The 137,174-nt window shown below is 37.5% G+C and overlaps 1 pseudogene; it reads left to right on the top strand.

Moving 5' to 3' along the window:
- The first annotated feature begins 33,883 nt into the window (after positions 1-33,883).
- On the top strand, positions 33,884-107,628 carry LOC127678097 (vomeronasal type-2 receptor 26-like; annotated as a pseudogene).
- Positions 107,629-137,174: the final 29,546 nt, after the last annotated feature.

Here is a 137,174-nt window from a genome sequence, read left to right as displayed (position 1 = left end):
TGAAGTACTTTATTGAAAAGATATGGAGACGGGGCAGCCTTGTCTAGTCCCTGATTTTAGTGGGATTGTTTCAACCTTCTCTTCATTTAGTTTGATGTTGGCTACTGCTTTGCTGTATATTGCTTCTACTATGTTTAGATATGGGCCTTGAACTCCTATCCTTTCCAAGACTTTTAGCATGAAAGGATGCTGAATTTTGTCGAAAGCCTTTTCAGCATCTAATGAAATGACCATGTGCTTTTTTTTTTCTTTGACTTTTTTTATGTAGCAGATTGCGTTGATGGGTTTCCATATATTGAACCATCCCTGCATCCCTGGGATGAAGCCTACTTTATCATGGTGAATGAGCATTTTAATGTGTTCTTGGATTCAGTTGGCAAGAATTTTATTGAGTATTTTTGCATCAATATTCATGAGGGAAATTGGAGTTCTCTTTTGTTGATGTCTGTTTCAGTGATTTTGGTATCAGGTTGCTTGTGGCTTCAATGAGTTGGTTAGTGTTCTTTTTGCTTCTATTTTCCTAGACTTTTTTGAAAATATTTATGAGGTAGAGATTTAGGATCTGGCATTAGGAAAATCATGCCAGCTTAAAGTAAAGACATGCTGGCCTCTAACTTATGTATCTGTATTATTTGTATTGCTTTCTCTTGTCTTATTCATGAAGCTCTGTATTCACTGTGAATAGAGAAGACAGACACCCCGTTTTTTTATTCTTGGTTTTATAAGAAATGCTTGAAGTTCTGTCCATTCACTATGATGTATAGATGATTAGCTTTGGGTTCATTAATCTTAGCTTTTCTTTGTTGAGAATTTTTCCTTCTTTTTTGAGTGTCTTCAGATGTTTTGGTTTGAAGAATGTTGTATTTTTATCAGAACCTTTTTCATCTAATTATTTGATTGTGGGATTTCTATGCTTGAGTTCATTTACTCCAGTTCCTGGGGATCAGACACCCTCTTCTCAACTCTGTGGGAACTGGACAAGGAATAGGCAAAATATATGCGCGCATACACACACACACACAAACACACACACAGACTGAATTAAGATCAACAAAAAAAATATCAAGGCATAGTGATCCATATGTTTTACCCCAGCACTTGGGAAGAAGATATACATGGATCTCTATGAATATGTATCCAGCCTAGTCTATATAGTGAGTTCTAGGACAGCCAAAGCTGCATAGGAGTCAATGTGTAATATTTGGAAATCACCTACATTTTCCTCATAGATTTTTCTCAGTTTATTCCCTGCTACACAGCAAACAATGCCAGTTTGGAGACTGCTTGCTTTAAAGCTCATCAGTGTAGTTTTAAAAGGAGAAAAAACATTTTTCAGACAATGTATTGCGATAGTGAGTATCTTCGGCTAGCCTGGAACTCACTATGTAGACCAAGCTGGCCTTAAACTCACAGATACCTTCCTGCCTCTGCCTGCCAAGTGTTAGGATTGAAGGCATTTATTATGAAGAAAGAAAATGCCTAGCAACTTTAAATACTGCTTTAAATATCTAATACAAAGAATAAAATGAAATTATCATAAAAATACCTAAAAGCCTAGTAATTGTGAAAGAAGATACAGAATTATGTCTGTTATTAAATTATATAAATATTCATCTGGAAAATGCAATATAAAGTGTAATAAGAAAATCAACAATGGGATGTAAATTGTAAAAAAAGTCAAATATCTCTATTTCCACATGTTATGATAGCATAAGATGGGGATCTTCAGATATTCTCTGAGAGAACAGATATAGCTGATAAACAGTTCCATCAAAGTGGGTGGAAAAAAAGTTAAGTGTAAGAAATAGCTGGCCTTTTTTTTTATACAAATGATAAATTGGTTGAGAAAAAAATCTGGAATACAACGCAATTTGTAACAGTCAAAAATAACATAAAATATCTTCTGTAACTCTAACCAAGCAAGTGAAAAATATGTATGACAAGAACTTCCAATACCTTTAGAAAGAAATCAGAGAATATATCAGAAGATAGAAAGATCTCTTGCGCATCAGTATAGGTTGGATAACATAGTGGAAATGACCATCTTACCAAAGCCATCTAATGGTTCTGTACAACTCCTATTAAAATTCCAATACAATTTTTTTATAGAACTTTCAGGAGGAATTCTCAATTTCTTATGCAAAAGCAATACAAGGCAAGAGAGAAAGAAAAAACAAACAAAAACTCACTAAATCTGAAGCAATCCTGGGGAACTAAAAAATTTCATGAGAAATTACAAACTGTCATCTCAAGTTGTACTAAAGAACCACAGTGGTATTGGTATGGAAAAATATACCTTGATCAATAGAATTGAATGAAAGTTCAAGAAATAAACGAACAGGTCGCTTGCCACCATCTTGGACACAGGAGCTCAGCCAGGGAAGCGCCTGACCTGCAGGGAGTCCTGAGGTTAGAAGGAGCCCTCCTGGTCTGGAGTTGCCACCTACCATCTTGGCACAGACAGCTCAATTAGGTATGCAGAGGGCACCAGAGTGAAGGATTGCCCAGGACACATCCTGCTTGGGTTGCTTCCCCACCAGGGAGCAGGGCAGCTCTATAGCTGCCTGGGCACATATACTGCAGGGAGCATCTGACCTGCATGAAGTCCTGTGGTTAGATGGAGGCCCGTGGTCCAAGGACACTAGTCACCATCTTGGGTCCAGGAGCTCAGCCAGGGAAGCACCTGACCTGCAGGGACTCCTGTGGTTAGACAGAACCCTGCATTCTGAGGTCTCCAGCTAACATCTTGGTGCAGGGAGCACAACCAGACCCACAGGAGGTTCAAATACCAGTCAGTGACAACAGGACTAACACCAGAGATAACCAGGCGGCAAAAGGCGAATGCAGAAATTTTACTAACAGAAATCAAGGCAATATGGTAGCATCTGAACCCAATTCTTCAACAACAGCAAGTCCTAGATACCGCAACACACCAGAAAAACAAGATTTGGATTTAAAATCACTCATCATGATAATGTTAGAGGAACACAAGGAGAACATAAATAAATCTCTTAAAGAAATACAGGGGAACATGAATAAGTTAGAAGCCCTTCCAAAGGAAAAACAAAAATCACTTAAGGAAATTCAGAAGAATATGGGTCAACAGCCAGAAGCCAATATAGAGGAAATGCAAAAGTCACTTAAAGAAATTCAGGAAAATTTGAGTCAACAGGCAGAAGTCATGAAAGGGGAAACACTAAAATATATTAAAGAATTACAGGAAAACTCAAACAAATGAAGGAACTGAGCAAAACCCTGCAGGATCTAAAAACAGAAGTAGAAACAACTAAGAAATCACAAAGGGAGACAACTTTGGAGACAGAAAAACTTGGGAAGGAATCAGGGGCCATAGATGCAAATATTAACAACAGAATGCAAGAGATGGAAAAATCTCACATGTGGAAGATACCATAGAAACCATTGAGTCAACTGTGAAAGAAAATACAAAAAGCAAAAAGTTTGTAACCCAAAACATTCCAGAAAATCCAGGACACAATGAGAAGGCCAAACCTAAGGATTATAGGTATAGATGAGAGTAAAGATCTACAAATAATATGGCCAGCAACTATCCTCAACAAAATTATGGAAGAAAACTTCCTCAACTTAAAGAGAGAGTTGCCTATGAACATATAAGAAGCCTACAGAACTCCAAACAGCATGGACCAGAGCAGGAATGCCTCCTGTCACATAATAACCAAACCCCAAATGTACTAAACAAATACAGAATATGAAGAGAAGTAAGGGAAAAAGGCCAAGTAACATATAAAGTAAGATTGATTGGAATTATACCAGACTTCTCACCGGAGACCATGAAAGCTAGAAGATCCTGGGTAGATCTCATGCAGACTCTAAGAGAAGACAAATGCCAGTCAGGATTACTATACCCAGCAAAACTCTCAATCACCATAGATAGAGAAAACAAGATATTCCATGATAAAACCAAATTTACACAATATCTTTCCAAAAACCCAGCCCTCCAAAGGATAAAAGGTGGAAAACACCAATACAAGGAGGAAAACTACACTCTGGAAAAAGTAAGATAGTAAACTTCTTTCATCAAGCTAAAAGAAGATGACCACTCAAATATAAAAAGAACATAGAAAAACAGGAAGTAATAATCACTATTTTTTAATATCTCTTAACATCAATGAATTCAATTCCCCAATAAAAAGACGTAGACTAACAGACTTAACACATAAACAGGACCCTACATTTTGCTGCTTACATGAAAGACACCTCAGAGCCAAAGACAAACACTACCTCAGAGTAAAAGGCTGGAAAACAATTTTACAAGCCAATGGTCTCAGGAAACAAGCCAGAGTAGCCATTCTAATATTAGATAAAATTGACTTTCAACCTAAAGTCATCAAAAGAGGCAGGGAAGGACATTTCCTCCTGTCAAAGGAAAAATCCACCAAGAAAAACTCTTCATTCTGAACATCTATGCTCCAAATGCAAGGGTACCCTCATTTGTCAAAGGAACTTTACTAAAGCTCAAAGCACACATTGCTTCTACCACAATAATTATGGGTGACTTCAATGCTCCACTCTCCCCTAAGGACAGATCAAGAAAAGAGAAACTAAACAGGGACACAGTGAAACAAATCGAAACATTGGACCAATTGGCTTTAACATACATACACACACACACACACACACACACACACACACACACACACAAACACACAAACACACACACACACACACACACACACACACACACACACATATATATATATATATATATATATATATATATATATATATATATATATATATATAATTTCAACCTAAAACCAAAGAATATACCTTTTTCTCAGAACCTCACGGTACCTTCTCCAAAATCGACCATATAATTGGTCATAAGACATACCTAAACAAATATAAAAGGATCAAAATAATCCCATGTCTCCTATCAGATCACTATGGAATAAGAGTAGTCTTCAATAGCAATAAAAACATCAGAATGCCCACATAACCATGGAGGCTGACCAATACTCTACTCAATGATAACTTGACCAAAGAAGAAGTAATGAAAGAAATCAAAGACTTTTTAGAATTTAATGAAAATGAAGGTACAACATACCCAAATTTATGGGGCACAATGAAAGCAGTGCTAAGAGGAAAAGTTATAGCTCTGAATGCCTGCTAAAAGAAACTGGAGAGAGCATACATTAGCAATACATTAGCAGTTGAACAGCACACCTGAATGCCCTGGAACAAAAAGAAGCTAGTTCACCCAGGAGGAGTAGAAGACAGGAAATTATCAAACTCAGGGCTGAAATCAATCAAGTGGAAGCAAAAAGAACCATCCAAAGAATCAACAAAACCAGGAGCTGGTTCATTGAGAAAATTAACAAGATAGATAAACCCTTAGCCAGACTAACCAAAGGGCACAAAGACAGCATCCGAATTAACAAAATTAGAAATGAAAAAGGAGATAATAACAACAGAAAGTGAGGAAATTAAAAAAATCCTCAGATCCTACCTCAAAAGTATATACTCAACACAACTGGTAAATCTGGAGGAAATACTTAATTTCCTAGAGAGATACCAAATACCAAAATTAAATCAGGATCAAATAGATCAACTAAAACAGTTCCATAACCCCTAAAGAAATAAAAGGAGTCATAGAAAGTCTTCCAACAAAAAAAAGCACAGGATCTGATGGTTTTAATGCAGAATTCTATTAGACCTTCAAAGAAGATATAACACCAATACTCTTCAAATTATTCCACAAAATAGAAACAGAAAGAACACTACCCAACTTGTTCTATGAAGCCACAATTAAGTTCATCTCAAAACCACACAAAGATCCAACAAAGAAGGAAAACTACAGGCCAATATCCCTTATGAATATCAATGCAAAAATACTCAATAAAATTCTTGCCAATCAAATCCAAGAACACATCAAAACGATTTTTCACTATGATCAAGTAGGCTTCATCCCAGGGTTGCAGGGATAGTTCAATATACGGAAATCCATCAATGTGATCGACTACATAAACAAACTCAAAGAAAAAAAATACATGGTCATTTCATAAGATGCTGAAAAGGCATTTGACAAAATTCAGCATGCTTTCATGCTAAAAGTCTTGGAAAGGACAGGAATTCAAGGCCCATATTTAAACATAGTAAAAGCAATATACAGCATACCGGTAGAAAACATCAAACTAAATGGAGAGAAACTTGAAGCAATCCCACTATAATCAGGGACTAGACAAGGCTGAACCCTCTCTCCATATCTTTTTAACAGAGTATTTAAATTCTAGCTAGAGCAATTAGACAACGTAAGGAGGTTAAAGGGATACAAATTGGAAAGGAAGAAGTCAAACCATGACTATTTGCAGATGATATGATAGTATACTTACACAACCCAAAAAACTGCACCAGAGAACTCCTACAGCTGATTAGTTCAGCAAAGCGGATGGTTATAAAATCAACTCAAGCAAATCAGTAGCCTTCATATACTCAAAGGATAAGCAGGCTAAGAAAGAAATTATGGAAATGACACCCTTCACAATAGCCACAAACAATATAAAGTATTTTGGGGTGACTCTAACAAAGCAATTGAAAGATCTGAATGAAATGAACTTCATGTCTGTGAAGAAGGAAATTGAAGACCAAGAAAATGGACAAATCTTCCACTCTCGTTGCAGGAGATTGGCAGGATTAATATAGTAAAAATGACCATCTTTTTTTGGCCAATCTACAGATCTACAGACTCAATGCAATCCCCATCAAAATCTCAACTAATTTCTTCATCGAGTTAAAAAGAGCAATTCCCAAATTCATGTGGAATAACAAAAAAACAAGCATAGCAAAAACTATTCTCAACAGTAAAAGAACTACTCAGGGAATCTGGATACAGGACCTCAAGCAGTACTATAGAGCAATATTGTTAAAAAGTGCATTGTATTGGTACAGTGACAGGCAGGTAGATCATTGGCATAGGATTGAAGACCCAGAAATGAACCCACACATCTATGGTCACTTGATCTTTGACAAAGGACCTGAAACTTTCCAGTGGAAAAAAGATAGCCTTTTCAACAGATTGTGCTGGCTCAATTGGACATCATCTTGCAGAAGAATGCAAATTGATCCATTCTTATCTCCTTGTACTAAGCTCAACTCCAAGTCGATCAAGGACCTCCACATATAATAAGATACACTGAAACTAATAGAAAAGAAACTGGGGAAGACTCTCAGGGACATGGGCACAGGGGAAAAGTTCCTGAATAGAACACCAAAAGTTATGCTCTAGACTGATTTCCAGAGTGGTTGTACCAATTTGCAACCCCACCAGCAGTGGAGGAGTGTTCCTCTTTCTCCACACCCTCTCCAGCACCTGCTGTCTCCTGAATTTTTAATCTTAGCCATTCTGACTGGAATAAGGTGAAATCTCAGGGTTGTTTTGATTTGCATTTCCCTAATGACTAATGAAGTTGAGCATTTTTTAAGATGCTTCTCCGCCATCCGAAGTCCTTCAGGTGAGAATTCTTTGTTTAACTCTGTACCCCATTTTTATTAGGGTTGTTTGGTTTTCTGGAGTCTCACTTCTTGAGTTCTTTATATATATTGGATATTAGCCCTCTATCTGATGTAGGATTGGTGAAGAACTTTTCCCAATTTCTTGGTTGCCGATTTATCCTCTTGATGGTGTCCTTTGCCTTACAGAAACTTTGTAATTTTATGAGGTCCCATTTGTCAATTCTTGATCTTAGAGCATACGCTATTGGTGTTCTGTTCAGAAACATTCTCCCTGTACCGATGTCCTGAAGGGTCTTCCCCAGTTACTTTTCTATTAGCTTCAGAGTGTCTGGCTTTGTGTGGAGGTCCTTGATCCATTTGGATTTGAGCTTAGTACAAGGAGACAAGGATGGATCAATTCGCATTCATCTGCATGCTGACCTCCAGTTGAACCAGCACCATTTGTTGAAAAGGCTATTTTTTTTCCATTGGATGTTTTCAGCCTCATGCAGTTTTTAACACTATTGCTCTGTAGTATTGCTTGAGGTCAGGGATACTGATTCCCCCAGAATTTCTTTTGAGGCTGAGAATAGTTTTAGCTATCCTGGGTTTTTTGTTATTCCAGATGAATTTGAGGATTGCTCTTTCTAACTCCGTGAAGAATTGAGTTGGTATTTTGATGGGTATTGCATTGAATCTGTATATTGCTTTTGGCAAAATGGCCATTTTAACTATATTGATTCTACTGATCCATGAGCATGGGAGGTTTTCCCATTTTTTGAGGACTTCTTCCATTTCCTTCTTTACTACTGGGCATATACCCAGAGGATTCCCCACCATATAATAAGGATACATGCTCTACTATGTTCATAGCAGCCCTATTTGTAAATGCCAGATGCTGGAAAGAACCCAGGTATCCCCCAACAGAAGAGTGCATGCAAAAAATGTGGTATATATGCACAATGGAGTACTATTCATCCATTAGAAACAATGAATTCATAAAATTCTTAGGCAAATGGATGGAGCTAGGGACCCTCATACTAAGTGAGGTAACCCTGACTCAAAAGGTGAATCATGGTATGCATGCACTAATAAGTGGATATTAACCTAGAAAACTGGAATACCCAAAACATAATCCACACATCAAATGAGGTACAAGAAGAAAGGAGGAGTGGCCCCTTGTTCTGGAAAGACTCAGTGAAGCAGTGTTTGGCCAAACCAGAACGGGGAATTTGGAAGGGGTGGGAGGACAGGGGGAGTGAAGGGGGCTTACTGGACTTTCGGGGAGTGGGGGTAGAAAAGGGGAAATCATTTGAAATGTAAATAAAAAATATATCGAATAAAAAAATAGAATTGACAAATGGGACCTCATAAAAATACAAAGTTTCTGTAAGGCGAATAACACTGTCAAGTAGACAAAACGGCAACCAACCAATTGGGAAAGGATCTTCACCAACCCTACATCTAACAGAGGGCTAATATCCAATATGTACTATGAATTGAAGAAGTTAGACGCCAGAGAAACAAATAACCCCATTAAAAAATGGGGTACAGAGCTAAACAAAGAATTTTCACATGAAGAACTTCAAATGGATGAGAAGTAACTTAAAATATATTCAACATCATTAGTCATTAGGGAAATGCAAATCAAAACAACCCAGAGATTTCACCTTACACCAGTTAGAATGGCTAAGATTAAAAATTCAGGAGACAGTAGGTGTTGGCCAGGATGTGGAGAAAGAGGAACACCCCTCCACTGCTGTTGGCAATGAAATTTGGTACAACCACTCTGGAAATCAGTCTGGCTGTTCCTTAGAAAACTTGGCATAACACCTCCTGAGGACCCTGCAATACCACTCCTGGGCATATAACCAGTGGATTCCCTGGTATGCAATAAGTACACATGCTCCACTATGTTCATAGCAGCCCTGATTATATTAGCCAGAAGCTGGAATGAACCCAGATGTCCCTCAATGGAGGTATGGATTCAGAAAATGTGGTATATTTACAGAATGGATTACTAATCAGCAATAAAAAACAATGAATTCATGAAATTATTAGGCAAATGGTTGGATCTGGAAAAAATCATCTTAAGTGAGGTAACCCAATCAGAAAAGAACACACATGGAATACAGTCATGGATAAGTGGATATTAGCTCAGAAGCTCTGAATATCCAAGACACAATTCACGTATCAAATGATGCACAAGAAGAAGGAAGGAGAAGTCCCATATCATAAAAAGGCTTATTCCAGCATTGTAAGGGAGTACCAGGACAGAGAAGTAGGAGGGGGCTGATGGGAGAATGGGGGAAAGGAAGAGGGCTTAGGGAATTTATTGGGAGGGGGGAACCAGGAAAAGGAAAATCATTTGGAACATAGAATATAGAAAATAAAAAATTATAATAAAAAGAAATAAAAATAAAAAAAAAAAGAAATAAACCCTCACAAATATGGACACATGAGTTTTGATTAAAAAATGTCAAAACCATACAATGGAAAAAAAAGCATCTTGAGCAAATGCTCTAACTTAATATTTCCATGTTGAGGATGAAAATAGATCCAGGTTTATCATGCTTCAGAAAACTCAAGTTCAAGTGAATGAAGGATCTTCACATAAAACTGGGTAAATGAAATTTGATAGAAGTGACATACGATTAAAGCAATGGTACAGTAGAAAATTTTCCGAGTAGAGCACTAATGGCTCTCACTCTAAGATCACCAAATGACTATTATAAAGAAGGTTGCTATGAATATAGTGGAACATGTGTCTTTATTACCCATTGCAGTGTATTCTGGGTATATGCCCCGAAGTGGTATAGCTGGATCTTTGGGTAGTACCTTGTTTAATTTTGGGGGGAATTACCTAACTGATTTCCAGAGCAGTCTTTCCAGCTTGCAATCCCTGATATTCTAACTCACACCAGTCAGAATGACTAAGATCAAAAACTGGTGTGAGTTAGAATATCAGAGTTGTTTTGATTTGCATTTCCCAGATGATGATTAACATTTCATTAGGTACTTTTTAGCCATTCCTAATTTCTCAGTTGAGAATTCTTTGTTATGCTTCTTACCCCATTTTTAATAGGGTAAGTTTGTTCTCTGGAGTCTAACTTCTTGGATTCTTTATATATACGGAATATTAGGCCTGGATCTGAGTTAACATTGGTATAGATCTTTTCGAGTTATGTTGGTTGCTGTTTTGCCCTATTGACAGTGTCATTTGCCTTACAGAAGCTTTGTGATTTTTTTGAGGTCCCATTTGTTAGTTCTTGATTTTAGAGCACAAGCTATTGGTATTCTGTTCAAGAAATTTAACCCTGTTCCCATGTGTTCAAAGCTCTTCGCCAATTTCTATATTCATAGCAGCTTTATTTATAATAATCAGAAGCTGGAAAGAATCCAGATGTCCCTCAACAGAGAAATAGATACAGAAACTATAGTACATTTACACAATGGAAAACTACTCAGCTATTAAAAACAATGAATTCACAATGAAATACTACTCACTTATTAAAAACATTGAATCCATGAAATTCTTAGGCAAATGGATGGAAATAGAAATATCATCCTGAGTGAGGTAACCCAATCAAAAAATAACACCCATGTTATACACTCACTTATAAGTGGACATTAGCCCAGGAGTGCAGAATTCCCAAGATACAAATCACAGACCAAATGAGTCTCAAGAAGAAGGAAGAACAAATTATGGATACTTTGGTCCTTCTTAGAGGGGGAACCCATGTCTCATCTCAACCCATGGGATGAGACATGCACAGTGTGTATTCAGTTATAAGTAGATATTAGCTATAAAATGCAGGTACCATGCTATACTTGTTGGCATCAGAAGCTGATTACAATTAGCCTCAGAATCAGTTGTTATTGACTGGGTTGTGTCTGTTACCATGGCAACTGCCACACATTTCCTGTGCACTATTCACCCCCATCATGGGTGCATGGTAGTCTGCACCTGTACCTGGCATCTATGTCACAGCCCAAATAAAACACAGAGACTTGCTCTCTTTTTACTCTTCTTTGCTTCTCCCTTTTGGTAAAGAATGGGAATTGTGCTGGCCTGGTGTTCCAACTAAAAATATTTCATAGACTTGAAGAAGCTAAAATGATAAGAAGGTACAAGAAAATATGCATGAGTCTCATCAGAAATGTGAATAATATAGTCATGAGAGACAGATCATCAAGGAGTATGGGAAGGAGCAGGATGTGGTGGACAATGAGGACGTTTAGGAACAGGTATGGGGAGTGACAGGAGAGAAGGTTAGATGGCCACAAAACTGTGTGAAAATATGTGACTGATATGGATGAGGTATTGGTGGGAATTTCCTGGTGGAGACATAGAACTGGTATAAGAAAGGTGCCCAAGAATCAATGGTAGTGAAGTTGGCTTTGATTAACAACACTGAGGATATGGAAACTGAAGAGGCTTCCTATTGTAGCCAGGCAGGATTTCCAATGAAACAATAAAGACACCAACCATCCACAAAATTTTCAACGTTTAATTTAGCCTGTCTACATTAAATTCAGGCATGGGGAATGAAGCAAAGACTGAGGGAATGACCAAACATTAATCATTCCATCTTACACCCAACCCTTGGGCAAAGCTAATCCCTGACATTGTTAATGATACACTTTTCTGCATGCAGGGAAGAGTCTAGCAAGGCTATCCTCTAAGAGACATTGCTTCCTAAATAGTGGGTCATTAGTGTCTAAGAAAAGTGTCTGTTTCTCTCTCTTCATTCCACCTTCTTTCCTCCTACTCTCCCTCCTTCCCAACATCATTTATTCCCTCCCTCCCTCTTCTACTGCTACCCTTCCCCTCTTCTGTGTACAGTGCTGGTGTAACTGGCAGCATTCATGTAAAAAGAATGGAAATTGATCCAGTTTTATACCCTTGTAGAAAGCTCAAAAATCACTATTCCTTAATGTCTCTTAACATCAATGGAATCAGTCCCCCAATAAAAAGTCATAGACTCACACAAAAATCATAGACTATCATAGACTGGATACATAAACAGATTCCACCATTTTTCTGCCTACAGGAAAAGCCCTTCTGTGTTAAAGACAAACGTTACTGATAGGAGGCATCCTCACTTAGATCTCAATGCCAAGAACTCTCCATACCAGTAGCCATCCTCACCTAGATCTCAATGCCAGGAGATCTTGACATGAGGAGTCATTCTCACTTATATCTTCTTGCCAGGAACCATTCTTTTTTTGTTTTTTTTTGTTTGTTTGTTTTTGTTTTTACTTTTACTAAATTTGTTTTTTTTTTAATTTTTTTTAATATTTTTTATTTTCTATATTCTTTGTTTACATTCCAAATGATTTCCCTTTTCCCGGATCCCCCCTCCCCATATGTCCCATAAACCTTCTTTTCTCCATACCTTCTCCAATCACCTCCCTCCTTTTTCTGTTTCCTTATATTCCCTTCCAGTGCTAGATCAATCCTTTCCAGGATCAGGAACCTCTCCATACTTCTTCATGGGAGTCATTTGTTATGCAATTTGTGCCTTGGGTATTCAGGGCTTCTGGGCTAATTAATATCCACTTATCAGAAATTGCATTCCATGTGTATTCTTTTGGGATTGGATTACCTCGCTTAGGATTATATTTTCCAGATCAAACCATTTTCCTAAAAATTTTGTGAATTCATTGTTTCTAATTGATATGAGGAGTCATTCTCACTTATACCTTCTTGCCATGAACCATTCTTATGTAGATCTCAAAACCCCCTCCTTTTGAAGTTCATCTGTGGATAGATTACCATAGCAACTCCTTTCCACTTCACCTCCTCATGACTCCCTTTTATCATGCCAAAATTCCAGCAGCAATAACTAGCTTTACCCAGAAATTATGAGAAACTGTTCCTTATACATGATGCCAACTCCTTGAGCTTGTTCCCCCTTTAACTTTCCCAAACCTTGTAAACTTCTCTTTATATTGACTTGTGTAAAATAAAAATTTGACAGCTTGATCAGAATCAGACTTGCTGTTCGTTGTCTCATGTCTCTTGCCCCATCGCCTTCTTCTTAGGTAATTCTAGGAACCCTGTTGACTGTCCTGCTGGTCAGTACACTCTGGTGCCCAACAGTGATGTAAAAAGTGAGGGGAAAATCTCCATGGCAACAATGTCTCTCTGAAGGTGAGACCCCCATGGGACAAGAATATATTCAGCCTGTTTTAAGGCTCAAGACACAAGGGACTGGGTTAGGAAAAGGAGATCTTATATACTTCTTTGAGAAGTACTTAGGTCTTAAATATTATGTTGGATAAATTGTCCTGGTTCCCAGAGGAAGGAACCATAGATAAGAAAACATGGGCTAGAGTAATTGTTTTAGAGATTACTATGTAACTTTTGGTCGGGGGGGGGGGGAGAAGTTCCAATTATTGTCTTTAAGTACTAGTCTCTGATTAATGACATTACTCAGAATTTTTCCCACTTCGAGGATCTAGATCTCTGAAAAAGCACTTATCTGGACACTGTCTCTGTGCTCTCTTATCCATCCTGCCTCTGATAGTTATGGTCTCTGTCTATGTCTGCTTATTTCCCTAATTTCTCAAAAAGACCAAAGTCTATCCTTCTTTACTAACTCTGAAATCTAGTCATAATCAGGTGCTGACACTATCTCCTGGGGAGGAAACCAATTTGGAGGAGAAAGCTGCCAGCAGGAGAGCCACTGGAAAAATGTCTTCTCTTTGCCAAATGATTGCTGCAGGGAGCAAGTAGCCCTCTTAAATGAGCTATGAGACTTAGAGGGACAAATGGACACTCTAACTTCAGGATTTATTGGAAAGACAAATACCTAGAAAAAGCCAGAGCCAAAACAAGCTCCTTGACTTTAAAATTTTAGAAAAAGTAAATTCCACAGTCACAGCCTATGGGCAGACTGCTCCCTTCACTTTGGCACTTAAAATCTTCCACCAAGGGCTGGCTCACACCTGAGGAATTTATCCAGATTTTTTCTATACCATGTCTGTGTGTGTCCACCTAGGCAACCCCTTCCTCATATCCTCTAAACATTTCTCTTCTTATGAACCCAACAGTAGTTAAAAAAGCAGGTCACTTGTGTGAAAATATAAGGAACTACCCATGGATGCCGCTGTGCCTCCCCTCCCTTTTCTGGCAGAATTCCCAGAAGAAAAAGAAGATAAGGAGTTCACCTTAAACAAGAGAAAAAACAGATTTTAGAAAAGCAATTTTTCCATGTGCAGGACTTGGTATCAAAAAACAAAAAAAATTGTTAGAAGCTATTTCAAAACTTTCCCGGGGAGGAGAGGAAAATGGGAGACTTCCTGTTTCCTCTCTGAATCCTACTGAAGATATCCTTAGTTCTGGTTAAGATATTTGGATCTCTTTGAGACATAACATTCCCTCTCTGTCTGTTGTCTGCCTTTGGTGCAACAAAACCTGTCCATATGTGTGTCAATTTATGTTTGCCTATGGTTTTCATTGGCTGAATGATTGTTGTTTTTATGTTTCATGTTGAAAAGAAAAAAATGGTAAAAAATTGTTATCTGCTGGCTGTTCTTCCAGTCACAGTTTACACAGAGGGGACTGATTTAAGGTGCCTCACATTCTTAACTAGGAGTCAAACACAGCTGGAGAAAAAAAAACTGCTTCTTAAAGGGCCAGCAGTTCTGAGGTAGATGGTCTAACAAATATTTCTCCTAAATTTTTTTCTACAACGGTGAAGATTGGGTTCAAAATACTTTCTTCCATTGAGGGAAAATGTATTTGTTTTAAATTTATGAGATTCATGTAATCGCTTCATCTTTATTTCTAATTGGTCTTAAAGGTATAAAAATGTTTTACATGTCTTGACTATAGAGTATAGGCTCTCAAGTTATTGGACATGATTTAAAAAATATAATGATGGTAACAAAAGGTAAGTTTCAAACTGATCAGCACGTGACTTGACACAACTGAAGAAAAAGACATCTAAGATATTTCTAAATTGACGTAATGTTTTATGTTGTTCTTATCCTAAAAATTAGACTTATAAAAATAAGATTTAAAATAATGTCTCTTCAGTAAGTTACACTGTCATGCATTCAAACATACAAGATGCTGGACAAACTTTGCAATGTGAAAGTAATAGGTTTGCCATTAATTTTAGAAGAAAAGATTGTTTAAAACTGTGTTTTGCTTTCAAAAATTTTAGTTATGCTTTAATATTACAGGTTCCTTTAGTTATTTGACCTTCATACAATGGGGTCTGGTTACAGGCTACTCCTTGGAGGACCAGTGGGTGTAGGTCCGGCTTTAGATATAATAGACTCAGATGAGAAGTCTTACATCTGAGTTAATGCAAAGCTCAGAGTTGCCTCAGCAGAGGCTTGAGAGATACAGCTTTCTACTTGCAGGTCTCACCTAGAGAGTTTCTGGCCACGAGAACATTTTTAACAGATTCATACAGATGTTGTTCAAAATACAGCTCAAACTTAAATCTGTGACAGGTTAATAAGGCTATGTAGAAATTGTGAAGGCATTAAAATTTGGCCTTCCTACTATATACAAAACTATTATAGATTTAAAGGGTTGTTTTTTGCTTTGTGGATCCTGATAATTATAAAAACATTTACTTCTAACTTTAAAAGAGCATAAGCTAACTTTAAAATCCAATAAAATAATTTCATTAGAAAGTTCTTCCTCAAGAAATGGCTTTCTCTTAACAATGGACTTTTAAAATTTTTAAGAAAATGATTTACAAAAGTGTTAAGGTGAATTTTTTGGCTAAGACACTGCTTTAAGCTTGCCATAAGAGGGTTTAAGCCTCTGATGTTCTCAAGATAGATGCAAAATATGTATTGAGAAACATAACATGGAGAAAGCTACCATAAGTAGTTGTCAACAGTTTATGATATACTTCCATTACTTGACAAAGAGAACATTAATGTAAAACCTCTACAAATAAAGTTTTAGCATCTCCAATATTGATTTGGTGTAATAATAAAGTGTTACAAAATAAAATCATAAATATATTTTTAAAAGGAATATTTTAAGAGCGTGATGAAACATTTGTTCCTTGTTTTAAGTGGCAGTTAAATTAGTTATTGTTAATACTTAATTTACTACATGACAAGGCATTTTTGACAGGATTAATAATTGTTCTCTAAAAGATAAATTGTTAAAAATCTGCCTCCATACAGGTTTTTATATTTTTTATTGATTTATACATGCATCCTATAAAAATGCATCTACTGTGGGAGTAAAGCTCATATAATTAGATCACATGCTTATTCTTTTGAGTGTCCCCTTGCTTCAGCACAGATAATTGAATTGGGTGCTGTAGATGCTCTTTTTTAAAATGTTAAAAATCAATCTTTTCATTTATATATATATATATATATATATATATATATATATATATATCTTATAAATTACAAATGCTTAAGTTTTTTTCCTAAATTTTAATTCTTAAATTTTAAAATTGTTTATATGAAAAAATTTAATAAGGTTAATTAAAAATATGCATATGACTATTACCAGGTTTTCAAGCTTTCTAGTTATAACTGTTTTAACATAAGAAACAAAAATTAAAATAAAATTATTCATTACATATGTTGTTTTTCATTACTGAATGTTCCAAATCATATTAAGACAAATATTATAGCTGATTATTATAGTCATTATTATAGTCAGTCATTTGAGATATTTTATTAACAATTTGATATTAGTCATATTACTCAGATCCCTCATAATTCTCAAAGACAAGATATTGTGGAACAGGCCCATAAAAGTTTGCAATAATATTTTCATAAATAAAACGGGGGAAAATTGCATCTCTATATCACAAAAAAATTTAAAAATTTTAATGCCAGGGAACTCTCTGAGTGTGGAGAAGAGGGCATGTTTGTGTTTTTTTTTTCTACAGGATGCTGAAGGAACATGCTAGCTGCCAGAGTATGCTAATGCTGAGACAAAGAATGATGCTGATTATCATTATTGAAAATGGCCACAATCCTCAATACCTTTGGATGCCTCCTACTAAGGCTGACACTACAGACATCTATAGACTTAACATCCCTCTTTGCATGGCAATTTGATTTAGCTAAAAATTGGACAACTTATAAACAGATTAATGGGGAGATATTGGCTACTGCTGATTGCCCCCCTTCAGGGTGTCAAAAGGTGATATATTTAAATTTTATAGATTTCAAGTGTAGATCAGATAGAATGTGGCCTGCCATTTGTTTTCTTTAAGACATCCACAGGATTTACTTTGGGTTTTGGGACCCTTGGAAGAGCCTCTGGACTTCTCCTTGTGGGATCACATCTAATTAAAACACAATGTTATATCCCCAGCTAGTCTTCTAACACATGATGAGTACTACAAAGCTTCCAATGTCTCAACAAAGGGAGAGTGCACACCTTTACAAATTAAGTTTACCATCTATGCATAATCTCCCAATCTACATTGGCAAATATGCTATGAGAGGGATCTTTGCCTCTATGTACTTTTTATTGGCTTTGATACAGGTATTATTTTCTCTATTAAGTTCATTAAAGCGCCTTTATATCATGCCCAGCCAGTCCCAATGGGACCTAATCCTGTGTAGGTACCTTGTCCTGTTCCTCCTAAAGGAATTGACCAGGGTACCACCTGTGCGCCTTCTCTTAAAGGCACTTTGCTACCTTTTGAATTTCCCCTCCAGTCACCAGTTAAGCCATCAGCCACTACACATCCTGTACAGACATCTCCCAGTAAAAGTCTTGTACATTTTTTAGTTAATCAGACTTTTCTCACCTTAAACGAAACTTCCCAAGAACTTGTTGAAGATTGCTGGCTGTGCTACCATTCCCAAGCACCCTTTTCTGAACGAATTACAATTCTTGATGACTCCCCCCCCCCCATGCTCGTGATCCACAGTGCAGCTGTTGGCAAAAGGGCACTTGGCCAGGGCTTTCATTAACCCAAATATCTGGCCTGGGACTTTGTGTGATGTCTAGTGTAACAAATGTCCCCTCAGTTTATGCCCACTTGTGTAATGAAACCTATTTTCCCCCTCCTGGAAATTATTTTATTCTCCCCCCCAGAGGGAACCTGGTGGGCATGCCTTGATGGCCTTATACCTTAGCTCTCTGCCTCAGTTTTTTAAAATCGAAAGAATGGGTAGAGCCTTGAGTTTTGCCTCCTTATAAAGATGACACCTCATTTAGTTTTTTATCGCTCAGAATAATGTTTTCACTTGTGGGATCAATCCACATAAACTGCGGATCCACTTCTTTGAGCCGCCCTCGAGAGAAACTATCTCTGTTGTTACTGTCTCTGTCCTACTTGATGTTAGAGCTGTTAGAGCAGGGACAGGTATTTCTTCCTTTGTTCTTTCCAACTCTAGGTACACAGAGCTAAGTGCCACCATCAATCAAGATGTCCAACACCTTCAGCAGGGGCTAATTGATTTCTCAGACTCCATTGACTTCCTAGCTGAGGTTGTCGTCTAAATTAGGCAAGGACTTGATCTCCTGTTCCTCCAACAAGGGAGACTTTGTGCAGCTTTAAAAGAAGAGGGCTGATTTTATGCTAGCAAGACAGGAGTTGTAAAAGATAGCATGAAAAGAGTCAGACAAGGACTAGAAAAACTTAAAAGAGAAAGAGAACAGAAAGAAAGTTGGTATAAAAATTACTTTTCTACCTCTCCATGGCTCACTGCACTTTTACCCAGTATCCTAGGAGCCTTTGTAGATCGATTATTTTTATGTTCTTTTTGACCATAGGCTTTTAAATGCCCCAGTGCCCTAACTAAGAAGCAGGCAGATGACTTGGCAGCCAAGCCTATTCAGGTACATCACCATTGTTTGGCTATGGAGGGTTGTGAGAGATGGCTACCTAAACCTCAAGGGCAAAACAGCCCAAGAAGTACAGTCTAGTGCCTTAACAGAGAGAGCACTCTTGTCACAGCCATTCCAGCCAGGACTCCAGAAGGAGTCCCACAAGCTGAAGGCATCAATAACAATTAACTTGCTGGGCAGTTAACCAATGACGGGCAGCTTCCCAAGGCCAGTCCCACCTAAGACAGGAGTTTCTGAAGGCTGGAAGAGATGTTCAAACAGGAATGTGACTATGGATGACTGGGTCGATTCCTAAGACAGGCGCTGTCCCATTATCTTGGTACATCATCTGCTTTCATCAATGACTGTCTGACTTATGCTCTCTACTATAGAGAGAAGGGAGAGATGCCAGGAGCTATCCTCACTTACATCTCAATGCCAAGAACTCTCCACACCAGGAGCCAAACCCCACCTAGATCTCAATGCCAGGAGATCTCGATACCAGGAATTATTCTCACTTATATCTCTATGCCAGGAACCATTCTTACATAGATCTCAAAACCCCCTCCTTTTGAAGTTCATCTATGGATTGATTACTAGAGCAACCCCTCCACTTCACCTCCTCATGATTCACTTATATCATGCCAAAATTCCTGCAGCAATAACAAGATTTACCCAGAAATTATGAGAAAGTGTTTCTTACATATGATGCCTACCTCTTGATCTTGTTATCCCTTTACCCATCCCAAACCTTATTAGCTTCCCTTTATATTGACTTGTGTAAAATAAAAATTTGACAACTTGATCAGAATCAGACTTGCTGTACGTTGTCTCCTGTCTCTTGTCTCCTTGCCTTCTTCTTAGGTAGTTCCAGGAACCCTGTTGACTGTCCTGTAGGTCAGGACACACTACCTCAGAGTAAAGGGCTGGAAAACAATTTTCCAAGCAAATGGTCACAAGCAACAAGTTTGAGTAGCTATTCTAATATTGGATAAAATCGACTTTCAATCTAATGTCATCAAAAAAGACAAGGAAGGACACTTCATATTAATCAAAGGAGAAAACTACAAAGAATAACTCTCAATTCTGAACAACTATACTCCAAATGCAAGGGCCCCCACATTCATTAAAGAAACTTTACTAAAGCTCAAAGCATATTGCACTTCACACAATAATTGTGAGGTCTTTCAACACTCAACTTTCGTCAATATTCACATCAGGGGAATACAAACTGAACAGAGACACAGTGAAACTAATAGAAGTTATTGACCAAATGGAGTTAACAGATATTTACAGAACATTTCAATATAAGTCAAAATTATATGCTTTCTCTCAGCATCTCATGGTAACTTCTCCAAAACGGATCATATAATTGGGCACATTACAGACCTCAACAGATATGAGAAGATTGAGATAATTCCATGGCTTCTATCAGATAACTAGGGATTAAGGCTGGACTTCAATAGCAACAAAAATAACAGAAATCCCATATACATGGAAGCTGAACAATGATCTACTCAATGATAAATTGGTCAAAGAAGAAATAAGGAAAGAAATCAAATACTTTTTAGAATTTAATGAAAATAAATGAACAACATACCCAAATTTAAGTGACACAATGATAGAGGTGCAAAGAGGAAAACTCATAGCCCTGATTTCCTCCAAAAAACAAACTGGAGAGAGCATACACTCTTTCATAACTCCTAAAGAAATAGAAGCAGTCACTGAAAAAAATCCAAAGAAAAAACATCACAGGACCATATGGTTATAGTGCAGAAGTCTATCAGACCTTCACCATTCTGGAAATTGGTTTGTCAGATTCTCAGAAAATTGGCGATAATGCTATCAGAGGACCCAGCAACACCAATCCTGGGCTTATATTGAGAGTTTTCTCCATGTAATAAGGACACATGCTCACCTATGTTCATAGCAGCCTTATTTATAATAGCCAGAAGCTGCAAAAAACCCGGTTGTTACTCGACATATGAATGAATACAGAAATTGTGATACATATACGTAATGGAATACTGCTGAGCTATTAAAACATTGAATTCATGAAATTCTTAAGCAAATGTATGGAACTAGAAAATATCATCCTGAGTGAGGTAACCCAGTCACAAAAGAAGACACCTGATATGCACTCTCGGATAAGTGGATATTTTTCCAGAAGCCTGGAATTCCCATGATATAATTCACTGACCAAATGAAGCTCAAGAAGAAGGAAGAAGAAAGAATGGATACTCTGATCCTCCTAGAAGTGGGGATTGAATACCCTCAAGAGGAGATACAGAGACAAAGTGTGGAGGAGAGCCTGAGCAAAAGACCATCCAGAGACTGCCCCTCCCAGGGATCCATCCCATATACAGTTACAATGCCCAGATACAATTGTGTATTCCAGGAAGTGCGTGCTGACAGGAGGCTGAAATAGCTTTCATGTGGGAGGCTCTGCCAGTGCATGACAAATACAGAGGGGGACACTCTCAGTCAATAATTGAACTGAGCAGAGGATCCTCAACTGAAGAGCTAGAGAAAGGACCCAAGGGGCTGAAAGGAGTTTGCAGGCCCATAGGAGGAGCAACTATTTGTAACACTCTGTACCCCCAGAGCTCCAAGGGACTAAACTACTGACCAAGTTTTCTGTGAGGGAAACTGCATGTTCACCACTAGATATAAATCCCATGAATCTGTGAGGACATATTGCTGTCCTGTGAAGCTGAGAGTATCATCATAAAACACTTGAAACCTGTCACAGGATTTCCCTATTTGCTGTAACAGGCTACATTATTTTCCTACTAATGTATTTAAAAATGCCTTGATTTGATTGAAGGTTTGATGTTTTTCTCCTTGATGTACTAATTTTCATTTAATTACTTCCATGTAGTAAATAATCGATTATCTGAGGACAAATAGAATTCAAGTATAAAAAGGGGGATAGATTTAAGAGAAAGGCATACACAAATGCATTTAGTTTAATAAGATACAAAGTTATTCAGATATAAAGAAATGGAAATCTATGTTTTACCTTGTCCAAAAAAGAGTTAGATTGGGGGATTAAAACAAGATTTGGATTTAAAATCACTGGTCATGATGCTGGTACAGGAACACATGAAGGACATACTTAAAGAAATTCAGGAGAAAATGGATCAAAAGTTAGAAGCCCTTGCAAGGGAAACACAAAAATCATTGAAAGAAATCCAGGAGAATACAAAAGCCAATAATGAGGAAACACAAAAAACACTTAAAGAAATACAGGAGAACTTTGGTCAACAGGCTGAGGTCATGAAAGAGGAAACACAAAAATCTCTTAAAGAATTACAGGAAAACACAAACAAGACAGAGATGCAAATATCAACAACAGAATACAAGAGATAGAAGAAAGAATCTCAGATGCTGAAGATTCCATGGAAACCATGGACTCAACAGTTAAAGAAAATGCTAAATTCAAAAAGCTTGTAACCCAAAATATCCAGGAAATCCAGGACACAATGAGAAGACCAAACCTAAGGATTATGGGCATAGTTGAGAGTAAAGATTTACAACTTAAAGGGCCAGCAAATATCTTCAATAAAATTATGGAAGAAAACTTCCCTAACCTAAAGAGAGAGATGCCCATGAATATACAAGAAGCCTACAGGACTCCAAACAGACTGGACCAGAACAGAAATACTTCCCGTCACATAATAATCAAAACGCCAAATGTTCTAAACAAAGAAAGAATATTAAACGTAGTAAGAGAAAAAGGCCAAGTAACATATAAAGGAAGACCTATCAGAATCACAGCAGACTTTTCACCTGAGACTATGAAGGCTAGAAGGTCCTGGGCAGATCTCATGCAGACTCTAAGAGAACACAAATGCCAGCAAAAACTACTATATCCAGCAAAACTCTCAATCACCATAGATGGAGAAACTAAGATATTTCATGACAAAACCAAGTTTACCCAATATATATCCACAAACCCAGCCCTACAAAGGATAATAGGAGGACAACACCAATACAAGGAGGGAAACTTCACCCTGGAAAAAGCAAGATAGTAACCTTTCATCAAAGCCTAAAGAAGTGAAGCAATCAAATTTAAAAAATAACGTCTAAAATGATAAGAAGTAACAATCACTATTCCTGAATATCTCTTAACATCAATGGACTTAATGCCCCAATAAAAAGACACAGACTAACTGACTGGATACATAAACAGGACCCTACATTTTGCTGCTTACAGGAAACACACCTCAGGGTCAAAGACAAACACTACCTTAGAGTAAAAGGCTGGAAGACAATTTTACAAGCAAATGGTCTCAGGAAACAAGCTGGAGTAGCCATTTTAATATCAGATAAAATTGACTTTCAACCCAAAATCATCAAAAGAGACTCTGAGGGACACTTCTTGCTGGTCAAAGGAAAAATACAACAAGAAGAACTTTCAATCCTTAACATCTATACTCCAAATGCAAGGGCACCCTCTTTTGTAAAAGAAACTTTATTAAAACTCAAAGCACACATTGCACCTAAGACAATAATTGTGGGTGACTTCAACACTGCACTTTCCTCAATGGACCGATCAGGAAAACAGAAACTAAACAGGGACACAATGAAACTAATTGAAGCTTTGGACCAATTAGATTTAACAGATATATAGAGAACATTCTATCCTAAAACAAAAGAATATACCTTTTTTCAGCACCTCATGGTACCTTCTCCAAAATCGACCATATAATTGGTCACAAGACAGACCTCAACAAATATAAGAAGATCGAACTAATCCCATGCCTCCTATCTGATCACTATGGAGTAAAAGTGGTCTTCAATAGCAACAGCAACAACAGAAAACCCACATACACGTGGAAACTGAACAATACTCTACTCAATGATACCTTGGTCAAGGAAGAAATAAAGAAAGAAATTAAAGACTTTTCATAACACAATGAAAATGAAAACACAACAAACCCAAATCTATGGGACACAATGAAAGCAGTGCTAAGAGGAAAACTCCTAGCCCTGAGTGCCTCCAAAAAGAAAATGGAGAGAGCATACATTACCAGCTTAATGACACACCTGAAAGCCCTGGAACAAAAAGAAGCTATTTCACCCAGGAGGAGTAGAAGGCAGGAAATCATCAAACTCAGGGCCTAAATCAATCAAGTAGAAACAAAGAGAACCATACAAAAAAATCAACAAAACCAGGAGCTGATTCTTTGAGAAAATCAACAAAATAGATAAACCCTTAGCCAGACTAAACAAAGGGCACAGAGAAAGTATCCAAATTAACAAACTTAGAAATGAAAAGGGAGATATAACAACGGAAACTGAGGAAATCCAAAAAATCATCAGATCCTACTACAAAAGACTGTACTCAACACAACTGGAGAATCTGGAGGAAATGGACAATTTCCTTGACAGATACCAAATACCAAAATTAACTCAGGACCAACTAGACCATCTAAACAGTCCCATAATGCCCAAAGAAATAGAAGGAGTCATAGAAAGTCTTCCAAAAAAAAAAAAGCACTGGACCAGATGGTTTCAGTGCAGAATTCTATCAGACCTTCAAAGAAGAGTTAACACCAATACTCTTCAAACTATTCCACAAAATAGAAACAGAAGGAACACTACCCAATTCCTTCTACGAAGCCACAGTTACGCTGATACCAAAGCCACACAAATATAGTTAAAATGGCCATTTTGCCAAAAGCAATAAACAGATTCAATGCAATACCCATCAAAATCCCAACTCAATTCTTCACAGAGTTAGAAAGAGCAATTATAAAATTCATCTGGAGCAACAAAAAACCCAGGATAGCTAAAACTATTCTCAGCAACAAAAGAAAATCTGGGGGAATCAGTATCCCTGACCTCAAGCAATACTACAGAGCAATAGTGTTAAAAACTGCATGGTATAGGTACAGTGACAGGCAGTAGGATCAATGGAACAGGATTGAAGATCCAGAAATGAACCCACACACCTATGGCCACTTGATCCTCGACAAAGAGGCTGAAAACATCCAATGGAAAAAAAGATAGCCTTTTCAACAAACGGTGCTGGTTCAACTGGAGGTCAGCATGCAGAAGAATGCGAATTGATCCATCCTTGTCTCCTTGTACTAAGCTCAAATCCAAATGGATCAAGGACCTCCACATAAAGCCAGACACTCTGAAGCTAATAGAAAAGAAACTGGGGAAGACCCTTGAGGACATCGGTACAGGGAGAAAGTTTCTGACCAGAACACCAATAGCGTATGCTCTAAGAGCAAGAATTGACAAATGGGACCTCATAAAATTACAAAGTTTCTGTAAGGCAAAGGACACCATCAAGAGGACAAATCGGCAACCAACCAATTGGGAAAAGATCTTCACCAATCCTACATCAGATAGAGGGCTAATATCCAATATATATAAAGAACTCAATAAGTTAGACTCCAGAAAACCAAACAATCCTATTAAAAAATGGGGTACAGAGTTAAACAAGGAATTCTCACCTGAAGAAATTCGGATGGCGGAGAAGCATCTTAAAAAATGCTCAACTTCATTAATCTTTAGGGAAATGCAAATCAAAAAAACCCTGTGATTTCATCTTACACCAGTCAGAATGGCTAAGATTAAAAATTCAGGAGACAGCAGGTGTTGGAGAGGGTGTGGAGAAAGATGAACACTCCTCCACTGCTGGTGGGGTTGCAAATTGCTACAACCACTCTGGAAATCCGTCTGGCGGTTCCTCCGAAAACTGGGCACCTCACTTTCAGAAGATCCTGCTATACCACTCCTGGGCATATACCCAGAGGATTCCCCACCATGTAATAAGGATACATGCTGTTCTATGTTCATAGCAGCCCTATTTATAATTGCCAGATGCTGGAAAGAACCCAGGTATCCCTCAACAGAAGAGTGGATGCAAAAAAATGTGGTATATCTACACAATGGGGTACTATTCGGCCATTAGAAACAATGAATTCATGAAATTCTTAGGCAAATGGATGGAGCTAGAGAACATCATACTAAGTGAGGTAACCCAGACTCAAAAGGTGAATCATGGTATGCACTCACTAATAAGTGGTTATTAACCTAGAAAACTGGAATACCCAAAACATAATCCACACATCAAATGATGTACAAGAAGAAAGGAGGAGTGGCCCCTGGTTCTGGAAAGACTCAGTGAAACAGTATTCGGCAAAACCAGAACGGGGAAGTGGGAAGGGGTGGGTGGGAGGACAGGGGAAGAAAGGGGGCTTACAGGACTTTCGGGGAGTGGGGGGCTAGAAAAGGGGAAATCATTTGAAATGTAAATAAATTATGTCGAATTAAAAAAACTAGAAAAAGAAAAAGAAATGGGACCTCATAAAATTACATTTGGAATGTAAACAAAGAATATAGAAAATAAATATATATATACAAAAAAAAAGAAACTGGACAGAACATACACTAGCAGCAGGAAATCATCAAATTCAGGACTGAAATCAATCAAGTGGAAACAAAGAGAACCATACAAAGAATCACAAAATCCAGGAGCTGATTCTTTGAGAAAATCAACAAGAGAGATAAACCCTTAGCCAGACTGACCAAAGGGCACAGAGAAAGTATCCAAATTAACAAAATTAGAAATGAAAAGGGGGATATAACAACAGAAACTGAGGGAATTAAAAAAATCATCAGATCCCACTACAAAAGCCTATACTCAACACAACTGGGGAATCTGAAGAAAATGGACAATTTCTTAGACAGATACCAAATACCAAAATTAAATCAGGACCAAATAGATCATCTAAACTGTCCCATAACCCCTAATGAAATAGAAGGGGTCATAGAAAGTCTTCCAAACAAAAAAGGTACAGGACCAGATGGTTTCAGAGCAGAATTCTATCAGATCTTTAAAGACCTAACACCAATACTCGTCAAACTATTTCACATAATAGAAACAAAAGGAACACTACCAAATTCATCCTACAAAACCACAATTACACTGATGCCAAAACCACACAAAGATCCAACAAAGAAAGAGAACTTCAGACCGATTTCCCTTATGAACATCGATGCAAAAATACTCAACAAAATTCTTGCTAAGCGAATCGAAGAACACATAAAAAACGATCATCCACCATGATCAAGTAGGCTTTATCCCAGGGATTCAGGGTTGGTTCAATATACAGAAATCCATCAATGCAATCCACTGCATAAACAAACTCAAAGAAAAAAAAAACACATGGTCATTTCATTGGGTGCTGAAAAAGCATTTGATAAAATTCAGCATCCTTTCATGCTTAAAGTCTTGGAAAGAACAGGAATTCAATGCCCATACTTAAACATAGTAAAAACAAATACAGCAAACTGGTAGCCAGCATCAAACTAAATGGAGAGAAACCTGAAGTAATCCCACTAAATTCTGTTTTCTAAACCATCCTGTTAGTCTCCTTTTTTTTTTTTTTTTAGTTGGACATTTGAGACCATTTAACTTTTAGTGATAGTAGTCCATAGTAGTTTATGTTCTTCTCATTTTTTTATTTCGTATTGTTTTCTTGGACCTTTTATTAGTAACTCTGCTGATAGTGTTCATTTATCTTTGGAGGCCTATTGTGTATGCTAATCATTCTCTTCAGATTTAAGCTTTACTTCAGGAATCCTGTAGAGAGATATCTAGGTAACATAAATTCTTGGGTATTTTTATCATGGAATATTTGTACATTTCCTTCAAATATAAGGCATAGCTTTACTATGCAAAATACTCAAGTTGGCAGTTGTGATCTTTCAGAATTTGGAATTCATCTTCCAGACTCTTCTCTTTTAAGTGTTTCTACTTAATATATACTCTGTTGTTTTTCAGATGAACATGTCTTTATAAGTGACTTTACGTGTAATTGCTACAGCTTTTTAATGCTCTTTATTTTATATTTCAAGTATTTTAGTTATAGTATGTCATGTGAAGTTTCGTTTCTGGTCCTGTCTGTTTTCTGTAAGCCTCTTCTACGTAACTGAACATCTCATTCTGTAGATCCTGGGAATTTTCAACTATTACATTATTGATAATTATTGCTACCCTTTTGTTTTGGTATTGTTCTCCTTCTTTGCATCTAAAATATGCGGATTGGGTGTTTTAACTGTGTTAGAAAGCTCTCCTCTTTCTATAATAGTATAGAAATGGGAGTGCAGTGGTGTGGTGTGTGGGAGGGGGGACTGAGATCTGGGAAAAGTGTCTAGTCCATGTCCAGAGGGAGAAAAGGGGGTTCTCATTCCTAGTAGAAGGCTTTGTTTTTACCTTTGCAGAGGCAGGCATTGTGGTTATTTGTGGCTAGAAGTGCAGAGAGGCCTTCTAATGGAGATTAGGCTGCTGATCTGTAGGCAAAGGTCTTCATGTCTCCCACAGCAGATCTTGGTGAAAATAGACAATTCCTGATTCTAATCATTTTATTCTCATGTGGAAAATGCATTTATAAAACCATACCTGACTTCTCAGGGTGAGCCTGAGATTAAATACTTGTTGCAGGGAGGAATATCTGGTAGTGGAAACTTACTGGCTAAGCCCTCTGTGCCTCTAGGTACCTCATTAGCATGGAGAACACTATCTTGAGCCTACCTGACCATAGGTCACGTTTTTCTATGTGAGAACCATGTCACATGTTACAAGCCAAGAGTCTGGCAGAGGCTGGGAGTCACCAAAGTCTCAGATGTGTGCCCACTGAGTCTCCCAATCCTGATCTGCTCTACCTTAAAAAACTTCTGGCATGATTTATTGTCCCACATGCCCCCATAATTTTAATCATTCTTGTAAATATTAGTTTATATTCTTTCAAATCATTCTCATTGAGAGCAGTTTCTCTAGAATATTTTTGTTGGTGATTCTTTAAACCAACTTTTTAGTTTTTAGCCAGACATTTACAATGCTCAGGAAGTTCAGAGAGTTTATTTAAAACTGAGATTTCCTTTTCCTCCCTGGGAATTGTATTTAAGGATCCAAACTCTACCCCTAAGTTCTCTCTGAAGTCAGCTACTTTCTTGTGTCAGTTCTACCCTCACCCCTGGTTCATAGTTTTTAACATTAATTATGGGTGTACTCATGCCTGTGTATCTCCACTGTTTCAGCTCTCATCTTCACCATTGTCCACAGCTTCTGCTCTGATTTGTGAATCACCATGAAACTGTGACCTATACCTGGGTCAACTTCTCTTTTCTCCTTGGGTCCACAATTTACGCTGTATGTTATAGAACTCCCCAGCCCTATATGTACTTCTCCGAGACAGCCTCACTTTCCTCCCTGGTTCTGCATTCAATTGAATTGTAGACCTTACCATACCTCTGAAGTATTCACACTTGAACTACTCATTATCCTCTGGGTCCATTGCTTTCTCTACCAATTACAAACTCATCATACCGAGATGCCTTACTCTGGCTTAGTTTACTTCTCCTACCTAGGTTTGTAACTACTGCCATGTGTTACTGAATCCCCCAACTCTGACACCTCCTTTCTTTACCTTAGGTCAGCACCCTTTCCTTACTTGAGGCCATGGCTTCTGCCTCACACTGTGGAGGTGCCCTCACATGACTCATCTATCCTGCATCAGCACTGAATTCTCTTTGAGTTGTGGAACATTCTCACCTGAGTCTTTGCCCTAGATGGTCTCTGGTCAATTCCCAGTCACTATAACTTCTTCAAAATTATGTTCATTGTATCTTATAGATTCTGGTACATTCCATGTTCTTTCCATCTAGATATCTTTATTGTATTCCTTTTCATGTTCTGTACTCATTTAATTATTTATTTCAGCTTCCTATTGTTGCCCTTATTAATTTCTTTGGGCACACTTATAATCTTTTCTTAGCATTCCTGGTATACAATTTTGTCTAAGTCATTATTGGTGCTTTTGCATTGGAATTTTTGCATCTGGATAGGGCCTTTTTTGCCATCTTTCATCATCTAGTGGCAGTTTGCAATGCTTTTCAATGAGAGTTATAGAGCTGAAGAAAAAAGGAAAGCCCTAGCCTTGGGAAGAAAAATCAAACTGTATTTATTTGCAGATGGCTTTATCTCATATAAAAGACCGTAAGTTTCCACAAAAACTAACAAGCAAACAAAGAAACAAAAAATAAAGCCTTTAAGATCTGATAACCCATTAAGGTCTTAAGTCAGCATCCATATCTGTACCTTGTCAGCTATAAGAATATTTGAGAGAGAAGTAAGGAAAACAAATTTACTCATAATTGTTTCAAAATAAACATGCCAAAATTTTTGTTATAAAGGTACTAGAAGCAATAAAAAGCTGTAGATTTTGTGTTTAATCAATTTATTAAATATTCTACATCAATTTCTCATCTCTTGTCTCCTTCAAGTTTATTCCAACCACTAACTGACTCCACTCCTTCATTTTTATTAGAAAATGGCAGGCACTCCATGGTTATTAACAAGTCATGTCATATGATGTACAGTAAGAATAGATACCTCCTTTTTTACTAAGGCTACACAAGACAATTCAGTAGGGGAAAGGGTCCTATTTGTAGAGTCTGAGACATCTCCTGCTTCCAATGTGAGGAGTCCATGGATAATTAAGCTACAGAAATGGAACATATGTAGGTTGCTTAGTTAATTGTTCAGTCTCTGTGAACCTATGTTAGTTTATTCTGTGAATTTTTTATTATGGTATTTTTGTTCCCTCTAACTTGCCACCTTTCCTTACCATCTTCTGCAGGATTCACCAAGCTCCTTTTAGGCACTGGATGTAGATCTCTGCATGTGTTTCCATTAGTTGCAAGGTAAAACCTCTCCCATAACAACTGAGATGTACATCTATCTATCTGTCTACCTACCTATCTATCTATCTATCTATCTATCTATCTATCTATCTATCTATCTATCTAATCTATCTATCTATCTATCTATCTATCTATCTATCTATCTATCTATCTCTATCTATCTATCTTCTATCTATCTATCTATTTATCTATCTATCTATCTATATCTATCTATCTTCTATCTATCTATCTATCTATCTATCTATCTATCCATATACATATATAGTGAGTTATCATTAGGAATCATTTTATTGTCTTTGGGTTTCTTTTATTTATTGGATTTGTTGTTGGGTTTTTTTTTTTGTCATTTATATTTGTTTTTATTTTTCGTCTCTGGTTTCTGTAGTTTCTAGATTCCATCTCTCTAAGATGTGTCGGGAATGGGCTCCCTCTCTTGGCATAGGTCTTAACCTGGACCACTCATTGGTTGACCCCTCCCATAGTTTCTCTGCTACCCTTATCCCAACCCATCTTTTAGGCAGGATAAATTGTTGTTCAAAATGCATGTGACTGTGTTGGTGTTCCAATCCCTCCTTTGGAAGGCTTGTCTGGTTACAGGAGATGTCCAGTTTAGGCTTCATATCTCCCTTGCTAGGAGACTTAGCCAGGGTCACCCTCATTGATTCCTGGGATTTTCCACTGCTCTTGATTTCTTGCTTGTTTCAGAGATACCCCTCCCATCATTTTTACTTTCTGTTTTACTCTCTCTCTCTCTCTGCCCTCCTAACATATGGTCTTCTTATACACCTTAAACAGCAAATTATTAAATCCATTTAATATATCCAGTAAAATACTAATAGGTGAAGGAAATTAGTAAGACTTTTCAAAACCTGAAAATGGATATAAAACAATAAAAAACTCATGCAGTGAAAGAATCCTTGAAATGGAAAATATTATAAGAAAACAGGAATTACAGATGCAATTCTCACCAATAGAATTCAACAAACCAAAGAGAGAATCTGAAGTATAGAAGATATGATAGAAAAATGGTACATTGGTCAAAGAAAATGGTGAACATAAAATGTTTCTCACACAAAACTTCCAGGAAATCTGGGACAGAATGAAAAGACAAAACCTAAGAATAATAGGAAGAGAACATGGAGAGATTCACAGATAAAATGTTCAGAAAATATTTACAATAAAATCATGGAAGAAAATTCAGCTTACCTAAAGAAAGAGTTGTCTAAAAAGGTAAAAGAAGCTTACAGAACACCAAATAGTTTGAGCCAGATATTAAAATCTCCTTATCACTTAATAATGAAAATATTAAATATACAGAAGAAACAATATTAAAAGCTACAAAGAAAAATGATCATGTAACTTATAAATTCCAAGCTATTTGAAATATACTTTTCATCTTTACAGAGACTCTAAAGCACAGAATGGCCTGGACCAATGTCATTGAGACTCTTAGAGACCACAGCTGGTAGTCAAGGTTCCTATACCCAGCATAACTTTCAATCCCCATAGATGGAGAAAAGAAAATATTTCATGAGATATCTCAAACTAAACATCCTTCCACAAATCCATCCTTACACAGTGTACAAGAACAAAAACTCTATTCCAAGGACATTAACTACATGCACAGAAATACAGGAAATAAAACATTGCATAGTAGCAAAGCCAAAAAAAACCATGAAAGTACACACACACACACACACACACAGAAACACATACACCCCATACACAAACCTACACACAATCACCATATATATCAAAACAAGTATTAACAATTGGTAACCAAATGCAGACACTATTGTGGATGCCATTAAGTTCATGCTGACAGGATCCTGATATAGCTGTTTCCTGATAGTCTCTGCCAGAGCCTGGCATGTACAGAGGTGGATACACACAGCCATCCACTGAACAGATCATGGGGTCCCTAATGGAGTAGTTAGAGAAAGGAATGAAGGAGCTGAAGGGTTTTGCAACCCCTTAGGAAGAACAACAATAAAAATCAAGCAGACTCCCCAGAGCTCTCAGGGACAAAACCATCCAGCAAAGAATACATGTGGAGGGACGCATTGCTACAGCTGCATATGTAGCAGATGATGCCATTGTCTGGCATCAATGTGGGAAAAGGCCCTTGTTCCCATGAATGCTTGATTGCCCAGTGTAGGAAAATGACAAGTCAGTGAGGTGGGAGTAGGTAGGTGGGTGGGGTAGCACACTCATAGAAGTATGGGGTGAGGGAATAGGATAGGACAGATGTGGAGAGGAATCCGGGACAGGGGATAACATTTGAAATGTAAATACATAAAATATCCAATAAAAAATAGGAGTTGATATTTGACCCAATATAGTAACCAGAAATAATATTTTCTGATGTAACACTGTTTCTTTTCCTTTCAGAAATACTCTAAAATGATATTGATGTTAAATAATTCAGAGTCTAGTTCTTGCCTAACAAACACTGAGCCCTTTGATGCCTCCTTCAGATGACTCTTCATGACTTAATGTTTTTTCCACTTGTTAGTCTCAGCTCAGTGAGTGTATACACCCCACAGGTGTTTTAGTGGACTTCACACTTTTTCTTAATTGTGTGTTTTCCTACTGAGAATCAGGATTTCCAGGTGGCAAGTGAGAGATTTATGAGCACTTGGAGACTCACAGTGACTCTGTGAATGGTACATAATCTAGGACTTAAACGTTATAAAACAGATTGGACTCCAGGGAACTGAGGGAGTGTTTGGATACTGGTGGGCCTAAACCAGGACAAAACAATGCTTCATAACCTTGATCCACACGAATCAACCAGACATCTTTTACCAGTTTGTTGATGTGCTCCCAGGGATGAATAGTCCAAGATTCTCAACTGAACAGATATCTGGGTTTTATCAATTATTTAACAATGTTATGAAATTATTCATTGCTTTCTCTCTCCTGATTGTTTTTATTGAGTTCCAGGAACAAATTTCTTGTTTCTCCTTAAGTATTCTTGCTTCTCCTGGCTACTATCAAGATGGGCATTTTGTTATTGGAGGACTCTTTTCCCTCAGAGTGACTGCTAGAGACAAAAGAATTAAATTTGGCTTTAATGATACAATGGCTATACCAGAAGCTGTTATTGTGTAAGTGTTTGACTTCTCTCTTAAAAAAAAAATAGAGTTTCAGGATTTCACACATATAAAGAAGATATATTGATCTGACTGTATTCTGCTGTTTCCCTTGCTATGTCTCTTGCCTTCAACTTTATGGCTTCTCTCTGTCTGTCTGTCTTTCCTTCTCTCAGTTTCTCTCCAATTTTAACGTATTGAGTTCATTTAGGCATGCCAGTACTGCAGGAGTATAGGGCATTATCTAGAGTCTAGGCAAGCTACTAGACAAACCTCCTAATGAAACTGACTGTCCCTTCCTCAGTAGCCACCAAATGCAAATAGCTACTCAGCCATGACTCTGTGTGTCTCTCCCCTACACATGCTGAATTCTCTTAAATATGTAAGAAGATTTTGAAAGCACTTTGCTGTCAAAACCAATCTGTCTTTTTAGTTATATAGTGTAGTGCATTGAGAAGATTTTAGTTTTCCTGTTTAAATTCACACTTGACACTATTTTTTTCAGTTGCTATTGGTGATTAAGTACTGTGTCTTTTACTGAGGTTTATCTTATTCTTCGAAGACTGCATGAAAACTAAGTTTTAATATTTGCTATTTCCCACATGCTTTACTCTTCCATTATATTTCTCAAACACAAATTGTACAATAAATATTGAAAAATGTACATTTGATAGTATGTGGTGGTGCAAAATGTAATCCCAAAACTTGAGAAGCAGAGGCAGGTGGATCTTTGTGAGCCTGAGTTTAACCTAGACTACATAAGAAGTTTAAATTAAACCTTGGTTAATAAGCAAGATGCTGTCTCAAAAAAATTCAAAAGCAAAATAATCGATTTAATAACAAGTTGTACTACTCTAATATTGAATAGACTGCCTGTGTCTTGGAATAACCTGTACAATTTTTATATGAATTAAGTTCTTATAACTAAAAATGCAGAATTTGATTGGAAGAATGGGAGGAGCTACATATAGAAAAGAGAGGGAGGTAAAGAATGTAGTTATATTTTATTTATTATATTAAATATATAAATTCATATATATAATTGTATTTTATAATTAATATAAAACACAAATATTTAAAATAATTAATATATATTATTAATTAATATAAAAATAACACAAAAAATGTTCTTTCCAATTTTTCCTCCCAGGAATCTCACCAAAAATTATCAGCACATGTTGGCAATGGTTTTTGCTATAGAAAAAATCAACAAGGACCCAAATATTCTATTCAATATGTCCCTGGGATTCTATCTCTTCAATGATGACTTTTTTGAAACAAAGGCCATGGAAAGTTCTATGGCTTTGCTCTCAGGAGAGAGCCCCCCAATTCCTAACTACAGCTGCAGGCTTGAGAAGACTGATAAGCTGGTTGCAGTGATAGGAGGCATTTCAACAGGAATATCAACTCAGATCTCCCGAGTTCTAAGTCTCTACAATGTCCCACAGGTACACAAAGCATCTTGCTTCCTAGGTTAAAGATAGTAAGATAGTAATAAATGCTAATTAATCCAGTTATTGATTATTGATGAGGTATGGGACTGCTTAATAATTCACTATTTTGTTATCAATTTTACCTCTTAAGTGTAATATTTTCTTAACATAAAATGTGAGTAAAATAAATTTAATTTGGAAATCTTTAACATTGAAAAAAATATAAGTAAAAGTAATTACAACCTGAATTCTTTCCACTCCAAGAAAATTTCTTTTGCTATTTACCATTTTTAATACTGTCTTTCTTTTGTATCCAGGTTTAGAGCATCACAAATCATGAGGGCTATAATAATTCTATGCACATATGTACACAATAACTACTATGAACATATTTCTGATTATTTTACTGTGGTATCATCTCAGATTGCTATATAACATTCATTTATACTCACTGGGTCAGACTTACTATGGATGGACATTTAGGCTGTTTGTAATTTTCTCCTGTTGATAAGAAAGTATTTACTTTTGCCTTTGTTTAAAAATCATTCTATTGATCAGTAATTATTTCTTATAAACAATGCTAGAGAGGTAGCATTTATAAGACAATTGCATCTTAATTAGTCATAAACTTAGAAAGGTTTACTTAGAAAGTTTGCAAATAACAGGGATCCAGTATTTAATCTTTCCTTCTATCCTCAGTGAAGTAACTTAAATGTTAGTAAAATGAATGAGGCTGCCATGCTGTTTCATATTTATTATCAATTTTTACCTATTTGTTTTTTTGAGCATATTTTTTATTCAATATATTTTTTATTTAAATTTCAAATGATTTCTGCTTTTCTGACCCCCCACTCCCGGAAACCCGTACACCCCCTTCCCTCCCCCTGTTCTCCCACCTACCCCTTCCCACTTCCCTGTTCTGTATGGCATTACATTGCTACACTGAGTCTTTCCAGAACAAGTGGTTTATTTTAACGCACATTCTCACTATGCAAATTTGAGCAGTGTTGAACTTCCTCTGCAGCCCAAGATAGCATTAGGGAGATCCTCATGCCTTTGCTTGCCCAGGGCTAGGATTTTAATCATACTCTATCATGCTTGACTAAATTTTTATTTTTATAAGATTTTATGAGATATTTTTTAAAATATTTGTCATTTTACTTATTTACATTTCAAATATTGCCTCCTTTCTCAGTCTAACCTCCCCAAATCCTGCATCCCACCCCCCTTCCCCTTTGACTCTAAGAGGGTAATTCTGAAAATACCAACCCATTCTGGCCTCACTCCTCTAGCTTCCTCCTTTACTAGGACAATAAGCCTCCACAGGACCAAGTGCCTCTCCTTCCTTTGGTGCCAGATAAGTCATTCCTCTGATACATATACAGTAGGAGCCATGGAACCACCCATGTATATAGCTGTGTCCAGGGGATCTCTGACTTGTCCAGTTAGTTGATACTGTTCTTCCTAAGGTGTTGCCATCCCTTTCAGTTCCTTCAGTCCTTCCCCTAACTCTTCCACTGGGGTCCCCAGGTTCAATCCAATGGTTGGCAGTGAGATTCTGCCTCTGTCTTCTCTAGGTGCTGGCAGAACCTCTCAGAGGACATCTGTACTAGCTTGAGGATAGTTCAGTGATGCCATCCTTCTACTTGAGACCCTGTCTCTTTGGCTAATTCCAATTCAAAGGAATTCTGTACTTTTTTGGCTAGTATCTACTTATCACTGAGTATATACTTTTTGAGTATGTCCTCTTGGGTCTGGGTTACCTCAACCAGGGTGATATTTTGTAGTTCTATCCATCTTCCTGTGAAATTCATGTTATCCTACTTTTTAATAGTTGAAATTCAAATTTTTCTCTTTCACCTATGGCTAGCTGGCTGTCTGTGGCTACTGAATCATACACACATAGCCTAACACAAGTTCAATACACTCACAATGTCCTGAAACATTTTTATCATTTCTTTTAGTAATCCCCTCACACTTCTTAAGCACGAACTGTGGAGCTGACAGTGCTGTACTGTAGACCATATTCTATTCATGTTTCTTTGGTTTTATCATGTTGACATTTCTGTTAGCTTTTTTTTTTCTGTGTAGAATAAGTACACCATTTCTAGTGTATGTAAATGAATCTCTAATATATGCAAATCATTCCAACTTTACTTGTGACAGATAATCCCTTCTTTCAATTTCTTTTGTTTTTAATTTTATTCGATATATTTTTCATTTACATTTCAAATGATTTCCCATTTTCTGGTCTCATACTCCCCAAAAGTCACATAAGCCCCCTTCCCACCCTCTGCTCTCCCACCCATCCATTCCCACTTCCCTGTTCTGGTTTTGTCTTATACTGCTACACTGAGTCTTTCCAGAACTAGGGGCCACTCCTGTGTTCTTCTTGTACCTCATTTGATGTGTGGATTATGTTTTGGTTACTCCAGTTTTCCAGGCTAATATCCACTTATTAGTGAGTGCATACCATGATTGATCTTTTGAGACTGGGTTACCTCACTTAGTATGATGTTCTCCAGCTCCATCCATTTGCCTAAGAATTTCATGAATTCATTGTTTCTAATGGCTGAATAGTACTCCATTGTGTATATATACCACTATTTTTGCTCCCATTTCTCTGTTGAGGGATACCTGGGTTCTTTCCTGCTTCTGGCTATTATAAATAGGGCTGCTATGAACATAGTGGAGCATATATCCTTATTACATGCTGGGGAATCCTCTGGGTATATGCCCAGGAGTGGGATAGCAGGATCTTTCGGAATTGACATGCCCAGTTTTCTGAGGAACCCCCAGACTGATTTCCAGAGTGGTTGTACTAATTTGCAACCCCACCAGCACTGAAGGAGTGTTCCTCTTTCTCCACATCCTCACCAACACCTGCAGTCTCCTGAATTTTTAATCTTAGCCATTCTCACTGGTGTAAGGTAAAATCTCAGGGTTGTCTTGATTTGCATTTCCCTGATGACTAGTGAAGTTGAGCATTTTTTAAGATGTTTCTCCACCATCCGAAGTTCTTCAGGTGAGAATTCTTTAACTCTGTACCCCATTTTTAATAGGGTTATTTGGTTTTCTGGGGTCTAACTTCTTGAGTTCTTTGTATATATTGAATATTAGCCCTCTATCTGATGTAGGGTTGGTGAAGATCTTTTCCCAATTTGTTGGTTGCCAATTTGTCCTTTTGATGGTGTCCTTTGCTTTACAGAAACTTTGTAATTTTATGAGGTCCCGTTTGTCAATTCTTGATCTTAGAGCATAAGCTATTGGTGTTCTGTTCAGGAAATTTCCCCCTGTACTGATGTCCTCAAGGGTCTTCCCCAGTTTCTTTTCTATTAGCTTCAGAGTGTCTGGCTTTATGTGGAGGTCCTTGATCCATTTGGAGTTGAGCTTAGTACAAGGAGACAAGGATGGATCAATTCACATTCTTCTGCCTGTTGACCTCCAGTTGAAACAGCACCATTTGTTGAAAAGGCTATCTTTTTTTATTGGATGTTTTCAACCCCTTTGTCGAGGATCAAGTGGCCATAGGTGTGTGGCTTCATTTATGGACCTTCTATCCTATTCCATTTATCCACCTGACTGTCACTGTGTCAATACCATGCAGTTTTAAACACTATTGCTTGGTAATATTGCTTGAGGTCAAGGATACTGATTGCCCCAGAATTTTTTTTGAGAATAGTTTTTGTTGTTGAGAATAGTTTTAGCTATCCTGGGTTTTTTGTTATTCCAGATGAATTTGAGAATTGCTCTTTCTCACTCTATGAAGAATTGAGTTGGGATTTTGATGGTTATTGCGTTGAATCTGTATATTGCTTTTGGCAAAATGGCCATTTTAACTACATTAATCCTGCCGATTCATGGGCATGGGAGGTTTTTCCATTTTTTGAGGTTTTCCTCTATTTCCTTCTTCAGAGTCTTGAAGTTCTTGTCATACAGATCTTTCACATGTTTGATAAGAGTCACCCCAAGGTACTTTATACTGTTTGTGGCTATTGTAAACGGTGTCATTTCCCTAATTTCTTTCTCAGTCTGCTTATCCTTTGAGTATAGGAAGGGTACTGATTTCCTTGAGTTGATTTTATAACCTGCCACTTTGCTGAAGTTGTTTATCAGCTGTAGGAGTTCTCTAGTGGAGTTTTTTGGGTCACTTAGTTAGACTATCATATCATCTGCAAATAATGATAGTTTGACTTCTTCCTTTCCAAATTGTATCCCTTTGACCTTCTTATGTTTTCTAATTGCCCGATCTCAAGTACAATATTGAAAAGATAATGAGAAAAGGGGGCAGCCCTATCTAGTCCCTGATTTTAGTGGGATTGCTTCAAGTTTCTCTCCATTTAGTTTGATGCTGGCTACCCGTTTGCTGTATATTGCTTTTACTATGTTTAGGTATGCGCCTCGAATTCCTGTTCTTTCCAAGACTTTAAGCATGAAAGGATGCTGAATTTTGTCAAATTCTTTTTTAGAATCCAATGAAATTACCATGTGGTTTTTTTATTCGAGTTTGTTTATGTAGTGGATTGCATTGATGATTTCCATATAGTGAACCAACCCTGCATCCCTGGAATAATGCCTACTTGATAATGGTGGATTATCGTTTTTATGTGTTCTTGTTTTCGGTTGGCAATAATTTTATTGAATGTTTTTGCATCGATATTCATAAGGGAAATTAGTCTGAGGTTCTCTTTCTTTGTTGGATCTTTGTGTACTTTTGGTATCAGCGTAATTGTGGCTTCATAGAAGGAATTGGGTAGTGTTCCTTCGGTTTCTATTTTGTGGAATAGTTTCAAGAGTATTGGTGTTAGGTTTTCTTTCCTTCTTTCAATTTATTGTCGTCTCCAGCCTAAGTGCTGTATGTCTGTTCTCAAATAGTCCTGTGTGTTTGTTCCTCTGTATGCCGAGTCTTACATCTTTCTTCCTTGATTAATTTTCACATTTTCAGAGCACATTTTTGAGTTGAAAATTTACATAGGTTGTTCTCTTGTGGGTTTTCATTTGACTTACTTGGATAGTAATTTTCAGTAGGTTTATTTAGTTATCTATATTTACTTTCAGTTTTTTTTCTCCACATTTTAAAATTTCTCCACCTAATGCCTGTTCTATTTAGATTCAGAATTGATTCTCTTTTTGCATGCCCCTGCTTATGTGCTCAATGTTTATGATTTTTTGTTATTATTGGTAACTCTATGCAGCATATGTAACTCATGCCATTTTCCTTATTCTCTTTGATTTCTAATACTGAGGAATCATGACCTGATGGAGGTGCCATAGTTGTTTTTTCTGTCTCTCTCTGAGTCTCCCTCTCCCCCTTTCTGTCTCTATCTCAGTGTCTGTCCCACTCTCTCTTTTACAGTGTGTGTCCCTGTGTGTTTGTGTGTGTATTCATGAGTGCTTCCTTGTGTTTGACCATGTGTGTGTGTGAGTGTGTGTGTGTGTGTATGTGTGTGTGTCTGTGTGTGTGTGTGTGCATGCTCTTGTGCGTGTACATGAGTGTATGTGTGTTTGTGTGATATGTGTCTCACATATCATGTATATCAGGAGTGTGCAGGTAGGCATATCAGGACAACTGATATTCTTTCTTCATCACTTTCTTCACTGTTGTTTGAAATCAGAGTACTGAATCAGAAGCTTGAGATTTTGAGCTGATTGGCCAGAAAAATCTAGGGCTTTATCTGTCTCCACCCTGCTATGTTAGGGTACAAGCACACACAGCCATGTCTGACTTGTTATGGGGATTCTGAGGATTCTACTGTAGGCCCTTCTGCTTGTAAAGCAAGCATTTCATATCCAGTGAGCTGAGCCACGGATTTGTCAGAACATCCTCATGCATGTAAAGGATTATACATTGTTCTTCAGTCTCCTCAGCCCGGGCTTTGACCTACTGTACTCTACAGTTATAATTTGATGTTGAGTTTAGCTTCTAGACACCAAAACAGTAAACTAAATCTTCCCTCCATAAACTACCTGAGCCAAACCTCTTCTTACCTAACTATTCAGTTTATTGCCATTGTGACCTTCCATTTTGACCCCTTCCTCTGAGGCAAACTCATCCAGGCCTGTTCAATTTCCTGCAGACTCTGTGAGATGCTTTCATTCCACATCCTCTTTTACATTGCTCCATAGATTCCGTTTTGTTTGTTTTGTTTTTGTTTTGGATTTGTGACATCAAGTAAATAGGCCTTTAGTGTTAATTGTTCTCCATTTCTATTATCAGGAAGAATAAAGTTTTGAAGTGAGAGATTTGCAAATGGTTGTGTTTGACTGGTATTACCTGAGTGGAGATCAGGAGATAGATACTCTGTGGACTTTTTTCATATGTTCTATAAAAGGACAAAGGAAAAGGTACATTTTGTGTATGCAGTGAAGAGCAAATGACATAGGTAACAAATTGGTATTACTTAGTAAAGTGATTTAACTGTTCAATTTCTCCTAGAGTACATAAGCAGAAGAGGTAAACCAAATCATTTGTAAATAAATCTAATTGTCATGACTTATATAGTAACTTTCTTTCTGTTCAGATCAGCTATGCTCCTTTTGATGCGAGTCTTGGGACCAGAATCCAGCTCCAGTCTCCTTACCAGTTTCCTGTGCACACTGCAGCTCTGTATCAGGGAATTATTCAACTGCTGCTCTACTTCACTTGGGTCTGGGTTGGTCTGGTGGTTCCAGCTGATATGAGGGGAGAACTGTTCATTAATGAAATCACAGAGGAGATGATCAGCCATGGAATTTGTGTTGCATTTGCAGAAAAGGTTCCAGTATTTCCTCTTTTTGGTGACATAGGGTGGTACCAATTAATGACACGTCTCAAATTGACATGGGTTGTTGTTGCTTTGGTGACACTCATGATTTTCTGACACTTGTCTCTCTCATCATTTCCTCCACTAGTTTTGGTAATGTCTGGATCACAACTTCTGATTGGTATACTTCCACATTACCCTTTAAACGAAATCTAATTCATGCATACTTTGGTGGAGCATTATCATTTTCAATTCACAAGGATGAAATAATGGGATTCAAGGATTTTCAAAGAAGTGTTCACCCTAGAAAATACCCTCATGATATCTTTATCCAGTGTGTGTGGTCAAATTTATTTGAATGTTCACATTTCTATGAGCATGGAGTCAAGAAACTAAGTCAATGTGAGCAAAATGGCAGCCTGAGCACACGATCTCTAGATGTTTGGGATATGAATACCTCACCCTTGAGTTACAAAGTCCATGCAGCTGTGTATGCCATTGCCCAGGCACTTCATGAGGGGCTGTCACTCAGAGCAAATGGAGACTCATTGGATCAAGGTGGACTCCAGGCTCCTCTCCCATGGAAGGTAACAATAGATATGTTTATGCTTTCCTAGGGTATTGGGCCTTGGCCTTTAATTATTATATTTTGTTTCATAATCTGACATAGTGTTAGAAATCATTTCGTATGCTAGCACGCTTCTTTATGTTACTATCTCCTTCTCAAAGTATTCATGTTTATTCTGTAGCATAAAGTAGCCTAAAGAAATAGTTAGAAAAAAACATGTCGTCGTGTTTAAAGTTGAGCTAACATTTCTATCAGGAAACAATATGTGCATGCTGTTGAGAAAATGATATTCCTAATTTAAACAAATTAAAACAATAATATTTAGGTTATTTAATTTTCACATCTTTTATTACTCCTTTTAATGTTCTGTGAAGTAATGATAATACACAACGAGGAGATTTGTACAAGTATAAATGTGGTATATTTTAAGGCTTTTAGGTACATTTGATATCAAAAGTTTGTATTGTTTTCATAAAAAGACCCTAGAAGAAGACATAGCTTTTATGAGACTACACAGTATCATCCATGACTGTTCTCCAGCCTACTGCTTTGACTTGGTGCTGTTGTTGTGTTCTATTGTACTTGGTTCTACTTTTGTTCTCCTCACTACACAGCCTCATATACCTTGCAATCCAGGCTGTGTCTTTTATAGGTTGCCTCTCATGTCCTGAGCCTCAAATTAAATCAGTCATTCATTGGTTGATCAGTCCCACACATTCTGAGCCACCATTGTCACAGTATATCTTGTAGTCAGTACAGATTGTGAGTCCAAGATTTGATGAATGGGTTGGTGTCAGACATGTATCACTGAAAGCCATGCCCGGTTACAGAAGATGGCCAGTTCAGGTTCGATATTCTCCTTTACTAAGTTCTCGCTAAGGTGACCTTCATAGATTTCAGGAAGTTCCATTTCACTAGGTTTGACATCTACTCAAAATGCCCTAGTATTCCATCTCTCTCTGTATCTCTCTGACCATACCCTCTCCCTGCGTACTGCCCTTCACATTTTTTCCCTTCTTGTTCCTATCTCCACATTCCCTCTAACCTACGCAACAAGTCTTTTGCATTTCCAGGGACATTCATTTGACCAGTCTACCCCCAACCCCAAGAACTCACTTGTTACTTATACTCTCCAGAGTAGTATTCCATTAAGTAAATGTACCACAATGTCTTTATCCATTCTTCCATTGAGAAACATCTACTTTGCTTCTAGTTTCCTGATATTTTAAACAAAGACACTATGAACTAATTGAGCAAGTGTCCTTTTGTAAGATGTAATGTTCTTTGGTTATATGCTCAAGAGTGGTATACATGGGTCATGTGGTAGATAGGTTTTCTGAGGACCCTTCATAATTATTTCTGTAGTTGCTTTACAAATTTTTACTCCCTTCATCAATGTAATTGTGTTCTTCTTACTCCATTTCCTTGCCATTATGAGCTGTAACTTTTAACATTGATTTTAGCCATAATGACATGTGTACATGAGAAGCTCAAATTAGTTTTGATTTGCATTTCCCTAATGGGTAAGGATGTTGAATATTATTTTTGTATCATTCTCACCCCTTTGAGATTTCTCTATTGAGAATTCTCTGTTTAACTCCATACCTAATTGTAAAAATTAGATTTGTGGTTTGTTGATGCCTTGTTTCTTCAGTTCTTTTTATATTTTGTGTATTATATCTCTGTCAGATTTAGAGTTGGTAAAAAGTCCATTTCCATTTTGTTGATAGCAATTTTGTCCTATTGATGTCTTTTGCCTCTCAGAAGCTTTTTGCTGTCATGAGGTCCTAACTCTGCTCTGTTTAGAAAGTTTCTCCTGTGCTAGGATGTATAGAATTAAATACATTTTGGCAGCACATTCCACACTATGTTCCCTAAAGATCTGGGTTCTCAAATGAAAAACACACACTCAGTCTTTATAATTTAATATGCTTTAAACAGCTCAATGGTTGGGCCACTTGCTAACCTCCATTTGGCTAATCCACCTCCTTCTGATAATCCAGAGGTATCATGTTCACTACTTTTTCTTCTATCAAAGGTTGGGTTCCAGCAGCTATGTGCATGTAAGTTTTCTCATTTAAAGAGATTTTTTCAGGAACAAAATTACCATTAATATCATAAGAATTTATAAATATTTTCAATGCTAATCCCTATTTATCTTCCATAAAGTTCAGTGTTCCATCAAGTGTGTTTTTATGTTGCGATCATCATTTCACCTTGATTTTTGAACAGGTCTAATATGGATCTAGGAGTATTGTCCAACATGAAGATAGCCAGTTAAATCAGCACCGTTTTCGAATATTCTTTTTTTCTATTGTGGGTTTATGGATCCTTTTTAAAAAAAATAAGGTGTCCATATATGTGTGGATTTATTTCTGGGTTTACAATTCGATTTCATTGTTCACCATATCTGTTTTTATGAGAATACTTTGTGGTTTTCATTACTATAGCACTGTGGTAGACTTTAAAATTAGGTATGGTGTTACCTCTGGAAGTTCTTTACTGTTTATTATGTTATTCTCCTGATCGATGAGGGCGGGAGTTTTTTTTTTTTTTTTTTTTCTTACAAGGGAAAACATTTAATTAGGACTGGCTTACAGTTTCAGAGGTTCAGTCCATTGCCATCATGATTGAAAACATGGCATTGTCCAGACAGACATGGTGCCGGAGGAGCCAAGAGTTCTACATCTTGATGCAAAGGTGGCGACAGGAGACTGTCTTTTGCAGGCAAACAGGAGGAAGCTCTCATTCCACACTGGGAGACAGCTGAGCATAGAGACCTCAAAGCCTACCCTCATGGTGACACACCTACTCCAACAGGGCTGCACCCTCTAATAGTACCACTCCCATTAGCCAGGCATATTTACCCTACTTGTTTTATTCAATATATTTTTTATTTACATTTCAAATGATTTCCCCTTTTCAGGCCGCCTCCCATTCCCCAAAAGTACACAAAAGCCCCCTTCCGTCCCCCTGTTCTTCCATCCACCCCTTCCCACTTCCCTGTTCTGGTTTTGCCCTATGCTGCTACACTGAGTCTTTCTAGAACCAGGGGCCACTCCTCTGTTCTTCTTGTGCCTCATTTGATGTGTGGATTATGTTTTGGATATTCCAATATTCTAGGCTAATATCCACTTATTAGTGAGTGCATAAAATGATTGATCTTTTGAAACTCGGTAACCTTACTTAGTATGATGTTCTATAACAGCATCCATTTGTCTAAGAATTTCATGAATACATTGCTTCTCATGGCTGAATAGTATTCCATTTTGTATATTTACCACATTTTTTTGCATCCATTCTTCTGTTGAGGGATGGATATCTGGGTTCTTTCTAGCTTCTGGCTATTATAAACAGGGCTGCTATGAACATAGTAGAGTACTTATTATATGCTGATGAATCCTCTGGGTATATGCCCAGGAGTGGTATAGCAGGATCCCCTGTAAGTGAAGTGCCCAATTTTCTGAGGAACCGCCAGACTATTTTCCAGAGTGGTTGTACCAGTTTGCAACCCCACCAGCAGTGAAGGAGTGTTCCTCTTTCTCCACATCCTTGCCAACACCTACTGTCTCCTGAATTTTTAATCTTAGCCATTCTGACTGGTGTAAGGTGAAATCTCAGGGTTGTTTTGATTTGCATTTCCCTAATGACTAATGAAGTTGAGCAATTTTTAAGATGCTTTTCAGCCATCCGAAGTTCTTCAGGCGAAAATTCTTTGTTTAGCTCTGTACCCCATTTTTAATAGTTTTATTTAGTTTTCTGGGGTCTAACTTCAAGAGTTCTTTGTATATATTGGATATTAGCCCTGTATCTAATATAGGGCTGGTGAAGATCTTTTCCCAATTTGTTGATTGCTGATTTGTCCCTTTGATGGTATTCTTTGGCATCTGAAATTCTTTCTTTCATAACTTGTATTCCGTTGTTTATATTTACATCTATGGCCCCTGATTTCTTCCCAAGGTTTTCTATCTCCAAAGTTGTCTCACTTTGTGATTTCTTAATTGTTTCTACTTCTGTTTTTAGATCCTGGATGGTTTTGCTCAGTTCCTTCATTTGTTTGTTTGTGTTTTCCTTTAATTCTTTAAGAGACTTTTGTGTTTCCTCTTTCATGATTTCTGCCATTTGACTCACTCTCTCCTGTATTTAAGTCTTTTTTGTGTTTCTTCTCTATTGCCTTTTGTCTCTTGAGCCTTATTCTCCTGAATTTCTTTAAGTGATTTTTGTGTTTTCATTATACTGGTTTCTAGCTTATTCATGTTCCCCTGTTTTTCTTCAAGAGATTCATTAATGTCCTTTTTGTGTTCTTCTAGCAGCATCATGACCAGTGATTTTAAATCCAAATCTTGTTTTTCTGGAGTGTTGGTGTATCCATGACTTGCTGATGTTGGACAGTTTGGTTCAGACGCTGCTATATTGCCTAGATTTCTGTTAGTAGAGTTCCTACATTTGCCCTTTGCCATCTTGTTATCTCTGAAGTTAGTTGGTCTTGTCTCTGGCTGATGTTTGAACCTCCTGTGAGGCTGTAGGGCTATTTCAGCAACACTGGATTGCTGGGTATCTCCTGTCACAAATTGCTTATGTGCTGCCCTCCTCTTGGTTGCGCTTGGAGCCCTAGTGTGGCTTGCCCCAGATTGTGAACCATGTGGTGCCTGTTTGCTCCTTCAGGGAGTGCTAATGGTGTATGCTTCGGGACCTTTTCTGCAGGAATCAGCAGAGTGCTTATCATTGCTGGGAAGCTGCTCCCCAATCAGGGTGGTGCACACAAGGATAGCCTAGCTGCTCAGGCCCTGAGTCTAGGCAAAAGCCTGGCAGGCTTAGGCATGAGCAATGTTTGCCTTGGGCTATGACTGTGAACTGGTTCTGTCTGGTAGCCGTGCTCACTCCCTGAAAGTGCTGGGAGAGTCTGCCCAGCAAACACCCTCCTGGCCGGGTTGGCACACAGATGGCCCACCAGACAACCGAGGGCCTGGGTGCAATCCAAAGCCTGAGGGGCTTAAACACCAGACATAGGGGCATATTCCGCTATGTTAGCCTCGGGCTATGACTGTTAGCTGGCTTTGCCTGCTAGAACTCTCTGGTGTCCTGTAATCAAAATGGCAGCATATGTGCGGGGACAGACTGCCAGGCAAAGAGCCTCCTGACTGGGTTAGTTCACTGATGGCCCCCAGAATAGCCCAGAGCCTGGGTGAAGGCCAACACCTGTGGGGCTTAGACTCCAGCAATGTTGGCCTCAGGCTAAGTCTACTTACCTCGGGGCTTTCGGTGTTCTCTGGTGATGGTCAGTGATGTGGGCACAGGGCCTGCCAGGACCCTGTCTCCTTGGTTCCACTGCTGATGGCCCTTCAGCTGGATAAGATGCTGCTGCTGCTGCCACCACCTCCTCTCTCCCTGGGAGTCCTTTTTTTCTTCTGATATGTTCCTCGTTTTTCTAGTCTTTTGCTTTCTTGATTTGGCTACCCCAAAGTACTTTATATTTTATGGTTATTGGGAAGAGTGTTGTTTCCCTGATTTATATCTCAGTCTGTCATTTGTATATAGGAAGGCTACTAATTATTTCTTTGAGTTAGGCTTGAATTCAGGCACACTGCTGAAAGTGATCTCAGCCATACAAGTTCCCTATAGAATTTTGGGGTTTGTTTATGTATACTATCACATTATTTGTAATAATGATGTCTGGAATTTTTATTTTCTTGTCTGCATCCTTTGATCTTCTTTGGCTAACTTACTATGTAAGGTCCAATTTATTAATAACATTTCTTAGATTCAGTATTTATTGAGCTTTTATCAGGTTGACTCATGCATTATCGATAGTGGGTGGGGTATTATAGTCTCCCACTACCAATATGTGAAATATATGTGTGATTTGAGATTTCCTGGTGTTTCTTTAACAGCCTTGGGTTTAGATGTTTGTGGTATAGTTGTTGAGAATTGGGATGTCATATTGGTAGATTTATCCTTTGATGAATATGAATGTTCTTTCCCATCTTTTTTGAGTAATTTTCTTTTGAAGTCTATTTTATCAGATGTTAGAATATTTATTGTACATTGACTTTTAGGTCCATTTGCTTAGAAATCATTTCCCCAAACCTTTAGTCTGATGTAACTACTATGCTGATTTTGAGATGTGTTTCATATTTGCTTTGAAAGCTTGGATCTTGTTTTCAGATCCGTTCTGTTAGCCTGTATCTTTTTATTGAGGAATTAAGTCCATTGATATTGAGAGATATCAATGATGCTTCTTGTTTTTATCGGGTGCCAGAAGTGGTTGTATATGTGAGTATGAGTGTATGTATCTTAGTTTTTCTTCATAGTTCCCTCTTTTGGTTTTTCTGCTGTGAGGTTATGAATTTCTTATGTTTTCATTGGTATATTTTACCTTCTAGGGTTGGAGTTTTCATTTTAGCACCATCTATAGCAATGAATTTGTGGACAGATATCGTTTAAATTTGTGTTTATTACAGAATATCTTGTTTGCTCCAGCAATGGTGACAGAAAGTTTGGCTGGGTATAGCGATCTGGGCATCTGTGGTATCTTAGAGTCTACAATGTAATTACCTATGCGTTTCTAGTTTTAGTGTCTCCATTGAGACGATTGTGCAATTTGAATGTGTCTACCTGTATATGTTTCCTCTTTCATGACCTCATCCTGTTGACCAAAGTTCTCCTGTATTTCTTTAAGTGATTTTTGCATTTCCTCCTTATTGGCTTCTGTATTCTCCTGAATTTCTTTCAATGATTTTTGTGTTTCCCTTGTAAGGACTTCTAACTTTTGATCTATTTTCTCCTGAATTTCATTAAGAGTTTTCTTTATGTCCTCCATGTGATCCTGTAACAGCATCATGACCAGTGATTTTAATTCCAAATCTTGTTTTTCTGGTGTGTTGTGGTATCCAGAACAAGCTGTTAATGGAGAGTTGGCTTCAGATGCTGCCATATTGCCTTGATTTCAGTTAGGAACATTCCTACATTTGCCTTTTTCCATCTAGTTCTCACTGGTGTTAGTTGGACTTGTTATCAATGCCGGACTCACTTGTGCAAGCTTCTTCTTCCAAGCTGGCCTCTGGGTGCACAGCTGACCCTGTGCTTTGCCTAGAGATGAGGTGCTGTGGCCCAGGCTCTTCCAGATCCCTACGTAGAGACAGGAAGGATCCAGCCAGAGACCTCAGGACTGGATCCTCTGCTCTGCAGGGCCAGACACACCAGAGCATGCTGCTTCCTCCCAGCCAGCCTCTGGGTGAACAGCTGGCCTCTGGCATGGCCTGGTGACAAGGTGCTGTGGCCCAGGCTGTTCCCAATCCCAAGGCAGAGACAGGAAGGCTGCTGCCTGAGGCCTCAGGACTGGATCCTCAACTCTGCAGGGCCGGACACACCAGAACATGCTGCTTCTTCCCAGCCAGGCTCCAGGTGCACAGCTGGCCTCTTGCAAGGCCTGGATACAGGATGCTGTGTGTTGTTTCTGTTTTAAATTCATGCATTTAGTGTACTCATTTTAAAATCATTATTAATTTTTTTAATAATGTCTATCATGTGAGAATTTTCTATATGGGGCAGTTGACCCCTTTTTGTTCATTTTTTTATCTGACTTCATTAGATTCAATTGAATATGTTCCATTTGAATTTTCTCTAAGCATATCAGTTATACATAAAATATTCTGTTGTTTTTCAAACATGTTCAAGGCACATTAGCAAGTACTGCTTATCAGCAATGTTTACACATTTGTGAACTCTTCTTCTTTCTCTTTTCTATCGGTTGTAGCAGTGTTGTCAAATGTTTCATTTATCTAAAGATATACCCAGGTGGTATTTCATTCACTTTGTGGTTTTGAGCAGATTATAGAATAGCACAAAGATAAAGAAGATACAATGCTCAATTTAACTGTGCTATTCTGCTTCTTTGCTGTTCTTGACTATATGTCAGTTTCGTTTTCTAGATAACAAAATTTTCCTTTTCTGTGAAAGTTTCCCTTAACTTTTCTACAAGGCAGGAATATGAATAAAATTTAACTCTCGAGTATTTTTAAATGTGATTATATTCATTTTCCCTTCACTTTAAGAGGAGAGAATTTTGCTGATTAAACCTTAAAAGTAAAACATTCTCCTCTCTAAGGAAGGGATATTTTTCACTTAATTCTTCAGAGAATTGGATTTTTTGCTTGTTTTTAGTTTAAATTATAAGGTCAGATATATATTTTTTGTATATCTACCCAATAAAGTCTATTAAAATAATGTATTCTTTGACAGGTACAACAAGCATACAAATAGAAAATGCTTTTCTTCACATCCATTTCTCTAAGTCTCTTAGCTCTCTGCATTCTCACAGATCCTCCAGTCTCCCACTATCTCTCTATTCTATATTCATGTCTTTTGATTTGTGTTTTCTTTCATGACCCACTAGATTTATGACCTACAGGGCCTTCCATATGGGCATGAATATGCAGTTATCCAATGAGGCAGAAGGGAATAAAAAATGTTGGTATTTCTAACGACAATGACCTCCCCTCCTTTAGAATCTTTTAAATAATTACATTGCTCATGTGATGGGCATGACCCTATAAACGTCCTCCCTCATCTGAAGTTAAACATTTTTATTGGCTAGATCTTGTTCTGTTTCTATACCGGCAGACTTAACTACCATAAGCTCCTGAGAGCCATGACCATGTCATACCTAAAAGACAGTAGTTCATGGACCTCCTAACCAGCATCTGATTTGTTCATTATCTCAATCTCCTTTTTCCCAATGGTTTCTATGATTTGGGAATCTTCTCATAGCTGTCTTATTTCACTATGAACAATCAATATTCGTGGCATAGAGAAATTATCTGATATAACCTGACAATAGCAGGATTCTATTCTTCTAAATATTTAGTAGGAAATTCAATAAAGTGTATTCTTAGCCAAACAGAAGTAGTAGGCACACCCATATGATTTCTGATCTTGCAAGATATTGATCTTAAATACATTTGTAGTAACAGGTATGAGTCTTTCTTGTAAGGACATCCTCAAATACCATGAGCAAGAAGTTGTTTATTCCTATAACAATTGTGCCAGTATTTCCCCAGTATGCATATCATGTCTGGAAAGTGGGTATTATAGAATGCAAGGTCTACAGCTGGGAAAAAACTTTGCTGACTTTACTTCCTCAGAAGCTTGTAGTTTAGCTTCTACCAGAGTGAAATGTGCCAGACAGACAAGCAGAATAGACAACAGGGAGAAAGTTTTCACATTAGTTCTGGCCTCATTGCTGTGTCCTGCAGCAAAGTGTGTGGTGTCTTGAGTAGTAGTGTCTTACCATGTGGTTTGTATGCGTAACCAAAGGCAAGGATCATAACCTGCATTGTCTTGGGGTCTTTTGGGGGCTTCTTATCTGCCACAAGGATATTTTATATGTAATAAACTGTAACATCTCTGTTTAAATTCTTTTTAAATTGCCTTTTACTTTGCAACTAGCTTAAAGTTGTAGCTATATATGACTTCTTCATAATCTTCAGGTTTGGTTAACTTACCCTAATCTATTCTCTCTGACTCTGATCCATCTTTGCAGGTCTCCATCAAATGTTCCTATACATTTCTGTACCGCAGATCTTCTTCTTTTGCCTCCTTCCTTATTTGCAAATTTCATATTTTAAAATCTGAAAATTTTATTTTATTTGAACTTTCTTGAGTTATGTATGGTGGAGAAAAATTTTGGCTTTTTTGAAAACCTCTTATGCAAATTTAAACAACCTCATTCAAATTGTTTTTATTTTTCATAATTTTTCAAATTGTTAACCTCAAAATTTAGAATCTGTCTGCCAGAGTCATCACTGAGTGACAGAGAAAATTTCAGAAATAAAACCTGAATAGTGGTGATAGTGTTGCTGAAAAGCATATAACTATGTTAATATCTTGGTATCATCATACATGTTCTAGCCTTATGATAAATAATTGATAAATGAAATAAAAATCAAAGCCATAGGAACATACAATTTGTGAAAGAGAGTACAATTATACTAACCAGGTTTATTTGCATGTCAGTGAGTTATACTGCAATTTCTGACAGTTTTCTTTTTGTTTCTTTTTTTCTCTTTTTCTTTTTTTCTTTTCTTTTCTTTTTTTTTTTTTGGGTTTTTTTAGAGACAGGGTTTCTCTGTGTAGCCCTGGGTGTCCTGGGACTCACTCTGTAGACCAGGCTGGCCTCAAACTCAGAAATCCCCCTGCCTCTGCCTCCCAGAGTGCTGGGATTACAGGTGTGCGCCACCACCGCCCGGCCTTACAGTTATTTTCTCTTTTAGCTCCATCCATTCTTAGAAAAGGGCAAACTTGGAAGAAACATCAATGAGGAGAACATTGTGACCCAGGAAATTTCAACAACCAAGATTGACATCTTTAATTACCAGTCTCTGCAGAGTGGTACCGAAGCTCAAGTGAAAGTTGGAGAGTTTGTCTTTGGGTCTCACAGTGTTCAGAATCTTTTCCTAAATGACACACTCATAAATTTGGGTATATACAACAATCAGGTGAGTATCTTTAAAGTCAGCACTTGTGGGGGAAAAAAGGAGGAGAGTGTGCCTGTGATGGCGGCAGGAGTTCCTTCATAGGAGAGCTCTGGCATGCAGATACTGAGGGGATGGGAACACCAGCAGGATCAAACATACTGAAGGCCCACAGACAGGAGCTGCAGGACTAATGGGTGGGGCCATTAGCACAGCCCTGAATACCTGTAATAGGTGAAGCTGTTTAGCTGTGATGGAAGCTCAGCAGGCTGAGAGGAGTCTGGCTTGGATCCTTTCCCATGTCAGCTGGAAATGCTGAGGCTTGCTCTGTGCTTTTATACAGCAGGTTTAATAAAAGAGACAGTTCATAGTTTTATGATTTATTATTAAAAGACTAAAAGGAGAAAAGGAGAAAGAGAAGATAGAGAGATGAGGAACAAACATGACCACTTGAAAGAGAGAATGAGAGAGAGAGAGAGATGTGTATGTGTGTGTGAGAGAGAGATGTGTGAGAGAGAGAGAATGAGAGAAAGAGAGAGAGGAGAAGGATAAAAGAGAACTGGGGGGGGGGAGTATCCATTTATATTAAGCTGGGTTACCTAGTATTGCCAGGTAACCAAGGGGCAGGGAAAGCCTGCCTGTAGCCAGGTGAGTGCAGAGGTGGAGTCCAGCCAGAACACTAGGGAGTGGGGCATGCCACATGTGACTGATGGCCACAGGATTATGGAGTTGAGTCTCCTGAGTGGCCTTGCCCAACCCAGCTACATACACCATGGCCCCATAAGCACTGTATGTTGTTCTCAGAGTGGAATTCCTCAGAGAACAGGGTTAAGAGAATGTTGAGTGCCATCAGGCTGAGAGTGCCCTTATTTTGTCCTTTCTAATGGTGAATACCAGAACTTTCTGCCTACGAATCACTGTAAGAATTACTGATTCATTTTGGATTAATTCTTCAGATGGTTTCATTCTTGTAATGATCAGATGCACCCATGGTTTACCTAGAAAGAAAAAAGAAAAAAAAAGAAAAAGAAACAACATCTTGTATAGCTATTTGGATTAGTCATAGTGGTCAAGGCTTTAGTGGAAGTAACTGCCTTCAGTAAATAAATAAAATAAACACATGTGCATGAAACCAGTCTCCCCAATTATTTGGACTTATAAATATAACTTTGATTTTATGAAGTTAATTGCCATCTCTGAGGCTTACTGCCTCCACCTGCTTTCCTAATTCTACTTCAGGATGCTTCTAGACTCCTATAGCCTATTCTAGTTCTAGAACATTTACAGTCTTTGAGACTTAAAGCTGAAGAAGCTCCCCATTGCTTCCTCCTTCTGAGTTCTGGCTAGCTGGTTCAACTCAGGTATTCTGGCTCAATGTCTTCTTCAAGCTGATTGTTTCAATCTGACTTCTCTTAGTTTCTGACTGAATTTGCTCTGCTTTGCTTCATAGTAAGTTTGGCAATATGTATTAATCTTTTGGCTCCTTCTCAAGTTCTCCTGGTTCTGTCATTCACCTGTGTCTAACTTGTACTCTCTACAACCTGTCTCTGTACAAGTTGTGCAAGTAAAACTCATTGCCCCCCAACCCTCATGCACTATTCTTTTATGTTTCTAACAGAAGCCATCTAGGAAATGCTATGACAAGTTAATAAAATTTCTGGAGATATTCCACAGTTTTGAGTGGTTGTAGTGGGTGCACTCTGAGAGTATCTGGGTGCACACAGATACTTTGACTTAGATATTCCTCCTCATTCCTCACAGTATGATGTAGCTTAATTTCCTGTGTATTTATTCATTTTATTGGGTACATTTCCTTCAGAATCAATATGAAATATACTTTGATGTAATAAAGCTGTTTTGATGTATTGATGATTTTCTAATTGCTGATCGTGATTTTACAGAGCTCCTAAATTCATACAAGCATTCTCAAGGACCCTATAAAATAAAAGTTGCAAATAGAGCTCTTTATACCTTCATGTTTCCTGGATTAATTGTGCTAGGGAAAAAACAGATTGGAAAAAATTAATTATCATTGAGAAAACATTTATTCAATTATTTATCTAAGAAATATCCCATAGGTGTACACTGTGGAAAACCACGACCATAAGAAACTGTTGCTTTTAACTTATAACGGACTGATACAAAGAAAAACTGCTTTGAATTTATATCCTTTCTGCTGTGATTCCTTTTTTTTTAACATTTTGTGTATGAGACAATTTTTTTTAACATAGATTTTTGTAACAGAAAACCTATAAAATCACTGAAAGCAATAATAAATACTTGGAGTAGCCTCTTTCTGCTTCTGCCAATGTGTGCTTGTTTTTCTGTGCGCTTACTTTGACTTTCTTAATTTCTTCTCTTTTCTTCCTTTCCTTTTCACTTTTCTTTTCTTCCTTCCTTCATCAATTCTTTCCTACCTACCTTCCTTCCTTTTCCTTCCTTTCTTCCTTCATTCCTTTTCCCCTACATCCCTCTTTCCCTCTGTCTGTTCTTTCTTTGTTTCTTTGTTTCTTTGTTTCTTTCTTTGTTTCTTTCTTTGTTTCTTTCTTTGTTTCTTTGTATCTTTGTTTCTTTGTTTCTTTCTTTCTTTCTTTCTTCCTTCCTTCCTTCCTTCCTTCCTTCCTTCCTTCCTTCCTTCCTTTCTTTCTTTCTCTCTCTCTCTCTCTCTCTCTCTCTCTCTCTCTCTCTCTCTCTTTCTTTCTTTCTTTCTTTCTTTCTTTCTTTCTTTCTTTCTTTCTTTCTTTCTTTCTTTCTTTCCTTTTTCCTGCTGCAGGACGAGTAAACTGCAAGAAGACATCAGCTTTTGGCCCAGGAAAAGCAAAACCAAGTTAATTGTCCAAAGCCATCAGATCCTACCACCAGAATAGAGATAATTAAATAGTCAGAAGACAACTTTTATTTGGTTACAGTTTTGTTTTTATTTGTTTTGCTTTTTGTGCTGTTGTATTTTATTTTCAAGGTTTGATGCTTAGTTGAGTTTTGGGGACTTCAGTCTGTTTTTTTTTTTTTTTTTTTGAGAAAGAACTCAAATTTGGGCAGGTTGAGAGAAGGAGAGTACTTGGACAGAGATGGGAGAAGGGAAGGACATGATCAAAATATATGAAATAAATAAAATGAAATAAATGAAAGCAAGAAAATCTATCAAACAATGAAATAAAATAAAGCAGCAGTTCAAAAAGAGAATTAGGGATAGGGAGAAACTGGCAATTTGGCTTCATACTCTCTAAAAGTCTGATACTTCTTTCTTATAGTACACAGATGTCCTGCTGAAATTTACCATCTCGATGCTAATACTGAATGTCATGAGCTGACTGCCTTTGCTCCTCTCATGTCTCCTATACAGATTCCTTTTTCTCTTTGCAAACAAAGTTGTCCTCTTGGATTTAGGAAAACAGTAGATCATTTGCTTGCATTCTGTTGTTATTATTGTGCCCCATGTCCAGCTGGAGAGATTACAAATGAAACAGGTATTTATAAAATGGTTCTAAATGTGGAAATTTCTAGATATGGTTCTCAATGTGGAAATAATGCACCACTAGAGAATGGTGAAAACACAACACCTGAAGACAGAGTTATATTTATGTAGCTGACTCTTAATACTTTAAAACAAGTTAATGCTGTGTTGAGGTAGCAAAGTTCTTAATGCCAACTCTCAGTATGCGGATATCTGAGTTCAAGGCAATTCTGATCCACAGAGTGAGTTTCATGACAGCCAATGCTGAAGAGAGAAAACATGCCTTGAAAAAGAAAACAAGTCTTGATCTTAGAGCATATTCTATTGGTGTTCTCTTCAGGAACTTTCCCGCTATACCGATGTCCTCAAGGGTCTTCCCCAGTTTCTTTTCTATTAGCTTCAGAGTGTCTGGCTTTATGTGGCGGTCCTTGATCAATTTGGAGTTGATCTTAGTACAAGGAGAAAAGGATGTATCAATTCATATCCTTCTGCATGCTGACCTCCAGTTGAACCGGCACCATTTGTTGAAAAGGCTATCTTTTTTCCTCTGGATGTTTTCAGCTCCTTTGTTGAGGATCAAGTGTCCATATGTGTGTGGGTTCATTTCTGGATCTTCAATCCTATTCCATTTATCCTCCTGCCTGTCACTGTACCAATACCATGTGGTTTTTAACACTATTGCTCTTTAGTATTGCTTGTGGTCAGGGGTACTATTCCCCCAGAATTTCTTTCATTGTTGAGAATAGTTTTAGCTATCCTGGGTTTTTTGTTATTCCAGCTGAATTTGAGAATTGCTCTCTCTAACTAACTCTATGAAAAACTGAGTTGGGATGTTGATGGTTATTGCATTGAATCTGCATATTTCTTTTGGCAAAATTGCCATTTTAGCTATATTAATCCTTCTAATCCATGAGCGTAGGAGATTTTTCCATTTTCTGTGGTCTTCTTTAGAGTTTTGAAGATCTTGTGATACAGATCTTTCACTTGTTTGGTCAGAGTCACACCAAGGTACTTTATACTGTTTGTGGCTATTGTGAAGGGTGTCATTTCCCTAATTTCTTTCTCAGCCTGCTTATCCTTTGAGTATAGGAAGGCTACTCATTTGCTTGAGTTGATTTTATAACCTGCCACTTTGCTGAAGTTGTTTATCAGCTATAGGAATTCTCTAGTGGAGTTTTTTGAGTCACTTAGGTAGACTATCATATCATCTACAAATAGTGATAGTTTAACTTTTTCCTTTCCAATTTTTAACCCCTTGACATCCCTATGTTGTCTAAGAGCCTGAGCTAGTACCTTAAGTACAATATTGAAAAGATAAGGAGAGAGGGGGCAGCCTTGTCTAGTCCCTGATATTAGTGGAATTGGTTCAAGTTTCTCTTCATTTAGTGTGATGTTGGCTACCAGTTTGCTGTATATTGCTTTTTACTATGTTTAGGTATGGGCCTTGAATTCCTGTTCATTCCAAGACTTTAAGCATGAAAGGATGCTGAATTTTGTCAAATGCTTTTTCAGCATCCAATGAAATGACCATGTGATTTTTTTCTTTGAGTTTGTTTATGTAGTGGATTACATTGATGTATTTCTGTATATTGAACCATCTGTACATCCCTGGGATAAAACCTACTTGATCATGGTGGATGATCGCTTTTAATGTGTTCTTAGATTCGGTTGGCAAGAATTTTATCGAGTATTTTTGCATCGATGTTCATAAGGGAAATTGGTCTGAAGTTCTCTTTCTTTGTTGGATCTTTGTGTGGTTTCGGTATCAGCATAATTGTGGTTGCATAGAAGGAGTTGGGTAGTGTTTCTTCCATTTTTATTTTGTGGAATAGTTTGAAGAGTATTGGTGTTAGGTCTTCTTTGAAGGTCTGATAGAATTCTTCACTGAAACCATCTGGCCCTGTGGTTTTTTTGGTTAGAAGACTTTCTATGACCCCTTCTATTTCTTTAGGGGTTATGGGACTATTTGGTCCTGATTTTATTTTGGTATTTGGTATCTGTCTAGGAAATTTTCTATTTCTTCCAGATTCTCCAGTTGTGTTGAGTATAGGTTGGTCAATCTTGCTAAGATTGTGCCCTTTGGTTTATCTATTTTGTTGATTTTCTCAAAGAACCAGCTCCTGGATTCATTGATTCTTTGTATGGTTCTCATTGTTTCCACTTGATTGATTTCAGCCCTGAGTGGGATCTCATGAAATTACAGTTTCTGTAAGGTAAAGGACACCATCAAAAGGACAAATCGGGAACCAATAAATTGGGAAAAGATCTTCACCTACCCTACATCTGATAGAGGGCTAATATCCAATATATACTAAGAACTCAAGTGTACAGAGCCATATTGGGGCAGTCTTGCACTTGGTCAGAGTTTGACTTTGGTCAAGGTTAACTTCTCCCAGAAAGCCAGGATCCTGCTCCACCTAGGGTGGAGCGCTCGTAGTAAAGGTTAAGTTCATTGTTCCTCCAGGTCTAGGAATTCCTGAATTAAGCAGGTGACCCACCCAGCTGCCGGAGCAGTCAAGACGAGGACCTCCAAGAGAAGCTAGACAACTTCCACCGGAACTCAGCCTGGAGTCTGGGGGGAAGGGTTTGCCCAAACTGTTAAAAGGTCTGGCGCCATTAAAGTTTCCGGCTTTGATCAGTGAACATTGACTTAGCCGCGCTTTCTTTTCGCCCCTCTTCCCTATAACCCCAAGATTCTCTCAACAGGTAACCCGGTTTACATGTGGCTGCGGGCGGCTACATAATTGGCGCCTGAACGTGGGGTGACCTGGTACGAGAGAATTTCCTGAGGTAGCTCTATCCAGCTTAGCTTCGCAGAAAAGGTGGTAAGAAGTAGTATCCACACGGTAAGCAACATAGAGGTCAAAACTAGCGCTAGTGAATTCGTGTCTATTGTTGTGAGTGTAGGAAGGATTCGGTTTTTCAAGCAAACTGTGCGGGCCCGGCACAGTGACTGCTTGGGTTGAAAAGATAGGGAAATATGGGGAAGGAATTTGGTAGGCATTTGCCCAAAGCTCGTAAGAGCTGATTTCGGCGAAAAGAAAGGGGTTTTTAAAAATAGGCATATGTCCACAGCTTCTAAGAGCTGTTTAAAGAGGAAAATGGATGCAATTGCTTAACAAGCACGCTTAACTTTCTGTGTATCTTTCCGTGTTTGTCCCGGTGCACCGACTGTTTGTCTATGTGTATGTTTATGTCCTCTCTGTGTCTTTGTGTGAATGACTGTTTCATGTTAAAAAGGAAAATTGGTAAAGATTTCATCTGCTGGTAACCTCTTGAGCCAGCCACAGTTTGTGTGGGGATTGATTCAAAGCCATGCCGCGACAGTGCAGCTCACTCAAGAGGCAAGCATGGCTGGGGAAAAAGCCGCTCTTAAAAGCCCAGAAACCTCAAGATTTGGGAAGACCTTGGTTTGGCTTGTGAAATTCATGTAGTCGCTTTATACTTGTTTCTAATTGGTTTTAATGATATAAGGCTTTACATTTCTTGACTAAAGAGTTATAAATTAATTGGTTATTATGTAAAAGGTATAGTGTTATTAAGAAAAGGTTAGTTTAAAACTGGTGATTCAGTGTTAGAGCCATCTTAACTACACGTGGCCTAACGCCACTCATGCTTTGTTCTTATTTATAATTGGATTTAAAGGTATATTTTGCATGTCTTGACTATAGAGTATTGGCTTAAGTCACTGGACATGATTTAAAAGGTATAATGTTATTAACAAAAGTTAGGTTAAAGCTGGTAGTTTAGGGTAGTCGCCATTTTTAAACAACACGTGGCATGACGGTTAAGGCTGGTAGTTTAGGGTAGTCGCCATTTTGAACAACACGTGGCATGACGCAATCCAGGAAATACAGGCCTTTGGGACGCTCCTAAATTGGCATGGTGTTTCATGTGAATCTTGGCCTGGAGACTGGACTTAATGAAGATTAAGATTTAAAATATTGTCTCTTTAATAAGTTACACTGTCATACACTTGAACATAAGAACTGGCAGACAAACCGTGTGCTGTAAATATGTGTTTGCCATTGATTTTAAAGAAAATAGATTGTTTAAAATTGGGATTTGCTTCCAAAATTACAATTGTGCTCTAATATCGCAAGAAAACATTGAGTTACAATAAAAATCAGTGTGTCATTGGCTGCAGTTTTCAGTTTGCAGGCTCATAATTGTTAACAGTTTGTAATTAAGATAATTTTGAGAGTGATACAGCTATGGATTTTAGAGGCCCATTGCCACTTTTCCACAAGTTTAACCCTCCAAGATTAAAAAGGAGATCTCTGTGGAAATGTATTTGATATCAAGTAGGTTCCTTTGACCATGGAATTACAGGTTTCTTTTGTTTAATCCTCAAAACACAGGTTTGGGTCTGGTCTTAGATAAAAGGCTCAGATCTAGTCCTTGCCAAGGACTAAAGGTGGATCCTAGGGCAGATAAAAAAAAAATGTGTTTTGTCTCTGTTTCAATACTAGAAGTTAGGATCTTAAAATTTTCAGTGTATAATGTTCATAGAATGTTTGTTACAGGCCCTTGCTCCTATGGACTTTTAGAATTTTTAGGTAAATGGCTTTCAAAGGTTGTTAGGATATATTAATTGGCTTTATCTTATATTTACCTCATTTTAAGCTTGCCACAGGAGGTCTTAAACCTCTGTTTTCAAGGTAGGAAACGTTTGTTCCTTGCTTCAAGCAACAATCAAATTTATTATTAATGGTTGGTCTATTACATGGCAAGCATTTTTAGGCAAAATTAATAATTGTTATCCAAAAGATAATTTGTACTATCAGATCACATGTTTATTCCTTTAAGTTTCTCCCTGCTTCAACACAGATACCTGAATTGGGTGCTATAGCAGCTATTTTTAAGATGTTAAAAGTCAAGCTTTTAATAATAGTAGATATATATATAGCTCATGGTTTATAATTGCTTAAAATTGGTCCATTTTTCATACTGCTAATTCTTAATTTCTACAGTTTATGCAAATGTGATTCAAATTTCTAAGAACAAAGGATATGTTCTCTAAATGACTGTCCTTTAGGTATTTGAAATAATTTTATATTTTTTGCACATCAAATTGTAAAGATTTGTTCTTGATGTCCTCAATTTCTACCTCTACCACATAATGGTGTTAATCCTAGAGGACTTAGTTATTACAGATAAATGATATTCATATTTCTAAATTAGAAGATTAAAAAATATGTGCATGTGACTAATGATTCATTTTTAGGCTGTCTAGTTGCAACTGCTCTAACAGAAAAAGCAACTAAAAATGCTATGTTTATTTTATATAATTACATAGTTATTGCCTATGTTATGGTTTATACTTTGTGTTCCACCTTAAATTAATAAAACAATATCTTCTTGGAAGAAAGAAGAGAGGGGAAATCGTGTCCCTGTACATATCATTTATATTATGCTTACATGTTTTTAAGAAAATTTTAAAATTTGGATGCCAAGAAACTCCTTGCTAAATGTATATGACATCTTGTAATTAGACATATTGATGTCTAGGTGAAATGAAGGAATTCACTTATTAACATATGCCATGATCCTGATTTAATATTGGGGGAGAAGGCATGTCCTCTGTTTTTTCCACAGAATGCTACAGAAGATATGCTGACTGTGCTTGCTGAATGCCCAAACCATGGTAACATAAGATCTATATTGGGTATATGTTCTTGACTTACCTCAATTGTCAAATGTCCCAGGTTAGATAAATTGCCTAGCTTCAAGCTTTTAGACTTTGTGGGACAGAACATAGAGACTGTTAAGCTAGCTTAAGAAAAATTAATCTAAAGAAGAGTTAAAATGACTCTTCTCCTTATTGTGTTCAGCTGACTCAACCATAGACTGGTCTAAATATAATTCCAATATTGAAGATTCCAATTTTAAAGATGGCTAACAATCTTCAGCCTGCTGTGTTAATTTAACATATAGTCTCCACTTTTCCTGAGAAGTAACAGCTTATTTCTTGATACACAGGCTCCCTCTCCCACCTCAGAGGCCAAGCTTTGGGTCCTTAAAGTTGTTAATTTACAACTGAATTGGATACTTCAGGGACAAGTTAATCCTATTCCACCTTTAACTCTTGACCTTGTCTGTTAAGCAGACTGGCTGTCTCCACCCAGGCTCACCTGGATGGAGAGATTGCATGTCTGTTAAAGACACTTGCAGACCCCCCCCCTGGCTTCAAAACGTACACAAGTGGATCTCCAAAGAGGGAGCCACATAGAACTCAGATCTATGTGTGTTTGTTTATGAACAAACATGGGTACCAGCGAGACGTGCGAGGCAAAGCACTGCATGGGGAGGTGAATTTCTGCTTCTGAGTCCCCAGGAAGTACACCTAATTGCATAGGGGTTAACGTCGAGAGGCTGTCCTTAAAATAATAAGGGAGCCTATTACCCCTCCTCTGAAAAAGACATCATACAATATTTAAGAGGAATTACGGTCAATGCTTCCCCTCCTGGTTAAGGCCCGCCTTCTTATGAAGGATACTTATCCACTTGTTTTCTACCTCCTCGTGTTCAAATTAATAAAAAAAGGGAGGACATGTACAGAGCCATATTGGGGCAGTCTTGCACTTGGTCAGAGTTTGACTTTGGTCAAGGTTAACTTCTCCCAGAAAGCCAGGATCCTGCTCCACCTAGGGTGGAGCGCTCGTAGTAAAGGTTAAGTTCATTGTTCCTCCAGGTCTAGGAATTCCTGAATTAAGCAGGTGACCCACCCAGCTGCCGGAGCAGTCAAGACGAGGACCTCCAAGAGAAGCTAGACAACTTCCACCGGAACTCAGCCTGGAGTCTGGGGGGAAGGGTTTGCCCAAACTGTTAAAAGGTCTGGCACCATTAAAGTTTCCGGCTTTGATCAGTGAACATTGACTTAGCCGCGCTTTCTTTTCGCCCCTCTTCCCTATAACCCCAAGATTCTCTCAACAGGTAACCCGGTTTACATGTGGCTGCGGGCGGCTACACTCAAGAAGTTAGACCCCCAAAAGCCAAGTAACCCTATTAAAAATGGGGTACAGAGCTAAACAAAGAATTTTCCCCCGAAGGACTTCAGATAGCTGAGAAGCATCTTAAAAAATGATCAACTTCATTAGTCATTAGGGAAATGCAAATCAAAACAACCCTGAGATTTCACCTTATACCAGTCAGAATGGCTAAGATCAAAAATTCAGGAGATAGCAGGTGTTGGCAAGGATGTGGAGAAAGAGGAACATCCTCTGGTGGTGTTCCATTTTGCTTGTGCATTGCTGGTGGCATTGCAAATTGGTACAACCCCTCTGGAAATCAGTCTGGTGGTTCCTCAGAAAACAGGGCAAATCACTTCCAGAGGATTCTGCTATACCACTCCTGGGCATATACCCAGAGGATTCCCCAGCAGGTAATGAGGATAAGTGCTACACTATGTTCATAGTAGCCTTATTTATAATAGACAGAACCTGGAAAGAACCTAGGTATCCCTCAACGGAAGAGTGAATGCAGAAAAATGTGGTATATATACACAATGGAGTACTATTCAGCCATTAGAAGCAATGAATTCATGACATTCTTAGACAAATGGATGGAGCTTGAAAACATCATACTAAGTGAGGTAACTCAGTCTCAAAAGATTAATCATGGTATGCACTCACTAATTAGTGGATATTAGCCTAGAAATTTGGAATACCCAAAACATGATCCACACATTAAATGATGTACAAGAAGAATGCGGGAGTGGCCTGGTTCTGGAAATACTCAGTGTAGCAGTATAGGGCAAAACCAGAACAGGGAAGTGGGATGGGGTGGATGGGAGAACAGGGGGAGGGAAGAGGGCTTATGGGACATTCAGGGAGTAAGGGCCAGAAAAGGGAAAATCATTTGAAATGTAAATAAAAATATATCGAATAAAAGAAGAAAACAAAAAGAAAAATAAAACAAAAAACAAACAAAAACATTGACCTCAACCCAGTCATTTTTGTTACTGATATTTATCTGTTTGTTTTATTTGCTATGTTGTGTGTATTGATCTCAAACTCCTGGGTTCCAGCAATCCTCCAGGCTGAGCCTCCTGGGTGACTATGACCACAGGAATGTTCTCCTGTATCTGGTCCAGCTTTGTCTTCTGCACATCTGCTTTGAGTTTAAGTTTCATTTCTTTGGTTCCCTGCTTTTCACTACTAGTTCTATTACAGCTATAGCAGTATTAATGGGTATGGTTGGTGCGCTGTGTATACTATAAACAGTTAATGCTCGCCATATACCCTAAAGTATGAGATGCATTATAGAGCATGACCTTATGTCATACTTCCAATAAATATTAATATAAGCAATGTTTTTATTTACATTGAAATAAGACTTCTGAGAAACCATATAAAGTGCTAAGGTCATAAAACCTAGAGTCAGTTGAGACAAAATACAGACTTGTCAAATGAGAGCAACTGCTAAAAAGAATGCATCAGAGTGACATTGATGGCAGATACAGTAGTCCTTTTCTGGAACCCTGGGACACTGGGACACTGGGACACTTGGACACTGGGACCCAGAGTTTACATCCTATGGTGAATTGTAGAAACTCCATAACTATTTGTTTATGATTAAATAAGGTATTTCCTGTATGAACTAAAAGGTTCCCTTTGTAATACTTTGAGTCTTGAGGGAGCTGTCATTATGCATTCCTTGGATTGTAAGCCACCATCCGGTCACAGTATACCCAAGCACTGACAGATCACAGAGGATGAATGATTTGTGGGGCTGTGAGTGATGGGCAGAGCTGTGAGTGATGGGCAGGGCTGTGAGTGATGTGTGGGGCTGTGAGTGATGTGCAGGGAGGACTATGAGTGATTTGCAAGTTTACATTTACTGAAAATAAGGATTTTAATTGGGTGATATCGTTCTAGTTTACTAAAATTTCTGAGAATAATATGTCTACCATCATCATATTTTTAACACATTTTTGTGCTGGGAATAGAACCTAAAGCCTTATATGCAGCCCTAGACTCAACTGTATCTACAGATCATGCCATTGTCACCATAAAATTTTTTCTCCTGATAAACTCTAATCAGATTTTAATCCAGGATATTAAGGAACTTGTCCAAAACAAGAGTTTTTCTCCCTAAGCAAAACTATTCACCTAAAATGTATTGGCTTCTGATTATTTCTTGCACAATATTACATCCTTGGATAATAAACAAAATGAAAGAATTAAAAGAAAATATTACTGTTTCTAAACATAGATGTCACTAAATGCTAGAGAGTTTTAGTTTCTAGGTGTTCCTGTTCAAGACCTGATTTGACAGTCTAGTTCTCTCTTGGAGGTAGCTGAGGTGGTAAAGAGTTGAGTGGTGGTGGATGGAGAGCAAATCTTGGTCTTGTGAGATATTTATAGATGCTTTTCAATAATGAATCATTTACCTGACTTAAGTCTCAGTGACTTTGCAGTAGTACCTGGCCTGCCCCTCAGTTCTTCTAGGGGCCAGAAACTATAGCCTCTGGCATTTAGTATCTCATAATAAAACAGTTGGGGATTATGTAAAGTAGCCTTCCTTCTTATCTCTGCATGAACTTGGAGGCTAAGACTTACAGCCTGCTAAGGAAAGTCTCTGGAAGAAAAAGGGGCACTTTGAAAAGCGATTTTAATATTTATTTCCAAGCTCTCCAAATAATTCTCTACTCCAAAAACTCTCTCATTTCTTCCCCATTTCTAAGTTCCTTTTTAATCTCTAAGTTCACTTATAATTTCTAAGTTTTTCTACTGTGCTGTTCTTCTCCTTCCCATCCTGTTCTCACCTCCTGCTTTGATGTAGTATTGGCCTTCCTAGCATTTTGCACTATTTCTTGGCAAATAAATACATGATTTTTTCAACTGAGTCCTGTTTTACAAAAGTTCATTAAAGTACAAACATAAATTAAAACTGTCAATTTGAATAAGAAGTTTACAAGAGAGATTGCTTACATATGTATCCTTTAAAATGCAACATATTTTTAATGTCTTTATCACTATAGGTACATTGAAATGTAAAATGCATAATTTCTATTAGATATATTCTTTATTTTCATTTTCAATGTTGGCCCTTTCCTGTTTCCCCCCTCACCTGAAAATCTCATAAGCCATGCTCTCTTCCCCAATCAACCCTTCCCTGCTTTCCTGTCCTGGTATTCCTCTACACTACTGCATTAAAACTTTCCAGGACCAAGAGCCTCTCCTCCCTTTGGTATCTAACAAGACCATCCTCTGCTGCCTACATCTGGAGTTGTGGGTAACTCCATTTGTATTCTTTGGTTGATGGCTATCTCCCTGGTTCCTCTGGGAGTACTGCATGACTCATGTTGTTATTCCTCCTGTGGCACTACAAACACCTTCAGGTCTTGGGTCCATTCTGTACCTCCCCCATTGGGGATCCTGTGCTCAATTCAATGGCTGGCTGAGAGTGTCCCTTTCTGTATTTGTCAGGCACTAGGTGAGCCTCCCAGGTGATAGGTATATCTTGCTCAGGTTAGCCAGCAATTGTGAGCAGCCACAATAATGTCTGGGTTGTGGATATAGGATGGATACCTGGGTGGGGTAGTCACTGGATAGTCTTTCCCTCAGCCAGCACTTGTGGGCAGCCAAAATAATGTCTGGTTGTGTATATAGGATGGATACCTGGGTAGGGTAGTCTCTGGATGGTCTTTCCCTCAGACTCTGCTCTAGTTTTTGTTTCTGTATCTCCTTCTGTGGGTATGTTTTCTTCTTTCTATAAAGGACCGAAAAATCCATATTTTGTTCTTCCTCCTTCTTGGGGATGATTTGATATGTGAAATGTGTCTTGGGTATTCCAAATTTCTAGGCTAATATCCATTTATCAGTGAATGCATACCATGAGTGTTTTTTGTCATGGGGTTACATCACTAAGGATGATATTTTCCAATTTCATACACTGGTTTAAGAATTTCATGAATTCATTGTTTTTAATGGCTGAATAGTACTCCATTGTGTATATATACCACATTTTCTATATCCATTCCTCTGTTGGGGGGCAGCTTTGTTCTTTCCAGCTTGTGGCTATTATAAATAGGACTTCTATGAACATAGTGGAGCATGTGTTCTTATTACATGCTGTAGAATCCTCTGGGTATATGCCCAGGAGTGGTATAGCAGGGTCCTCCAGTAGTATTATGCCTAGTATTTTGAGTAACCACCAAACTAATTTCCAGAGTGGTAATACCACCTTGCAATCCCACCAGCAGTGGAGGAGTGTTCCTTTTTCTCCACAACCTCTCCAGCACCTGCTGTCCCCTGAGTTTTTGATCTTAGCCATCCTGACCAGTGTGAGGTGAAATCTCAGTGCTGTTTTGATTTGCATTTCCCTGATGAATAAGGATGTTGAACATTTATTTAGGTGCTTCTCGGCCATACAATATTCCTCAGTTGAAAATACTTTGTTTAGCTCTTTACCCCATTTTTTACCAGTGTTATTTGGTTCTCTGGATTAACATCTTGAGTTCTTTGTATATATTGGATATTATCCCTCTGTGGGATGTAAGGTTGGTAAAGATCTTTGTTAATTTGGATACTGTCTCTGTGTCCTCTGATTAGTCTGGCTTACCATTTATCGATCTTTGTTGATTTTTTTCAGAGTCAGCTCCTAGATTTGTTGATTCATTATATGGTTCTTTTTGCTTAAACATGGTTGATTTTAGTCCTGAGTTTGATGATTTCCTGCCTTCTACTCCTCTTCAGTGTATTAGCTTCTTTCTTTTCCAAATTTTTCAGGTGTGCCATTAAGAAGCTAGTGTATACTCTCTACAGTTTCTTTTTGGAGGCTCTCAGGGTTATAGGTTTTCCTCCTAGCACTGCTTTCATTGTGTCCCATAAGTTTGGGAATGTTGTGCCTTCATTTTCATTAAATTCTGAAAAGTCTTTAATATCTAACCTTATTTTTTCATTGACCAAGGGATAATTGAGTAGAGCATTGTTCATCTTTCATGTTTGTATGGGCTTTCTGCTATATTTGTTGCTATTGAAGACCAGTCTTAATCTGTAGTTATCTGATAGGAGGCATGGAACTACTTCAGTCTTCTCATATCGGTTGAGGTCTGTTTTGTGACCAATTATATGATCGATTTTGAAGAAGATACCATGAGGTGGTGAGAACAAGATATATTCTTAGGATTTAGTTTGACATGTTCTATAGATATCTCTTAAATCCATTTGGTCTAAAACTTCAATTTGTTTTACTGTGTCTCTGATTAGTGTTCCCTGATTGGTCCATAGACGAGAGTGGAATGTTAAAATCACCCACAATCATTGTGTGAGGTGCAATGTGTGCTTTGGACTTTAGTAAAATTTCTTTTATGACTTAGTGTGCCCTTTTGAATATATATGTTCAGAACTGAGAGTTCTTCTTGGTAGATTTTTCCTTTGATGAGCATAACGTGTCCTTCAGTGTCTTTTATGATGACTTTAGGTAGAAAGTTGAATGGCTACTCAAGCTTATTTCCTTGGACCATTTTCTTGGAAAATTATTTTCCAGCCTTCTACTCTGAGGTAGTGTTTTTCTTTGACAACATGGTAGGTTTCCTGTATGCCACAAAATTTGGGGTCCTGTTTAATTACCCAGTCTTTTAGTCTATGTCTTTTTATTGGGGAATTGAATCCATTGATTTTAAAAGATATTAAGGAATAGTGATTGTGGCTTTCTGTTATTTTTGATGTTAATTTTATGTTTGTGTATTTATCTTCTTTAGGGTTTGTTGAAAGAAGATTACTATCTTGCTTTTTGTAGGGTTTAGTTGGCCTCCTTGTATGGGCATTTTTAATCTATTATCCTTTTTAGGGCCGGATTTGTGGAAAGATGTTGTGTAAATTTGGTTTTATCAAGGAATATCTTGGTTTCTCCATCTTTAGTGATTGAGAGTTTTGCTGGGTATAGTAGTCTGGGCTGGCATTTGTGTTCTTCTAGAGTCTGTGTGAGATCTGCTCAGAATCTTCTGGTTTTCATGGTCTCTGGCGAGAAATCTGTTGTCTTTACGATAGGTCTTCCTTTATATGCTACTTGGCCTTTTCTCTTACTGCTTTTAATATTCTTTCTTTGTTTAGTAAATTTGGGGTTTTGATTTTATGTGATGGGAGTTTTTCTGTCCTTGTGCAGTCTGTTTCAAGTTCTGTAAGCTCCTTGTCTGCCCATGGGTTTCTCTTTCTTTAGATTAGGAAAGAGTTCTTTAATTTTGTTGAAGATTTTTTACTGGCCCTTTAAGTTGTAAATCTTCACTCTCTTCTATACCTATAATCCTTAGGTTTGGTCTTCTCATTGTGTCCTGGATTTCCTGGATGGTTTGGGTTACAAGCTTTTTACATTTTGCATTTTCTTTGACTGTTGAGTCAATGTTTTCTATGGGATCTTCAGCACTTCAGATTCTTTGCTCTTTCTCTTGTGTTCTATTGTTGAAGTTTGCATCTATGGCACCTGATTTTTTTTCCAAGGTTTTGTATCTCTAAAGTTGTCTCCCTTTATCATTTCTTAGTTGTTTCTACTTCCTTTTTAGATCCTGGATGATTTTTCTTAGTTCCTTGATTTGTGTGTTTGCATTTTCCTCTTATTCTTTAAGGGATTTTTGTGTTTCCTCAATCAGGATTTCTGCCTATTAACCCATGTTCTCTTGTATGTCTTTAAGTGATTTTTGTATTTCCTCTTTATGGGCTTCTAGCTATTGACACATGTTTTATTGTATTTCTTTAAGCGGTTTTGTGTTTCCTTTTAAAGGGCTTCTACCTGTTGACTCATGTTCTCTTGTTTTTTTCTGTTTTTCTTTTCTATATTCTTTGTTTACATTTCAAATGATTTCCTCTTTCTCTGTTCCCCCCTCCCCATATGTCCCATAAGGCATCTTCTCTCCAACCATTCTCCAATCACCTCTCTCCTTTTTCTCTGTCCTGGTACTCCCCTACAATGCTAGATGAAGCCTTTCCAGAATCAGGGCCCTCTCCTTATTTCTTCAGGGGATTCATTTGATATGCTAATTGTGTCTTGAGTATTCAGAGCTTCTGGGCTAATTAATATCCTCTTATCAGAGATTGCATTCCATGTGTATACTTTTGTGATTGGGTTACCTCACTTAGGATGATATTTTCCAGTTTCAACCATTTGTATAAAAATTTCATGAATTCATTGTTTTTAATTGTTGAGTAGTATTTCATTGTGTAAGTATATCACATTTTCTGTATCCATTCCTCCACTGAGGGACACCTGGGTTCTTTCCAACTTCTGGCTATTATAAATAGGACTTCTATGAACAGAGTGGAGCATGTGTTCCTATTATATGCTGTAGAATCCTCTGGGTATATGCCCAGGAGTGGTATAGCAGAGTAGTCCAGTAGTATTATGCCCAGTTTATTGAGTATCCAACAAACTAATTTCCAGAATGGTAATAACACCTTGCAATCCCACCAGCAGTGGAGGAGGAAGAGTGTTCCTTTTTCTCCACAACCTCTCCAACACCCGGTGTCCCCTGAGTTTTTGATCTTAGCCATCCTGACCAGTGTGAGGTGAAATCTCAGTGCTGTTTTGATTTGCATTTCACTAATGAATAAGGATATTGAACATTTATTTAGGTGCTTCTCAGCCATACAATATTCCTCAGTTGAAAATTCTTTGTTTAGCTCTTTACACCATTTTTTTAATAGGGTTATTTGACTCATGTTCTCCTGTACTTCTTTAATGGAGTTACTTATGTCCTTCTTGAAATCCTCTATCAGCATCATCTGTTTGTTTGTTTCAAATATGTGTTCCTGCTCATGCTATGGTTGATGGCTCTATATTGATATGCATACAGGTAGCATGAAGTAAACACAGTGGGGGAAAAAAACGAAATAGAAATAAAGTTGGGATAAAGAATTATTGGAGGGACAGAGAGAAGGAGTTGCAGGGGAAGGAATTGTGGTAGATTTGATTAAAATACATGATATGCATATATGATATTCTCAAGTAATAAACAATATTTACTAAACAAATGGAACAAAGGAAAAATAGTAAACTCTCAAAGCCAACTTTTACTTTATTTCATAAACAAATATAATTTTCATATTGTCTGATTTCCCCTCAACATCAGTTCAACATTTCTCATTCTCTCATATTGTTCAAGTCCACTCATGTTCTGAATATATTATGTGTATAGTATATCTGTATTTTTCTCTCAGAAAAAAATAACTTATTCATTAATTGTTTTTCAATATCATGTTTCAGTGAATATATCCACAGACATTTTCTAGAGAATTCAACTATTGCTCTGTGCAAGATATAGGTCTTATAGGTGTATTTGGAAATTTAAGGGTTGAGTGTAATAAAACAATCTCCCTCATTTTCAGGTATGGTTAAATGCTTCAAATGTCCTGAAGATCAGTATCCAAATAAGCAGAGGAATCAATGTCTCCCTAAAATTATAACATTTTTATCCCATGAAGATACTCTGGGAGTGGTTTTGGTCTCTGTGGCCATTAGTTTATCTGCCTTTTCAGCCATGATTTTAGGATTATTCATTTGCTATCGGGACACACCCATTGTCAGAGCAAATAACAGAAATCTCAGTTATGTCCTCCTTGTTTCTTTAATGCTCTGTTTCTTTTGTTCATTGATATTCATTGGGCAACCCAGAACACTCACTTGTGTCTTGAGACAAATGATTTTCGGGGTTGTATTTTCTGTTGCTGTTTCTGCTATCTTGGCAAAGACCTTCATTGTGGTAATGGCCTTCAAAACCATCAAACCAGGAAGCACCTTACAAATGTGGATTGTGACCCGACTCTCAAATGCTATAGTCTGCTCTGGTTCCATCATTCAAGTATGCATCTGTGCAGTCTGGATGGGAACATATCCTCCCTTCCCTGATATTGACATGCAGTCAGAGTCTGGGCAAATCATCCTCTTGTGTAATGAGGGTTCCACACTTGGTTTCTATTGTGTTCTGGGGTATTTGGGCTTTCTGGCCAGTCTCAGCTTGCTTATTGCTTTTCTGGCTAGAAAGCTGCCTGACACCTTCAATGAGGCAAAAACAATCACATTCAGCATGATTGTTTTCTGTAGTGTGTGGATAGCTTTTATACCTACTTACCTGAGTACCACAGGCAAAACCATGGTAGCTGTGGAAATCTTTTCAATTCTGGCCTCCTGTGCTGGTTTACTAGGATGTATGTTTCTTCCCAAATGCTATATGCACCTACTGAGGTCAGGTAGCGATTTCAGAATGAAGGTCTTTAAATAAATTCTTTATACAAAGGAATTTATTGTGATTTGTGTAAAATGAATCATGTCAGAATATTCAAAGAGTGGTGTGAAGCCAATGCATTTCATCAAAGAATGGCATCTGAAATTTACTCACCTGTCCCTGCAATTCTTTGAGCTAACTAGACACCATGAAGCCAGCCCTCAAAGTCTAGATAGTTGCCTACTAGCGTTGACTTTAGGTATGCTTACTAGATGTTTCTTTAAATCACAGGTTTTTTTTTTTAATTTTTTAAAAAATGTAACAGGACTGGGAATGTAAATTTTAAGAATGAGAGCACATCATTTGTGTGGAATAAAAGTAAAAAATTTTTTTAAAATGTTATTCTTCTCTGTTAGTCATATGCAGCCTTACTCTTTATATTCAATACATGTTAATTTCAATGTAATCATGAGATCTATAACAGAAATTTCATGGTTGCTGTTTCTCAGTTTTGAAGGGCCTGACAAAGAGCACATTTTACCATGTAAGTTTCACCATCTTGGGATATTTTTGATGTCTTCTCTATGCTCAGGTAAAACAACATGGATGCAGGATTAGGACGAGTCCCAGGGGAAACACAGAGAGTTTTATCCTGAGGATATCCAAAAGATCAGTGGGTCGAGACTCCTGAGATAGTAAACAGTCACCATGGGAAGTGCTTTTCTCTTCCAGAGTTAGGAGTTTTACATTGTCTTGACAGAGTGAAAGCTGATATCATTTACAAACATTGGAATCTACTCTCAAGGAGAGACTTTATCATGGTAAATGTGGGCATGGACAAGAGGTATAAGGCCAGGTATTCAACAGGACTTGGAGAATCGTAGAATTTTATATCCTAGACCATGTAATTTTCAGGAATTTTTCTTTATCTAGCAAAGGATTTGTTTTAAACATGATTACGAGACCAAGACCTGTTCAAACTAAAGTTGGACCTTGCAACACTGCAGGGGATTATTGCTCAACCATCCTCAAAAACCAGCACAGAAAAGACTACTTGGCCAAAGTGGTATTCATTATGTTTTGGGACAAAGCTTATTTATGTCTTCCTTAGTTTTTAAATCAAGAGTGTGTTTGCACTCTGTAATGTTGGATACATTACCATCTTCAGATCAAGAAGAATTTAGGGTATTTCAAGTCTACCTTTTCTCTCAGTTATTGCTTATCTTTCACTTAGGCAAATTTATGTCATACTAGACTGAGTTGCTTTTATTTGGTCATAAAAGCAGCACAGAAGATCCCATGGGAATCTTGTTTGATAGTGGTGTAGTAAAGTTTGTTCCAAGATATTACTTGATAGACATAGATACTTGGATTCAAATTGTCTGAAGCTGTTCACTCTTGTGGTTTTACTAATTTAAAGAGGAAGACACTCCACTCTAAAAAGCTGCCAGACATATGGACACCATAAGTGTAAAGAAATCCCTGTTTCCTAGAACCACTTCCTCTCTTGAAGCCATGTACCATAGTGTTGTAAGCCAAGCACAGCCCAGGGACATTTCCTAGTGGATGGCAGGAATCTCACATCCTGGTTGAAGTTATCTGAAAGAATATGTAATTGTTCATCAAATATATGTTGCTAACTAAATCTTTAGACATTCAACAATGTTGTAAATTGTTATATTGTGTCAATCAATGTATGGTAATTGGAGACTACTCATCATCCAGTAAATTCTTAAAACCAATATAAATTTACTGCTTGATTTTGACTTTTAAGTACATGGAGGGATAATGTATTAAAATCTCATAAAATTTTTTAGAGAATTTTCATTATATAAACAATCATTTCGCACCACTTTCCATAAGAAATATTATAATGATTACAGCCCTCTTTTTCCTTTCTTCAAGCATGTTCCCTTACTTGCAGTTCTCTAGAGGGATGCCTTAGTGTAAGTTTTGGGTTGATTCCTTTGTTGTGCCTTAACCAGCTATTTTCATGTCTATGTTATACATTGTACAATTGTCAGTTTTCAGTTCACGAAAATGTGGCATACTTCATGTATTCTCTGATTTACAGCTTTTCTTAAGACAGCTTTAGGAGTTTACACATGTCATCGTCTATAATGTAGCTATATTCAGTCTTTTCCACTGAGGAGTATTAAATCTCTGTACATAAAATTACTTCAATAAGCAACAGATACTCTTCATGCTAGAAATTGGTACTTTTATCATTTTCCCATCACAAGTAATGTTTATTCTATTTCTCGAATAGTATATTGGTTTATACCCATACATATTATCTAGAATTTTACTTTATAATCATTGTTATAGTAGGAAATATTACCTTTCAAATTATTTTCTAAATTTTATTTGAATAATTCAGTCCTCAATAAAGTCTTTAAAAGATGCAATCCTTACTTAGTCATTGTTATAGTTAACTTCCTTCACATTGCGATTTTAAAATGGTGTTACATTTTGTCTTAATTTATACTGAAACGCTGAACAATCAGATTGCAATTTATAACTTTTTGGGAAATTCTCCAGGTGCACAATGATATAAAAATAGTTTTCTTTATTCATCCCATCTATGATTTTCGGGGCTTCCTCAGTATCTCAAATAGTGTTCTCTTTTCATGGCTGTTCTCTGACTTCATCCTTCAAAGTTTTCTGTTCCGTTCTATCTCCTACCTCACAGGATATAACAATTAATAGTATTATTCAATGCTTAATGTTTCTTAAATTATACTTTATATTTTGTTAGAGGGAAAGAGCGTGATTATCTCTATGAATAACATTAGCCTCCTAGTTTCTTAATACATTTGTATAATGAGTCCAAATAAAAGTGTTTGTAAAATATGACATGGTGTTTTTAAACGTCATCTTCTATTTTAGTGGGAAGCCATATGAATTACAGTTAGAGCTCATGTACTGGGCACATATGCTCTGTCTTTCCATTGATTTTTAACACTGAATTAGAGACAGGGTCCACTGGATCCATTCTGTTTTTCCTACATCAACATATAAGTACTTTCTCCATGTTGAACCTATTTTAATTTCTCCTCCCATAAGTACTTTAGTTTTGTTTTGGCAGGATAAGACTTTACTTTCAAAATTTAGGTTTTATGATTACCAAACTATTAATTTATATTTTAATAATTATAAATAAATAAATATTATAAATAATTTCTGTATTTTAATATTACTTTAATTTTAATGTTGTTTATTCTAATGATAAGCAGGATGCCACTGGAATTTGTATGGAGTTACACTGACCCTGTAGATTGCTTTTGCTACAATAATTTTTACAACAGTATTTCCTTGAATACATGAGTATAAGAGGTCTTTGCATATTCTGGTGCCTTCTTTAATTTCATTTTTTTCAATGCATTAAGGTATTTATTATTGAACTCTTCCACTTTCTTGGCTAGGTACATTCCAAGAAATGTGCTTTTAGGAGTTTATTTTTAAGGAAAGTTTTCCTGATTTACACTTTAGTATATTTGTTATTGGTTATAGGTGATATCAATTTTTATAATATTAGGTTTGTTTCTTGACACTTTTCTAGACTTATTTTTCTATATTCTTTGTTTACGTACCCAATGATTTCCCTTTTCCTGGTTCCCCCCATACCCATAATTCCCATAAGCCCTCTTACCTCTGACCATTCCCCAATCACCCCCCTCACATTTCTGTCCTGGTACTCCCATAAAATGCTACATCAAGCCTTTCCAGAACCAGGGCCTTCACCTTCCTTCTTTTTGGGAGTCATTTGATATATTAATAGTGTCTTGAGTATTTAGATCTTCTGGGCTAACTAATATCCATTTATCAGTGACTGCATTCTATGTGTATTCTTTTGTGATTATGTTATCTCACTTAGGACTATATTTTCCAATTCAAACCATTTGCCTAAAAATTTCATGAATTCATTATTTTAATTGTTGAGTAGTATTCCATTGTGTAAATATTCCACATTTTCTATATCCATTCCTTCATTGAGGGACATCTTTTTTCTTTCCATCTTCTGGCTATTATAAATAAGGCTCTTAGGAACACAGTGTAGCATGTGTCCTTATTGCATGCTGGGGAATTCTATGGTATATGCCCAGGAGTGGTATAACAGGGTACTCCAGAGATGTCATGCCCAGTTGTCTGAGGAAGCACCAGACTGATTTGCAGAGTGGTTGTACCAGCTTGCAATCCCACCAGTACTGGAGGAGTTTTCCTCTTTTATCACATCCTCTCCAATACCTGCAGTCTCCTTATTTTGTAATCTTAGCCATTCTGACTGATGTGAGGTGAAATCTCAGAGTTGTTTTGATTTGCATTTTCCTAATGACTAATGATGTCGAACATTTCTTAAGGTGGTCCTCAGCCATTCAAAATTGTTCAGGTGATAATTTTCTGTTTAGCTTTGTACCCATTTTATAATAGGTTTAATTGGTTTCTTGAGTCTAACTTCTTGAGTTCTTTGTATATGTTGGATATTAGCCCTCTGTCAGATATAGAGTTTGTGAAGATCTTTTTCCAATTTGTTGGTTGCCATTTTGTCTGTTTCACAGTGTCCTTTGCCTTACAGAACCTTTGTAATTTTATGAGGTCCCATTTGTCAATTCTTGATCTTAGAGCATAATTTATTTGTGTTCTGTTCAGGAACTTTTCCCCTTTGCCCATGTACTCAAGGGTCTTCCACAGTTCCTTTTCTATTAGTTTCAGTGCGTCTGATTTTATGGGGAGGTCCTTTATCCACTTGGATTTGAACAAAGTACAAGGAGCTAAGGATTGATCTTTTCGCATTTTTCTGCATGCTGGCCTCCAGTTGAACCAGGACCATTTCTTGAAAAGTCTATCTTTTTTCCACTGGATGGTTGTAGCTCCTTTGTTGAAGATCAAGCGACGATAGGTTTGTGGGTTCATTTCTGGATCTTCAATTCTATTCCATTGATCTACATGCCAGTCACTGTAACAATACCATGCAGATTTAACACCATTGCTCTGTAGTACTGCTTGAGGTCCTGTATACTGATTTCCCCCAGAAATTCTGTTACTGTTGAGAATAGTTTTAGCTATCCTGGGTTTTTTGTTATTCCAGATGAATCAGAGAATTGTACTTTCTAATTCTATAAAGAAATGAGCTGGGATTTTGATGGGGATTGCATTGAATTTGTATATTGCTTTTGAAAAGTTGACCAATTTTACTGTATAAATCCTGCAAATCCACGAGCACAGATTTTTCCATTTTCTGAGTTCTCCGATTTCCTTCTTCAGAGACCTCAAGTTCTCTTCATACAGATCTTTCATTTATTTTGTAAGTATTGAACTGAGACACTTTTTATTGTTCTTGGCTATTGTGAAAGGTGTCATTTCTCTAATTTATTTATCAGCCTGCTTATTTTTTGATTATAGAAAGGCTACTAATTTGCTTGAGTTGATTTTATAACCAGCCACTTTTTTGAAGTTGTTCATCAGATGTAGGAGTTCTCTGGTAGATTTCTCTGGCGGACAGCCTATGGAACCTTGTGAAGTTGGACTGGATGTACTTTTTCATTATGATATAGATATAGCTACAAGCCTGTGGGAGCCAAGGAGTGGCCTGTGGTAGTTTAAATAAGAATGGCTGGCTGGCCTGAGGTGTAATCCCCTTTAATGTCAGCACTTGTGAGGCAGAGGCAAGTGAAAATCTGAGTTCAAGGCTAGACTGGTCTAAGGAGTGAATTCCAGTAGAGCCAAGACTACACAGAGAAACACTGTCTCAAAAGACAAACAAACAACTAAAAAACAATGAAATCCCCAGCCATAGCCTAATATATTAAATGCTTAATCATTTTGGGTCACTTAAGTATACTATCATATCATCTGTGAATAGTGATAGTTTCACTTCTTCCTTTCCAATTTGTATCCCTTTGACCTCCTTATGTTGTCTAATTGCTCTAGCTAGAACTTGAAGTACTTTATTGAAAAGATATGGAGACGGGGCAGCCTTGTCTAGTCCCTGATTTTAGTGGGATTGTTTCAACCTTCTCTTCATTTAGTTTGATGTTGGCTACTGCTTTGCTGTATATTGCTTCTACTATGTTTAGATATGGGCCTTGAACTCCTATCCTTTCCAAGACTTTTAGCATGAAAGGATGCTGAACTTTGTCGAAAGCCTTTTCAGCATCTAATGAAATGACCATGTGTTTTTTTTTTTTCTTTGAATTTTTTCACGTAGCAGATTGCGTTGATGGGTTTCCATATATTGAACCATCCCTGCATCCCTGGGATGAAGCCTACTTTATCATGGTGAATGATCATTTTAATGTGTTCCTGGATTCAGTTGGCAAGAATTTTATTGAGTATTTTTGCATCAATATTCATGAGGGAAATTGGAGTTCTCTTTTGTTGATGTCTGTTTCAGTGATTTTGGTATCAGCTTGCTTGTGGCTTCAAAGAGTTGGTTAGTGTTCTTTCTGCTTCTATTTTCCTAGGCTTTTTTGAAAATACTTATGAGGTAGAGATTTAGGATCTGGCATTAAGAAAATCATGCCAGCTTAAAGTAAAGACATGCTGGCCTTTAACTTATGTATCTGTATTATTTGTATTGCTTTCTCTTGTCTTATTCATGAAGCTCTGTATTCAGTGGGAATAGAGAAGACAGACACCCTTTTTTTTTATTCATGGTTTTATAAGAAATGCTTGAAGTTCTGTCCATTCACTATGATGTATAGATGATTAGTTTTGGGTTCATTAATCTTAGCTTTTCTTTGTTGAGAATTTTTCCTTCTTTTTTGAGTGTCTTCAGATGTTTTGGTTTGAAGAATGTTGTATTTTTATCAGAACCTTTTTCATCGAATTATTTGATTGTGGGATTTCTATGCTTGAGTTCATTTACTCCAGTTCCTGGGGATCAGACACCCTCTTCTCAACTCTGTGGGAACTGGACAAGGAATAGGCAAAATATATGCGCGCATACACACCCACACACACAGACTGAATTAAGATCAACAAAAAAATATCAAGGCATAGTGATACATATGTTTTACCCCAGCACTTGGGAAGAAGATATACATGGATCTCTATGAATATGTATCCAGCCTAGTCTATATATTGAGTTCTAGGACAGCCAAAGCTGCATAGGAGTCAATGTGTAATATTTGGAAATCACCTACATTTTCCTCATAGATTTTTCTCAGTTTATTCCCTGCTACACAGCAAACAATGCCAATGTGGAGACTGCTTGCTTTAAAGCTCATCAGTGTAGTTGCAAAAGGAGAAATAACATTTTTCAGACAATGTATTGCGATAGTGAGTATCTTCGGCTAGCCTGGAACTCACTATGTAGACCAAGCTGGCCTTAAACTCACAGATACCTTCCTGCCTCTGCCTGCCAAGTGTTTGGATTGAAGGCATTTATTATGAAGAAAGAAAATGCCTAGAAATTTTAAATACTGCTTTAAATATCGAATACAAAGAATAAAATGAAAATATGATAAAAATATCTAAAAGCCTAGTAATTGTGAAAGAAGATACAGAATTATGTTTGTTATTAAATTATATAAATATTCATCTGGAAAATGCAATATAAAGTGTAATAAGAAAATCAACAATGGGATGTAAATTGTAAAAAAAGTCAAATATCTCTATTTCCACATGTTATGATAGCATAAGATGGGGATCTTCAGATATTCTCTGAGAGAACAGATATAGCTGATAAACAGTTCCATCAAAGTGGGTGGAAAAAAAGTTAAATGTAAGAAATAGCTGGCCTTTTTTTTTTATACAAATGATAAATTGGTTGAGAAAAAATCTGGAATACAACGCAATTTGTAACAGTCAAAAATAACATAAAATATCTTCTGTAACTCTAACCAAGCAAGTGAAAAATATGTATGACAAGAACTTCCAATACCTTTAGAAAGAAATCAGAGAATATATCAGAAGATAGAAAGATCTCTTGCGCATCAGTATAGGTTGGATAACATAGTGGAAATGACCATCTTACCAAAGCCATCTAATGGTTCTGTACAACTCCTATTAAAATTCCAATACAATTTTTTTTATAAAACTTTAAGGAGGAATTCTCAATTTCTTATGCAAAAGCAATACAAGGCAAGAGAGAAAGAAAAAACAAACAAAAACTCACTAAATCTGAAGCAATCCTGGGGAAGAAAAAAAATTTCATGAGAAATTACAAACTGTCATCTCAAGTTGTACTAAAGAACCACAGTGGTATTGGTATGGAAAAATATACTTGATCAATAGAATTGAATGAAATAAACAGATAGGTCGCTTGCCACCATCTTGGACACAGGAGCTCAGCCAGGGAAGCGCCTGACCTGCAGGGAGTCCTGAGGTTAGAAGGAGCCCTCCTGGTCTGGAGTTGCCACCTACCATCTTGGCACAGACAGCTCAATCAGGTATGCAGAGGGCACCAGAGTGAACGATTGCCCAGGACACATCCTGCTTCGGTTGCTTCCCCACCAGGGAGCAGGGCAGGTCTACAACTGCCTGGGCACATATCCTGCAGGGAGCATCTGTCCTGCATGAAGTCCTGTGGTTAGATGGAGGCCCGTGGCCCAAGGACACTAGTCACCATCTTGGGTCCAGGAGCTCAGCCAGGGAAGCACCCGACTTGCAGGGACTCCTGTGGTTAGACAGAACCCTGCATTCTGAGGTCTCCAGCTAACATCTTGGTGCAGGGAGCACAACCAGACCCACAGGAGGTTCAAATACCAGCCAGTGACAACAGGACTAACACCAGAGATAACCAGGTGGCAAAAGGCGAATGCAGAAATTTTACTAACAGAAATCAAGGCAATATGGTAGCATCTGAACCCAATTCTTCACCAACAGCAAGTCCTAGATACCGCAACACACTAGAAAAACAAGATTTGGATTTAAAATCACTCATCATGATAATGTTAGAGGAACACAAGGAGAACATAAATAAATCTCTTAAAGAAATACAGGGGAACATGAATAAGTTAGAAGCCCTTCCAAAGGAAAAACAAAAATCACTTAAGGAAATTCAGAAGAATATGGGTCAACAGCCAGAAGCCAATATAGAGGAAATGCAAAAGTCACTTAAAGAAATTCAGGAAAATTTGAGTCAACAGGCAGAAGTCATGAAAGGGGAAACACTAAAATATATTAAAGAATTACAGGAAAACTTAAACAAATGAAGGAACTGAGCAAAACCCTGCAGGATCTAAAAACAGAAGTAGAAACAACTAAGAAATCACAAAGGGAGACAACTTTGGAGACAGAAAACCTTGGGAAGGAATCAGGGGCCATAGATGCAAATATTAACAACAGAATGCAAGAGATGGAAAAATCTCAGATTTGGAAGATACCATAGAAACCATTGAGTCAACTGTGAAAGAAAATACAAAAAGCAAAAAGCTTGTAACCCAAAACATTCCAGAAAATCCAGGACACAATGAGAAGGCCAAACCTAAGGATTATAGGTATAGATGAGAGTAAAGATTTACAAATAATATGGCCAGCAACTATCCTCAACAAAATTATGGAAGAAAACTTCCTCAACTTAAAGAGAGAGTTGCCTATGAACATATAAGAAGCCTACAGAACTCCAAACAGCATGGACCAGAGCAGGAATGCCTCCTGTCACATAATAACCAAACCCCAAATGTACCAAACAAATAAAGAATATGAAGAGAAGTAAGGGAAAAAGGCCAAGTAACATATAAAGTAAGATTGATTGGAATTATACCAGACCTCTCACCGGAGACCATGAAAGCTAGAAGATCCTGGGTAGATCTCATGCAGACTCTAAGAGAAGACAAATGCCAGTCAAGATTACTATACCCAGCAAAACACTCAATCACCATAGATAGAGAAAACAAGATATTCCATGATAAAACCAAATTTACACAATATCTTTCCAAAAACCCAGCCCTCCAAAGGATAAAAGGTGGAAAACACCAATACAAGGAGGAAAACTACACTCTGGAAAAAGTAAGATAGTAAACTTCTTTCATCAAGCCAAAAGAAGATGACCACTCAAATATAAAAAGAACATAGAAAAACAGGAAGTAATAATCACTATTTTTTAATATCTCTTAACATCAATGAACTCAATTTCCCAATAAAAAGACGTAGACTAACAGTCTTAACACATAAACAGGACCCTACATTTTGCTGCTTACATGAAAGACACCTCAGGGCCAAAGACAAACACTACCTCAGAGTAAAAGGCTGGAAAACAATTTTACAAGCCAATGGTCTCAGGAAACAAGCCAGAGTAGCCATTCTAATATTAGATAAAATTGACTTTCAACCTAAAGTCATCAAAAGAGGCAGGGAAGGACATTTCCTCCTGTCAAAGGAAAAATCCGCCAAGAAAAACTCTCCATTCTGAACATCTATGCTCCAAATGCAAGGGTACCCTCATTTGTCAAAGGAACTTTACTAAAGGTCAAAGCACACATTGTTTCTACCACAATAATTATGGGTGACTTCAATGCTCCACTCTCCCCAAAGGACAGATCAAGAAAAGAGAAACTAAACAGGGACACAGTGAAACTAATCGAAACATTGGACCAATTGGCTTTAACACACACACACACACACACACACACACACACATATATATAATTTCAATCTAAAACAAAAGAATATACCTTTTTCTCAGAACCTCACGGTACCTTCTCCAAAATTGACCATATAATTGTTCATAAGACATACCTAAACAAATATAAAAGGATCAAAATAATCCCATGTCTCCTATCAGATCACTATGGAATAAGAGTAGTCTTCAATAGCAACAAAAACATCAGAAAGCCCACATACCCATGGAGGCTGACCAACACTCTACTCAATGATAACTTGACCAAAGAAGAAATAATGAAAGAAATCAAAGACTTTTTAGAATTTAATGAAAATGAAGGTACAACATACCCAAATTTATGGGACACAATGAAAGCAGTGCTAAGAGGAAAACTTATAGCTCTGAATGCCTGCTAAAAGAAACTGGAGAGAGCATACATTAGCAATACATTAGCAGCTGAACAGCACACCTGAAAGCCCTGGAACAAAAAGAAGCTAGTTCACCCAGGAGGAGTAGAAGACAGGAAATTATCAAACTCAGGGCTGAAATCAATCAAGTGGAAGCAAAAAGAACCATCCAAAGAATCAACAAAACCAGGAGCTCTTCATTGAGAAAATTAACAAGATAGATAAACCCTTAGCCAGACTAACCAAAGGGCACAAAGACAGCATCCGAATTAACAAAATTAGAAATGAAAAAGGAGATAATAACAACAGAAAGTGAGGAAATTAAAAAAAAAATCCTCAGATCCTACCTCAAAAGTATATACTCAACACAACTTGTAAATCTGGAGGAAATACTTAATTTCCTAGACAGATACCAAATACCAAAATTAAATCAGGATCAAATAGATCAACTAAAAACAGTTCCATAACCCCTAAAGAAATAAACGGAGTCATAGAAAGTCTTCCAACGAAAAAAAGCACAGGATCTGATGGTTTTAATGCAGAATTCTATTAGACCCTCAAAGAAGATATAACACCAATACTCTTCAAATTATTCCACAAAATAGAAACAGAAAGAACACTACCCAACTTGTTCTATGAAGCCACAATTAAGTTCATCTCAAAACCACAGAAAGATCCAACAAAGAAGGAAAACTACAGGCCAATATCCCTTATGAATATCAATGCAAAAATACTCAATAAAATTCTTGCCAATCAAATGCAAGAACACATCAAAACGATTTTTCACTATGATCAAGTAGGCTTCATCCCAGGGTTGCAGGGATAGTTCAATATACGGAAATACATCAATGTGATCCACTACATAAACAAACTCGAAGAAAAAAAATACATGGTCATTTCATAAGATGTTGAAAAGGCATTTGACAAAATTCAGCATCCTTTCATGCTAAAAGTCTTGGAAAGGACAGTAATTCAAGGCCCATATTTAAACATAGTAAAAGCAATATACAGCAAACCGGTATAAAACATCAAACTAAATGGAGAGAAACTTGAAGCATCCCACTAAAATCAGGGACTAGACAAGGCTGAACCCTCTCTCCATATCTTTTTAACAGAGTATTTGAAGTTCTTGCTAGAGCAATTAGACAACATAAGGAGGTTAAAGGGATACAAATTGGAAAGGAAGAAGTCAAACCATGACTATTTGCAGATGATATGATAGTATACTTACACAACCCAAAAAACTGCACCAGAGAACTCCTACAGCTGATTAGTTCAGCAAAGTGGCTGGTTATAAAATCAACTCAAGCCAATCAGTAGCCTTCATATACTCAAAGAATAAGCAGGCTAAGAAAGAATTTATGGAAATGACACACTTCACAATAGCCACAAACAATATAAAGTATTTTGGGGTGACTCTAACAAAGCAATTGAAAGATCTGAATGAAATGAACTTCATGTCTGTGAAGAAGGAAATTGAAGACCAAGAAAATGGACAAATCTTCCACTCTCGTTGCAGGAGATTGGCAGGATTAATATAGTAAAAATGACCATCTTTTTTTGGCCAATCTACAGATCTACAGACTCAATGCAATCCCCATCAAAATCTCAACTAATTTCTTCATCGAGTTAAAAAGAGCAATTCCCAAATTCATGTGGAATAACAAAAAAACAAGCATAGCAAAAACTATTCTCAACAGTAAAAGAACTACCCAGGGAATCTGGATACAGGACCTCAAGCAGTACTATAGAGCAATATTGTTAAAAAGTGCATTGTATTGGTACAGTGACAGCCACGTAGATCATTGGCATAGGATTGAAGACCCAGAAATGAACCCACACATCTATGGTCACTTGATCTTTGACAAAGGACCTGAAACTTTCCAGTGGAAAAAAGATAGCCTTTTCAACAGATGGTGCTGGCTCAATAGGACATCATCTTGCAGAAGAATGCAAATTGATCCATTCTTATCTCCTTGTACTAAGCTCAACTCCAAGTGGATCAAGGACCTCCACATATAATAAGATACACTGAAACTAATAGAAAAGAAACTGGGGAATACTCTCAGGAACATGGGCACAGGGGAAAAGTTCCTGAATAGAACACCAAGAGTTATGTTCTAGACTGATTTCCAGAGTGGTTGTACCAATTTGCAACCCCACCAGCAGTGGAGGAGTGTTCCTCTTTCTCCACACCCTCTCCAGCACCTGCTGTCTCCTGAATTTTTAATCTTAGCCATTCTGACTGGAATAAGGTGAAATCTCAGGGTTGTTTTGATTTGCATTTCCCTAATGACTAATGAAGTTGAGCATTTTTTAAGATGCTTCTCCGCCATCCGAAGTCCTTCAGGTGAGAATTCTTTGTTTAACTCTGTACCCCATTTTTATTAGGGTTGTTTGGTTTTCTGGAGTCTCACTTCTTGAGTTCTTTATATATATTGGATATTAGCCCTCTATCTGATGTAGGATTGGTGAAGAACTTTTCCCAATTTCTTGGTTGCCGATTTATCCTCTTGATGGTGTCCTTTGCCTTACAGAAACTTTGTAATTTTATGAGGTCCCATTTGTCAATTCTTGATCTTAGAGCATACGCTATTGGTGTTCTGTTCAGAAACATTCTCCCTGTACCGATGTCCTGAAGGGTCTTCCCCAGTTACTTTTCTATTAGCTTCAGAGTGTCTGGCTTTGTGTGGAGGTCCTTGATCCATTTGGATTTGAGCTTAGTACAAGGAGACAAGGATGGATCAATTCGCATTCATCTGCATGCTGACCTCCAGTTGAACCAGCACCATTTGTTGAAAAGGCTATTTTTTTTCCATTGGATGTTTTCAGCCTCATGCAGTTTTTAACACTATTGCTCTGTAGTATTGCTTGAGGTCAGGGATACTGATTCCCCCAGAATTTCTTTTGAGGCTGAGAACAGTTTTAGCTATCCTGTGTTTTTTGTTATTCCAGATGAATTTGATAATTGCTCTTTCTAACTCCGTGAAGAATTGAGTTGGTATTTTGATGGGTATTGCATTGAATCTGTATATTGCTTTTGGCAAAATGGCCATTTTAACTATATTGATTCTACTGATCCATGAGCATGGGAGGTTTTCCCATTTTTTGAGGACTTTTTCCATTTTCTTCTTCACTACTGGGCATATACCCAGAGGATTCCCCACCATATAATAAGGATACATGCTCTACTATGTTCATAGCAGCCCTATTTGTAATTGCCAGATGCTGGAAAAAACCGAGGTATCCCCCAACAGAAGAGTGCATGCAAAAAATGTGGTATATATGCACAATGGAGTACTATTCATCCATTAGAAACAATGAATTCATAAAATTCTTAGGCAAATGGATGGAGCTAGGGACCATCATACTAAGTGAGGTAACCCTGACTCAAAAGGTGAATCAAGGTATGCACGCACTAATAAGTGGATATTAACCTAGAAAACTGGAATACCCAAAACATAATCCACACATCAAATGAGGTACAAGAAGAAAGGAGGAGTGGCCCCTTGTTCTGGAAAGACTCAGTGAAGCAGTGTTTGGCCAAACCAGAACGGGGAATTTGGAAGGGGTGGGTGGGAGGACAGGGGGAGTGAAGGGGGCTTACGGGACTTTCGGGGAGTGGGGGTAGAAAAGGGGAAATCATTTGAAATGTAAATAAAAATATATCGAATAAAAAAATAGAATTGACAAATGGGACCTCATAAAAATACAAAGTTTCTGTAAGGCGAATAACACTGTCAAGTAGACAAAACGGCAACCAACAAATTGGGAAAGGATCTTCACCAACCCTACATCTAACAGAGGGCTAATATCCAATATGTACTGCGAACTGAAGAAGTTAGACGCCAGAGAAACAAATAACCCCATTAAAAATGGGGTACAGAGCTAAACAAAGAATTTTCACATGAAGAACTTCAAATGGATGAGAAGTACCTTAAAATATGTTCAACATCATTAGTCATTAGGGAAATGCAAATCAAAACAACCCAGAGATTTCACCTTACACTAGTTAGTATGGCTAAGATTAAAAGTTCAGGAGACAGTAGGCATTGGCCAGAATGTGGAGAAAGAGGAACACTCCTCCACTGCTGTTGGCAATGAAATTTGGTACAACCACTCTGGAAATCAGTCTGGCTGTTCCTTAGAAAACTTGGCATAACACCTCCTGAGGACCCTGCAATACCACTCCTGGGCATATACCCAGTGAATTCCCTGGTATGCAATAAGTACACATGCTCCACTATGTTCATAGCAGCCCTGATTATATTAGCCAGAAGCTGGGATGAACCCAGATGTCCCTCAATGGAGGTATGGATTCAGAAAATGTGGTATATTTACAGAATGGATTACTACTCAGCAATAAAAAACAATGAATTCATGAAATTATTAGGCAAATGGTTGGATCTGGAAAAAATCATCTTAAGTGAGGTAACCCAATCAGAAAAGAACACACATGGAATACAGTCATAGATAAGTGGATATTAGCTCAGAAGCTCTGAATATCCAAGACACAATTCACGTATCAAATGATGCACAAGAAGAAGGAAGGAGAAGTCCCATATCATAAAAAGGCTTATTCCAGCATTGTAAGGGAGTACCAGGACAGAGAAGTAGGAGGGGGCTAATGGGAGAATGGGGGAAAGGAAGAGGGCTTAGGGAACTTATTGGGAGGGGGGAACCAGGAAAAGGAAAATCATTTGGAACATAGAATATAGAAAATAAAAAATTATAATAAAAAGAAATAAAAATAAAAAAAGAAATAAACCCTCACAAATATGGACACATGAGTTTTGATTAAAAAAATGTCAAAACCATACAATGGAAAAAAAAGCATCTTGAGCAAATGCTCTAACTTAATATTTCCATGTTGAGGATGAAAATAGATCCAGGTTTATCATGCTTCAGAAATCTCAAGTTCAAGTGAATGAAGGATCTTCACATAAAACTGGGTAAATGAAATTTGATAGAAGTGACATACCCTTAAAGCAATGGTACAGTAGAAAATTTTCCGAGTAGAACACTAATGGCTCTCACTCTAAGATCACCAAATGACTATTATAAAGAAGGTTGCTATGAATATAGTGGAACATGTGTCTTTATTACCCATTGCAGTGTATTCTGGGTATATGCCCCGAAGTGGTATAGCTGGATCTTTGGGTAGTACCTTGTTTAATTTTGGGGGGAATTACCTAACTGATTTCCAGAGCAGTCTTTCCAGCTTGCAATCCCTGATATTCTAACTCACACCAGTCAGAATGACTAAGATCAAAAACTGGTGTGATTTAGAATATCAGAGTTGTTTTGATTTGCATTTCCCAGATGATGATTAACATTTCATTAGGTACTTTTTAGCCATTCCTAATTTCTCAGTTGAGAATTCTTTGTTATGCTTCTTACCCCATTTTTAATAGGGTAAGTTTGTTCTCTGGGGTCTAACTTCTTGGATTCTTTATATATACGGAATATTAGGCCTGGATCTGAGTTAGCATTGGTATAGATCTTTTCGAGTTATGTTGGTTGCTGTTTTGCCCTATTGACAGTGTCATTTGCCTTACAGAAGCTTTGTGATTTTTTGAGGTCCCATTTGTTAGTTCTTGATTTTAGAGCACAAGCTATTGGTATTCTGTTCAAGAAATTTACCCCTGTTCCCATGTGTTCAAAGCTCTTCGCCAATTTCTATATTCATAGCAGATTTATTTATAATAATCAGAACCTGGAAAGAATCCAGATGTCCCTCAACAGAGAAATAGATACAGAAACTATAGTTCATTTACACAATGAAAAACTACTCAGCTACTAAAAACAATGAATTCACAATGAAATACTACTCACTTATTAAAAACATTGAATCCATGAAATTCTTAGGCAAATGGATGGAAATAGAAATATCATCCTGAGTGAGGTAACCCAATCAAAAAATAACACCCATGTTATACACTCACTTATAAGTGTACATTAGCCCAGGAGTGCAGAATTCCCAAGATACAAATCACAGACCAAATGAGGCTCAAGAAGAAGGAAGAACAAATTATGGATACTTTGGTCCTTCTTAGAAGGGGAACCCATGTCTCATCTCAACCCATGGGATGAGACATGCCCAGTGTGTTGTAGATATTAGCTATAAAATGCAAGTACCATGCTATACTTGTTGGCATCAGAAGCTGTTTACAATTAGCCTCAGAATCAGTTGTTATTGACTGGGTTGTGTCTGTTACCATGGCAACTGCCACATATTTCCTGTGCACTATTCACCCCCATCATGGGTGCATGGTAGTCTGCACCTATACCTGGCATCTATGTCACAGCCCAAATAAAACACAGAGACTTGCTCTCTTTTTACTCTTCTTTGCTTCTCCCTTTTGGTAAAGAATGGGAATTGTGCTGGCCTGGTGTTCCAACTAAAAATATTTCATAGACTTGAAGAAGCTAAAATGATAAGAAGGTACAAGAAAATATGCATGAGTCTCATTCAGAAATGTGAATAATATAGTCATGAGAGACAGATCATCAAGGAGTATGGGAAGGAGCAGGATGTGGTGGACAATGAGGAAGTTTAGGAACAGGTATGGGGAGTGACAGGAGAGAAGGTTAGATGGCCACAAAACAGCGTGAAAATATGTGACTGATATGGATGAGGTAGTGGTGGGAATGTCCTGGTGGAGACATAGAACTGGTATAAGAAAGGTGCCCAAGAATCAATGGTAGTGAAGTTGGCTTTGATTAACAACACTGAGGATATGGAAACTGAAGAGGCTTCCTATTGTAGCCAGGCAGGATTTCCAATGAAACAATAAAGACACCAACCATCCACAAAATTTTCAACGTTTAATTTAGCCTGTCTACATTAAATTCAGGCATGGGGAATGAAGCAAAGACTGAGGGAATGACCAAACATTAATCATTCCATCTTTACACCCAACCCTTGGGCAAAGACTAATCCCTGACATTGTTAATGATACACTTTTCTGCGTGCAGGGAAGAGTCTAGCAAGGCTATCCTCTAAGAGACATTGCTTCCTAAATTGTGGGTCATTAGTGTCTAAGAAAAGTGTCTGTTTCTCTCTCTTCATTCCACCTTCTTCCCTCCCACTCTCCCTCATTCCCAACATCATTTATTCCCTCCCTCCCTCCCTCTTCTATTGCCACCCTTCCCCTCTTCTGTGTACAGTGCTGGTGTAACTGGCAGTATTCATGTAAAAAGAATGGAAATTGATCCAGTTTTATACCCTTGTAGAAAGCTCAAAAATCACTATTCCTTAATGTCTCTTAACATCAATGGGATCAGTCCCCCAATAAAAACTCATAGACTCACACAAAAATCATAGACTATCATAGACTGGATACATAAACAGATTCCACCATTTTTCTGCCTACAGGAAAAGCCCTTCTGTGTTAAAGACAAACGTTACTGATAGGAGGCATCCTCACTTAGATCTCAATGCCAAGAACTCTCCATACCAGTAGCCATCCTCACCTAGATCTCAATGCCAGGAGATCTTGACATGAGGAGTCAATCTCACTTATATCATCTTGCCAGGAACCATTCTTTTTTTGTTTTTTTTTTTTGTTTTTTTTTTTGTTTGTTTTTCTTTTTCCTTTTACTAAATTTGTTTTTTTTTTAATTTTTTTTAAATTTTTTTATTTTCTATATTCTTTGTTTACATTCCAAATGATTTCCCTTTTCCCGGATCCCCCCTCCCCATATGTCCCATAAACCTTCTTTTCTCCATCCCTTCTCCAATCACCTCCCTCCTTTCTCTGTTTCCTTATATTCCCTTCCAGTGCTAGATCAATCCTTTCCAGGATCAGGACCCTCTCCATACTTCTTCATGGGAGTCATTTGTTATGCAATTTGTGCCTTGGGTATTCATGGCTTCTGGGCTAATTAATATCCACTTATCAGAAATTGCATTCCATGTGTATTCTTTTGGGATTGGATTACCTCACTTAGGATTATATTTTCCAGATCAAACCATTTTCCTAAAAATTTTGTGAATTCATTGTTTCTAATTGATATGAGGAGTCATTCTCACTTATACCTTCTTGCCATGAACCATTCTTATGTAGATCTCAAAACCCCCTCCTTTTGAAGTTCATCTGTGGATAGATTACCATAGCAACTCCTTTCCACTTCACCTCCTCATGACTCACTTTTATCATGCCAAAATTCCAGCAGCAATAACTAGCTTTACCTAGAAATTATGAGAAACTGTTCCTTATACATGATGCCAACTCCTTGAGCTTGTTCCCCCTTTAACTTTCCCAAACCTTGTAAACTTCTCTTTATATTGACTTGTGTAAAATAAAAATTTGACAGCTTGATCAGAATCAGACTTGCTGTTCGTTGTCTCATGTCTCTTGCCCCATCGCCTTCTTCTTAGGTAATTCTAGGAACCCTGTTGACTGTAATGCTGGTCAGTACACTCTGGTGCCCAACAGTGAGGTAAAATGTGAGCGGAAAATCTCCATGGCAACAATGTCTCTCTGCAGGTGAGACCCCCATGGGACAAGAATATATTCAGCCTGTTTTAAGGCTCAAGACACAAGGGACTGGGTTAAGAAAAGGAGATTTTATATACTTCTTTGAGAAGTACTTAGGTCTTAAATATTATGTTGGATAAATTGTCCTGGTTCCCAGAGGAAGGAACCATAGTTAAGAAAACATGGGCTAGAGTAAGTAATTGTTTTAGAGATTACTACGTAACTTTTGGTGGGGGGGGGGGGAGGGGAGAAGTTCCAATTACTGTCTTTAAGTACTAGTCTCTGATTAATGACATTACTCAGAATTTTTCCCACTTCGAGGATCTAGATCTCTGAAAAAGCACTTATCTGGACACTGTCTCTGTGCTCTCTTATCCATCCTGCCTCTGATAGTTATGGTCTCTGTCTATGTCTGCTCATTTCCCTAATTTCTCAAAAAGACCAAAGTCTATCCTTCTTTACTAACTCTGAAATCTAGTCATAATCAGGTGCTGACACTATCTCCTGGGGAGGAAACCAATTTGGAGGAGAAAGCTGCCAGCAGGAGAGCCACTGAAAAAAATGTCTTCTCTTTGCCAAATGATTGCTGAATGGAGCAAGTAGCCCTCTTAAAGGAGCTATGAGACTTAGAGGGACAAATGGACACTCTAACTTCAGGATTTATTGGAAAGACAAATACCTAGAAAAAGCCAGAGCCAAAACAAGCTCCTTGACTTTAAAATTTTAGAAAAAGTAAATTCCACAGTCACAGCCTATGGGCAGACTGCTCCCTTCACTTTGGCACTTAAAATCTTCCACCAAGGGCTGGCTCACACCTGAGGAATTTATCCAGATTTTTTCTATACAATGTCTGTGTGTGTCCACCTAGGCAACCCCTTCCTCATATTCTCTAAACATTTCTCTTCTTATGAACCCAACAGTGGTTAAAAAAACAGGTCGCTTGTGTGAAAATATCAGGAACAACCCATGGATGCCGCTGTGCCTCCCGTCCCTTTTCTGACAGAATTCCCAGAAAAAAAAGAAGATAAGGAGTTCACCTTAAACAAGAGAAAAAACAGATTTTAAAAAAGCAATTTTTCCATGTGCAGGACTTGGTATCAAAAAACGAAAAAATTGTTAAAAGCTATTTCAAAACTTTCCCGGGGAGGAGAGGAAAATGGGAGACTTCCTGTTTCCTCTCCGAATCCTACTGAAGATATCCTTAGTTCTGGTTAAGATATTTGGATCTCTTTGAGACATAACATTCCCTCTCTGTCTGTTGTCTGCCTTTGGTGCAACAAAACCTGTCCATATGTGTGTCAATTTATGTTTGCCTATGGTTTTCATTGGCTGAATGATTGTTGTTTTTATGTTTCATGTTGAAAAGAAAAAAATGGTAAAAAATTGTTATCTGCTGGCAGTCCTGCCAGTCACAGTTTACACAGAGGGGGCTGATTTAAGGTGCCTCACATTCTTAACTAGGAGTCAAACACAGCTGGAGAAAAAAACCTGCTTCTTAAAGGGCCAGCAGTTCTGAGGTAAATGGACTAACAAATATTTCTCCTAAATTTTTTTCTACAACGGTGAAGATTGGGTTCAAAATACTTTCTTCCATTGGGGGAAAATGTATTTGTTTTAAATTTATGAGATTCATGTGATCGCTTCATCTTTATTTCTAATTGGTCTTAAAGGTATAAAAATGTTTTACATGTCTTGACTATAGAGTATAGGCTCTCAAGTTATTGGACATGATTTAAAAAATATAATGATGGTAACAAAAGGTAAGTTTCAAACTGATAATTCAGAGTTAGAGCTATCTTAAGCAGCACGTGACTTGACACAACTGAAGAAAAAGACATCTAAGATATTTCTAAATTGACGTAATGTTTTATGTTGTTCTTATCCTAAAAATTAGACTTATATAAAAATAAGATTTAAAATAATGTCTCTTCAGTAAGTTACACTGTCATGCATTCAAACATACAAGATGCTGGACAAACTTTGCAATGTGAAAGTAATGGGTTTGCCATTAATTTTAGAAGAAAAGATTGTTTAAAACTGTGTTTTGCTTTCAAAAATTGTAGTTATGCTTTAATATTACAGGTTCCTTTAGTTATTTGACCTTCATACAATGGGGTCTGGTTACAGGCTACTCCTTGGAGGATCAGTGTGTGTAGGTCCGGCTTTAGATATAATAGACTCAGATGAGAAGACTTACATCTGAGTTAATGCAAAGCTCAGAGTTGCCTCAGCAGAGGCTTGAGAGATACAGCTTTCTTCTTGCAGGTCTCACTTAGTGAGTTTCTGGCCAAGAGAACATTTTTAACAGATTCATACAGATGTTGTTCAAAATACAGCTCAAACTTAAATCTGTGAAAGGTTAATAAGGCTATGTAGAAATTATGAAGGCATTAAAATTTGGCCTTCCTACTATACACAAAACTATTATAGATTTAAAGGGTTGTTTTTTGCTTTGTGGATCCTGATAATAATAAAAGCATTTACTTCTAACTTTAAAAGAGCATAAGCTAACTTTAAAATCCAATAAAATAATTTCATTAGAAAGTTCTTCCTCAAGAAATGGCTTTCTCTTAACAATGGACTTTTAAAATTTTTAAGAAAATGATTTACAAAAGTGTTAAGGTGATTTTTTTGGCTAAGACACTGCTTTAAGCTTGCCATAAGAGGGTTTAAGCCTCTGATGTTCTCAAGATAGATGCAAAATAAGTATTGAGAGACATAACTTGGAGAAAGCTACCATAAGTTGTTGTCAACAGTTTATGATATACTTCCATTCCTTGACAAAGAGAACATTAATGTAAAACCTCTACAAATAAAGTTTTAACATCTCCAATATTGATTTGGTGTAATAATAAAGTGTTACAAAATAAAATCATAAATATATTTTCAAAAGGAATGGTTTAAGAGCCTGATGAAACATTTGTTCCTTGTTTTAAGTGGCAGTTAAATTAGTTATTGTTAATACTTAATTTATTACATGACAAGCCATTTTTGACAAGATTAATAATTGTTCTCTAAAAGATAAATTGTTAAAAATTTGCCTCCATACAGGTTTTTATATTTTTTATTGATTTATACATGCATCCTATAAAAATGCATCTACTGTGGGAGTAAAGCTCATATAATTAGATCACATGCGTATTCTTTTGAGTGTCCCCTTGCTTCAGCACAGATAATTGAATTGGGTGCTGTAGATGCTCTTTTTTAAAATGTTAAAATTCAATCTTTTCATTTATATATATATATATATCTTATAGCTTACAAATCCTTAAGTTTTTTTTCTAAATTCTAATTCTTAAATTTTAAAATTGTTTATATGAAAAAATTTAATAAGGTTAATTAAAAATATGCATATGACTATTAACAGGTTTTCAAGCTTTCTAGTTATAACTGTTTTAACATAAGAAACAAAAAATTAAAATAAAATTATTCATTACATATGTTGTTTTTCATTACTGAATGTTCCAAATCATATTAAGACAAATATTATAGCTGATTATTATACTCATTATTATAGTCAGTCATTTGAGATGTTTTATTAACAATTTGATATTAGTCATATTACTGAGATCCCTCATAATTCTCAAAGACAAGATATTGTGGAACAGGCCCATAAAAGTTTGCAATAATATTTTCATAAATAAAACAGGGGAAAATTGCATCTCTATATCACAAAAAAATTTAAAAATTTTAATGCCAGGGAACTCTCTGAGTGTGGAGAAGAGGGCATGTTTGTGTTTTTTTTTTTTTTTCTTACAGGATGCTGAAGGAACATGCTAGCTGGCAGAGTATGCTAATGCTGAGACAAAGAATGATGCTGATTATCATTATTGAAAATGGCCACAATCCTCAATACCTTTGGATGCCTCCTACTAAGGCTGACGCTACGGACATCTATAGACTTAACATCCCTCTTTGCATGGCAATTTAATTTAGCTAAAAATTGGACAACTTATAAACAGATTAACGGGGAGATATTGGCTACTGCTGATTGCCCCCCTTCAGGGTGTCAAAAGGTGATATATTTAAATTTTATAGATTTCAAATGTAGATCAGATAGAATGTGGCCTGCCATTTGTTTTCTTTAAGACATCCACAGGATTTATTTTGGGTTTTGGAACCCTTGGGAGAGCCTCTGGACTTCTCCTTGTGGGATCACATCTAAGTAAAACACAATGTTATATCCCCAGCTAGTCTTCTAACACATGATGAGTACTACAAAGCTTCCAATGCCTCTACAAAGGGAGAGTGCACACCTTTACAAATTAAGTTTACCATCTATGCATAATCTCCCAATCTACATTGGCAAATATGCTATGAGTGGGATCTTTTCCTCTATGTACTTGGCTTTGATACAGGTATTATTTTCTCTATTAAGTTCATTAAAGCGCCTTTATATCATGCCCAGCCAGTCCCAATGGGACCTAATCTTGTATAGGTACCTTGTCCTGTTCCTCCTAAAGGAATTGACCAGGGTACCACCTGTGCTCCTTCTCTTAAAGGCACCTTGCTACCTTTTGAATTTCCCCTCCAGTCACCAGTTAAGCCATCAGCCACTACACAGTCTGTACAGACAGCTCCCAGTAAACGTCTTGTACATTTTTTAGTTAGTCAGATTTTTCTCACCTTAAACGAAACTTCCCAAGAACTTGTTGAAGATTGCTGGCTGTGCTACCATTCCCAAGCACCCTTTGCTGAACGAATTACAATTCTTGATGACTCCCCCCACCCCATGCTCGTGATCCACAGTCCAGCTGTTGGCAAAAGGGCACTTGGCCAGGGCTTTCATTAACCCAAATATCTGGCCTGGGACTTTGTGTGATGTCTAGTGTAACAAATGTCCCCTCAGTTTATGCTCACTTGTGTAATGAAACCTATTTTCCCCCTCCTGGAAATTATTTTATTCTCCCCCCAGAGGGAACCTGGTGGGCATGCCTTGATGGCCTTATACCTTAGCTCTCTGCCTCAGTTTTTTAAAATCGAAAGAATGGGTAGAGCCTTGAGTTTTGCATCCTTATAAAGATGACTCCTCGTTTAGTTTATTATCGCTCTGAATAATGTTTTCACTTGTGGGATCAATCCACATCCACTAGGGATTCACTTCTTTGAGCTGCCCTCGCAGAGAACCTATCTCTGCTGTTACTATCTCTGTCCTACTTGATGTTAGAGCTGTTAGAGCTGGGACAGGCATTTCTTCCCTTATTCTTTCCAACTCTAGGTACACAGAGCTAAGTGCCACCATCAATCAAGACGTCCAACACCTTCAGTGGGGGCTAATTGATTTCTCAGACTCCATTGACTTTCAAGCTGAGGTTGTTATCCAAAATAGGTAAGGACTTGATCTCCTGTTCCTCCAACAAGGGAGACTTTGTGCAGCTTTAAAGGAAGAGTGCTGATTTTATGCTAACAAGACAGGAGTTGTAAAAGATAGCATGAAAAGAGTCAGACAAGGACTAGAAAAACTTAGGAGAACAGAAAAAAGTTGGTATAAAAATTACTTGTCCACCCTCCATGTCTCACTACACTTTTGCCCAGTATTCTAGGACCCTTTGTAGGTCTGTTATTGTTATGTTCTTTTGGACAATAGGCTTTTAAATGCCCCAGTGCCCTAATTAAGAAGCAGGCAGATGACTTGGCAGCCAAGCCTTTTCAGGTACATTTCCATCTCTTGGCTATGGAGGATTGAGAGATGGCTACCTAAACCCCCAGGGCAAAACAGCCCAAACAGCACAGTCTAGTGCCTTAACAGAGAGAGCACTCTTGTCACAGCCATTCCCAGAAGGAGCCCCACAAGCTGAAGGCATCAATAACAATTAACTTGCTGGGCAGTTAGTCAATGACAGGCAGCTTCCCAGGGCCATTCCCACCAAACAAAGGAATTCCTGAAGGCTGGAAGAGATGGCCAAACAAGAATGTGACTATGGATGACCAGGTCAATTCCTAAGACAGGCGCTGACCCATTATCTTGGTACCTCATCTGCTTTCATCAATGGCTGTCTGACCTCTGCTCTCTATTATACAGAGAAGGGAGAGATGCCAGGAGCCATCTTCACTTACAACTCAATGCCAAGAACTCTCCATACCAGGAGCGATCTCCACCTAGATCTCAGTGCCAGGAGATCTCGATACCAGGAGTCATTCTCACTTATATCTCTATGCCACGAACCATTCTTACATAGATCTCAAAACCCCCTCCTTTTGAAGTTCATCTGTGGATTGATTACTATAGATACCCCTCCACTTTACCTCCTCATGACTCCCTTTTTCATGCCAAAATTCCAGCAGCATTTACAAGCTTTACCCTGAAATTATGAGAAACTGTTTCTTAGACATGATTCCAACCAATTGAGCTTGTTACCCCTTTAGCCCTCCCAAACCTTATAAGCTTCCCTTTATATTGACTTGTGTAAAATAAAAAAAAAATGACAACTTGATCAGACTCAGACTTGCTGTACGTTGTCTCCTGTCTCTTGTGCCCTCGCCTTCTTCTTAGGTAGTTCCAGGAACCCTGTTGACTGTCCTGTGTGTCAGGACACACTACCTCAGAGTAAAGGGCTGGAAAACAATTTTCCAAGCAAATGGTCACAAGCAACAAGTTTGAGTAGCTATTCTAATATTAGATAAAATCGACTTTCAATCTAATGTCATCAAAACAGACAAGGAAGGACACTTCATATTAATCAAAGGAGAAAACTACAAAGAATAACTGTCAATTCTGAACAACTTTACTCCAAATGCAAGGGCCCCCACATTCATTAAAGAAACTTTACTAAAGCTCAAAGCATATTGCACTTCACACAATAATTGTGCGGTCTTGCAACACTCAACTTTCGTCAATATTCACATCAGGGGAATACAAACTGAACAGAGACACAGTGAAACTAATAGAAGTTGCGGACCAAATGGATTTAACAGATATTTACAGAACATTTCAATATAAGTCAAAATTATATGCTTTTTCTCAGCACCTCATGGTAACTTCTTCAAAACTGATCATATATTTGGGCACATTACAGACCTCAACAGATATGAGAAGATTGAGATAATTCCATGGCTTCTATCAGATAACTAGGGATTAAGGCTGGACTTCAATAGCAACAAAAATAACAGAAATCCCATATACATGGAAGCTGAACAATGATCTACTCAATGATAAATTGGTCAAAGAAGAAATAAGGAAAGAACTCAAATACTTTTTAGAATTTAATGAAAATAAATGAACAAAACACCCAAACTTAAGGGACACAATGAAAGTGGTACAAAGAGGAAAACTCATAGCCCTGAATGCTTCCAAAAAGAAACTGGAGAGAGAATACACTAGCAGCTTAACTGCACACCTGAAATCTCTGGAACAAAAAGAAGCTAATTCACCCAGGAGGAGTAGAAGGCAGGAAATCATCAAACTCAGGGCAGAAATCAATCAAGTGGAAACCAAAAGAACTACGGAAAAAATCTATAGAACCAGGAGCTGGTTCTTTGAGAAAATCAATGAGATAGTTAAGTCCTTAGTCATACTAACCAGAGGGCATAGAGACAGTATCCAAAATATCAAAATCAGAAATTAAAAGGGAAATTAACAACAGAAACTGAGGAAATTCAAAAAAATTAGAAGATCCTGCTACAAAAGTCTATACTCAACACAACAACCAAATCTGTATTAAATGGGCAATTTTTTAGAGAGATACCAAATACTAAAGTTAAATGATGATCACATAGACCATTTAAACTCTCACATAACTCCTAAAGAAATAGAAGCAGTCACTGAAAAAAAAACCCAAAAAACATCATAGGACCAGATGGTTATAGTGCAGAATTCTATCAGACCTTCACCATTCTGAAAATCAGTTTGTCAGATTCTCAGAAAATTGGGAATAATGCTATCAGAGGACCAAGCAATACCAATCCTGGGCTTATATTGAGAGTTTTCTCCATGTAATAAGGACACATGCACACCTATGTTCATAGCAGCCTTATTTATAATAGCCAGAAGCTGCAAAGAACCAGATGTTACTCGACATATGAATGAATAAAGAAATTGCGATACATATACACAATGGAATACTGCTGAGCTATTAAAACATTGAATTCATGAAATTCTTAAGCAAATGTATGGAACTAGAAAATATCATCCTGAGTGAGGTAACACAGACACAAAAGAATACACCTGATTTGCACTCATGGATAACTGGATATTTTCCCAGAAGCCTGGAATATCCATGATATAATTCACTGACCAAATGAAGCTCAAGAAGAAGGAAGTATGGATACACTTATCCTCCTAGAAGTGGGAATAGAATACCCTCAAGAGGAGATACAGAGACAAAGTGTGGAGGAGAGGCTGAGCAAAAGGCCTTCCAGAGACTGCTCTTCCTAGGTATCCATTTCATATACAGTTACAATGCCCAGATACCATTGTGTATGCCAACAAGTGCGTGCTGACAGGAGGCTGAAATAGATATCATTTCGGAGGCTCGGCCAGTGCATGACAAATACAGAGGGGGACACTCTCAGTCAATCATTGAACTGAGCAGAGGATCCTCAATTGAACAGCTAGAGAAAGGACCCAAGGAGCTGAGAGGAGTTTGCAGCGCCATAGGAGGAGCAACTATTTGAAACACCCTGTACTTCCCAGAGCTCCCAAGGACTAAACTACCAACAAAATAGTAGATATAGTGGGGCATATTGATCCAGATGAATATGCAGCAAATTATAGCTTTGTCGAACATCAAAGGGAGGAGAGGTCCTTCTTCCTGAGAATGCTAGACACCAGAGTATAGGGGAATGCCATGATAGATAGATAAGCACATCTAGGATGATTGCAGTTCAGGGGAGAGGGGATGTGTTAAGAGATGATTTTTGGGGAGAGGGCGAACAGTGAAGGGGAACAACATCTGAAATAAAAATAAAGAATTTTTCTAATAAAAAAGATATATTATAGAGCTGTAGTCCCCAAAACAGTATGACCCTGGCATAAAAATAGGTGTGGAAATCAATGGAACATAATAGAAGATCCAAATATGGGCAGATAGAACTATAGGTATATGATGTCTGCCAGATACATAAACAGTACTTACTGGCAAAAATACAGTTGTCTATCAACTGGTTTGAAGAAAACAGAATATCCATGTGCAGAAGAAATAAGCTTTCAATCTGCAAACATCAATTCCAAATGGATCAGAGACCACAACATAAGACCTGGCACTTGCACATTGCTACAGGAGAAACTAAGTTAAATTCCCAGATATAGGCTGCTGTTCAAGGTTGTGTTCATATTTCTGGACCCAGGCAATATCCTTTAGAGTTTTGGTTTCCCAGTCCTTTATATCTAATGCTTCAAGTTTTCAGTGAGGGAAACTGTATTTTCACCACTAGATATAAATCCCATGAATCTGTGAGGACATATTGCTGTCATGTGAAGCTGAGAGTGTCATCATAAAACACTTGAAACCTGTCCCAGGATTTCCCTGTTTGCTGTAACAGGTTACATTGTTTTCCTACTAATGTATTTAAAAATGCCTTGATTTGATTGTAGGTTTGGTTTTTTTTCTCCTTGATGTACTAATTTTCATTTGATTACTTCCATGTAGGAAGTAAGCAATTATCTGAGGACAAATTGAATTCATGTATAAAAAGGGGGTAGATTTAAGAGAAAGCCATACACGAATGTATTTATTTTCATAAAATACAAAGTTATTCAGAAATAAAGAAATGAAAATCTGTGTTTTACGCTGTCCAAAATAGAGTTAGATTGGGGGATTAAGATTTTTTTCTTTTCTAAATTCTACTAATTCTTAAATTTTACATTTATTTATACAAATATGATTTAAAAAGGTTACCAAACATATGAAAGATCTGTATGACAAGAACTTCAAGACACTGAAGAAGGAATTGGAAGAAGACCTCAAAAAATGGGAAAACCTCCCATGCTCATGGATCGGTAGAATCAATATAGTTAAAATGGCCATTTTGCCAAAAGCAATATACAGATTCAATGCAATACCCATCAAAATTCCAACTCAATTCTTCACAGAGTTAGAAAGAGCAATCCTCAAATTCATCCGGAATAACAAAAAACCCAGGATAGCTAAAACTATTCTCAGCCTCAAAAGAAATTCTGGGGGAATCAGTATCCCTGACCTCAAGCAATACTACAGAGCAATAGTGTTACAAACTGCATGGTATTGGTCCAGTGATAGGCAGGAGGATCAATGGAACAGAATTGAAGATCCAGAAATGAACCCACACACCTATGGCCACTTGATCCTCAACAAAGAGGCTGAAAACATCCAATGGAAAAAAGATAGCCTTTTCAACAAATGGTGCTGGTTCAAATGGAGGTCAGCATGAGGAAGAATGTGAATTGATCCATCCTTGTCTCCTTGTACTAAGCTCAAATCCAAATGGATCAAGCACCTCCACATAAAGCCAGACACTCTGAAGCTAATAGAAAAGAAACCGGGGAAGACCCTTGAGGACATCGGTACAGGGAAAAAGTTTCAGAAGAGAACACCAATAGCATATGCTCTAAGATCAAGAATTGACAAATGGGACCTCATAAAATTACAAAGTTTCTGTAAGGCAAAGGACACCATCAAGAGGACAAATCGGCAACCAACAAGTTGGGAAAAGATCTTCACTAATCCTACATCAGATGGAGGGCTAATATCCAATATATATAAAGAACTCAAGAAGTTAGACTCCAGAAAACAAAACAACCCTATTAAAAATGGGGTACAGAGTTAAACAAAGAATTCTCACCTGAAGAAATTCGGATGGCGGAGAATCATCTTAAAAAATGCTCAACCTCATTAGTCATTAGGGAAATGCAAATCAAAACTACCCTGAGATTTCATCTTACACCAGTCAGAATGGCTAAGATTAAAAATTCAGGAGACAGCAGGTGTTGGAGAGGGTGTGGAGAAAGAGGAACACTCCTCCACTGCTGGTGCGGTTGCAAATTGGTACAACCACTCTGGAAATCAGTCTGGCGATTCCTCTGAAAACTGGGCACCTCACTTCCAGAAGATCCTGCTATACCACTCCTGGGCATATACCCAGAGGATTCCCCACGATGTAATAAGGATACATGTTCTAATATGTTCACAGCAGCCCTATTTATAATTGCCAGATTCTGGAAAGAACCCAGGTATCTCTCAACAGAAGAATTGATGCAAAAAAATGTGGTATATCTACACAATGGAGTACTATTCAGCCATTAGAAACAATGAATTCATCAAAGTTATGGAATTACTCATTGCTTTCTCTCTCCTGATTGTCCTCATTGAAGTCCAGGAACAAATTTCTTGTTTCTCCTTAAGAATACCTGCTTCTCCTGGCTACTACCAAGATGGGCATTTTGTTATTGGAGGACTCCTTTCCCTCAGAGTGACTGCTATAGACAATAGAATTAAATTTGGCTTTAATGATACAATGGCTATAACAGAAGCTGTTATTGTGTAAGTGTTTGACTTCTCTCAATTAAAAAAGTAGAGTTTCAGTATTTCATACATATAAACAAGACATATTGATCTGACTGTAGTCTGCTGTTTCCCTTGCAATGTCTCCTGCCTTCAACTTTATGGGTTCTCTTTGTCTGTCTGTCTTTCTCTCAGTCTCTCTCCAATTTTAACATATTGAGTTCATTTAGACATGCCAGTATTGCAGGAGTATAGGGCATTATCTAGAGTCTAGGCAAGCAACTAGACAAACCTCCTAATAAAACTGACAGAAAAGAAAATATGATCTTTCAAATTTTCCTCCCAGGAATCTCACCAAAAATTATCAGCACATGTTGGCAATGGTTTTTGCTATAGAAAAAAATCAACAAAGAACCAAATATTCTATTCAATATGTCCCTGGGATTCTATTTGTTCAATGATGACTTTTTTGAAACAAAGGCTATGGAAAGTTCTATGGCTTTGCTCTCAGGAGAGAGCTCCCCAATTCCTAACTACAGCTGCAGGCCTGAGAAAACTGATAAGGTGGTTGCAGTGATAGGAGGCATTTCAACAGGAATATCAACTCAGATCTCCAGAGTTCTAAGTCTCTACAATGTCCCACAGGTACACAAAGCATCCTGCTTTCCAGTCTTGAACTTCCTTTGTAGCCCAAGATAGCATTAGAGAGATCCTCATGCCTTTGCTTTCCCACGGCTGGGATTTTAATCATACTCCATCATGCTTGACTAGATATTTATTTTATAAGATTTTATGAGTTATTTTTTAATTTTATTTGTCATTTTATTTATTTACATTTCAAATGTTTTCTCCTTTCTCAGTCTAACCTCCCCAAACCCTACATCCTATCCCCTTCCCCTTTGACTCTAAGAGGGTAATTCTGCAACCACCCACCCACTCTAGCCTCACTCCTCTACCATCCTCCTTTACAATGAGCCTCCACAGGACCAAGTGCCTCCCCTCCCTTTGGTGCCAGATAAGGCATTCCTCTGATACATATGTAGTAGGAGCCGTGGAACCACCCATGTATACTACTGTGTCCATGGGATCTCTGAGGAGTCTAGTTAGTTGATACTGTTCTTCATAAGGTGTTGCCATCCCTTTCAGCTACTTCAGTCCTTCCCCTAATTCTTCCACTGAGGTCACCAGGTTCAATCCAATGGTTGACAGTGAGATTCTGCCTCTGTCTTCTCTAGGTGCTGGCAGAACCTCTCAGAGGACAGCTATACTAGCGTGAATGTAGTTCAGTGATGCCATCCCTCTACTTTGGGCCCTGTCTCTTTGGCTAATTCTAATTCAAAGTAATTCTGTACTTTTTGGCTAATATCTACTTATCACTGAGTATATACCTTTTGAGTATGTCCTCTTGATCTGGGTTACGTCAACCAGGGTGATATTTTGTAGTTCTATCCATCTTCATGGAAAATTCATGCTATCCTCCGTTTTAATAGTTGAAATGCAAATTTTCTCTTTCAGCTATGGATAGCTGGCTACCTGTGGCTAATGAAACTTACACACATAGCCTAACACAAGTTTAATACACTCACAATGTCCTGAGACAGTTTTATCATTTCTTTTAGTAATCTGCTCACACTTCTTAAGAATGAACTGAGGAGCTGGCAGTGCTGTATTGTAGACCATATTCTATTCATGTTTCTTTGGTTTATCATGTTGGCATTTTTGTTAGAGTTTTTCTGTGTAGAATAAGTACACCATCTCTAGTGTACATAAATGAATCCCTAGTATATATAAATCATTCCAACTTTACCTGTGACAGATAATCCCTTCTTTCAATTTCTTGTCTTCTCCAGCCTAAGAGCTCTATGTCTGTTCTCAACTAGTTCTGCGTGTTAGGTCCTCTGTATGCTGAATCTTACATCTTTCTTTCTTGATTAATTTTCATTTTTCAGAGCACATTTTTGAGTTGAAGAAAATTTATAAAGGTTTTTCTGTGGTGGGTTTTCATTTGACTTACTTGGATAGTAATTTTCAGCAGGTTTATTTAGCAATTTGTTTTTACTTTCACATTTTTTCTCCACATTTTAAAATTTCTCCACCTAATGCCTGTTTGCTAAGTTCTATGTAGATTCAGAATTGATTCTCTTTTTGCATGTACCTGCTTATGTGAGCATTGTTTATGATGTTTTGTTAATATTGGTTACTCTATGCAGCATGTGTAACTCATGCCATTTTTCTTATCCTCTTTGATTTCTAATACCGAGGAATCATGACCTGATGAAGGTTCCGTAGTTGTTTGTTCTGTCTCTCTCTGAGTCTCCTTCTCCCACTTTCTGTCTCTGTCTCAGTGTCTGTCCCTGTCTCTCTGTTTCAGTTTGTTTGCCTGTGTTTTAGTGTATGTGTGCATGAGTGTTTGCTTGTGTTTGACCATGTGTGTGTATGTGTGTGCATGTGTGTGTGTGTGTGTCTGTGTGTGTGTGTGTCTGTGTTTGTGTGTGTGCATACTCTTGTGGGTGTGCATGAGTATATGTGTGTTTGTGTGGTATGTGTCTCACATACGATGTATGTCAGGACTATGTAGGAAGGCATATCAGGACAACTGATATTCTTTCTTCCTCACTTTCTCCACTGTTGTTTGAAATCAGAGTTCTGAATCAGAAACTTAAGATTTTGAGTTGATTGGCCAGAAAGCTCTAGGGATTTACCTGTCTCCACCCTGCTATGTTAGGGTACAAGGAGACACAGCCATGTCTGACTTATGGGAATTCTGAAGATTCTACGGCATGCCCTTCTGCTTATAAAGGAAGCACTTCAAACCCAGTGAGCCGAGCCACCTTTCAGTGACTTGATTATATTTATACATGTGTATATATATACATATATACATATATAATATCCTATAATATAATGGATTTGCCATAACATCTTCATGCATGTATAGCATTATACATTGTTCTTCAGTCTTCTCAGCCCTGGCTTTGGCCTACTGGACTCTACAGTTAAAATTTGATGTTGAGTTTACCTTCTAGACACCAAAACAGTGAACTAAATATTCCCTCCATAAACCACCTGAGCCAAACCTCTTCTTACCTAACTATTCAGTTTCTTGCCATTGTGACCTCCATTTTGACCCCTTCCTCTGAGGAAACCTCATCCAGGCCTGTTCACTTTACTGCAGACTCTTTGAGGTGCTGTCACTCAGCATTCACTTTTATGATGCTCCATAGATTCCGTTTTGTTTGTTTGTTTCATTTTGTTTTTGTTTTGGATTTGTGACTTCAATTAAACACAACTGTAGTTTTACTGTTTCTCCACTTCCATTATCAGGAAGATTAAAGTTTTGAAGTGGCAGATTTGCATATCTGTGTTTGAGTGGTATTACCTGAGTGGAGATCAGGAGATAGATACTCTGTGGCCTTTTTTCATATGTTCTATAAAAGGACAAAGGAAAAGGTACATTTTGTGTATGCAGTGAAGAGTAAATGACATAGGTAAGTAATTGGTATTACTTAGTAAAGTTATTTAACTGTTCAGTTTCTCCTAGAGTACATAAGCAGAAGAGGTAAACCAAATCATTTTTAAATAAATCTAATTGTCATGACTTATATAGTAACTTTCTTTCTGTTCAGATCAGCTATGCTCCTTTTGACCAGAGTCTTGAAACCAGAGTCCATCTGCAGTCTCCTTACCAGTTTCCTGTGTACACTGCAGCTCTGTACCAGGGAATTATTCAACTGCTGCTCTACTTCACTTGGGTCTGTGTTGGTCTGGTGGTTCCAGATGAAATGAGGGGAGAACTCTTCATTAAAGAAATCACGGAGGAGATGATCAACTATGGAATTTGTGTTGCATTTGCAGAATAGGATCCAGTATTTCCTTCTTTTGGTCAAGTATGCTGGTACCAATTAGTAGTACATCTCACAATGACACATGTTGTAAGTGCATTTGGTGACACTCATGATTTTCTGACACTTGTCTCTCTCATTATTTCCGGTGCTATTTTTGGTAATATCTGGATCACAACTTCTGATTGGTATACTGCCATATTACCCTTTAAACAAAATGGAATTTATACACCCTTTGATGGAGCATTATCATTTTCAGATCACAAGGATGAAATTCTTGGATTCAAGGATTTTCAAAAAAGTGTTCAACCTAGAAAATACCCTTATGATATCTTTATCCAGGATGTTTGGTCGATTTTATTTAAATGTCCACATGTCTATGAGCATGTAGTCAAGAAACTAAGTCAATGTGAGCAAAATGGCAGCCTGCGCACACAATCTCTGAATGTTTGGAATATGAATACCTCACCTTTGAGCTACAAAGTCCATGAAGCTGTGTATGCCATTTCCCAGGCAATTCACGAGGAGCTGTCACTCAGTGTGAATGGAGACTCATTCAATAAAGGTGGACTCCAGGCCCCTCTCCCATGGAAGGTAACATTTGCTTATGCTTTCCTAGAGTATTGGACCCTGGCTTTTAATTTCTGCATTTTGATTCATGATCTGACATAGTTAGTGTTAGAAAACCATTTCTTATGCTAGCATCCTTCTTTATACTACTATCTCCTTCTCAATGTATTCATGTTTATTCAGGAGCATAAAGGAGCATACTTAGAAAAAAACATGTCATAGTGTTAAAGTTGACCTAACATTTCTATCAGAAAACAATATGTGCATGTTGTTGAGAAAATGATATTCCTAGTTTAAGGAAATTGAAACAATAATATTTAAGTCATTTATTTTTCACATTTGTTATTACTCCTTTTAATGTTCTGTGAAATAATGATAATAAACATCAGAGGAGATTTGTACAAGTATAACTTTGGCATATTTTAAGGATTTTAGGTATGTTTGTTGCCAAAAGTTTGTTTTGTGTTGGTAAACAGACCCTTGAAGAAGACAGCTTTTATGAGACTAGACATTATCATCCACAACTGTTCTTCATCCTACTTCTTTGACTTGTTGCTGTTTTTGTGGTCTATTGTACTTGGTTCTACCTTAGGTCTCTGTACCACACAACTTCATATTACTGGCAATCCAGGGTGTGTCTTTCATGGGTTGCCTCTCATGTCCTGAGCCTCAAATTAAACCAGTCATTCATTGGTTGGTCAGTCCCACACATTCTGAGACACCATTGCCCCCTTCCATGTTGTAGTCAGGAAAGTTTGTTGAATCCAAGGTTTGATGAATGTGTTGGTGTCTGACATGTACCACTGGAAGCCTTGCCTGCTTACAGATGATGGCCAGTTCAGGTTCCATATTCTCCATTACTAAGTTCTCACTAAGGTGACCTTCATTGGTTTCAGGAAGTTCCATTTCACTAGGTTTCACATCTACTCTAAATGCCCTAGTATTCCATCTCTCTCTGTGTGTCTCTCTGACCATACCCTCTCCCTGTGTACCACCCTTCACAGTTTTTTTTTTTTTCATTTCTGTTCCTATCTCCACACACCCTCTTGTCTACCGAACAAATCTTTTGCATTCCCAGGGATCTTCATTTGACCAGTCTACCCCAACACCAAGAACTCACCTTGTTACTTATACTCTCCAGAGTAGTATTCTATTAAGTAAATATACCACATTCTCTTTATCCATTCTTCCATTGAGAATCATCTACTTTGTTTCTAGTTTCCTGATATTTTAAACAAAGACACTATGAAAAAATTGAGCAAGTGTCCTTGTGGTAAGATGTAGTGTCCTTTGGCTATATTCTCAAAAGTGGTATAGATGGGTCATGAGGTAGATATATTCCCAATTTTGTGAGGATCCATCATACTTTTTTCTGTAGTTTCTGTACTATTTGCACTCCCTTCATTGATGTAATTATGTTCCCCTTGCCCCATTTCCTTGCCAGTATAAGCTGTAACTTTTAACATTGATTTTAGGCATGTTGACATGTGTATAAGAGAAGCTCAAAGTAGTTTTGATTTGCATTTCCCTAATGGATAAGGATATTGAATATTATTTTTATATGATTCTCACCCCTTTGAGATTTCGCTAGTGAGAATTCTCTGTTTAACTCCATACTTAATTGTAAAAATTAGATTTGTGGTTTGTTGATGCCTTGTGTCTTCAGTTCTTATATATTTTGTGTATTATTTCTCTGTCAGATTTAGAGTTAATAAAAAATCCTTTTCCATTCTGTTGACTGCCATTTTGTCCTATTGATGTCCTTTGCCTCTCAGAAACTTTTTGCTGTCATGAGGTTCTATCTGTGTTCTGTTTAGAAAGTTTCTCCTGTGCTAGGATGTGTAGAATTAAATATATTTTGGCAGCACATACCACACTATCTTCCCTAAAGGTATGGGTTCTCAAATGAAAAACACACACTCAGTCTTTATAATTTCATATGCTTTAAACAACTCAATGGTTGGGCCACTTGCTAACCTCCATTTGGCTAATCCACCTCCCTCTGATAATCCAGAGTTATCATGTTCACTACTAAAATCTCAGGGTTGTTTTGATTTGCATTTCCCTAATGACTAAGGATGTTAAAAATTTCTTAAGGTGCTTCTCAGCCATCTGAATTTCTTCAGGTGAAAATTCTTTCTTTAGATATGTACCCCATTTTTAATAGGGTTATTTGGTTCCCTGGGGTCTAACTTCTTGAGTTCTTTGTATATATTGGATATTAGCCCTCTATCCGATATAGGGTGGGTGAAGATTTTTTCCCAATTTGTTGGTTGCCCTTTTGTCCTTTTGACAGTGTCCTTTACCTTACAGAAACATTGTAATTTTATGAGGTCCCATTTGTCAATTCTTGATCTTAGAGCATATGCTATTGGTGTTCTGTTCAGGAAATTTTCCCCTGTCCTCAAGGGTTTTCCCCAGTTTCTTTTATATTAGTTTCAGTGTGTCTGGTTTTATGTGGCCATCCCTGATCCACTTAGAGTTGAGTTTAGCACAAGGAGATAAGAATGGATCAATTCGCATTCTTCTGCATGCTGACTTCCTGTTGAACCAATATCATTTGTTGAAAAGGCTATCTTTTTTCACTGGATGTTTTCTGCCCCTTTGTCGAAGAACAAGTGACCGTAGGTGTGTGGATTCATTTCTGGGTCTTCAGTTATATTCCATTGGTCTACTTGCCTGTCACTGTGCCAATACTATGCAGTTTTTATCAGTATTGCCTGAGATCTGGGATACTGATTCCCCCAGAAGTTCTTTTACTGTTGAGAATAGTTTTAGCTATCTTGGGATTTTTGTTATTCCAGGTGAATTTAAGAATTCATTTTTCTAATTCTGTGAAGAACTGAATTGGAATTTTGATGGGGATTGCATTGAATCTGTTAATTGCTTTTGGCAAGGTGGCCATTTTAAGTATTTGTTTTTGTTTTTTTGTTTTTTTTTTTTATTCGATATATTCTTTATTTACATTTTAAATGATTTTCCATTTTCTGGCTCCCCATTCCCCAAAATCTCATAAGCCCTCTTCCTTTCTCCTGTTCTCCCCCCTACCCCTTCCCACTTCCCTGTTCTGGTATTCCCCTATACTGCTGCACTGAGTCTTTCCACAACCATGGGCCACTCACCTGTTCTTCTTGGACATCATTTAATATGTGGATTATGTCTTGTGTATTCAAAGTTTCTAGGCTAACATACACTTATCAGTGAGTGCATACCAGGATTGATCTTTTGAGACTGGATTACCTCACTTAGTATGATCTTCTCCAGGTCCATCCATTTGTCTAAAAATTTCATGAATTCATTGTTTCTAAAGGCTGAATAGTACTCCATTTTGTAAATATACCACAGGTTTTGTATCCATTCCTCCATTGAGGGACACCTGGTTTCTTTCCAGCTTCTGGCTACTACAAATAAGGCTGCTATGCATAGTGGAGCATGTGTCCTTATTGCATGCTGGGGAATCCTCTGGGTATATACCCAGGAGTGGTATAGCAGGGTTCTCCGGAAGTATCATGCCCTGATTTCTGAGGAAGCACCAGACTGATTTCCAAAGTGGTTGCACCATCTTGCAATCCCACCAGCATAGGTGGAGTGTTCCTCTTTCTCCATATCCTTGCCAACACCTGTTGTCTCCTGAGTTTTTGACCTTAGCCATTCTGACTGGTGTAAGGTGAAATCTCAGGGTTGTTTTGATTTGCATTTCCCTGATGATTAATGATGTTGAACATTTCTTAAGGTACTTCTCAGCCATCCGATGTTCTTCATGTGAAAATTCTTTGTTTAGCTCTGTTCCCCACCTTTTTTTTGTTTTTTTGTTTTTTGTTTTTTGTTTAATATTGTTATTTTCTATATTCTTTGTTTACATTCCAAATGATTTCCCCTTTCCCGGATTCCCCCTCCCCATATGTCCCATAAACTTTCTTCTCTCCATCCCTTCTCCAATCACCTCCCTCCTATTTTCTCTGTCCTTTTAGTCCCTTCCCATGCTAGATCAATCCTTTCCAGGATCAGGACCCTCTCCATATTTCTTCATGGGAGTCATTTGTTATGCAATTTGTGCCTTGGGTATTCAGGGCTTCTGGGCTAATTAATATTCACTTATCAGAGATTGCATTCCATGTGTATTCTTTTGTGATTGGGTTACCTCACTTAGGATGATATTTTCCTGATCAAACTATTTGTCTAAAAATTTTGTGAATTCATTGTTTCTAATTGCTGAGTAGTATTCCATTGTGTAAATAGACCACATTTTCTGTATCCATTCCTCCTTTGACGGGCATCTGGGTTCTTTCCAGCTTCTGGCTATTAGAAATAAGGCTGCTATGAACATAATGGAGCATGTGTCTTTATTGCATGCCGGGGAATCCTTTGGGTATATGCCCAGGAGAGGTATAGCAGGGTCCTCTGGAAGTCTCATGTCCAGTTTTCTGAGGAACCTCCAGACTAATTTCCACAGTGGTTGTACCATCTTACAGCCCCACCAGCAGTGGAGGAGTGTTCCTCTTTCTCCACATCCTTACCAACACCTGCTGTCTCCTGAGTTTTTGACCTTAGTCATTCTGACTGGTGTAAGGTGAAATCTCAGGGTTGTTTTGATCTGCATTTCCCTAATGACTAATGATGTTGAGCACTTCTTAAGGTGCCTCTCAGTCATCTGAATTTCTTCAGGTGAAAATTTTTTGTTAAGATCTGTACCCCATTTTTAATAGGGTTATTTGGTTCCCTGGGGTCTAGTTTCTTGTGTTCTTTGTATATATTGGATATTAGCCCTCTATCAGATGTGGGGTTGTGAATATCCTTTCCCAATTTGATGGTTGCCGTTTTGTCCTTTTAATAGTGTCCTTTGCCTTACAGAAACTTTGTAATTTATGAGGTCCCATTTTTCAATTCTTGATCTTAAAGCATAAGCTATTGGTGATCTGTTCAGGAACTTTTCCCCTGTGCCCATGTCCTCAAGGGTCTTCCCCAGTTTCTTTTCTATTAGTTTCAGTGTGTTCCCCATATTTTAATAGAATTATTTGGTTCTCTGGGTTCTACATTCTTGAGTTCTTTGTATCTATTGGATATTAGCCCTCTGTTGGATTTAGGGTTGTTGAAGATCCTTTCTCAATCTGTTGGTTGATGTTTTGTACTTTTGACTGTGGCCTTTTCCTTTCAGAAACTTTGTAGTTTTATGAGGTCCCATTTGTTAATTCTTGAACTTATAGTGTAAGCTATTGGTGTTCTGTTCAAGAACTTTTCCCCTGTGCCCATGTCCTCAAGGGTCTTCCACAGTTTCTTTTCCATTAGTTTCAGTGTGATAGGATTTATGTGGGTGTCCTTGATCCACTTGGAGTTGAGCTTCCTACAAATAGATAAGAATGGATCGTTTTGCATTCTTCTGCATGCTGACCTCTAATTGAACCAGCATGATTTGTTGAAAAGGCAATCTTTTTTCCACTTGATGCTTTCAGCTCCTTTGTCAAAAATCAAGCAAACATAGGTGTGTGGGTTCATTTCTGGGTCTTCAATCCTATTCCATTGTTCTGCTTGCCTGACATTGTAACAATACATGCAGTTTTTATCACTATTGCTCTGTAGTAATGTTTGAGTTCTGGGATACTAATTCCCCCAGAAGTTCTTTTACTGTTGAGAATAGTTTTAGCTAACATGTGTTTTTTGCTATTCCAGATAAATTTGAGAATTGCTCTTTCTAGCTCTTTGAAGAAATGAGTTGGGATTTTGTTGGGGATTATATTGAATCTGTAGATTTCTTTTGGCAAGATGGCCATTTTAACTATATTAATCCTGGCAGCCCACTAGCATGGAAGATTTTTCCATTTTATGAGGTCTTCTTCAATTTCATTGTTCAGAGATCTGAAGTTCTTGTGATATAGGTTTTTCATTTGTTTGGTTAGACTCACCCCAAGATACTTTATGCTGTTTGTGGCTATTGTGAAGGGTGTCATTTCCCTAATTTCTTTTGCAGTCTGCCTTTCCTTTGAGTATAGAAAAGGCTACTGATTTGCTTGAGTTGATTTTGTAACCAGCCACTTTGCTGAAGTTGATTACCAGCTGTAGGAGTTCTCAAGTGGAATTTTTTGAGTCACTTAGTTAGACTATCATATCATCTGCAAATAGTGATAGTTTCACGTCTTCCTTTTCTATTTTTATCACATTGACCTCCTTATGCTGTTTAATTGCTCTAGGTAGAAATTCAAGTACTATATTGAAAAGATATGGAGAGGACAGCGTTGTTTATTCCCTGATTTTAGTAGGATTGCTTCAAGTTTCTCTACATTTAGTTTGATGTTGGCTACCAGTTTGCTGTCTATTGCTTTAACTGTGTTTAGCTATGGGCCTTGAATTCCTGTTCTTTCCAAGACTTGTAACATGACAGGATGCTGAATTTTGTCAAATGCTTTTTCAGCATCTAATGAAATGATCATACGGTTTTTTCTTTGAGTTTGTTTATGTAGTTGATTTCATTGATGGATTTCCTTATATTGAGCCCTCCCTGCATGCCTGGGATGAAGCCTACTTGATCATGGAGGATGATCGTTTTGATATATTCTTGGCTTCTGTGGGCAAGAATTTCATTAAGTATTTTTGCATCGATATTCATAAGGGAACTTGGCCTGAAGTTCTCTTTCTTTGTTGGATTTATTATTTATTATTTATTTATGTCCTTCATATGATCCTGTAACAGCATCATGACTAGTGATTTTAATTCCAAATCTTGTTTTTCTGGTGTGTTGGGGTATCCAGGACAAGCTGTTAATGGAGAGTTGGTTTCAGATGCTGCCGTATTGCCTTGATTTCAGTTAGTAACATTCTTACATTTGCCTTTTGCCATCTAGTTCTCACTGGTGTTAGTTGGACTTGTTGTCAATGCTGGACTCACTAGTGCAAGCTTCCTCTTCCCAGCTGGTCTCTGGGTGCACAGCTGGCCTCCTGCACTGCCTGGAGATAGGGTGCTGTGGCCCAGGCTGTTCCAGATCCAGAGGTGGAGACAGGAAGGATCCCGCAAGAGGCCTCGGGACTGGATCTTCTGCTCTGCAGGGTCGGACTCACCAGAGCATGCTGCTTCCTCCCAGCCAGCCTCTGGGTGCACAGCTGGTCTCTTGGACGCCATGGTGGCGAGGTGCCTTGGCCCAGGTTGTTCCCAATCCCAAGGCAGAGACTGGAAGGCTCCCACCAGAGGCCGCAGGACTGGATCCTCAGCTCTGCAGGGCCAGAATCACCAGAGCACGCTGCTTCTTCCCAGCTAGCCTCCTGGTGCACAGCTGGCCTCTTGCAAGGCCTGGAGACAGGGTGCTGTGTCTTGTTTCTGTTTTAAATTCATGCATTTAGTGTATTCACCTTAAATTCACTATTAATCTTTTTAATAATGTCGATCATGTGAGAATTTTCTATATGGGACAGTTGACACCTTTTGTTCATCTTTTTATCCGAGTTCTTTAGATTCAATTGAATATGTTCCATTCGACTTTTTCTCTAAGAATATCAGTTATACTTAAAATATTCTGGTGGTTTTCAAGCATGTTCAAGACACATTAGGAAGTACTGCTTATCAGTAATGCTGATGTATTTGGGAACTCTTCTGCTTTCTCTTTTCTATCTGTTGTAGCAGTGTTGTCAAGTGTTTTATTCATCTAAAGATATACCCAGGTGGTATTGCATTCACTTTGTGGTTTTGAGCAGATTATAGCCTAGCTCAAAGATAAAAAAGATACAATGCTCAATTTAACTGTGTTATTCGGCTTCTTTGCTGTTCTTGATTGTATGTCAGTTTCATTTTCTAGATAACACAAATTTCCTTTTCTGTGAAAGTTTCCTTTACCTTTTCTACAAGGCTGGAACATGAATAAAATTTTACTCGCGAGTATTTTTAAATGTGATCATATTCATTTTCCCTTCACTTTAAGAGGAGAGAATTTTGCTGATTTAACCTTAAAAGTAAAATATCCTCCTCTCTAAGGAAGGGATATTTTTCACTTAATTCTTAAGTGAATTGGGTTTTTTCTTTGTTTTTAGTTTAAATTATAAGGTCAGATATAGTTTTTTGTATATCTGCCCTATATAGTCTGTTAAAATAATGTATTCTTTGACAGATACAACAAGCATACAAATAGCAAATGCTTTTCTTTACTTCCATTTCTCTAAGTCTCTTAGCTCTCTGCATACTCACAGATCCTCCAGTCTCCCACTATCTCCGTATTATATTTTCATGTCTTTTGATTTTTTTCCTCTCATAACCCACTAGATTTATGACCTACAGGGCCTTCCCTATGGGCAAGAATATGCAGTTATCTAATGAGGCAGAAGGAATTCAAAAATGTTGGTATTTCTAACAACAATGACTTCCTCTCCTTTAGAATCTTTTAAATTCTTACATTGCTCATATGATGGGCTTGACCCCATAAACTTCCTCCCTCATCTGAAGTTAAACATTTTTATGGGCTCCATCTTGTTCTGTTTCTACACAGGCAGATTTCGCTAACAAAAGCTCCTGAGTGCCATGACCACGTCATACCTAAAAGACAGTAGTTCATGGACCTCCTAGCCAGCATCTGATTTGTTCATTTTCTCAATTCCCTCTTTCCGAATGGTTTCTATGATTTGGGAATCCTCTCATGGCTGTCCTATTTCAATATGAACGATCAATATCTGTGGCATAGAGACATTCTCTGATATAATCTGACAATAGCAGGATTCTATGTATATAAATATTCAGGAGGAAATTCAATAAAGTGTCTTCTTAGCCAAACAGAAGTAATAGGCACACCCATATGACTTCTGATCTCCCAATATATTGATCTAAAATACATTTGTAGTATCAGGCATGAGTCTGTCTTGAGGACTTCCAAAAATACCATGTGCAAGAAGTTGTTTATTCCCATAAAAGTTGTGCCAGTATTTTCTCAGTATGCATATCATGTCTGGAAAGTGGGTATTATAGAATGCAAGTTTCACAGTTGGGAAAAGCCTCTGCTGACTTTACTTCCTCAACAGCTTGTAGTTTAGCTTCTACCAGAGTGAAATGTGCCAGACAGACAAGCAGAATAGACAACAGTGTGAAAATTTTCACATTAGTTCTGGCCTCAATGCTGTGTCCTGCAGCAAAGTGTGTGGTGTCTTCAGCAGTAGGGTCTTACCATCTGGTTTATATGTGTAACCAAAGGCAATGATCATAACCTGCATTGTTTTGAGGTCTTTGCGGGAATTCTTAACAGCCACAAGGATATTTTATATATAATAAACTGTAATACCTCTGTTTAAATTCTTTTCAAATTGCCTTTTACTTTGTAACTAGCTTAAAGTTGTAGCTATATATGACTTCTTCATAATCTTCAGGTTTGGTTAACTTACCCTACTCTATTCTCTCTGTCTCTGATCCATCTTTGCAGGTCTTCATCAAATGTCCCTATATATTTCTGTACCACAGGTCTTCTTCTTTTGCCTCCTTCCTTATTTGCAAATTTCATATTTTAATATCTGAAAATTTTATTTTATTTGAATTTTCTTGAGTTATGTATAGTGGTGAAAAATTATGGCTTTTCTAAAAACCTCTTATGCAAATTTAAACAACCTCATTCAAATCGTTTTTATTTTTCATAATTTTTCAAATTATAAATCTCAAAATTTAGAATCTGTCTGCCAGAGTCATCACTGAGTGACAGAGAAAAGTTCAGAAATAAAACCTGAATAGTTTTGATAGATTTGCTGAAAAGCATATAACTATGTTAATGTCTTGGTATAATCATACATGTGCTAGCCTTATGATAAATAATTGATAAATGAAACAAAATCAAAGCCACAGGAACATACAGTTTGTGAAAGAGAGTGCAATTATACTAACCAGGTTTATTTGCATCCCAGTGAGTTATACTGCAGTTTCTGACAGTTATTTTCACTTTTAGCTCCATCCATTCTTACAAAAGGGCAAATTTGGAAGAAACATCAATGAAGAGAACATTGTGACCCAGGAAGATTCAGCAACCAAGCTTTACATCTTTAAATACCATTCTCTGCAGAGTGGTACCAAAGCTCAAGTGAAAGTTGGCGAATTTTTGTTTGAATCTCACAGTGTTCAGCATCTTTCCTTAAATGACAAACTCATAAATTTGGGTGCATACAACAATCAGGTGAGTATATTTAAAGTCAGCACTTGTGGAGAAAAAAAAAGGAGGAGAGTGTGCCTGTGATGGTGGCAGGGGGTCCTTCATAGGAGAGCTCCAGCATACAGATTCTGAGGGGATAGGAACACCAGCAGGACCAAACATACTGAAGGCCCAAGGGCAGGAGCTGCAGGGCTAACGGGTAGGGCCATTAGCACAGCCCTCAATACCTGTTATAGGTGAAGCTATTTAGCTGTGAGGGGGCTCAGCTGGCTGAGTGGAGTCTGGCTTGGATCTTTTTTCATGTCAGCTGGAAATGCTGAGGCTTGCTCTGTGCTTTTACACTGCAGGTTTAATAAAATAGACAGTTCATAGTTTTATGTTTTATTATTAAAAGACTAAAATGAGAAAAGGAGAAAGAGAAGATAGAGTGATGAGGGACGACCATGACCACTTGAAAGAGAGAGTGAGAGATAAGAGAGAGAGAGAGAGAGAGAGAGAGAGAGAGAGAGAGAGAGAGAGAGAGAGAGAAGGAGAGTGACAGAGACAGAGAGACAGAGACAGAGAAGGGAGAAGGATAAAAGAGAACTAGGAGGGGCAGGAAATATCCATTTATAGTAAGCTGGGTTACCTGGTATTGCCAGGTAACCAAGGGGCAGGGAAAGCCTGCCTGTAGCCAGGTGACTGCAGAGGTTTAATCCAACCAGAACACAAGGGAGTGGGGCATGCCACATTTGACTGATGGCCACAGGATTATGGAGTTGAGTCTCCAGAGTGGCCTTGCCCAACCAAGCTACACACACCATGGTCCCACAAGCACCGTATGTTGTTCTCAGAGTGGAATTCCTCAGAGAACAGGTTAAGGGGATGTTGAGTGCCATCAGGCTGAGAGTTTCCTTATTTTGTCCTTTCTAATGCTGAATACCAGAACTTTTTGCCTATGAATCACTGTAAGTATTACAGATGTATTTTGGATTAATTCTTCAGATGGTTTCATTCTTGTAAAGATCAGATACACCCATGCCTTACCTAGAAAGAAAAAAGAAAAAAGAAACAACACCTTGGACAGCTATTTGGATTGGTCATAGTGATCAAGGCTTTAGTGGAAGTAACTGCCTTCAGTAAATAAATAAAATAAACGCATGTGGATGAAACCAGTCTCCCCAATTATTTGGACTTATAAATATAACTTTGATTTTATGAAGTTAATTGACATCTCTGAGGCTTACTGCCTCCACCTGCTATCCTAATTCTACTTCAGGATGCTTCTAGACTCCTATAGTCTATTCTAGTTTTAGAACATTTACAGCCTTTGAGACTTCAAGCTGAAGAGGCTCCCCATCTCTATCTCTTTCTGAGTTCTGGCTAGCTGGTTCAACTCAGGTATTCTGCATCAATGTCTTCTTCAAGCTGATTGTTTCAATCTGACTTCTCTCAGTTTCTGAATGAATTTGCTCGGCTTTGCTTTATACTAAGTTTGGCAATATGTATTAATCTTTTGGCTCCTTCTCAAGTTCTCCTGGTTCTGTCATTACCAGTGTCTTACTTGTACTCTCTACAACCTGTCTCTGTACAAGTTGTGCAAGTAAAACTCATTGCCCCCCCCCCAATCCTCATGCACTATTCCTTTATGTTTCTAACAGAAGCCATCTAGGAAATGCTATGACAAGTGGGTAAAATCCTGGAGATAGTCCACAGTTTTGAGTGGTTGTAATGGGTGCATTCTGAGAGTATCAGGGTGCACACAGACACTTTGACTTAGATATTGTTCCTCTTTCCTCACAGTATTATGTAGCTTAATTTCCTGTATATTTACTCATTTTATTTGGTACATTTCCTTCAGAATCAATATGAAGATATACTTTGATGTAATAAAGCAGTTTTGATGAATTGATGATTTTCTAATTGCTGATCATGATTTTAAAGAGCTCCTAAATTGATTCAAGTATTCTCAAAGACCCTATAAAATAAAAGTTGCAAATAGAGCTCTTTATACCTTCATGTTTCCTGGATTAATTGTGCTAGAAAAAAAACAGTTTGGAAAAAAATAATGATCAATGAGAAAACATTTATTCAATTATAGATCTAAGAAATATCCCATAGGTGTTCACTGTGGAAAAGCAAGACCATATGAAACTGTTGCTTTTAACTTATAATGAACTGATACAAAGAAAAAATTGCTTTGAATTTATATCCTTTCTGCTGTAATTCCTTTTTTTTTAACATTTTGTGTATAAGGTAAATTTTTTTACATAGATTTTGTAACAGAAAACCTATAAAAACACTGAAAGCAGTAATAAAGGTTTGGAGTAGCCTCTTTTTGCTTGTCCCACTGTGTGTTTGTTTTTCTGTGCCCTTACATTGACTTTCTTAATTTCTTTTCTTTTCTTCCTTTCCTTTTCTCTTTTCTTTTCTTCCTTCATCAATTCATTCCTACCTTCGTTCCTTTTCCTTCCTTTCTTCCTTCATTCCTTCCACCCCTCCCTCCCTCTTTCACTCTCTCTCTGTTCTTTCTTTTTCTTTCTCTCTGTTCTTTCTATTTCTTTCTTTCTTTCTTTCTTTCTTTCTTTCTTTCTTTCTTTCTTTCTTTCTTTCTTTCTTCCTTCCTTCCCTCCTTCCCTCCTTCCCTCCTTCCTTCCTTCCTTCCTTCCTTCCTTTCTTTCTTTCTTTCTTCCTTTCTTTCTTTCTTTCTTTCTTTCTTTCTTTCTTTCTTTCTTTCTTTTTTGCTGCAGGAGGAGTAAACTGCAAGAAGACATCAGCTTTTGGCCCAGGATAAGCAAAACCAATTAATTGTCCAAAGCCATCAGCTCCTACCACCAGAATAGAGATAATTAAATAGTCAGAAGACATAATTTATTTAGTTACAGTTTTGTTTTTATTTCTTTTGCTTTTTGTGCTGTTGTGTTTTATTTTCAAGGTTTTGATGCTTAGTTGAGTTTTGGGGAATTCAGTCTGTTTTTTTGAGAAAGAACTCAATTTTGGGCAGGTTGAGAGAAGGTGAGGACCTGAACAGAGATGGGAGAAGGGAAGGACATGATCAAAATATACGAAATAAATAAAATGAAATAAATGAAAGCAAGAAAATAATCAAACAATGAAATAAAATAAAGCAACGGTTTAAAAAGAGAATTAGGGAAAGGGAGAAACAGACAATTTGGCTTCATACTCTCTAAAAGTCTGATACTTCTTTCTTATAGTACACAGATGTTCTGCTGAAATTTACCATCTCGATGCTAATACTGAATGTCATGAGCTGACTGCCTTTGCTCCTCTCATGTCTCCTATACAGATTCCTTTTTCTCTTTGCAAACAAAGTTGTCCTCTTGGATTTAGGAAAACATAAGATGGTCGGTATGCAATCTGTTGTTATGAATGTGTCCCATGTCCAGCTGGAGAGATTACAAATGAAACAGGTATTTATAAAATGGTTCTAAATGTGGAAATTTCTAGAAATGGTTCTAAATGTGGAAATAATGCACCACAAGATAGGGGTGAAAATACAACACCTGAAGACAAAGTTATATTTATGTAGCTGACTCTTAATACTTTAAAACACGTTAATGCTGGGTTGAGGTGGCAAAGTTCTTAAAGCCAACTCTCGGTATGTGGATATCAGTGTTCAAGGCAATTCTGATCCACAGAGTGAGTTCCATGACAGCCAGCGCTGAGGAGAGAAACCATGTCTTGAAAAACAAAACAAGTCTTGATCTTAGAGCATAAGCTATTGGTGTTCTGTTCAGGAACTTTCCCCCTGTACAGATGTTCTCAAGGGTCTTCCCCCGTTTCTTTTCTATTAGCTTCAGAGTATCTGGCTTTATGTGGAGGTCCTTGATCAATTTGGAGTTGAGCTTAGTGCAAGGAGATAAGTATGTATCACTTCGCATTCTTCTGCATGCTGACATCCAGATGAATCAGCACCATTTTTTGAAAAGGCTTTTTTCACTGGATGTTTTCAGCTCTTTTCTCGAGGATCAAGTGGCCATAGGTGTGTGGGTTCATTTCTGGATCTTCAATCCTATTCCATTGATCAACCTGCCTGTCACTGTACCAATACCATGTAGTTTTTAACACTTTTGCTCTGTAGTATTGCTTGAGGTCAGGGGTACTGATCCCCCAGAATTTCTTTCGTTGTTGAGAATAGTTTTAGCTATCCTGGGTTTTTTGCTATTCCAGCTGAATTTGAGAATTGCTCTTTCTAACTAGCTCTATGAAGAAATGATCTGGGATTTTGATGGTTATTGCATTGAATCTGTATATTGCTTTTGGTAAAATGGCCATTTTAGCTATATTAATCCTGCCAATCCATGAGCATGGGAGATTTTTCCACTTTCTGTGGTCTTCTTCCATTTCCTTCTTCAGAGTCTTGAAGTTCTTGTGATACAGATATTTCACTTGTTTGGTCAGAGTCACACCAAGCTACTTTATAATGTTTGTGTCTATTGTGAAGGGTGTCATTTCCCTAATTTCTTTCTCAGCCTGCTTATCCTTTGAGTATAGGAAGGCTACTCATTTGCTTGAGTTGATTTTATAACTTGCCACTTTGCTGAAGTTGTTTATCAGCTGTAGGGATTCTCTAGTGGAGTTTTTTGAGTCACTTAGGTAGACTATCATATCATCTGCAATTAGTGATTGTTTGACTTCTTCCTTTCCAGTTTGTATCACCTTGACGTCCTTATGTTGTCTAATTGCCTGAGCTAGTATCTCAAGTACTATATTGAAAAGATAAGAGGAGAGGGAGCAGCCTTGTCTAGTCCCTGACTTTAGTGGAATTCCTTCAAGTTTCTCTTCATTTAGTTTGATGTTGGCTACCAGTTTGCTGTATATTGCTTTTACTATGTTTAAGTATGGGCCTTGAATTCCTGTTCTTTCCAAGACTTTAAGCATGAAAGGATGCTGAATTTTATCAAATGCTTTTTCAGCATCCAATGAAATGACCATGTGGTTTTTTTCTTTGAGTTTGTTTATGTAGTGGATTGCATTGATAGATTTCTGTATATTGAACCATCCCTAGATCCCTGGGATAAAACCTACTTGATCATGGTGGATGATCGTTTTTATGTGTTCTTGGATTTGTTTGGCAAGAATTTTATTGAGTATTTTTGCATCGATGTTCATAAGGGAAATTGGTTCTTTCTTTGTTGGATCTTTGTGTGGTTTCGTTATCAGCATAATTGTGGCTGTGTAGAAGGAGTTGGGTAGTGTTTCTTCCATTTTTATTTTGTGGAATAGTTTGAAGAGTATTGGTGTTGGTCATCTTTGAAGGTCTGATAGAATACTGCACTGAAACCATCTGGTCCTGTCCTTTTTTTGTTAGAAGACTTTCCATGACCCCTTCTATTTCTTTAAGGGTCATGGGACTGTTTAGATGATCTATTTGGTCTGCATTTAATTTTAGTATTTGGTATCTGTATAGGAAATTGTCCATGTCCTCCAGATTCTCCAGTTGTGTTGAGTATAGGCTTTTGTAGTAGGATCTGATTATTTTTTCGAATTTCCTCAGTTTCTGTTATTATATCCCCCTTTTCATTTCTAATTTTGTTAATTTGGTTACTTTCTCTGTGCCCTTTGTTCAGTCTTGCTAAGTGTTGATTTTCTCAAAGAAACAGATCCTGGATTCATTGATTCTTTGTATGGTTCTCTTTGTTTTCACTTGATTGATTTCAGCCCTGAGTGGGATCTCATGAAATTACAATTTCCATAAGGTAAAGTAAACCATCAAAAGGACAAATTGGCAACCAACAATTTGGGAAAAGCAATCAACACTTCATCTGATAGAGGGTTAATATCCAATATATACTAATAACTCAAGAAGTTAGACCCCAGAAAGTCAAATAACCCTATTAAAAATGGGGTACAGAGCTAAACAAAGAATTTTCACCCAAAGAACATTGGATGGCTGAGAAGCATCTTAAAAAATGCACAACTTCATTAGTCATTAGGGAAATGCAAATCAAAACAACCCTGAGATTTCACCTTATACCAGTCTGAATGGCTAAGATTAAAAATTCAGGAGTCAGCAAGTGTTGGCAAGGATGTGGACACAGAGAAACATGCCTCCAGTGCTGGTAGGATTGCAAATTGGTATAACCACTCTGGAAATCAGTCTGGTGGTTCCTCAGAAAACTGGGCATGTCACTTCCAGAGGATCCTGCTATACCACTCCTGGGCATATACCCAGAAGATTCCCCAGCAGGCAATGAGGATACATGCTCCACTATGTTCATAGCAGCCCTATCTATAATACCCAGAACCTGGAAAGAACCCAGGTACCCTCAACGGAAGAATGGATGCAGAAAAATGTGGTATATATACACAATGTAGTACTATTCAGCCATTAGAAGCAATGAATTCATGAAATTCTTAGACAAATGGATGGAGCTGGAGAACATCATACTAAGTGAGGTAACCCAGTCTCAAAAGATTAATCACGGTATGAACTCACTAATTAGTGGATATTAACCTTGAAAATCGGAATACCCAAAACATAATCCACAAATTAAATGTTGTACAAGAAGAATGCGGGAGTGGCCTGGTTCTGGAAATACTCAGTGTAGCAGTATAGGGCAAAACCAGAACAGGGAATTGGGATGGGGTGGATGGGAGAACAGGGGGAGGGATGAGGGCTTATGGGACTTTCCGGGAGTGGGGGCCAGAAAAGGGAAAATCATTTGAAATGTAAATAAAAAATATATCGAATAAAAAAGAAAAAAGAAAAAGAAAACAAAAAAACAATGAAAAACATTGATCTCAACCCAGTCATTTTTGTTACTGATATTTATCTGTTTCTTTTATTTCCTATGCTGTGTGTATTGATCTCAAACTCCTGGGTTCCATCAATCCTCCAGGCTGAGCCTCCTGGGTGACTATGACCACAGGAGTGTTCTCCTCTATCTGGTCCAGCTTTGTCTTCTTCACATCTGCTTGGAGTTTAAGTTTCTTTTCTTTGGTTCCCTGCTTTTCACTACTGGTTCTATTACAGCTAGAGCAGTATTAATGGGTAAGGTTAGTGCTCTGTGTTTACTATAAACAGCTAGTGCTTCCTGTATACCCTAAACTATGGGATGCATTATAGAGCATGACTTTATGTCATGCTTACAATAAATATTAATATAAGCAGTATTTTTATTTACATGGGAATAAGACTTCCGAGAAACCATAAAAAGTGCCAAAGTCATAAAACCTAGAGTCGGTTGAGAGAAAATACAGACTTGTCAAGTGAGAGCAACTGCTGAAAAGAATGTATCAGAGTGACATTGATGGCAAATACATTTTCTGGAACCCTGGGACACTGGGACACTTGGACACTGGGACCCAGGGTTTACTTCCTATGGTGAATTGTAGAAACTCCATAACTATTTGTTTATGATTAAATAAGTATTTCCTGTATGAACTAAAAGGTTCCCTTTGAAATACTTTGATTCTTGAGGGAGCTGTCATTATGCATTCCTTGGTATGGTAAGCCAGCATGAGATCACAGTATAACCAAGCACTGAGAGATCACAGAGGATGAATGATTTGAGGGGCTGTGAGTGATATCCAGGGCTGTGAGTGATGCGTGGGGCTGTGAGTGATGTGCAGGGAGGACTGTGAGTGATTTGCAAGTTTATATTTACTGAAAGTAAGGATTTTAATTGGGTGATATCTTTCTAGTTTACTAAAATTTCTGAGAATTATATGCAGCCCTAGATTCAACTGTATCCACAGATCATGCCATTGTCACCATAAAACTTTTTCTAGTGGTAAACTCTAATCTGATTTTAATCCAGGATATTAAGGAACTTGTCAGAAACATGAGTTTTTCACCCTAAGAAAAAGTATTCGCATAAAATGTATTGCCTTCAGCATTATTTCTAGAACAATGATACATCCTTGGATAAAAAACAAAATGAAAGAATCAAAAGAAAATATTTCTGTTACTAAACATAGATGACAGTAAATGCTAGAGAGTTTTAATTTCTAGGTGTTCCTGTTAGAGACCTGCTCTGACAGTCTAGTTCTCTCTTGGAGGTAGCTGAAGTGGTAAAGAGTTGAGTGGTGTTGGATGGAGAGCAAGTCTTGGTCTTGTGAGATATTTATAGATGCTTTTCAATAATGAAACATTTACCTGACATAAGTCTAAGTTACTTTGCAGTAGTAGCTGGCCTGCCTCTCAGTTCTTCTAGGGGTCAGAAACTATAGCCTCTGGCATTTAGTACCTCATAATAAAACAGTTGGGGAGTATGTAAAGTAGCCTTCCTTCTTATCTCTGCATGAACTTGGAGGCTAAGACTTACAGCCTGCTAAGGAAAGTCTCTGGAAGAAAAAGGGACACTTTGAAAAGTGATTTTAATATTTATTTCCAAGTTCTTCTCCAAATAATTCTCTACTCCAAAAACTCTCTCATTAAAATAATCATCCCAATTCCTAAGTTTCTTTTTAATATCGAAATCTCTTATAATTTCTAAGTTATTCTACTGTACTATTCCTCTCCTTCTCCTTCCCATCTTGTTCTCACCTCCTGCTTTGATGTAGTATTGGCCTCCAAGGTATTCATTACTAGTGTTTTGCACTATTTCTAGGCAAATAAAGTACATGATTTTTTCAGCCAAGTCCTTTTTTACAGAAGTTCATTAAAGTACAAACATAAATTAAAATCTTCATTTGAATAAGAAGTTTACAAGAGAGATTGCTTACATATGTATCCTTTAAAATGCAACATATTTTATCTCTCTTTAGCACCACAGGTTCATTGAAATTTAAAATGCATAATTTTTATTAGATATATTCTTATTTTTATTTCATGTATTGTCCCCTTTCCTGTTTCCCTCCTCACCGGAAAATCCCATAAGCCATGTCCTCTTCCCCAATCAACCCTCCCCTGCTTCCCTGTCCTGGGATTCCTCTACACTACTGCATTAAATCTTTCCAGGACCAAGGACCTCTCCTCCCTTTGGTATCTAACAAGACCAACCTCTGCTCCCTACATCTGGAGTTGTGGGTAACTCCATTTGTATTCTTTGGTTGATGGTTTTTTCCCTGGGGCCTCTGGGAGTACTAGATGACTCATGTTGTTATTCCTCCTGTGGCACTACAAAGGCTGGCTGAGAGTGTCCCTTTCTGTATTTGTCAGGCACTAGTTCATTAAAGTACAAACATAAATTAAAATCTTCATTTGAATAAGAAGTTTACAAGAGAGATTGCTTACATATGTATCCTTTAAAATGCAACATATTTTATCTCTCTTTAGCACCACAGGTTCATTGAAATTTAAAATGCATAATTTTTATTAGATATATTCTTATTTTCATTTCATGTATTGTCCCCTTTCCTGTTTCCCTCCTCACCGGAAAATCCCATAAGCCATGTCCTCTTCCCCAATCAACCCTCCCCTGCTTCCCTGTCCTGGGATTCCTCTACACTACTGCATTAAATCTTTCCAGGACCAAGGACCTCTCCTCCCTTTGGTATCTAACAAGACCAACCTCTGCTCCCTACATCTGGAGTTGTGGGTAACTCCATTTGTATTCTTTGGTTGATGGTTTTTTCCCTGGGGCCTCTGGGAGTACTAGATGACTCATGTTGTTATTCCTCCTGTGGCACTACAAAGGCTGGCTGAGAGTGTCCCTTTCTGTATTTGTCAGGCACTAGGGGAGCCTCCCAGGTGATAGGTATATCATGCTCCAGTCAGCAAGCACTTGTGGGCAGCCATAATAGTGTCTGGGTTGTGTAACTGTGTATAGGATGGATACCTGGGTGGGGTAGTCTCTGGATGGTCTTTCCCTCAGACTCTGCTCCAATTTTTGTCTCTGTATCTCCTTCTGTGGGAATGTTTTCTTCTTTCTATAAAGGACCCAAAAATCCATATTTTGTTCTTCCTCCATCTTGGGCATGATTTGATATGTGAAAAGTGTCTTGGGTATTCCAAACTTCTGGGCTAATGTCCATTTATCAGTGAATGCATACCATGAGTGTTCTTCTGTGACTTGATTGCATCAATAAGGATGATATTTTCCAATTTCATACACTGGTTTAAAAATTTCATGAATTCATTGTTTTTAATGGCCGAATAGCACTCCATTGTGTATATATACCACATTTTCTGTATCCATTCCTCTGTTGGGGGACAGCTTGGTTCTTTCCAGCTTCGGGCTATTATAAATAGGACTTCTATGAACATAGTAGAGCATGTGTTACATGCTGTAGCATCCTCTGGGTATATGCCCAGGAGTGGTATAGCAGAGTCCTCCAGTAGTATTATGCCCAGTTTTTTGAATAACCACCAAACTAATTTCCAGAGTGGTAATACCACTTTGCAGTCCCACCAGTAGTGGAGAAGTGTTCCTTTTTCTCCACAACCTCTACAGAACCTGCTGTCCCCTTAGTTTTTGATCTTAGTCATCCTGACCGGTGTGAAGTGAAATCTCAGTGCTGTTTTGATTTGCATTTCCCTGATGAAAAAGCATGTTGAACATTTATTTAGGTGCTTCTCAGCCATACAATGTTCCTCAGTTGAAAATTCTTTGTTTATCTCTTTACCCCATTTTTCACCAGTGTTATTTGGTTCTCTGCACTAACATCTTTAGTTCTTTGTATATATTGGATATTAGCCCTCTGTCTAATGTAAGGTTGGTAAAGATCTTTGTTAATTTGGATACTGTCTCTGTGCCCTCTGATTAGTCTGGCTTATCATTTATCTATCTTTGTTGATTTTTTCAAAGAGCCAGCTCCTAGTTTTGTTGATTCATTGTATGGTTCTTTTTGTTTAAACTTGGTTGATTTCAGCCCTGAGTTTGATGATTTCCTGCCTTCTACTCTTCTTCAGTGTATTAGCTTCTTTCTTTTTCAGAGCTTTCAGGTGTGCCATTAAGAAGCTAGTGTATACTCTCTGCAGTTTCTTTTGGGAGGCACTCAGGGTTATAGGTTTTCCTCTTAAGACTGCTTTCATTGTGTCCCATAAGTTTGGAATGCTGTGCCTTCATTTTCATTAAATTCTGGTAAGTCTTTAATTTCTAACCTTATTTCTTCCTTGACCAAGGTATAATTGAGTAGAGCATTGTTCATCTTCCATGTTTGTATGGGATTTCTGGGGGTGGGGTTTGCTGCTATTGAAGACCAGTCTTAATCTGTAGTTATCTGATAGGAGGCATGGAATTACTTCAATCTTCTCATATCTGTTGAGGTCTGTTTTGTGACCAATTATGTAGTCGATTTTGAAGAAGATACCATAGGGTGGTGAGAAGAAGGTCTATTCTTATGATTTAGGTTGAAATGTTATATAGATATCTTTTAAATCCATTTGGTACAAAACTTCAATTTCTTTCACTGTGTCTCTGATTAGTTTGTGTTCCCTGATTGGTCCATTGAGGAGAATGGACTGTTAAAATCACCCACAATCATTGTGTGAGGTGCAATGTGTGCTTTGGGGTTTAGTAAAGTTTCTTTTATGACTGACTGTGCCCTTTTGAGTATATATATTCAGAATTGAGAGTTCTTCTTGGTAGATTTTTCTTTTGATGAGTATGAAGTTTCCTTCCGTGTCTTTTATGATGACTTTAGGTTGAAAGTTGATTTTGTCTTGTATTAGAATGGCTACTCAAGCTTATTTCCTCAGACCATTTTCTTGGAAAATTATTTTCCAGCCTTCTACTCTGAGGTAGTGTTTTTCTTTGACAACATGGTAGGTTTCCTGTAGGCCATAAAATTTGGGGTGCTGTTTATGTATCCAGTATTTTAGTCTATGTCTTTTTATTGGGGAATGGAGTCCATTGATTTTAAGAGATATTAAGGAATAGTGATTGTTGTTTTCTGTTTTTTTTATATTATTTTTATGTTTGTGTGGTTATCTTCTTTAGGGTTTGCTGAAATTAGATTACTATGTTGCTTTTTGCAGGGTGTAGTTGCCCTTCTTGTATGGTCATTTTTGACTTATTATCCTTTTTAGGGCTGAATTTGTGAAAAGACATTGTATAAGTTTGGTTTTATCATGGAACATCTTGGTTTCTCCATCTATAGTGATTGAGAGTTTTGCTGGGTATAGTAGTCTGGGCTTCCATTTGTGTTCTTCTAGAGTCTGTGTGAGATCTGCTCAGGATCTTCTGGTTTTCATGGTCTCTGGCGAGAAGTCTGGTGTAATTCTGATAGGTCTTCATTTATATGCTACTTGGCCTTTTTCTCTTATTGCTGTTAATATTCTTTCTTTGTTTAGTACATTTGGGGTTTTGATTTTTATGTGATGGGAGAGTATTTCTGTCCTGGTGCAGCCTGTTTCGAGTTCTGTAAGTTGTCTTCACATGGGTTTCTCTTTTTTTAGATTAGGGAAGAGCTTTTTAATTTTGTTGAAGATTTTTACTGACCCTTTAAGTTGTAAATCTTCACTCTCTTCTATACCTATAATCCTTAGGTTTGGTCTTCTCATTGTGTCCTGGATTTCCTGGATGTTTTGGGTTACAAGCTTTTTTCATTTTGCCTTTTCTTTGACTGTTGAGTCAATGTTTTCTATGGGATCTTCAGCACCTCAGATTCTTTCCTCTGTCTCCTGTATTCTATTGTTGAAGTTTGCATCTATGGCACCTGATTTCTTTCCAAGTTTTGTATCTCCAAAGTTGTTTCCCTTTATCATTTATTAGTTGTTTCTACTTCCTTTGTAGATCCTGGATGGTTTTGTTCAGTTCCTTGATTTGTTTGTTTGCATTTTCCTCTAATTCTTTAAGGGATTTTTGTGTTTCCTCTATCAGGACTTCTGCCTGTTCACCCTTGTTCTCTTTTATGTCTTTAAGTGATTTTTGTATTTCCTCTTTTTGGGCTTCTAGCTATTGACCCATGTTTTCTTGTATTTCTTTAAGCGGTTTTGTGTTTCCCTTTAAAGGGCTTCTACCTGTTGACTCATGTTCTCTTGTTTTTTCTTTTTTTTTCTCTATTCTTTGTTTACATTGCAAATGATTTTCCCTTTCTCAATTCTGCCCTCCCCATATGTCCCATAAGGCTTCTTCTCTACAACCATACTCCAATCACCTCCCTCCTTTTTCTCTGTCCTGGTACTCCCCTACAATGCTAGATGAAGCCTTTCCAGAATCAGGGCCCTCTCCTTATTTCTTCAGGGGAGTCATTTGTTATGCTAATTTTGTGTTGGGTACTTAGAGCTTCTGGGCTTATTAATATCCTCTTATCAGAGATTGCATTCCATGTGTATTCTTTTGTGATTGGGTTACCTCACTTAGGATGATATTTTCCAGTTTCAAACATTTGCATAAAAATTTAGTGAATCCATTGTTTTTAATTGTTGAGTAGTATTTCATTGTGTAAATATAACACATCTCCTGTATCCATTCCTCCACTGAGGGACACCTGGGTTCTTTCCAGCTTCTGTCTATTATTAATAAGGCTGCTATGAACATAATGGAACATGTGTCCTTATTGCATGCTGGGGAATTCTCTGGGTATATGCCCAGGAGAGGTGTAGCAGGAACCTCCCGAAATGTCATGTTCAGTTTTCTGAGGAACCGCCAGATTGATTTCCATAGAGGTTGTACCATCTGAAAATCCCACCAGCAGTGCAGGAGTGTTCCTCTTTCTCCACATCCTTCCCAACACCTGCTGTCTCCTGAGTTTTGAACCTTAGCCATACTGACTGGTGTGAGGTGAAATCTCAGGGTTGTTTTGATTTTCATTTCCTTGAAGACTAATGATGTTGAACATTTCTTAAGGTGCTTCTCAGCCATTCGAATTTCTTCAGGTGAAAATTATTTGTTTAGATGTGTACCCGATTTTTTAATAGGGTTATTTGGCTCATGTTCTCCTGTACTTCTTTAATGGAGTTACTTATGTCCTTCTTGAAATCCTCTATCAGCATCATCTGTTTGTTTGTTTCAAATATGTGTTCCTGCTCATGTTATGGTCGATGGGTCTATATTGATATGCATACAGGTAGCATGAAGTGAACCCAGTGGGGGGAAAAAAACGAAATAGAAATAAAGTTGGGATAAAGAATTATTGGAGGGACAGAGAGAAATAGCTGTAGGGGAAGGAATTGGGGTAGATTTGATTAAAATACATGATATGCATATATGATGTTCTCAAGTAATAAACAATACTTACTAAACAAATGGAACAAAGAGAAAAATATTAAACTCTCAAAGTCAACTTTTACTTATTTCATAAACAAATTTAATTTTCATATTGTCTGATTTCCTCTCAACATCATTTCAACATTTCTCATTCTCTCATATTGTTCAAGTCCACTCATGTTCTGAATATAGTGTGTATACAGTATATCTGTATTTTTCTCTCAGAAAAAATAACTTATTCATTAATTGTTTTTCAATATCATGTTTCAGTGAATATATCCACAGACATTTTCTAGAGAATTCAACAACTTCTCTGTGCAAGATATAGGTCTTATAGGTATATTTGGAATTTTAAGGGTTGAATGTAATAAAACAATCTGCCTCATTTTCAGGTATGGATCAATGCTTCCAATGTCCTGAAGATCAGTATCCAAATAAGCAGAGGTATCAATGTCTCCCTAAAATTATAGCATTTTTATCCCATGAAGATACTCTGGGAGTGGTTTTAGTCTCTGTGGCCATTAGTTTATCTGCCTTTTCAGCCATGATTTTAGGATTATTCATTCGCTATCGGGACACAACAATTGTCAGAGCAAATAACAGAAATCTCAGTTATGTCCTCCTTGTTTCTTTAATGCTCTGTTTCTTTTGCTCATTGACATTCATTGGTCAACCCAGAACACTCCCTTGTGTCTTGAGACAAATGATTTTTGGGGTTGTATTTTCTGTTGCTGTTTCTGCTATCTTGGCAAAGACCTTCATTGTGGTAATGGCCTTCAAAACCATCAAACCAGGAAGCACCTTACAAATGTGGATGGTGACCAGACTCTCAAATGCTATAGTCTGCTGTGGTTCCATCATTCAAGTGTGCATCTGTGCAGTCTTGATGGGAACATATCCTCCCTTCCCTGATGTTGACATGCAGTCAGAGTCTGGGCAAATCATCCTCTTGTGTAATGAGGGTTCCACACTTGCTTTATATTGTGTTCTGGGGTACTTGGGCTTTCTGGCTAGTCTCAGCTTGCTTATTGCTTTTCTGGCTAGAAGGCTACCTGATACCTTCAATGAGGCAAAAACAATCACATTCAGCATGATAGTTTTCTGTAGTGTGTGGATTTCTTTTATACCTACTTACCTGAGCTCCACAGGCAAAGCCATGGTAGCTGTGGAAATCTTTTCAATTCTGGCCTCTAGTGCTGGTTTACTAGGATGTATGTTTCTTCCCAAATGCTATATGATCCTACTGAGATCAGGTAGCCATTTCAGAAAAAAGGTCTTTAAATGAATTCTTTAAGACAAAGGAATTTATTGTGATTTGTGTAAAATGAATCATGTCAGAATATTCAAAATAGTGGTGTGAAGCCAATGCATTTCATCAAAGAATGGCATCTGCAATTTACTCACCTGTCCCTGCAATCCTTTGAGCCAATTAGACACCATGAAGACAGCCATCACAGTTTAGAGTTGCCTACTAGTGGTGACTTCAGGTATGCTTACTAGATGTTTCTTTAAATCACAGTTTTGTTTTGTTGTTGTTGTTGTTGTTTTGTTTGTTTTGTTTTGTTTTTTAATTTTTTAAACAATGTAACAGGACTGGGAATGTTAAATTTAAGAATGAGAGCACATCATTTGTGTGGAATAAAAGTAACAGATTTTTTAAAATGTTATTCTTCTCTGTTAGTCATATGTAGCTTTACTCATTATGTTCAATACAGGTTAATTTCAATGTAATTATAAGTTCTATAACAGAAATTTCATGGTTGCTGTTTCTCCGTTCTGAAGGGCCTGACAAAGAACACAGTTTATCATGTAATTTTCACAGTCTTGGGATGTTTTTTATGTCTTCTCTATGCTCAGGTGAAACAACATGGATGCAAGATTAGGAAGAGTCCCAGGGGAAACACAGAGAGTTTTATCCTGAGGATATCCAAAAGATCAGTGGATAGGGTCTCCTGAGATAGTTAACAGTCACCATGGGAAGTGCTTTTCTCTTCCAGAGTTAGGAGTTTCACATTGTCTTCACAGAGTGAAAGCTGATATCATTTACAATCCTTGGAATCTACTCTCAAGGAGAGACTTTATTATGGTAAATGTGGGCATGGACAACAGGTATAAGGACAGGGATTCAACAGGACTTGGAGAGTCATAGAATTTTATATCCTAGATCATGTAATTTTCAGGACTTTTTCTTTATCTAGCAAAGGACTTGTTTTAAACATGATTACCAGGCCAAGCCCAGTTCAAACCAAAGTTGTACCTTGCAAAATTGCGGGGGATTATTGCTCAACCACACTCTAAAACGAGCACAGAAAAGACTACTTGGCCAAAGTGGTTTTCATTATGTTTTGGAACAAAGCTTATTTATGTCTTCCTTAGTTTTTAAATCAAGAGTGTGTTTGCACTCTGTAATGTTGGATACATTACCATCTTAAGATCAAGAAACATTTAGGGTCTTTCAAGTCTACCTTTTCTCTCAGTTATTGCTTATCTTTCACTTAGGCAAATTTATGTCACCCTAGACTGAGTTGCTTTTATTTGGCCATAAAAGCAGCACAGAAGATCCCATGGGAATCTTGTTTGTTAGTGGTATAGTAAACTTTGTTCCAAGATATTACTTGATGGACATAGATACTTGGATTCAAATTGCCTGAAACTGTTCACTCAAGGGGTTTTACTACCTTAAAGAGGAATACATCCGACTCTGAAAGGTTGCCAGACATATGGACACCATAAGTGTAAAGAAATCCATATTTCCTAGAACCACTTCCTCTCTTGAAGCCATGTACCATAGTGTTGTAAGCCAAGCACAGCCCAGGGACATTTCCTAGTGTATGGCAGGAATCTCACATCCTGGTTGAAGTTATCTGAAAGAATATGTAATTGTTCATCAAATATATGTTGCTAACTAAATCTTTAGACATTCAAGAATGTTGTAAATTGTTACTTTTTGTCAATCACTGTATGGTCAGTGGAGTCTACTCATCATCCAGCAATTTGTTAAAACCAATATAAATTTAATGCTTGATTTTGACTTTTAAGTACATGGAGGAATAATGTATTAAAATCTCATAAATTCTTTAGAGAATTTTCATTGTATAAACAATCATTTCGCACCACTTTCCATAAGAAATATTATAATGATTCCAGCCCACTTTTTCCTTTCTTCAAGCATGTTCCCTTACTTGCAGTTCTCTAGAGGGATTCCTTAGTGTAAGTTTTGTGTTGATTCATTTGTTGTGCCTTAACCAGTTATTTTCATGTCTATATTATACATTGTACAATTGTCAGTTTTCAGTTCATGTAAATGTGGCATACTTCATGTATTCTCTGATTTACAGCTTTTCTTAAGACAGCTTTAGGAGTTTACACATATCATCATCTATAACATAGCTATATTCAGTATTTTCCAATGATCAGTATTAAATCTCTGTACATAAAATTATTTCAATAAGCAACAGATACTATTCATGCTAGAAATTGGAACTTTTATCATTTTCCCATCACAAGTAAAGTTTATTCTATTTCTCGAATAGTCTACTGGCATATACCCATACATATTATCTAGAATTTTACTTTATAATCATTGTCATAGTAGGAAATATTAATTTGTCATCACCTTCCAAATTATTTTCTAAATTTTATTTGAATAATTATGTCCTCAAAAAGTCTTTAAAAGATGCAAACCTTACTTAGTCATTGTTATAGTTAACTTCCTTCACATTGCGATTATAAAATGGTGCTATATTTTGTCCTAATTTATACTGAAACGGTGAACAATCAGATTGCAATTTATAACTTTTTGAGAAATTCTACAGGTGCACAATGATATAAAAATAGTTTTCTTTATTCATCCCATCTATGATTTTCAGGGCTTCCTCAGTATCTCAAATAGTGTTCTCTTTTCATGGCTGTTCTTTGACTTCATCCTTCAAAGTTTTCTTTTCCTTTCTATCTCCTACCTCACAGGATATAACAATAAACAGTATTATTCAATGCTTAATGTTTCTTAAATTATACTTTATATTTTGTTAGAGGGAAAGAGCGTGATTATCTCTATGAATAAGGTTAGCCTCCTAGTTTCTTAATACATTTGTATAATGAGTCCAAATAAAAGTGTTTGCAAAATATGACATGGTGTTTTTAAATGTCATCTTCTATTTTAGTGGGAAGCCATATGAATTACAGTTAGAGTTCATGTACTGGGCACATATGCTCTGTCTTTCCATTGATTTTTAACACTGAATTAGAGACAGGGTCCACTGCATCCCTTCTGTTTTTCCTACATCAACATATAAGTACCTTCTCCATGTTGAACCTATCTTACTTTCTCCTCCCATCAGTCCTTTAGCTTTTTGGGGGCCAGATATGACTTTACTTTCACCATTTAGGTTTTACGATTAACAAACTATTAATTTAAATACAATACTAATATCTGTACTTTAATATTATTTTAATTTTAATGTTGTTTATTCTAATGGTAAGCAGGATGCCACTGGAATTTGTATGGAGTTACACTGACCCTGTAGATTGCTTTTTCTACAATAATTTTTACAACAGTATTTCCTTGAATACATGAGTATAAGAGGTCTTTGCATATTCTGATGCCTTCTTTAATATCATTTTTTCAATGCATTAAAGTATTTATTATTGAACTCTTCCAGTTTCTTGGCTAGGTACATTCCAAGAAATGTGTTTTTAGGAGTTTATTTTTAAGGAATGTTTTCCTGATTTACATTTTAGTATATTTGTTATTGGTTATAGGTGATATCAATTTATATAATATTAGGTTTGTATCTTGACACTTTTCTAGACTTATTTTTCTATATTCTTTGTTTACATTCCCAATGATTTCCCT

The sequence above is a fragment of the Apodemus sylvaticus genome, chromosome 2 (assembly GCF_947179515.1).
Source record: "Apodemus sylvaticus chromosome 2, mApoSyl1.1, whole genome shotgun sequence".
NCBI classification, from domain to species: domain Eukaryota; kingdom Metazoa; phylum Chordata; class Mammalia; order Rodentia; family Muridae; genus Apodemus; species Apodemus sylvaticus.
This window is presented reverse-complemented; position numbering and strand designations above follow the sequence as displayed.